Below are 144179 nucleotides of genomic sequence, written 5' to 3' on the forward strand. Positions count from 1 at the left end.
AAACTAACAAAACATTGTAAATCAACTATACTTCAATTTTTTTTTCTTTTTTTTTTTTTGCGGTACATGGGCCTCTCACTGTTGTGGCCTCGCCCGCCGCGGAGCACAGGCTCCGGATGCGCAGGCTCAGCGGCCATGGCTCACGGGCCCAGCCGCTCCGCGGCATGTGGGATCTTCCCGGACCGGGGCACGAACCCGTGTCCCCTGCATCGGCAGGCGGACTCTCAACCACCGCGCCACCAGGGAAGCCCCAGAGTCCTTTTTAATATTAAAATTCAATTACTCTGGGGGCAGAAATTGGTTCAACCTTTTTGGAGGGCAGTTGGATAGCACCTCCCCAAATTTGAAATGTGCTTCCGTTTGAACTCAGGAATTCTCCCTCCTACAGAAAGACTTGCACAAATACATAAAGACCTAAGAGTTTGTTAAAATGTGTTTGTTGCAGCATTGTATGGGAAAGCTGGGAAAGAAATGGGAGCGACTTGATTGCCAATTCACAGGGGACTGGCTGAAAAGAATGAGGTGGGTATAAATGTGCTTGGTCCAGAAAACTTTCTAGACCATCATCTAGGGATAAGAGAAAGCCACATAACCACCCAGACAACACAATGGCATTAGTATTTAAAAATACACTCTCTGTGTCTATTTATACCTATAGATATGTCTACACCTTTATCTATATCTGTGTCTTTATCCAAATCTGTATCTACATATATAAAGATGTCCACATCTAAGCTATAGCTATCTATCTATATCTACATCTGTTTATATCTATCTGTGTCTAGATCTATATTCACACTTATATAATAGTCTGAGGAAGAAAATACCATCAAGGCACAAAGTGAAAGGAAACGTTCACGGATCACTCCAAATATTTCTGTGTTGTTGGAGTTTTTTCATCTATTTGTATGTTACTGGTGTAATTTACAAATTCACATGGCCCTGAGTCACGTCCTATACCCCAGTGAGGAGGTCTTTCTTCCTGCGCCAGGGACCCCAAGCCACGATTGCACCAGGAATGCCAGTCCCGGTCAGTGTCACGGGAGAGGGAAATGGGGCCATGCAGTGGCCTGTCCAGGGGCACACTGCCATGAGGCCAGCCACGCGCAGCCCAGGGCCAGCTCCATCTCCTGAAGGAAGATACCCACCAGGGGCACAGAGCACGTGGCAGCTTTGCTCATGTTCCTGGAAGGAGCTCAGAAGTGGGGGACCCCTTCAGAGAGCAACAGGCCTCTCTGCACCGCGGCGGAGCTGCTGAGGTTGGCCCCTGCAGTGACCAAGACAGAGCTGGACCAGAAAAACGTTGCCACCTTGACTTGCAGGAACCAGACCCAAGGACCAGAAAAACCAGGTCATCTCAGCCCAGAAAGGTGGTGGCACACAGCCGTGACCCCATCAGGCCTCAGCTCACAGAGCCCCCAGTCCCAGGGGGAGGAGCTGGCGAGGACCCCACAGACGAAGGTGATGGCCAGTCTACAAGGCAACAGGCTGAGGGCTCAATTCAGGCATGAAGTTACCTTGCTCACACAGCAGAAATTGTGAGCCGAGATCATTACACTGCACAATGCGCACACACGCACACACACACACACACACACGTGCACATGTGCGTGCCAGTGGTCAAGACTCGCTCGCCAAGGCCTGTCTCAGAAGCAGACCCTGAGATGGAAATTCAAGTGCCAGGTGCTTACCTGGGACAGGATCCCAGGAAACACAGGCGGGGGATGAGAAATGAGACCGGGCAGGGCAGCCAGTACAGGATGTGCTTGTCACAGGTGATCACCATGGCAAACCGGGCTCCACCTCACCAGGGCCCTCTGGGAGACAGAGTACCCCACCAGGGACCCAGGGGACTTATCCACCAGCTCCCATCTATCACCGGTGGAAGGATGTTCCCTGCATGTGGGAGTGTGTGTTAGGCCCCTGGGTTAGTTTCGTGTGGCTGCTGAACAAAGTAGCAAACGCTGGGCAGTTTCAACAACAGACACGTACTGTCTCCCAGTCCTGGAGGCTGGAAGTCCAGGGTCAAAGTGTCAGCAGAGTCGGTTGCTTCTGAGGGTCGGGAGGGAGACTGCATGCCATAGTGTCTCCTAGCGTCTGGGGGGTTTGCTGGTGATCATTGGAATTCCTAGGCTTGTAGGTGCCTCATCTTGATCTCTGCTTTCATCTTCACAAAGTGTTTTTCCCATGTGCATGTCCAAATTTCCCTTTTTCATAAGATCAAAGTCGTATTGAATGAGGGCCCACATTAATAACGTCATCTTAACTTGGTTATCTGCAAAGTCCCTATTTCCAACAGTCACAGGTACGGGGATAGGACTTCAACAAAATTCAACTCATAACATCCGCCCAGCTCTCCCAGCCATGCAAAGGCCCCCAAGGAAAGCCCTAGGCAGAGTCTCAGGTGTCACAGGTGCTCAAAGACTGAAGATCCTGGGACCAAGGGGACATGGGCAGGACACCAAGAGCATCTGCTCCTGCCTCGAAGCTTGTGAGGCATATTCTCCTGGCTGCGTTTACAAAGCAGAGCAAATTGGGTTAGAGCCGAAAAGGCCATCAAAGCCCTCAAGCATGACTAAAAGAGTAAGCGTAGTGCCTTCAAACCAAAACCCAAGTGTTTGTTCATCTCAGCTGCCAAGCGGTTATCTGCGCAGTGACGGGAAGTGTCTCCTAATGGCCCTTCAAATCATTTTATTAAAAGTTGCAGTGATGCCTACAGCTGAATCCGAGTCGTGCCGGAAGGCCATTAGGTTAATCAAAGTACGAGGACAGCTCACCATCTACTCTTAATTAACAAATTAGGTCCCACTGCCAACTCAGCAAAATAGGGAGCTGGCCGACGACCCTTGGGGCGGTCAAGATGCTCAGAGCAGCCTTCCATCACTGACAGCCGGTCAGAATGTAAAGGGGGACCTCAGTGCCTGGTCAGGTGAGTTGGAAGACCTCCAAGACAGCTTTTTTACCACCAAATACCTACCATCCTCTAATATTTGTTTATCTGTCTCCCCCATGCTAAAATGCAAGCTCCAGAGGGTGACCACCTATCTTAGTTTGCACAGGACTGGGGAGTTTCCTGCAACAATGGAACTTCACCGCTAAAACCAGGGCACTCCAGGGCACACACCAGGACACTTGGTCACTCCAGCTGCATGAAAGAGCAATTTAGTCTGTTTTGTTCATGGCTGTATCCCCAGGGCTACAATGCCTGACACGTAGCAGACCTTAAATCAATATTAATTGAATGAAAACATGAATGAGCAAATGAATGAATGACATTATGAATGAACAAATGAATGAATGAGTTTCTCCCGCTCACCAATCCCACAAAGAAACCAATTCAAACAGCCTGGAATGTACTGTTTCACGCTTTGCTTTTCTTTATGCACACAGACACAGACACACGCATACACACAGATGGGTACCCATATTATAGTGCTAGGGAACTGTTGACCAAAACCACCTGCTGTGGCCAGGCCTGCTTGCCTGAGCTGTCTCACAGCAGGAGGTCCTGATAAGGAATAGGGTGTTGCTGAAAACTAACCAGGAGAATTCAGGAGGGGCCAAAAGAGGGAGGAGACGACCAACCTCCCAGAAGCCCTCACCCTGGAATCCATCTGGGCTGAGAGATGCATGCGCCACCAGGAAGGACCCTGAGTCAGACTATGGGCTAAGCAAGATGACTGGCCAGAGACAACCCGGAAACTAACCCCATCACCATAAAACCCGAGACTGCGAGCCACGTGGCAGAGCAGGTCTCCTGGGTTCCCTTACCTTGCTGCTCTCCGCCTGCTCGCTCCTTCCCAATAGAGTCTCTTGCTTTGTCAGCACATGTGTCTCTTCAGACAATTCATTTCCAAGTGTTAGACAAGAGCCCACTCTGGGGCCCTGGAAGGGGCCCCCCTTCCTGCAACAATAGGAGGACTTTTCCTAAAAGGAAAAACAAAAAGAAATCACGTCACAGGCATGAATCAGCAATTTGCTTTTTCACTTAATAATATATAGTACAACTCTCTCCAGATCGATACATATAGATCTACCTAATTCTTTTTAATGGTTTGTGATGCACCATAATACTGAATGCACAATAATTTATTCTATTATTCACCTACTGGAAAAGTTACCTTTCCATTTTTCCAGGGCAAACAATGCACCAATAAACATCTTTGCACCCATATCCTAGCATGCTGGCAATTTTTTTGTATCGGGATAGAGTCCTAAAGGTCAAGGGGACGGTGCATTTAAACAGACATCAGGGCTGACCTGGGTTAAGACAAAGCAGAGAAAGGTCACCCCAGCCTGGTCCCAGCAAGAGTGTAAGATAAGAAATCCCGTAGCTAAACCTCTCAGATGTTCACTTCCCCAGCCCTCACGCAGTACCGAGGTATACATAAGGGATTGATAATGCCCTGGGGATGCAAATAACATATAATGTGGGGGCTTCCCTGGTGGCGCAGTGGTTGAGAGTCTGCCTGCCGATGCAGGGGACACGGGTTCGTGCCCCGGTCCGGGAAGATCCCACATGCCGCGGAGCGGCTGGGCCCGTGAGCCATGGCCGCTGAGCCTGCGTGTCCGGAGCCTGTGCTCCGCAATATATATATAATGTGGTCCTTGCTCTAAAAAATTCCACTGTCCAAGAAAAGGGAGCAGGGAAGGAGAGCTATCATGTGCTGAACCTCCACTGGGAGCCAGTGCTTGTTCTAGGTGCTTCTATACACAGGACGCTTACTGCAACATTCATTCCATCTTTAAACAATCCTGCAAGGGAGGGAAAATTACCTCAATTCTACAGACTAGGAACTGTGGGCCAGAGAAGTGATATGCTTTGCCCAGGGACAAAGAGCTAGTAAGTGATAAAACTGAGATTTGAACTTGGGTCTGGCTAACCCCAGAACTACTTTAGACTACACCAGTGGGTGCGACCTTGGATATCCTGGAATCACCTGGGGAGTCTTAACAAACCACAGAAGCTGGCTCCAACCCTAAGGCCTGATGTCATGGGTCTGGCTGTGGCGCCCACTTCAAGGCTTTAAAAAGCCAGGTGAACGGTTCCAGTGTGTGGCTGAGGCTGAAAACAGCTACGGACCCCACTGGTCCTCACACTTGGGCGTGCATCACACCCGCCTGGAGGGCTTGTTAGGGGCCAACTGCAACCCCCAACCCCAGTGTCTGATTCAGGGGATTGGGGGTGGCTCCCCAGAATATGCATCTCTAAGAAGCTTCCAGGTGATGCTGCTGCTGCTGGTCTGAAGTCCATGCTTTGGAAACACTGCCCTGCACCATGGACCTGTCTGTGATATTTCTCCATCCCGTCTTCACGGATGGAATCATCACCGACCAAGACAACACGGGCAGCCCTTGGGGGCAGTCATTCAGTCTCGCCTCGCAGGTTTCTTTGAGGTTTTAGAGGCTAAGAGAGTGGCATTTGTAGGTCCTTGGTGCCCACTCCCAGCTCAATCTTACCATTTTCTTTCTACCTGGTATCTGTCATGTGCTTAACGGGCCTGCCTTTAATTAAAGAAAGCCCTGGCTTTTTTTTCACCATTAATTCCTCTATAAACACATACGTTTTTTCTTTATCACTCCTAACCACAAGGAGTGATAAAGGGAACACGCTGAAATTCCAGAATGACAGCCACCGCAACGAGGGGAAGATTTTCATTTTACTTCATCTCCAGGGAAAGGGGGCTGCTCTACCAAGCTCCCGGTTGCTGACTGCTAGTTCCGGGCAGCTCATCCCCGAGTCTCCCTCTGCAAAACAGAGCTGAGATTCACCGGGCAGAAAAGACCCTCGGAAGTCATCTCGTCCATCTCCCCGCAGTCTCCCATCTCCTGGCAGGGCGCAGCTACACTTCCCACCACCCAGACGAAAGCGGTCCCCGGCGCCCCCTGCTGGCTGAGTTGGGAATGGCTGCACAGCCGCAATTAACAGGGACTTCCAAGCTCTCAGCTACCCGGGCTCCCAGCTCTCCCTGCCTCCTCTTGAAGGATGCAAATTCCGCTGGAAGGGGCTTCATTCTTTCCAAAAGCACCTTGAGCACCTGCAATATGCCTGCCTGATCACATACCTATTTACAACTATTTCCCACAATTGTATCTCTAAGACAGAGATAGACATTCATTACCTCACTGGAGGCTACAAAGGTCCAGCCTTCCGTGAGGCACTCAGGATATAAAGGAAATTACACATGTTTTGGAGACATTCACAGTCCAACACAGGGGTTGGCAAACTATGGCCAACTGGCCACATCCAGCCCGTTGTGTTTTTGTGCAACCCACAAGTAAGAATTGTTTTTACATCTTCAATTTGTTTTAAAAATCAAAAGAATATTTTGTGACATAAAAATGATAGGAAATTCAACTCTCCAAGTGCACACTGTTGAATCGGATGAACACAGCACGTTCATTTGTTTGCATACTCTCTGTGGCTGCTTTCCTGCTGTAACAGCAGAGTTGAACAGCTGCAGCAGAGATTGTGTGGCCCGCAGAGTCTAAAATATTTACTCTCTGTCCCTTTCCAGAAAGAGTGTGCCAATCCCTGGCATACTAGAAAGAAAGGAGAGTTAATAGAGAACTGGGTTTAGTTGAGCACCTGCTATATGTCAATTTCTGGGCCAGGCGCTCTACAGACATGATCTTCTGAATCATGATCTTCTGAATCCCCAGTATAACCGAGCAGGACCCTATGAGGTCTTCCCAGAATAGACCTCCACCCATGTCCTCTGCCTGCCTTTTGTCTGTAGAAAAGCTTTAGTCAACGAATAAATTTAATCAGAGAAGTGAGAAAATGCAGAAAGAAAGAAAACAGTCAAGCAAGACAAAATGATACTTTAGCCATTAAACCAAGTCAAGGACCTTTAGTTCCTCCTCAAGGACTACAGATAATATTCTGAGCCATGTCCTTTGAGCTGTTCTGCAGATACTGAAACCCAGGTGGAAGAAGTTAACTGCATGCTGCCCACCAGCACATAGACCCCAGATCGGTTGGAACCAGTAGGTTGATAACTCCTGATTACTTCACTACCAACCAATCAGAAGAATATGCACGAGCAGATCACGCGCTGCTCCTTGAACACTCTAAGACTCCTCACTACCCCCCTCCAGGGCGGGACACACAGGCTTGAGGGCATTAGCCCGCCGTGGCCTCCTTTGCCTGGCAAAGCAATAAGGCTATTTCTTTCTACTTCACCCAAAACTCTGCCTCCGAGATTTAATCTGGCACCAAATTTCAGCAACACCAGGACAACCCTAGAGGCTGCCCTGATTACCCACATGTTACAGGTAAGGAAACTGAGAGAGGGGACTCCAGGTACCCAAGGCCACACAGCTAAGAGGTGGCAGAGCTGAATTCACACTCAGGTCTCTCTGACTCCAAAACTCGTGTTTATTCTACTCCCCTAAGCTGTCTCCCAGCTCACAAATCTTAGCATCGATTCCCACTTTACAGATGAGAAATCTGTGGCTCACAGAGGTCAGGGGACTAGCTCGCAGGGCACCCATCTAGTGGTGGAGGAGGGCCTTGAACCCCAGCATCCGACTGCAATCCAGCGTTCCATCCTAGACTGAGTCTCTGAACATGTGATTGGGAATCAGTATATCAAGAATGTTACAGATTCTCTGTAATAATGAAACCTTGAAACATAAGAGTAGACACCAAGATGGAAAGAAGTGACGGATTTCACATTATTACTGCCACCCCCAGACGGACAGTTCTTCTGCAAAATGGGTATAACCCTCCGGTGCCGTGATTCATAACCTGTGCTCTAGGGAAAGCACCAAGGGCCGACAGGTTAGGTGAAAATAAGTATGTCAAAATAGTGGACGCAGGCAGCTCCTCCCTCCCCTTCAATCAACTGGAATAATCCTGATTTTCTCTTTGGTACACTAAGCTGTCAGATAAGGCTTCATTTGGAAAAGACAGCTGGGTGGTTAAGGAAATAAAGCTTGAAAACGACCACTTGCACGAGTCATTCCGAGCTGGCTCAGGGGTCCCGGAGCAGAGTGGGAGTGCGCATTAGTCTCAGGGGCTGCACAGCAAAGTACTGCTGACTACGGGGCAGCTTCAGCAACAGATATGTATCCTCTCACAGTCCTGGAGGCTGGACGTCCACGATCAAGGTGTTGGCTGGTTGGTTTCTTCTGAGGTCTCTGTGTCTTCGGCTTGCAGGTGGCCGCCTGTGTGTTTACATGGTGTTTTCCCTCTCTCCGTGTCTATGTCCAAATCTCCTCTTCTCATAAGGACACCAGTCATATTAGATTACGGCCCACTCTTATGACCTCATTTCAGCGTAATTCCCTCTCCACAGACCCCATCTCCAAATAGAGTCACATTCAGAGGTTCCGGGGTGGGGAGGACATTTTAGCTCATAACAGAGTATATTAGGGCAATCAGGGTCACCTGACTCCTCTCTCCCACGGGGTCCATCCAAAGGGACGGGAGGGATTGCAAAGCAGGGGAAAGGCCCAGAGGGTCCACTCAGCAGGCAGGGCTGCTAATGGCCAGAGCAGGGTCCGGCATGGCTGCATCCGATGCTCAGCCTGCCAGGCACCCAGACTTAGGTGAATAGGATTTATCACCACAGTCACCAGGGTAATTAGCGAGAAGGAGGCTGTCAGGGGCAGGTCCCGAGGACAGTACTTCAGCCACGACTCCCCTGCCCAAGCCCCCCCATACTCCATGAGTTATCACTCCGCACCCCCAGGCCTCACCTCCCATCCCAGGCTGTGCAGAGACGGGTATGTGACTTTATGAAGGGCTTTTCAAGGTCGTCTATTTGAGCAGCCTGCCCTGGTCACTCTCTCTGAGGGTGCCCCTACCTGATGGGCCTCCAGCTCAGCTGCACCTCCACAGGCCTGAGTTAATGGATCTGCGGTACAAGGCTAAGAGTGACACAGCCCTTCCCTCAGGACCCCAACTCCAGATCTGAGCAGAGAACTGCCCAAGTTCAGATCCCGCCTAGCTGGCTCCAAGTTCTCTCTCTCTCTGTCTCTCACTCTCATCGCAAGCAGGAAGCCACATTAAAAAGTGTCTTCGCCTGCCCTGCTGGGCTCCCATCCTAGCCCTGGAGCCCCTCCCCTTCCCCCAACCTCTCCTTTTTGCATCCCCTCCCCAGGTGAGGGGCCACCTCTCAAGCCTCTGGCTGCCATCCCTGGTCCCGTGCACCACAAGACTCAGACAGCCCCTCTGGGAAGGTATCTCATCTGGGCCCTTCGCCCTGATGGATCACCAAGAAGATGTGAGCTGTGAATCAGGAAGAGATGGGGGCCCTCATGTCCACCTGGAACCTCAAAAGGTGACCTTATGTAGAAATAGTGTCTTTACAGATGCAATAGTTAAGATGAGGTCATATTGGATTGGGGGAGGGGAAGGCCCTCAATCAAATGATTGGTTTCTTTATAAGAAATGGGAAATTTGGACACAGAACACAGGGAGAGCACCATGTAAAAACAGGCAGAGATGGAGCGAGGCCACTACCAGTCCAGGAGCACCCAGGATTCCCGGCACCCCCGGAAGCCGGGAGCGAGCCAGGGGATAGATTCTCCCTCAGAGCCCCCCAGAAGGAACCCACCCTGTGGACACCCCGATTTTGATTTTCTGGCCTCCAGAACTGCAAGAGAATGAATTCCTGTTGTTTGAAGCTTCCTCAGTCTGTGGTCTTTTGTTACGGCAGTGCCAGGAAACTGATACAGGGCCCAAGAGGAGGTGCAACCAGAAAACCCCAAACAGACCTGGAACAAAGCTGACCTCAGACTTTGACAGCCAAGGGGTGGGGAACAGTCCCAGAGAAACTGGCCTGCGTGGTACCAAGTGAGAGGTGCCAGGGATGCCCCCCCGCAACAAAGAGACACACGATTCAGGGGAGTCCTGGTGTCCAGACGTGGGGCTAAGAAGGACGTGGCGGCTGGGAGGTTTGCATGAGATCCAGATGCTCGCTCAGCCTCAGGTCTTCCTCCCCGAATTGGGTGTGAGCATCTGCCCCACCAGCTGTGGCATGGTTGGCAGGCAGGTCAGCGTGTAGTTGATGCCCAGACCTCAAGGATGATGTGAGGTGCAGCTCTGGGACCGGGGAGGAGGGGCTGGGAGGACAGTGTCAGGATTTCATCCGGTATTAAATCACTCTAGGACACAGCTAACACGGGAACCCTCTGCCCCCAGCCCATCTTTAAATACCTGGCAGTTCCGTTACTGTCTGTACCAGGCGGACACCTCATAGGTGGAATTTACTTTGAGGGTTTTAATAAAAAGGGATCTTACGTGAGCTTCAACTAATATCCCCAAAGCAGAAGGCTCAGAGCAACGTGGGTTACCCAGAAAATTACATAGAAAAACATCATGAAGTTCGATTGCTGGACTTCTCTGGTGGTCCAGTGGTTAAGAATCTGCCTGCCAGTGCAGGGGACAAGGGTTCAATCCCTAGTTGGGGAAGATCCCACATGTCGTGGAGCAACTAAGCCCGTGCACCACCACTAGTGAGCCCACACGCCGCAACTACTGAAGCCCGTGTGCTCTAGGGCCCACATGCTGCAACAAGAGAAGCCACCGCAATGAGAGGCCGGAGCACAGCAACGAAGAGTAGCCCCCGCTCGCCACAACTAGAGAAAACCCGCACGCAGCTACAAAGCCCCAGCACAGCCAAAAATCATAAATAAATAAATAAAAAGTTCGATTGCTGACAATTCCATATTCCTTGGCCTCTTGGAGAAGAGTTTCAGTGGGAACACAGTGATTTATGCCTGAGTGAGAGCCACACCCCAGATTAGAAAAATTCCTAAGTGCGAGGTAGAGACCTGTCAGTGGCAAGAGCAGCATCGGCCTATATGGATCATGATGGGGCATCAGGTAGGTATCAGAGCCCATGACGCAGGATGAGCTGGAGAGCGTGCTGGGTTCCTTCCTGCACCTGAACTCTAAGGCTCATCCACAACCCAGCGGGTCGGGGAGCAGCTGCCCTGATGGAGGCAATAAGAGGCTGTATCTCATCTGTCCAGAGCTGAAGCCAAGAATGAAATCGACCACAAGTTGGACTGCTTTTTATCCTCACCATCGCAGTACTCTTCCCCCAAAATATCTTCATTGGCCTAAGTTCCAAACAGTTGCTGCTGTTAGTTACCGCTGAGTTTTCATAATATACACATAAACTTCAAAGCAGCACGTTTTTATTACTGATACTTGTCCCTTCATAAACATTGTATTCTAAATAGCAATTCATTCTGAGAACACCCAGCCACACAGCCAGACAGACTCAGCTCCCCATGTTTGTTTTGGGAGTAAATTCCTAGATGCTGGGCGTCACCCTCTCCGGGTGCAGGTCGAGTCACTGACGCCCCCCTGGTGTTTAGTACTGCTGCGTGCAAACAGCAGAGTCCATGTAAACAAGGGGGGGGGGGCCCAGGATGAGGAGGTCAAGCTGGAGTTACCTCCTAAAATCTTGGCATTTTGATTTGTGTGGACAGTTTTGGTTTTGGTTTTGGTTTTGCTTTTTGGCCGCGCGGATCGTCATGTGGGATCTAGTTCCCTGACTGGGGATTGAACCCGTGTCCCCTGCATTGGGAGCTCGGAGTCTTAACCACTGGACCACCAGGGAAGTCCCTGTGTGGACAGTTTAGGACAGTGAGACGGGGGAACCCTCGAGGTGTCCTATTTTTGTTTCAATAAGTGCAAATTCTAGTTCACACATGAAACACCTTCCTGAATTCAGATAACATCTTTAAAATGAAACATCTGTTTCTCTTTTAGTTGTTACTCCCTCGTTTTAAAACCAAAGAACCAATCCAGAAGATGATGATTGTTACCGACATCACAGAAGATCATTTTGTCATAAAGAGGAGGTGCTAATGTCATTAAGGCCACTTAGAAATGGTCAAAACGCTAAATTATGCAATATATACTTCATCACAAGTTTTTTAATTAATATGCCAAAAAACATTGAATTGTACTTTCAATGGGTGAATTATATAGGATGTGGATTATATCTGAATAAAGCCATTTCTAAAATGGTAGGGGGGAAGGAGTGTTTTGTTTTTTTTAATGACCCACTCCAGGCATCATATAAGCTAGATATGCCACTAGGTGGTGGTATCGCTGTTTTATAGAAGAGGAAACAGTGGCTCAGAGAGGTGAAGTGACCTGCTCAAGGTCCCACAGCTGGTAAGTGGCAGAATCTGGATTCCAAGTCAGGTCTGTGTGAGCCCTTTCTGCTCTCCCATCCTGCAGCCTTCTTTTTTTTTTTTAATTTAATTTTATTTTTTTATACAGCAGGTTCTTATTAGTCATCCCTTTTATACATATTAGTGTATATATGTCAATCCCAATCTCTCAATTCATCCCACCACCACCCGCTCCCTGCCACCTTTCCCCCTTGGTGTCCATACGTTTGTTCTGTGTCGTTATTATCCCGCAGCCTTCTGCACCTGCCGTGGCCCCCTCCCACGGAAACCTTGACAGTGGGGGGGTAGCCAAAGCATCCACTCCACAGCTCACCTGGAGAAGGGAGTCAGGGCCAAGCATGGCGATTGAGGGAACAGGAGGTGATGTGCCGTGGAGATGTGCACCCAGGACAGGGTGTGGGCCCACACTTGGGTTTCTGGGGCAGCACCTGATAGCTTAGAATTTAGACGTGACTGACCCCAGGTACCTCAGCCCCCTTGGCCAGAGCCCAAGCCATGGAGAATTCAGGAGACCCTTGGCACTTAGTTTGGGTTCCAGGGAGAGACAGGAAGGCCGAGGATACGCAGTAGTTACCCATCTGCTGAGGCAGCTTTTGGAAGCTGAGACACAGGCCATAGGCCGCTGTCACTTGTGTTTATCCAAAGCCCAAAAGAAGGGGTCTCAATGAGAGGAACCTCCAGGTTTAACAAGCACCCACCCCGTGATCTTGCAGGTGCTCTGAGACCCACACGGGCAGAACAGGCCAACATTCTTCTTGGCCTCGGTCCCCATTCCCACTCTTCTGCCAGCTCACGGTTCAACCCCATGGAAACTGAGAAGGGGGTGGAGTACAGGCCAGAAGAAATGCGGGTGATGTGGTGCAGCCTGGCTTCCCAGCCCTGGGGACAGTCAGCCCTGATTACTAGCTCGTGTTGGCCAGAGACAGAGAGAGACAGTTGATGAGAGAGAGACTGAGGGATGAAGAAGGGGACAGGCCAGAGGTTCTCCAGGCTACTGTGTCCCCCAGGGGGCAGTTAGCAGTGTTTGGAGACAATCTGTGTTGTCACAACTGGGGAGGGGGTGATACTGGCATCTAGTGGGTGGAGGCCAGGGATGCTGCTCAACTTCCCAAAGTGCCCAGGACGGCCCCACAGCAAAGAAGGATGCAGCCCCAAATGTCAGTATCGCTGGAGTCAAGACAGGGATAGGGAGACAGAACAGAGAAACAGCAAGTGACACAGAGACACAGACACAGGAACTGGCATCATTTGGGGAGAACAAAACCAGCAAGGAACTCAGGGTTGTGGCGGGGGGAGCGGTGAGGAGGGAAAGAACTGGAGAAAGAGGGATGGGGGAGAGATGGGAGTGAGGAAAAGAATTTGATCCAAAGGCCCCATCGGATTCAAGTTCCATATTCAACAGACTAATGTTTCAAAGATTTAAATAATACTAAGAATGCCTGCTCTTCAACAGAATATATTATCTGTATCCAACCCAAAGGCTGGCAGAGTTCTGCCAGTAGCAGTGCAGGAGAAGGCAAATGAACTAACTTCAGCCACCGGTGGGCATAGGAGAAAAAGAGACCCAGGCGAACAGTGGGCTTCAATCACCCCTAGGAAAAAAAATTTTAAGTCATGTCTAATAGATAAGACTCTAGATGTTGAAAGGGTGTATTTGTCTGCTTCCAAAACCTTTCAGAGCACCCATTTCTGGTCCCAAACTAAGAAGACCCAGATACAACCCCAAGAACTCCCCAGATCTGGCCCCTTTGCAAAGCCCCAACATCCCCCAAGTACAGGGCTGAGCTCTTCGAGGTCTGGACTGTCCCCAGTACCAGATAGTTCCTGGGACAAGGCAGAGCCCAAAAAATATGAGTGGAATGTTTGCAATGGCTAAACTTGAACTCTTTGTAAGTCCAAGATCCTTCCAGCAGCCTCTGTCCCTCTCTGCCTTCACCTCCGCCTCTCTCTTTTCTCTGCTCCCCTGCTCTCCTCCAGCAACACTGGCTTCCATCCTGTCCCTCAAACCCACCAGGCACCCTCCTGCCCCACGGCCTTTGCATGTTCTGTGCCCTCATGGCTCACTCCCTCCTCCCCTTCAGGTCTTTAAATTGCCACCCCCTCTCTTTCCCTTTCTACCTCCTTCCCATTCTTTGCTTTGTTGTCCCTGCAGCACTTACATCCTTCCCACTTGCTAAATAAGTCCCTCATTCATTTGTTAAATGTTTATCTCTAGATAGACTCCTGCAGTAAAAGACCGCAATATATATTTGTTGAATGAATAAATGCGCTTTAAGCCTCATAATGACTCTCTGTGATGGGGAATATCATTCACCCCATTTAAAGATGGGAAAACTGTAGCTCAGGGACCTGAAGTTGGTCACCCAAGATCACACATCCAAGAAGTGAAGTCAGGATTCTGACTACAAGCCAAGCCTCGGTGCAGGACAAGGGTCACAGCCACCCTCGGAGGAATGGCCCTGAGATGGACAACAGTTGGCTAACCCTTCATGAACACTCGCTGCTCACCAGGCACAGTGCGGAGCACCCTGTAAATGGCCCTTCTTTTTTAAAAAAAAAATTTTAATAGGATAATTATTTACTTTATTTATTTATTTTGGCTGTACCGCACGGCATGCGGGATCCTAGTTCCCTGACCAGGGATGGAACCCACGCCCCTTGCAGTGGAAGCGCAAAGTCTTAACCACTGGACCGCCAGGGAAGTCCCCAATATGGCCCTTCCTCTGATCCTCGTGATTGTGAGGAAACTGAGGCTCGGAGAGGTCATGCGACCTGCTCAAGGTCACGAAGCTAGCGAGTTCCCCAGCCGGGTTCCAGCTTAGGCAGGTGGCCCAAGGTTTTCCTTCACAACCTGTGGCTATGGGGCCTCCCAGGCAAAGCCTTTCCCCAGAGTCCTGTTCTGTCCCTGGACCGGGACCTTGGGCAGGTTCCTTGCCCTGGGCCTGCTCACCTGGAAAGGGGGCCGTCTGGATTCTTCAAAGATCCTTCAATGATTCCCACACTGGAGATTTCGTAAGATTCACGTGCAGTTGGCAGCCCCCTTTCACATGGGTAAATATGGAGCTCTAGAGAGGTGTGGTGTGGAATGTGGAAAGTTAGAGAGAGCTGGGTGCCAGTACCCCTGGCCAGCCATACACTGTGGGACCTCCCTGAGGAGGGTGGACGCTTTGGCCCCCTCCCCAAAAGATGTCAAGGTCCTCACTCTCAGGACCTTGGAAGGTGACCATATTTGAAGATATCAGATTAACCGAGATAATCAATTTCAAATAAGGTCATTAGGGTGGGCTCTAATCCAATATGACTTATGTCCTTATAAAAAGGGGAAATTTGGACATAAAGACACAAACAAAGGGAAGACAATGCAAAGACACAAGAAGAAGACGGCCATAAGTCAAGAAACACCTCAGGCCACCAGAAGCTGGGAGCGAGGCCTGGAGCCGTTTCTCCCTCTTTTCCCCCAAAGGGAGCCCCCCTCAGCACCTGGATTTTAGGCTCCCAGCCTCCTGAACTGTGAGAATAAATGTCTTTTCTTCCAGCCAGCCAGTTTGTGGTCATGTGTTACAGCAGCCCTAATCCAGTAGATACCCCAATAAATTTTGGGTTCTGCGGAAAGTGAAGAAAAAGAGAAAGGGGTCACTGCATACGTGCTGAAATCACACACAGTCAGGGACTTCCCTGGCGGTCCAGGGGTTAGGACTCGGCGCTTCCACTGCAGGGGGTACAGGTTCGATCCCTGGTCGGGAACTAAGATCCCACATGCCACACGGCGCAGCCAAAAAAAATAAAATAAAATAGAATTTACAGCATGAGAAAGAAATATTATTCACAAAAAAAAAAAACACAGTCAACTTGACTCAAATTCTTGAGGCAAAGTCCTTGTTCTATTTGAACTTCAATTCTATCCTTGACTCCTGGCTGGATGGTTCCTGCACTCTGTTCTCAGAAATTCTCTTGGCTTTTATCTCTAGATTCACTCTTCTGATTCTTCATGGTTTCCCATTAAGACACAAGGCAGGGACTAACCTGGTGGTGCAGTGGTTAAGAATCCGCCTGCCAATGCAGGGACACGGGTTCGAGCCCTGGTCTGGGAAGATCCCACATGCCTCGGAGCAACTAAGCCCGTGAACCACAACTACTGAGCCTGCGCTCTAGAGCCTGCAAGCCACAACTACTGAGCCCACGTGCCACAACTACTGCAGCCCATGTGCCTAGAGCCTGTGCTCTGCAACAAGAGAAGCCACCACAATGAGAAGCCTGCGCACCACAACGAAGAGTAGCCTCCGCTCGACACAACTAGAGAAAGCCCACGCGCAGCAACGAAAACCCAACGCAGCCAAACAAATAAATAAATAAAAGTTTTAAATCCCTTAAAAAAAAAAGACATAAGGCAAGGTGTCTGATCACAAGCGACTTATGGAACATGACTTACTCGATTTATTCTTGCCCAGATACTGGAGATGCTTTAATAACAACCAAAAAACTGTTCATAAATAGGGATGGGTGCCTTATCAAGCACATTAAAAGGATTCGGTACCTACCCTTCAGGGAAGGGCAGCTAAAACCTTGATATGGATTGGCCTAAAGAAAAATAATCAGACAAAATACAAGAACAAGAGGGACGACGAATAGGAATTTCACTTCACGCAACTTAATTTTTATTTATTTATTTATTTTTTTTGCGGTACGCGGGCCTCTCACTGTTGTGGCCTCTCCCGTTGCAGAGCACAGGCTCTGGACGCGCAGGCTCAGCGGCCACGCCTCACGGGCCCAGCCGCTCCGTGGCATGGGGGATCTTCCCAGACCGGGGCACGAACCCGTGTCTCCTGCATCAGCAGGCGGACTCTCAACCACTGCGCCACCAGGGAAGCCCACACAACTTAATTTTAAGAAAAGCATGGTTATCTCAATAAATGAAGCTAAAGTTTCTCCTGGACCCCAGAACTCGAACCATATTTATAAGTATATAATTCAGCTACCATTTAGTTTAAATGGCCCTGTTGGGCTAGCTTGGGAAATGTTATTATTTTACTATTTTCTGCAGAGAAAATAATTTCCAATTTACCTATCAAACAATTGATGGGCTGTTAAAATACAACCCATTTAAAAATTGAGGTAACATATAAAATACTGCTTTATGCCATAATAAAAATATTAGTACTTTCAGGTTTTTTAAAAATTATACGAATGTAGAGTAGTAATAGGTTTTATCCACCCCCCCCAATGTTACATTTAATATTGTTGATTTTGAAGGTTTTTTTTAAACATTAAAGAGTAACCATCTTGATTTTTATCTTCTCTTTCCTTTCATCCATTGATAACAAATCTTGTTACAATTTTCTTCCTTCAGTTTTACTCTGCCTGTGCTTTTTCCCTTGGGATTCCTTAGGAATCAAGGTTTGCATTCTAAAAACTCACAGTATTTTGCAGAATCAAAATACTGAGACCTTGAGAGCTAAACGGGATCTTAGAAACAGCTGAGTCAAACAAATGTTAATTGGACACAGTAGATATCACTGAATATTTGATAAATAGACCACCCATAGGTTACAAAGCACAAAGCTGAACTGCTGCCATTGACTCTGGGAAAGCATTCCAACATGTTTTCTAAAACAGAGAAAGCCAAGGAGAAGAATACACCTAAATTGTTTTGAAAGGCTGGGTTTCAAATGTGGAATAATGGAGCTATGTGTTTGTAAACACAGCTATTTAAAAGAATGTAAGCTGCCTGCCAATGCAGGGGACACGGGTTCGAGCCCTGATCCGGGAAGATCCCACATGCCCTGAAGCAACTAAGCCCATGAGCCACAACTACTGAAGCCCGCACCCCTAAAGCCTGTGCTCCGCAACAAGAGAAGCCACCGAAGACCCAATGCAGCCCAAAATAAATAAATAAATAATAAAATTTTAAAAATTAAAGAATGTATGACTTATCTTGCCATTAAAATACCATGCAAACTTGGAAAGCTGAGCTTTGTCAGCTAAAACTAGTAAACAGAAGAGCGCAAATGAAATCATTTCTAACTGAATTCGTTGTTTATGATGATGATACTGTTGGGGTTTTTTTGGTTGTTTGTTTTGTTTTGTTTTTGGCCGCACCACATGGCTTGTGGGGTCTTAGTTCCCCGACCAGGGATCGAACCCAGGCCCTTGGCAGTGAAAGCACAGAGTCCTAACCACTAGACCACCAGGGAATCCCCAGATACTATTTATTGTTTGGAACCAACACAGTCTTGATCATGTTTCTTTCCGGAAGGACTCCCCTCTAGAGCTCTCGTTGGAGATGAGGGACAGCTATTATAATTAGATGCTAGAGAAGTTACAACAAGAAGCTAACATTTACTGAGTGTTGATAATGTGCTAGCTCTTGCAATAAGCAAGTTGTACATAGTCTCTCATTTAATCTTTCCAAGAACTCTATGAGGTCATGCATTTAATAGGCCTAAATTCAGTTACAAGTAACAGAGACGCAAAATGACAGTGGCCTAAATAAGATAGAAGTTTACTTTTCTGTGACATAAAAATCTGTTATGGAGTGGTCCAGGGCTGGTGTGGCAGCTCCACGGTATCAGAGAAACAACTTTCTTCTGTCTTGTCCATCTACTATGCATGCCCTCCACTCTCCATTCCTAAAACGACTTCACGTTCCAGACGGCTGCTCCATCTCCAGCCATTGCACCTGCCATCCAGCTCAGGGGAAGGAGGAAAGGGGAGGAGAATGGCAACAGCGCATCCCAGAAGTTCCCCACATCACTTACACCCTATTGGTGAACTTGGTCACAAGGCTAAACATAGCTGCAAAGGAAACTGAGAAATGTAGTCTTCATTTGGCATAGCCCCGGCTAAAATTCAGGGGAGAAACGATCTTAGGGGAAAATGAGCAGTCTTTGCCACAGGTAGGATATTCTTGTGAATCCTCTTTCCCAGATGAGAAAACTTAGAAGTTAGTAACTTGACCAAGGTCACAGCATTAATAGGTGATGAGCTAGGATTTGCAAAATCCTATTTTGTGACACTTCTTCTCATGTACCTGGCAATGGTAAGGTATTAGTTACTAAGTCTACTATGTTGCTCAGAAGAGAGAAGTTAAACAAACACAGTACATTTAGGATTTTACTCTGTTACACTCAAATCACTGCTTATTTTATCAATCAGAAATTTTTAAAGTGCAGCTATCCCCATGACAGAGAGTACTGAACAGACTAACAAAAAATAGGGTTTCCCCCTTCTCCAGGGTATGTGGGTAAAAGAGCCAGCCCCACTCATGCCCCAGAGGGTTTATGAGCAGCAGGTCAGCGTTCTCTCTCTCCGGGGCTCACTGTGGCTCTGGCTGCAGCATCTTACACCCTTCACAAAAATGAACCCAAATGGATCATACACCTAAAATGTAAAATGTAAAACTCTTAAAACTCCTAGAAGATAACACAGGAGAAAACCTAGATAGGTGATCTTGGGCATAGTAATAACTTTTAAAATATAACACCAAAGGCACAATCCATGAAAGAAATAATTGATAAGCTGGACTTCATTAAAATTAAAAACTTCTGCTCTGCAAAAGACAGTGCCAAGAGAATTAGAAGACAAGCCACAGATTGGGAGAAACTGTTTGCAAATGACACATCTGATAAAGGTCTGTTACCCCAAATACACAGAGAACTCCTAAAACTCAACAATAAGGAAATAAATAACCTTATTAAAAAATGGGCCAGGACGTCCCTGGTGACACAGAGGTTAAGGATCTGCCTGCCACTGCAGGGGACATGGGTTCAATCCCTGGTCCGGGAAGATCCCACATGCCACGGAGCAACTAAACCCGTGTGCCACAACTACTGAGCCTGTGCTCTAGAGCCCGTGAGCCACAACTACTGAGCCCACGTGTCACAACTACTTAAGCTCACGTGCCTAGAGCCCGTGCTCCACAGCAAGAGAAGCCACCACAATGAGAAGCCCACGCACCACAACGAAGAGTAGCCCCTGCTCGCCGCATCTAGAGAAAGCCTGCGAGCAGCAACAAAAACCAAATGCAGCCAAAAATAAATAAATAAATTTATATTTAAAAAATGGGCCAAAGACCTTAATAGACACCTCACCAAAGAAGAAACACAGATGGCAAATAAGCATATGAAAAAATACTCCACATCATATGTCATCAGGGAAATGCAAATTACAACAACAGTGAATACCATTACATACTTACTTAAATGGCCAAGATCTGAAATACTGACAACATCAAATGCTGGTGAGGATGTGGAGCAACAGGAATTCTCATACATTGTTGGTGGGAATGCAAAATGGTACAGCTACTTTGGAAGACAGTCTGGTGGTTTCTTACAAAACTGAACATACTCTTACCATACAATATCCAGCAATCTTGCTCCTTGGTATTTACCCAAAGGAGCTAAACACTTAGATCCCCACAAAAACCTGAACGTGCATGTTTACAGTAGCTTTATTCATAAGCTGTGGTACATCCGGACAATAGAATATTATTCAGCACTAAAAAGAAATGAGCTACCAAGCCATGAAAAGACATGGAGAAATCTTAAATGCATATTATTAAGTGAAAGGAGCCAGTCTGAAAAGGCTATGTACTATATGATTCTAACTATATGACGTTCTGGAAAAAGCAAAATTAGGGAGACAGTAAAAAGATCAGTGTTTTCCAGGGGTTGTGGTGGAAGGAGGAATGAATAGGTGGAGCACAGGGGATTTGGGGGGCAGCAAAATACTCTGTATGATACTATATTCTTATGTCCAAATCCATAGAATATATACCACCAGATGAATCCTAATGTAAACTATAGACTTTGGACAATTATGATGTGTCAGTCTAAGTTCATAAGATGTACCACTCTGTAGGGGATGTTGATAATGGGAAAGGCTACCTGGTGGGGGGCGGGTATAATATGGGAATCTCTGTACTTCCTCTCAATTTTGCTTACCTAAAACTGCCCTTTAAAAAGTCTTAAAATGGAGTCAAGGAACCTCCTAAAATATATCTATCTATATGTATGTTTCCAGGGTCAAAGGCTCTATGCCAAGCTCTGACCCCCATTAAATTATAAAATATCAATGGTCTATCGATGGCTCTCAAACCTCAATGTGCCACAGACATAGAGAACATACGTACAGATACCAAGGGGAAAAGTGGGGATGGGATAAAGTGGGAGATTGAGATTGACGTATATACACTATTGATACTACGTATAAAATAGATAACTAATGAGAACCTACTGTATAGCACGGGGAACTCTACTCACTGCTCTGTGGTGACCTAATGGGAAGGAAATCCAAAAAGGAGTGGATATATGTATGCGTATAGCTGGTTTACTCTACTGTACAGTAGAAACTACCACAACATTGTAAAGCAACTACACTCTAATAAAAATTAAAAACAAAAACACACTTCAATGTGCATCAGAATCACCCAAGGAGCATGTTAAAATTCTAGCTATTCAGCACTCCTGCCCACCACCTCCCCCCAGCAAGGTCTGATTCAGGGGGATTGGGATGTACCCTGGATCTTTACTATTAAGTCTCCCACCAGCTGACACCGATGCAGGTTCAAGGGCCACATTTTAAGAAATACGGCCCCAAAGGCTTCCTTGATCCTTGTAAGGATCTTGACCTAAGGGTCTTTCTAGCATTGACCAAGCAGACCTCCCGTGGGGCAGGGTGCAGGGTCGACCGCGCCCTCTCCACCCCTGGGGCTGGAGCCCAGTGTCAGCGGGAGGGGCTGCAAGGGACAGCTGCCATGTGGGCCAGAGGCCTCTAGATGGCAGTGCTTAGCCAGAAACAGAGCCAGCTGATGGTCCAGGGACCCCCCGCAGGGGGAAGGCGCCTGGGGCCACTGCTCTACAACCTTCCCCAAATGGCTCACACAGGGTGGACCAGGCAAGGAGCCGGAACACTGATACGTGTGCAACTGAGCGATGAATGAATGAATGATAATTTGAGGATCTGACATCATCAATAATGATAATAGCTCACATTTACTGAAAACTAGCTACCAGGCACTGTTCTAGCCAAATTAAGATCATGCTGCATACATTTCCCATTATATTATGAGCATTTCCCCACTTCTTGAAATAGTCAAGAGCATGCTTTCTAAAGACTTCATAATTTTCCACCTAGTGAAACTAATAAGATGTTTATCAGTCCCCTATCACTAGGTTTTTATATTATTTCTTTGTGTCTTCTATTCCAAATAATACTACACTTCATATTGTTGCATAAGAAGCAGTTTCCACAACTCTGATTATTCCCCTCTTGGGGTAAATGTTTAGAAGTGGAATTATAGGATCAAAAGCTAGGACCGGGCTTCCCTGGTGGCGCAGTGGTTGGGAGTCCGCCTGCCAATGCAGGGGACACGGGTTCGGGCCCTGGTCTGGGAAGATCCCACATGGCGCGGAGCAGCGAAGTCCGTGTGCCACAACTACTGAAGCCCGCGTATCTACAGCCCACAAGCCGCAGCTGGAGAAAGCCCGTGCGCAGCAACGGGGACACAATGCAGCCAAAAATAAATAATAAATTTTTAAAAATTAAAAAAAAAAAAAGCTAGGACCATTTTTAAAGATCTTGATACAGATGGCCAACTAAGTTTTTGGAATATTGGAAGTTTGCCTTCTCAGGAACAACATGTATGAAGGTACATCATCCCGGACTTCCCAGTGCTGAGTAGTATCCACTTACCATTTCAAAACTGTATTCAAAACTCAGTATCTCAAAAAAAAAAAAAACTCAGTATCTCTTTTTAAAATTTGGATTTCACAAAGTAAGGTTGAATTTTCTATTCAGATATTGATGTCATTTGCATTTCTGCCTGTGAATTCCGTCCCTATTTTTCCTTTTTGGTGTATTACATGTCACAGTCCCATTTTCCTTTCAATTTTGTTCATATTGGTGATGAACAAGGGTTTAAATTTATGCTCACAATCAATTTTTTATTTTTAAAAAATATTGTCCATTTCTTTACACTTATAAGGTTAAGCATTCACAAACATTTTCCTTGTTTATGTTTTACATTTAACTTTTTAATCTCTCAAAATATCTGGGAGCATGAGATGATGCGCTAACAATTTTTCCCCCAAATATTGTTTTCCCTGACACTTGTTGGCTAATCCATCCCTTCCATCATTTGTGCTATTTTCTAATGGAATACCAAGTATATTTTCTGGAGTATCTATCTTGTTTCATTGTGCCAACACCTAACTTTTTTTTTTTTTTTTTTTTTTGCTGTGCCCCCAGCGCCTCCCAGCTTGCTGGATCTTAGTTCCCCAACCAGGGATCAAGCCCACTCCCTCAGCAGTGAAAAGTGCAGAGTCCTAACCACTGGACCACCAGGGAATTCCCAACACCTAACTTTTAATTATTACCATTTTATAAGTTTTAAATTCTTTATTTCAAAATTTCCTTACCTAATCTCAGTTGTGAATTCTTTCAGGTGAACTTAAATAGCAATATTTCTGATGCGTTTCCAAAAATCCCTTCAGGCTTTTATGAGAACTATAAATTCAACTTTGTACCATAAATTCAAAGTTAATTTGGCAAGGTTCAACCTTCAAGTGTGGAGACAATATGGGAAAATGGGTGCTTGCAGACACTGCTGGGGGTAGTATAAAATGGGCTTTTAAAAAAATCTTTATTGGAGTATAATTGCTTTACAACATTGTGTTAGTTTCTGCTGTACAACGAAGTGAATCAGCTAGACGTATACATACATCCCCATATCCCCTCCCTCTTGCGTCTCCCTCCCACCCTCCCTTTCCCACCCCTCTAGGTGGTCACAAAGCATCGAGCTGATCTCCCTGTGCTATGCAGCAGCTTCCCACTAGCCATCCATTTTACATTTGGTAGTGTATATATGTCAGTGCTACTCTCTCACTTCGTCCCAGCTTCCCCTTCCCCCCTGTGTCCTCAAGTCTGCTCTCTATATCTGCATCTTTATTCCTGCCCTGCCCCTAGGTTCATTAGTACCGTTTTTTTAGATTCCATATATGTGCATTAGTATACGGTATTTTGTTTTTCTGTTTCTGACTTACTTCACTCTGTATGACAGACTCTAGGTCCATCCACCTCATTACAAATAACTCAATTTTGTTCATTTTTATGGCTGACTAATATTCCATTGTATACGCGTGCCACATCTTCTTTATCCATTCATCTGTTGATGGACACTTAGGTTGCTTCCATGTCCTGGCTATTGTAAATAATGCTGCAGTGAACACTGTGGTACATGTATCTTTTTGAATTATGGTAAACTGGCCTTTTGAGAAGATTTGACAGTCTCCATCCAACTCTTAAACGTATGTATGCTTTGACCCAGAATTTCTATTTCTTGGTATCTAGAAATCTCACACATATACACAAAAGAATCACTGCAGCACTTTTTGCAATAGACTACAGGGAAATAAACTAAATGACATCACAGAGATGGGCTAATAAATTATGGGATGGCCAAACTCTGAAATACTAGCAGCAGGCTGGTCTGCGTGTGGAGAGATCTTTTTTTTCCTTCCTTTTTTTTTTTTGGCCATGCCACGCGGCTTGAGGGATCTTAGTTCCCCAACCAGGGATTGAACCCAGGCCCTCTGCAGTGAATGCACGAGTCCCAACCACTGGACCACCAGGGAATTCCCAAGGAGGTCCTTGATTTAATATTAAGTGAAGAAAAGCAAATTGCTAAACAAATGCCTACAATATAATTCCTTTTTTTTTTTTATAATGATAAATGGTCTAGAGCAGAGGTCAGCTTTCTGTAAAGGACCAGAGAGTAAACATTTTGGGCTTTGTGAACCATAAGGTCACAACTATTCAACTCTGCAAATGCAGCCCTAGACCATATGTAAGCAAACGAATGTAAATAACACTTTATTCACAAAACCAGGCGGGGGGTAGAATTTGGCCCTGAGGCTATATACAAGCTGTAGTTACTGATTCCTGGTCCAGAAAGATAGGTACCAAAATAATGTCAAAATTATTGCCTCTGCGATAAAAGTGGGAGGGGGTAGAGGGGGGTTCTTAGAGAAAAAGAGGACTGCAGGATCTGGTGGCAGACTCCCTGGACCCAAATCCTGACTCCAGGGTCCCTGGGCCCATTCATCAGCACCCCTCACCACCAGGAATCCCCAAGACAAGCCTGCCCTAGGGGTTTGAGGGACCAAGGGGGCTATTAACTCTATCTGCTATGGGTGAGGACCCTTCCTTTTTGGGGGGGGCTATGCCACGCGGCTTGTGGGATCTTAGTTCCCTGCCCAGGATCGAACCTGTCCCCGCCCCCGGCAGTGCTAATGTGAAGCCTCAACCACTGGACCGCCAGGGAATTCCACCTTCCATAGTATATTTACCTTCCATAATATATTTATCCATTCTATCACAGTAAAAAAAACCCACTTCTATAGTGCTTACTAAATGGCAAATGCTACTATAAGAACTTTCGATTATTAAGTCATTAACTCCATTTAAGCCTCATAACAACAACTTATCCACATTTTAGATGAGGAAACTGAGGCACAGAGCAGTTAAGTGGGTTTGCTCAAGGTCACACAGCTCATCAGTGGTGGAGCCAGGATATTCAAATCCTGTGTCCAGAGATTGTACATCAGCATTACTTTTTTTAGTCCTGCTGTGTTGTTCTGTTTCTTTAAATAGTGTGCCAGCCATTCTAATAAAGAATTCCATTTTTATACTGAAGAAAAGGCATGATTGAGTGGAAAAGAAGCTATTCTCTCTCTTTATGCTGAGACCACGAAACATCACCATTTAACTGCAGTGAATATAAAACAAAGTTAAACACATAAAATGATCCGGAATGACACACTCCCCACCGGATCACAAGTTCCATGGCAACAAGGATTGTGCCTTGATCAGGTAAAGGAAAATCACACAGACGGAGTCTGGACTAGAGAGATGAAATTCCAAGTTTGAGTGCCAGCTGGGTATCCTCAGACAAGTCACTCAGGCTTTCTGAGCAGCAGCTTCCCCATTGGCAAAACAGACACATACACATGCCTTAGGGGTTGCAATAACCTTGCAATGGGATATACGCACGTAAAGCACCCAAGAGACAGTGGAGAAATGGGGTTACCAGCACAACTGGCCTTTCATCTCCCTGTGGGCACAGCACAAATTCCTGCAGGATTGGTGGACTTCCTGTTTGTTTTGGCCAAAAAGCCCAAGCCTGTTTTGCTCACAGCCATGTGTTTGTCTCCTGCACAGGCTAATGGAAGGATTACAGCCACAGCTGGGACTAGGAAGGACTTCTGAGGCAAAGCCCTGGAGGGCAGACCCAAGACACCACCAGAACCCTGGCACAGTCTGGGGATGGGAGGGAGTTTGCGGGGGCAGGGTTGGGGGGGAGGCGGGTGGTCCAGGAGCAGGGACTAAACCCCGAGAATAAGTAAGTGCGAGTTACAGTTCATGGATTCCTGAGTATCCCAAGCCAGGACCCCAAATCCAAGGCCGGTGAGAGAGCCCATTTTAGAGGTGGGCAAGGTGAGGAGCCTTAAGGAGCCTGGAAAGGCATCCACCCATTCTCCCAGGTGCCCTGACCCAAGGAAGGCCAAAGCCATCCCCACCCGCAGAAGGTGCTCAGTTGAGCCAACAGCCTGTGTTGAACTCAAACTTCCTTAAACCGTCGTGCACTCTGCAATTCACCTTCGTCCTGGGGATGCCAGCTTCACACATGGATCTGACCCCGTCAGCATCTGAGTGGACCACCCCCAACAAACAGGACTTCATGGAATTTTCAGTCAGCCTAGGGTACTGTTACCCAGTTTGACAATGAAGGCCCAGACCAAAGTTCAACAGAATTAGGGAGTGAGGTCCTGGCAGTGTGGGTCCCTCCAAAATAGTCCGGCAGTTGGACTGGGCACTGGGAGGTGGTGCAAGGTGGGAGGGGGCTTGGGGCTGTGTCCTTAGGGGAAAAGAGGAGCACTGCGGGATCTGGCGGCAGGCTCCCTGGGCTCAAATCCGGACACCAGGGTCGCTGGGCCCATTCATCAGCACCCACTCAGCGCCAGGAATCCCCGGTACAAGCCCTGCCCTAGGAGGACTGTCCCTTTAAGGCTCTGGTGTGCGGGCCCAGCCATTTTCAAGGAGCTGACCCTGGCTGTTTTTCAACCTTCCAAACTCCAGGCCCAAACAGGAAGTGAGTCCCTGCAGGAGAATGCCAGGCTCCCAGCCTTAAGGGGATATTCACGGACGACCCTAGGTGCCCCCGGGGGAGGGGTGGGGGCCCAGGACTTTGCGGGGTGCATGGCTCTGCGGGTGAGGGAAAACGATTTCAGCATCTGCTTGCATCACTGAATGGTGTGTCTGAAGGAAGTTCTCAAACTCAATCCAAATTCGTCCAGTTGACCAGGTCATGCAGCTCACATGGGCATCCTCCAGTCCCTGGCCAGGCCCCCAAAACAAGAAATTGTTGCCTACAACCCCAGGAGGTAGTTAACCAGTGTCATCCCTATTTTGAACGAGGAAACTGAGGCTCAGGTTAAGGTAACCTGCTCAAGGTCCCAATCCTCTTGAATTTGAACCCGAGCTTCAGCTAGACAAGGAATGCTCACAAGTACATTCTAGACAGGGCAGATGCAGACAGATACGGGTTCAGCTCCTGGTTTGGGCACCCCCTTAACCTTTCAGTGCCTCTGTCTTCTCATATGTAAAATGGGGATCCCCACATCCCATCAAATATGGTTAAGGATGTCCACCCGGTGACAAACACAATGACAGTGAATAACACACATGGCCTCCAGGAAAAGCAGACACAACGCAAAAGTAAACCAGTAAATAAAATCACGACAGGATGAGAAACAAGGGGCATAGAGGATGATGGGGGAGGGGAGGGTCCTATGAGATGACATGGAAGACGAACCAAAAAGAATAAAGTGACAGCCTTCTCAACAGTGGGTGAAAGAGCACCCCAAGGGGCAGACATAAATCAAAAGAATTCCAGTATTTGTACAACTTGGAGCAAATGTTCACAAGGAGAGGCCTCTGGGGAAGGTTCCAGTGGGGTGGCCCCCGAGCCCTGCTACGTCATGCCCAAGAAGGGAAACCCTCATCGCTGGCACCTGCTGAGAACACCAGCTGGGGTGACAGCTGACCCCAGCCTCAGACGGGGCCACCTCGGCGCCCAGGGCCTGGAAATAACTCCCTCGGCCTTCAGACACCCCACCCCTGCCTGCCGTGAGCCTGTACCAGCGGTGACCCCGCTGGTCGCCTACCTAAGCCGGGACATCTGGAGGGGCGCCCACTATGTGGGTTCGCGGGCAGCCGCTAGGCGCGCAGAGCCAGCCGATTTAAAACGAGTTTCATTGGGCAGCTTAGTGTCCGGGACGTCACGTCCCAGGACGTCGAGTCCCAGGCGGCTCCGCGGAGCCCACCTGCCGCGCTCGTGCTGTCCTTGGGTGGAGGCCCAGGCCTTCCCTTCGAGGCGGGTCCGTCGTCCCGGTGCCTCTCCCCGACGGCCTCGGCGGCCCCCTCCTCCCCCAGAGCGCCCTCCTCTGGCCCGGGTGCCTCAGCGTCCCCCGCTGTCACCACTTTCCATCCTCAGGACAGCCGCTCTGGCTCCCCTGGAGAAAGGGACAACGCTCTCTTGCGGCCCCGGTACCAGGATTAAGAACTCGGCGCTCACCGTGAGGCGAGTATCCTTCCGTGTGAGGCGAGTATCCTTCCGTGTGAGGCGGCTATGCTTCCGTGTGAGGCGGCTATGCTTCCGTGTGAGGCGGCTATGCTTCCGTGTGAGGCATCACACCATTTCATCCTCCCTTACAGACGGGGAGGGCGAGGCAGAGTGGCCAACACTTGCCCAGGTGGGTGGGTGACTATACCCACAAGGCTCCATGTCGTCCGAGCACAGTGGCCAGCGCAGCCCCGAGGGCTCCCCAGGAGCCCGCTGCGCACCCAGCCCTGCACAGGGCAGTGGCCACTATGCCAGGCACCCAAGCTCCACTCTCCTCATCCGGAAAATGGAGCTGGCAGGTATCTTCACCCTTTTTCATTACAATATTCATTACTAATACAAGGTACAGGTCTGTACAGGCTGGCAAAGGAAGAGCTCCAACTTATTTTTTTTATAAATTTATTTATTTATGGCTGCATTGGGTCTTCGTTTCTGTGTGTGGGCTTTTCTCTACTTGCAAGGAGCAAGGGCTACTCTTCCTTGCACTGTGTGGGCTTCTCATTGCGGTGGCTTCTCTTGTCGCGGAACACGGGCTCTAGGCGCGCAGGCTCAGTAGTTGTGGCTCACGGGCTCTATAGAGCGCAGGCTCAGTAGTTGTGGCGCACGGGCTTAGTTGCTCCACGGCACGTGGGATCTTCCTGGACCATAGATCGAACCCATGTCCCCCTGCATTGGCAGGCGGATTCTTAACCATTGCACCACCAGGGAAGCCCTCCAACTTATTTTAACTGAAAACAAAAAGTGCAGTTGAGAGTGTATGTGACCCTTTTTGTATAGTTTTTCAGGAATACGTATATTTAAGTACATGTACAGAAATTCTAAAGTGCGCCCAGTAACTCTTGACAAGGTAGGGAGACTGGGGGTCTGCACCCCACCCTGATTTCCTGCAACGGGGAACTGCTCCTTGAAACAGGATTCCAAGCTGAGTAAATGCAATGGCTGGCACGCTCTGGGACCAAGGTCCTTCATTTCCTGCTGTGCCCATCAGCCCCAGCCTTGGCCCAGCTTCCCTCAGGGGCAGAAGGCCGCACAACTCCAGGCTCAACTCCACACACGACAACATCCCAGAGGAGACAGCTCAGGAAGACTTGTCACCTTGAACTTTTCCGTACTATTTTCCCAAGTGCATGTGTTACCAATAAAATTTTTAAAATGTAGAGATAACCAGGTAGTAGGACTTAGGACCCACTTTTACTTAGTTTGCCTTCTTTTAAAAACAGAAACCCTGTCCCCACCCCAGACCTTTGGATTCTGTATGTAGGTGGGGAGTCCAGGAATCTGTATTTTTAAACCTTTCCCAAGGTGACAGTCCCGCCAGGTGCAGGAGAGTCATCTCCTGGGGCAAGACTGCTGGGTCACTCCTGGTGAGTCATGATTCACAGCGCCCTGGGGCCTTGCGGGTGCAAACTTCCCCCTGCCACGCCCAGTAAAACAGCCTGCCCCAGAAGAATGTCCAGACTTCCTGAAGGCCTAAGGGACTGAAGGTGGCTGGGCAGGCAGCTAAGGGGAGCGGCGGGGTACAGGACCAGCTGCCCTCAGCCTCAGGGCTGGCCTGAGAGCCCGGTGCCACTGGCCACCTGCCCAATAAACAATCTGGAAAGGGCCAAAGCACCATTCCCCTCTGGATTCTCTGAAGAACCCACCAGAGGTCCTTGGACAGTTGTCTGTCACTAGAGGAGCTTGAAAAATGCTAGTGCCTGGGTCCCACCCCAAGGAGTCTCCTCTAGTGTGTCTGGGGTACACCTGACCATGGCTGATTCTAATGTGCAGGTAAGTTGAGAACCACGGAATTGGAGAGGAGACGAAATAGCGAAAGGAGCTGGAGTCGAGCATAGAACGCAGGAGAGATCCTTCTCACACTCTAAGGGGATTTTATCCAGCCAGGTGGACAATGGAGGGGACCATATTGAGCGGCTCCTGGGTGTGCTTCCCACGTGCAGCTGTCGTCCCAGGCATCTTCACCTCACCTCGGACAGGAGACAGCGCTCACCTCACTGACCACCATACCCTGGTTCTTGACAGACTGTGAAGGTCCACAGGGAAAAAGAGGGACTTTTCATGAAAATCTAGAAAACTTCAAGCCACCTTTATCTACTCACTCATTCAAGAAATGTCCAAGTTCCTACACTTTGTGCCGGGCGCTGATATCCAGAGCTCCCAGGTTTTCAAACTGGGTGGGAAATCAGTGTAGTAGTTCACAGACAGCATACTGTTTAGAGAAATAGCAAGAAACCATAAAGTCAAGTGCACCACACACAAAAAGGTAACAATTCTCTACAACTTGTTTCAGTTGTGGGGGGTGTGTGTGTGCATGTGTGCCCACACTAGGTCTTCAAGGGAAAGGTGTTTCTTACTGTGGATCACAGTCCAAATGCTCGAGAAACACTGAGATGGGCAAGAGACAAGCCTTAACGTACCAAATAATTGTGTAAGCAAACACAGTTCTGTAGACATTTATGTTAACCCAAGAAGCCCCAAACAGCACATCAGAACTTCGTGGTAGTTACAAACTTCTAGATACACCTTGAAATCAACACTGCCTTTGTGGTGGTGAGACTCACTGTAGAAGAGATGGGTGAAAAAAGCAATCAGCCTCCTCCATGATTTGATCAATGGTCTCCTCTCCCCCAGGAATTTCAGCCCAGCATCACCACCACCCCTAAGGAACAGATACCAATGGCCTGAGAATCCTTCCACAAATCCCAAAGGTACAGTGGCACATACCATGGTGGACTTACGGGGGTCATCTGAATTAGGAGCCCACCGGGGCCCGGGGGGCTGAAAGCACCCCAGGGAAACCAGTGGGGGCGGGCTGCCCCAGCACCCCCAGCCCTTCTTCCTCAGGCTGCACACCTGCTGAGCCTTCCTCATTGCTGCAGCTGGATAAAGCCTAGGACTCCTGGCGCTCTCAATGACAGCTCCATGAACGACTGGAACCCTAAACACTTCAGGTAGCTCAAAGCACACACCCACCAGATCCGCAGCAGAGGACTACCCCAGCCCTACCAAGCGCCGCTGTGCTGCAACAAAGCACAACCGGGACCTGCACTGAACTCAGAGTGGACACGCCCACCCAGCACCCAGTCCCCTGGGTTCTGAAGGCCTGGCTCCCCAACTCGAGGATTAAGGACTCATAAAGGAAGGTCACCTGTACTTGCTGGCCTGTGGCATCCTAGGTAGGCGTTCAACTTCATTCTTGAAAGTAGGATCTCACGAACATGTAGACAAACTTTTGCCCTAAAAACTAATCATCACACAGACCCGCAAGCTTCACCTTGTGCTTGGTACCTACCCCTCTGTTCTCAAACTGTCCCAGGACATGGTGAAATCAGCCCATTTTCAAGCCTGGAGCTTCCACGTTCCAGTCTCTCACATCACTCAAGTGTGTGATCCAGCACTAACTCCTACACAGGAGTCAACCAGCACAGCTGAGTGGCCACACGCATGAAGGACTTAGAAACCTACAGAAACTTGCTTGGAAGGTTACTCTCCAAAACTATCCAGTTTTTACCTTTGGAAAGGGCTGAAAAGCCTTTACGCTAATGTTTGACATTTTAATTTTCTTTATAAAAACGAGTATGTTAATCTTTTCAATGGCACATTAAAAAAAAAAAACTATCAGCCACATTCCAGAGTTAATAAGGGCTCCACTGATGGAAGGCAGATTATAAATGCAGATGTAAATGTATCCACAGAATTCAAGTCACTAAGCTTCGCATCATTTTTTTCTATTTCACAGATGATGAAACCGAGCCCAGAGAGGCAAACTTACCCAGGCTCCCACACCTAGTGAGTGGAGGGGTCAGCATTCAAATCCACATGATTTCAAGCAAAGGTTCCTCCTTCATACAAGGGGGCAAAAGGCAAATGGAAATCGTGAGATCATTTCTCTCTGCAAGTAGTACAGCTACCCAACACTGGCTAAGATGTAGGGGGAAAGGCACTCTTATAACCATGTTGATGGAAGTATTAGCCGATCCTCCTTATTAAATATTAAAGTATATTAAATATTATATACATTATATATATACAATACTAAAGTATATCAATATTTTAATATTGAATTTTAATATGAAATTTAATATGAATTCCTTTGAACCAACAACTTTACCTGCAGAAATTTATCCCATAGGAACCTAAAAAAAACTTGAGTGTTCATTGTTACTAACTGGAAAAAACTGGGACCCACCATGAAGGCCCAGACATACCATGGAATTCTATTTAGTCACAAAATATCACCATATACATTCTTATGCAGAAAGACCTGCATATACTATAAGCTGCTGTGTGGCTGGATTTTTCCTGTTAAAAAAATTTTTTTTAAGCATTAACACGAATAAAATGAGGGGCCATCAGAAATTTGGAATAACATCAATGAAACGTCCCAGTTTTGCCGAGGGCCACAAAATTTGTGCTGGATTCTCAAAATCCTCTTGCATCACAGGCTACTCTGGGCTGGACTCCACAGAGAACATGCAGGGCCCACCACAAGAAGTAAAACCTTGTCAAGTGCATCAGTACAACACAAAGTGACCCCACTAAAACATCACACACCTCACAAACATTCCAGCGTGGGGTGTGGAAGCAAGACATACCAGGTGAGGTCATCTGAATTGATCAAAGTTGTAACAGCTTTCAAGGAGGGAGCAGGTACTATAACAACATCTGATCAGAATAACCTCCTAAACTTAACTAAATTAAACATATGAATCTTAAGTTTAAAATAAACAAGGGTTTCTTCTGGCGGAAGCTTTCACGTAACTGCACTCCAAGAGTCCAGAACCTACCTATGAAAGATTCCCAACCTCCTAACTAGACACCTAAATAATCAATCTAATGGATGAAGTGGCAGGTAGTAGCAAGCTATACAAAATAAAATGTAATGAGATTAATCTGCTAACAGTCACTATACCTCTCAAAAAGTTCAGGTAGTAATGGTGGCAAAAACTACTGATCCACTCATAATCATTTTCTGAAATTAACTGTGCTGCCTGTGTCCCCAGCTAAAGGCCCATTTCCAAATCATCTCTTGGCATCTTTCACCTTCATTGCACTGAGGCTAGCTCACCCTCTTGGCCAGGCCTTGGCGACCCCCCTTACTGTTCAGCAAATTAGCCCAGCTTTCACTGCTGTACGGCAACCTTAAGGCCCAAAAGCCACAGTAACTCAAGTTTAATGAGTTCCACCAGCCCTTGGGAAAAATATTTCGGCTAGTTATTTTTTAAGCCTGAACTTCATCTGATTATGTCAAAGTTGTTCAGATGTGATGACCAAAACAAAACTGCAGACAAGCCCCATAGTTTTTTTGTTTTTTAAATTATTTATTCATTGAATGATTTAAGGTGTGTACCACTACTCCAGTTGGGTAAACCACATTGAAGAATTTGACTGCAGGTCTTTAGATTCAGCCAAATGCTTTCCATTAATTTTGCTCTATAAAATACCAAACATTATATACTTAAGTTTTTAATGCTTCAGCCATGCTCAGAACACTGCAGCTTAAGGATAACTCAACCCACTCATGCCAAGTTAGGGTAACAGGAACAGAACTCATGAGCTATGACGTCTAAAAGAATCAGAGAATCTAGCTTAAGATGAAAAGAGGTTCTGTTCCCCCAAAGTAAACTGTCAGCCTACACTGTTCTCAAAAGACTGAAGGAAAAAAAAAAAAAAAAAAAAAACATTAAAAAGTATCACACAAATATGCAATCTTCCATGATTTGTTTTGCATCTAAAATGGCACAAAGAAAGGCTGCAAAAATCTAGCAGTCAGAACTAAGTTTTCCTAAGAGAAATCATTTCCCTTTCTACTCCTAGGTCTTGGTTTATTCTGTGCTCGGGTGGCACAGGAGAGCAACGGGATGGAGATGGGGGGAAGAGTTACTGCTGGGTGACAGAGCATTTAGAATTAAATGCAATGGAAAAAAGTAACAAATGCTAAAGTTTTCAAAAAGTTTAATGGAGCCAATAAGATATATAAATTGTGTTCTGGCAGACATGAAGACCTGCTTTCTCTTACCAAAGAAAATGGCACATGTTTTATCAAAATTTGACAATCGAGAGTAAAGGGTATTGAGATTAAGCTTCAGAGCACCAACTAAAACAAAAACCACCAAAAAAAATTTTTTTGTTGTTACTAACTTGGAAAGAGGAACTAGAACCAAGGCATAAAGGGGAGATTAAATATGTGTTCCTCAGCCTCAAAATCCTTTAGGGAGAGGAGTTCTGGCTGCTTGTGAGCAATGCTTCACACCACCAAACCCAATTCCAGAATCTAAATTTACGATAGAAAAACAAAGATAACTCCAGATTCATTTCTTGATATATTCCAAAGGGAAGCCTGAAAGTATTCATAATACATAGGCTCACCCGTTTCCGGTAAAATGATACATTGCTATAATTCTTCCTATCATATTCAAACAAAAAAAATGATCCACTTTTGCAAAAATTTAGAAATGCCTCACTTTCATTCCTAGGTTTAGTATGGAATTGACTTTTTTTAAATAAGGGCTGTATCTATAGTGAATACAGAACTTCTTCAGTTCACACATTACATTCACATCCCACCCCATGAATATTATGGTTAACTTAGCAAAGTTTCTTCACAGAAAGATTATTAAATGGCTGAAGAAATTGCAAACTTTAACAAAGTGCTGTGAGTAATTACTGGAAAAACCCTTACCCTGATTTGTAATGGTCTTTTAAGGATAAAAACAGAAAGTAACTGATACTGAGCTACAAGTTTGCAAGGAAACATTTTCACTGTCCTACTCGATACATTTATAATAATATGATAGAATAAATTACAGTACCTGGCAGGCTGACATCAGTTCTTCATCTAAAAAAAGACTACCATTCAGTTCAAGATATTAAAAATGAAGATGAAACATGCTCTAAAACATTGTAGGTACAAGAGGTCTTATATTTACTCCAAAGAGGAATCTATTGAGAACTTTTATTTAAGTCTACCTAACATCTAGAGAACCTCCATGCGATTCCATCTTTTCCAGAATGAGATTCCAAACTGCACTTTATAGGAGAGGGATTGGAGAGTTGGGTTTTGCTATTTAAGGTGTGATCACATTATTAGCAGATAAAAGACCTTTATCTTCCACCCATTCCAATGGAAACTGCACAAAGTAGAACATTCATGAAAAATGTTAAACAGAATATAACAGACTAGAATACCTACCCTCCCACCATCCATCTCGCTCTCACTAATACTGAACCAAAAAGGAAGCCCATGAAGTTCATGACCTCTCTACTTTAGGTCACCATGAATGCAGTCTACATGTTTACATTTACCATAAGGACAGTACCCTGCATGGGAAGTAGTACTTGTCTTAAAAATGAGTATTTCAATCCTACAAGGTTAATCTGGGGGCAATTTAATAATATTGCTACTTTTAGAGCACTAACACACACAAAGTGAATCCAATAAAGTTGTGTATTGATTCGATATTAAGTATTAATTGCATGACCATCATAGCACCTCTTTACATCACACAATCACCAGAATTAGAAACTGCTTTGAAAACTAAAAATAGGGCACAGTTCAATAATCAGAAGTTGCACACTGTTACTAGAGAGAAACCAGGTGCATGGTACAGTGCTGCTGCAAAAATGGAAGCCTGGCGATTTGACGAGGAAGCCAAATCACGTGTTTTAGACAATTTTAGGAACCTGGCAATACTGTTGAAGCAAAATACTCAACACACAGGAAATGGAGCCCCCCCCCACAAAAAAAGTGTTCTATAACCAAATAAACATCTGATACTTCCTTTCCCTTTGAGAATAAATACAGTTAAGGTCACTTTTAGCCTTGAAACGGATATATGTTTGCCTATGATGATCTTGCTAACGACTACACGATATCTGATGTCCTCTGCTAGGACTATAGTTTTAAGAAAGCCATAGTTACAAGAGGCATCTACTGTAAATACCTAGAACTTCCTTTTATGGCAACCACTATAGAATTCACTTGTCTTAAACAGTGAACAAGGGAAGATGGCCTCATGTTTCCTTTGCAATAATAGTATATGTTGAGGATCAAGTGGCTTTCAAGCAGCATGGTGGGTGTGAAAATGTTTGCAGTTTAGATCATTCTGTTGCGTTTATGGGTTGGTGAGTCTGTAATGACATCGCCACACTGGGCTGAGGTACGCTTTCTAGTTCCACCATTGTCCAAGTGGAGTGCCATTTCTTCTGATATGAAAGTGTTCAAATCGACATCATGGAGTCCATTTCTCCTTCGACTAGCATTCGATCCACTGCTTACATGTGTAGGAGAGCCTGGGGTACTCGAACGCACGCTTATACTAGCCATTGCACCACTAAGACCTAGGAAGAAGAAAAAAGGTTTTAGAGTTGCTCGATTATTTAACCCTCTTGAAAGCAACCCAACTTTACTTTCAACGTCGTCATAGTGTCAAAGGATGTCTGCCTATTTTCCTTGCAAGGGGGTCACCGGGCAGCAGTTTTTTCCTGGAAGAACGAATCATCTGGCTTTGACATAGGAAATGTTCACTGGTAATACTACCAATATTTACAATATCGGTTACTACCAATTACTGGAAGCTTATTATGCGGCAGGCACCATGCTAGGTGTACAACTCCATTATGAAATCCTGCCATCTACTCTACTAGGTACGGACTATAGGTAACTTAGAGCTGAGGAAGGAGGTGCTTGCTTTAAACAGGAGAAGATTTTGGTTATACAAAGTCACCGTTCCAACAGATCCCTGTGCTGTGTGTGTGTGCAAACAGGGGAGCATGCAGTCACTTGCAGGCCTGAGTAGGCTTATTCTGACATTTCTATAGATAAGGCGACTTTTTAATTTAGCATCTAAAACAGTACACTACTGAACATGAAAAAGGGTCACTATTAAAAATGATCCTGGGACATCAAATACAAAGTGATTCTGCCCTGGACAAATCAGGCAATATGATCACCCCAAGGTCTGGACTATACTATACTTGGTATATACCCTTTAGGGCAGCCTCACTCAGCATCACCTCTAATCCTTCGGGGGGCGGGAGAACAAGGGTGGTATAAAAAATCCTGCTGCCTTGCCTTCAAGGTTAAGAGTTACTAAATCCAGAATATTCCAGCACTCATGGTCAGACACTCATTCCTTAGACCCCTGAACAGTTAAAGGAGGCCATTGTATGTTCTGCTTCTAAATGTTCAGGATACACCTGTGAAAGGCATGAGAGGCCTGAAAACAAACCACAGCATTTAATTTAATAACCTGACATCACCGCCTGTGGATTTTCCTTCTTACGGACTCCCCCTTGGGCTATCCTAGCCTCATATATGGATTTTGTTAGTGCTTGACTAAACTGATATGATCTAGTATAATCAGTGTTTCCCAAAAATAGGACCTGTACCTTAAAGTAAGCTTAGAGGTTGGTTTCGTAGGGGCCCATTCTCATTTACTCCATAAATGTACTTTAAATTTGAACATTAAGTTGAAAAAGGATTCTCTGCTTCCTACCACACCAAAGCTATTAAATTCCCTTTGACATTGTTCTCACTCTACAAATACTATGAACATTCCCAAACCCTTGGCCTCAACCACCTCCCATACATGCTGATCAAGTTCTGCAGTCCACACCTCCTTTCTAAACTGCTCTCAACTCCCTACGCTAGGAACCAACCAGTCCCCTCACTGCTCTCCCTGTAGAAGATGCATCCTCTCTCCCTTCCCCTGGTGGCCAGAGGAAATCTGATCTCACTCATTTCCAAGGCTAGTGCCTATTAAAAATAAATGAAAGCACTAATACTGGAATACTTCCTATGTCAGGCACTGTATTAATAAGCACTTTTTAATTTCATCCTCAAACTCAGCCTATGATATTTGTGCTTTCTTTTTTGCCGATGAAAAGCCGAGGTTAAAAGGCTGAGCAAGGCACTCAAGGTCACAGAGCTAGTAAGCAAGAGCTGGGACCCAAGACAAACAGAATCTAAATTCCTACTCATGTTATGCTACCCACCTCTTCGAGCCTAAATTATTTCAGCCTCAGGATCTAGGGCCCGGCCTGCCTCGCAGGTCTGTCTCTGAGCAGCTAAAGCTAACTCTCCCTTCTGCCCTCTTCACTCCCATCCTAAGGCTTAATAATCATGCACTGCCAATATCAACTCATCTGCAGTTCCTAAAAATGGCCCGGGCTGCACCTGCCTCCCAACATCTGCTCCCCACTGCCTGAGGCCCAAGTTCCTCCAGCACCGCCTCCCAGTCTGGGGCTACTTTCCTGGTTCTCCTCCCTCTCCTTAGAAACTCTCCTCTTTGCTGTTCTCCAGCCTGCCTGCTCCTTCCTCACTGGCCTTTGCAGGCTTCTCTTCTGCCCCTCACAGGCTGATGTCACCCAGGTGAGAGCCTTGGCCTCTTAGCTTACCCACAGGCATCATTTTCCACATCCGTGCCACAGGAGCAGACATTTTTCCTGAGATCAAGGGCCCATCCATATTTCTAACTGCCTGTTGGCCCTCTCAAACCGAACATCTTCAGAAAAAAACCACGCTGCTTCTTCCCCAGCCCACACAACTTTATTAAAAGTTAAAGAAAAGGGAAAGAAACGCCTCGGGCTGATTTCACATAGCACAGCACCATTGCTCATCTCTTCCTATAGACACTGTGTCTTTACATCTGTATCTCATGAACACAGTGCCTGGCACATAACAGAATGCTTCAGAGCCCTACCCGTCACTCTGAAATCCAAAGCTGTTGATGTTTATTCACCTCTCCAATGCCAGGAAATATATACCCAGGTGGCTCTCTTCACTTAAATCTTTGCCATGAAGTTAAAACTCAATTATTCCCAACTTGCTGGGTTTGGTTTTTTCTTTTTCTGTTTTTAAGTTCTCCACCAAGACTGTAAACTCCTTGAGGGGAGAGCTGTGCCTTTTTTCCTAATCTCGCAGCCTCTAACATACTGAAAGGTGTCTGTGTACTTGAGACCACCTTTTCATACCTGTTTCATAATGCAGGAGATTCTACGGTAATTATGCTGCAAAATGTGGGCCCTCAGCAATAAACCGGGCTACTTCAGTAATTAAACTCAGGATCCCCTAAGCATTCAATACCCAAAAAAGAACTCAACAAACCCTGCTCCAATGCCCCTCTTGTTAATGTAGGAGCCACGTAGCTGTATGTTTAACACCCAAGGCTCAAAACGCTCCATCAGAAGTGAAGAGGCACCTCAAGCAAATCCTTCAACTGCTATCCTCCATGAAAAAAGAAGAGAGATTAAACATCAATTTGGTCAATTTGAAAATTCCCCAATAACTTCCAGAAAACCATAATCTTTTTTCTGTTGGGTGTATGACCCTGGGCTTAGTTTGACAGCTAAAGCAAAATCACAATGTGCAACATTACCTATTTATTATTATCTACTCTCAGCAGTGAAAATTCTTTTCAAAGTTTAACTATCTAATCTTCCCCCAAAAGACTTTTCACAAGTGTCAAAAAAAAATTAAGATTAACAACCAAAAAATATATATTTTAAACAACCCAAATTTTATTTTATAAACCAATGACAGCTACTAGAAGATGCTTTAGGAAACCTTAGCTAAGCCACATGAACAATCAGGCCTATACAAGTACAGAGAATCTAAACATGCTTCAGAACTAAAAACTAAGTTGTATGGCCCAAGGGCATACAACTTAATTTCTACCAAAAACACACTTTTTCAAAAGGGCTATGGGAATATCAATTGACAAAAAGCAGTAGAACAAGTAGTATGATTAGACAGAAAAGTCTCCATTGCTTAATACAAGATAAACTTATCAGTTTTAAAAGTTTCTGCATTCATTTTAAAGGATTAGTGCAGGGGTGGAAAAAAGATCAAGAGGATTTAATCATACTTTGAAAAGAAAGCTCCCACATGAGCTAAAACAAAGTTACAGTCCAAGTTATAGGAATCTAGGTTACATGGCAAATTGTTAAAAAGTAGCACAGAACTATTATTTTCATACCAAGGTCATGCTTAGGGTCATAAGAAAATCCTGTTTTCAGAATTAATTACATATAATTCCAGTTTACCAGCACATAGTTAGGTCACACAGAAAGAGCAAATGCAGAGCCCAGCCAGCCTCCCTTCCTCCATCCGGCAGCCCTGGAAGTGGCCTAGAGGCCGCCTCTACCCTTTCTGCTGGCCTCCCAGCCCCCTTCAGCACCTGCGAGCCTCGAGACTCGCCCTGGAGGAGACAAGGCAGACTGTTTACTGTGGTTCCACTCAGCACAGGTCCAGGACCCTCTGCAGGTCTGCGCCACCAGCTCTCTCATCTCCGGCAGAAGGGGGATGTGAAATCCCCACAACTTGGACAAAGTGATTAACATTCTGACTGGGAACCCTAAGAAACAGGCATTCTTGCATTTGAAATGAAATGCACTATTCAAATGGACATACACTCCCTTTGCACAAAGTTGTATTCTGAGGTTTTAAGCAAGCAAGCACTTGTGTGTATATGTCGTGTTTTAAGTGCACCAGGGGAGGAGTTCAATCCTGGAAAAGTGAATTCTACTAGGAAGATTTGGGTAATTTGAAGTAGATACCACTCCCCACCCCAATCTGTAAATTGTAATACTGAACTTTTATTGAAGTAAAGCACACTAAATCAAACCAATTACAAAGATACATGTGTCACACCAAGAAAACATTTTCAGTTATGCTGACAGCCCAAAATGCTTTCAATTTTTCAAAGACAGTTTTAATGCCATGGGAAAAATGCTCACGACGTTAAAATGAAAAAAGCAAGATACAGTACCATATACGCAGCATGATCTCAACTATGAAATAATTTTAATATTTATACATTGAAAAAAAAGACTGGAAGAAAATGCACCAAACATTTAACTGCAGTTATCTCTGTAGAGTGGGAAAACAAGATACTGGATTTTTTACTTTTTGGAAATTTTCAAATTTTCCAAGAAATTAGTATTTATAAATCAGAAAACTAGTGAAAAAAAAAAAACTTAAATGTTAAACTACCAATGGATTATTAAGGAAGTACTAGGTGAGTAAACTGGCTTTGAGGCATGGCTACATGGACTTCACCTCAATGAAAAAAATGTCCAAGAAAATTTTACTGCAAATTCATAACAGTTTTGTATTATTAATGTTGGAAGCTTTAGTTAAGTCCTACCCACAGAAACTTCAGTAGCTAATATCTAATCTTAATATACAGAAAATGCCAACTTTTCATCAAAAATTTAATGCTATCTTAATTGCCTTAATTGTTCTTGTTCTCAGAGGCTGGTCTGAACAAAGGGTATAATTTAAAAATTCCAGCCTTCACAAGAGTTTCCATTAAAGAAGGTTACTTGAAATAATCAATCTTAAGCAATTAAGAGATGAGATTTGCTTTTGGTGCATTAATCTCTTACATCTTAATTTCCAAATAAGTTTTTAAAACATTTTACTGGTAAATGACTATTGACAGTTCTGTTATTTCAAGAAGATGCAGAATGCAACATTCAACAAGCATTTATTAAGAATCTACTGTGTTCCACACATTGTGCTAGGAGTGTGGGCAAGAGGAGGAAAAGGGATTTTGAAAGGTGGTTGGATATAAATCCCCCACAGGTCAGTTCTAATTAATTCTCTACAACAGAAAATTGCCAAGAAGTTTCTTTCATACTGTACCATTGGTTTAAAAGCACTTAACCTAAGTATCTGTGTGGCTGTCAATGTTTGTTTCTATATATTTAGCTTTATCAACAGAAGGAATGAAGAGTGATAGAAAAGGGGAGAGACACAGAACCAAGCATAAATAATCATATTTCTTCTTAAATGTACAGATCTCAATTTTATCAGGAAGATTTGTTCTCACCGAAATTTGGTAACTTCTCTACTACACACAGGCCAAAGAATGTTCTGAAAAAATAACAAAAGCTACAAAACCTGTGGCTCGAAGGAGCAAGAAAATCCTATTGGTCCATGCTGCCTAAATTCACAGCTTTCCAAAACTCTAGAAGAAGGGATCCATTTTATGACAAATTCAGAATTTGCCTTACATTTTTTTCTAAAGTAAAAATTCCTACCTGACCTTACACCCCTGAATATGGTATCAAATGAATGCATTTTTCTTATATGGCCCTATACCCAGTCTCTCCAGATCCAAGAATCTTGTCAAGCAATTTAATGATTTAAGAGACTAAGGATCACCACATATGCCAGAAAAAGACTTTGTTAGACAAAAGAGAGGCCAGATATAGAGCCTAGTAACTCCTAAAGTGATGGCACTGTGCCTCAATCTGATTGCCTGGGATTATGCTTCAAACTAATAGTACAATTCTATTAGGCTAGAAACTCCTTGAGAGATTATGTGATTCATCTTTGTATTACCTGACCCTATCACTAGCCTCTAATAAATAGAATGCTTGGCTGTTTACTGTGTTCAGTAAATGTTGGGCAATAGGAAAGGCTACAGAATGACAAGATACACTTGCATTTTTAAATGACCACACCTTCCACAGAAGGATTTTAATTGCAGAAATCAGAACTTATACCACCACAGCCAGACACACACACACACACACACACACACACACACACACAGTTTCCAGACTAAAAAGCTTCAGATTTTAACCCTCGCTTAAAAAGCTATCTTTTAACACACAAGTGTTTTCTCAAAAACAGACAAACAAAACAAAAACCTTTTCTTTTGTTACTTTCCTTTTTCCGGGGAAATTCTCCAGTATCATATTAAAGGCCAGACTACCTGCATTTGCCTAAGACCCTTTCAGTACTTACAAATGTAGCAGCCCACTGTCTTTTTTAAACTTTTGTTGTTTAAACACAAAAGGAACTTGAACTTGAGCAAGGAGATATCTTATAGCCAAATGCCAATGACAGCAATGGCTCCCACCAGTGACTAGTTTTAACACCCAGACCCTGTGTGAACTGATGAATTTTACAGAGGGTCAACCCAGTCCCAATGGGGTTTTAGTTCCCTGTACTACAGTCAAGAGAATGCCATCAAAATGACTTTTAGAACTACCAATAAAACCAAGTGTCTCCAATTTTTATGGAACAGTCTGAACCAGGGCCAAAAACCTACAAAGTCCACCTATGAAATGACTGAGAACAGGTTTTTAATAAAGTTAGCAAATGAGTGAAGTCTGACTTGGCACCCGGCTTACTTTCCCATCCAGGTCTCTATCTTCCACATATATGCCCCATTCTAGCTCTGGACCCTTTTTACCTAATCCCTATGATGACAAACAGAACCCAAAATGAGGAAACCAGATTTCAATCTAAGGCTTTCTAGACAAAGCACTGGCTTGGGCAAGTCAGCTCAGAATCTCTTCATCCAGTAGACAGAGAACATTCAACTTCACCAGTTTATACCAACATAAAAGCAGCTCAAGATCTCAGCAAGTAATATAAGTAGGTAGTTAACACTAAGTTTTAAATTATCCCTTCCTCTGGAATGATTATCTGCAATTTAAAAAGCCACCCTTCCTGAAAAGGGAGAAAAAGTATCCTCAAAGGCCACCTGACCTCCAGGTCTGTTTTTGCAGTAATGCTATCCAGAGGCAAAGAAGGCACTCAGGACTTAGAACTAAGCAGAAGTCCTCCTTCTCTCAAGGCAAAGAACACTTTGTTTAAGGGTGGGTACTCTGCTTCTCACTTTATGTATCTCCTTTTCAGAGGAGACTGCCTTGGAGACATTAGCCATCTTGCCCAAGGTCATGCTGGGAACGCAGCCTATGTACAAAGCCTAAATACTCTTCCTGCTAAAATGAACCAGAAATACAGGTTAAAGCCATTCATCTTCAAGCCTACTTATCCAGATTCACTTATAGGGAAAAACCCCAGCAAGAAATACCAAACTTATGTATATAGTCTGATGTCTTTAGGGAAGAAAAACAAGCCTAGGAGACCTTTCCCATGCCATCCACCCTACTAAGGGGGGGGGGGGAAGAAACCCCAAATGTACACATGTAGAGGTACTGAATTGGGGAACCAGACAGATCTGGAATATCTGTTCTACCATTTACTGACCTGGTCTATTTTATTTAGCCAAATTAGCCTTCTTCATCAATAAAACGGCAATAATCCAGGGGAAGTATTAGTTTTAAATGAGACCCTCCTCAGCAGGACGCTGACGTGAAGTAAACACTGAAAGAACCGCTCTAAAGGTACATCACCCTCAGGTCCCACTCCAGGACTCAGTTGTTCAGTGTGAGGAGCTGACTTTGCAGCAGTAAGATACACCCGGCTCTGTTCTCCATTCTCCTCACCCTCCTCATACTGCAGTCACCTGGGGATCTATAAGCCTCAACTCTTTGGAAAGGTTCTCTGCCCCCACTGCGTTGACTTAGCAGACCTCTGAATCCCTGTGTTAAGCTCAGAACACATCTATGCCAGGTTCTGTTAAAGCCAGAAGCTCCAAGACACGGTCCCTGCACCACTGTAGCCCCAGTCTATGGGAAGGGATAGCTATGGAAGCAAAGCAGAAGGGGAGAGCAGACACACAGCTCAGGGAAGGTTGGAGAAAATCGGGGGAACTGAAGGAAAGCTTCGTCACAGATGTTCGATCTGTCTGAAGAGATGAACAGGCAGAAGAAAACCTTAGAAAAGACCATGAAGGTATTCAAAAGATTACACGGTATAGCTAAGATATCTGACCCAAGGTCAGATCAAACCACAAGGTCTTACAATGTTGTGCTCAGTTCAGACTTCACCCTAGAGGACACAGGGATACAAAGGTTATTTTTCAGTGAAGCAACAAGATCAAAAAGATCACTCCAGTGGTCCCAGGAAAGAGGGACTGGTGAATGGGTCAACTCAGGACTGGGAAGCAAGAGCAGGAAGGAGATTATTCCAAGCGCCCAAAACTCACCTCCTCCAGAATAGCCTTCTCTGAACCCATGGCCAGGCCGCACTGTGAAATGTCCTTTTCTGACCCCAGAACACCTTACATATGACATCAAAATAAATCATCCAAGTATGCATTGGCCTCAACAGGAAAGGAAGCACCCTATTCAATCATATATTCCCTAGAAACTGCACAGAATCTGCTATGTACGCATCTGCTAAGTGGCAAGGTCACAAAAACAGAAAAGACCTGTTTTTGCTGTTGTTGAGGCTAGATGAGTCCGCTCTGAACACCTACAGGACACCCTGGTGAAGATGTCCACCAGGGGACAATGGGGCATACGTCTTTAGCAGTCAGGAGAGAGAGTCTAAACTATAAGGACCAATTTTGGAAATTAAGACTGAAATGGCCCTTAAAGGGATTGCAGGAGAAGGTGGCTAAAGGCTAAACCCTGGGGAATGTAACCTAAGTCACTGAAAGGTCAGAGGTCAAAGTAGCCTAAAGAGAAGACAATAAAAGTCTCTAGAAGAGAAAGGATGACTAAGAGAGGAATAATCAGAAAGGCAGGCAGGGAACCACAAAATGGTCCAGATGATTTTTGGTCTATCTGAAATTTGTTTACATAAAATCAAGGTGCCAGCTATTAATTCAGTTCTCAGTAAATTTTTGATAATGTTATTTTAAGACAAGGATGAATAAGGAAAGGACAGAGATCAATTTAGCACATGCATATACCTTTCCTTGATTTCTCTGGTGAGTTTAGCATCCAGATAAGGAGATATCATGTTACACAGAAAATAAACAACATATGTTGCAAACAAGTGCCAAAATAAAGCACTGGAATATATTCCTTAAACCTCCATAACCATTAGTTGACAGTTTTGATTGAAACTGTTTGATAATCATTAATTGATGTACTTTTAATTGCAATACTTAAATGTAAGGCTCATGAGGGTACTGATCAAAGGATCTTATCATCACACCCTCACTGTCTACATGAAAAACTCTACAATTATCTTATATCTTGGCCATCTGTCTTCATATAAAGAACATAGAGCACATATGGGTGGCATTTGTTGGAAGTGAGCCGATAAAAAAAGAAAAAATTACAGGGGTAACTGTCCTCTTTTTTTTTTTTTTTTGCTGTATGCGGGCCTTTCACTGTTGTGGCCTCTCCCGTTGCGGAGCACAGGCTCCAGACACACAGGCTCAGCGACCATGGCTCACGGGCCCAGCTGCTCCGCGACATGTGGGATCCTCCCGGACCGGGGCACGAACCCGTGTCCCCTGCATCGGCAGGCGGACTCTCAACCACTGCACCACCAGGGAAGCCCTGTCCTCTCTTTTAAGGACATGAGGTTGCTTATGGATAAGAATAAATCAATATGACTCCTACACTAATGTTTGCTTTGATTATAAATTTAAGTCAGCCTCAGTATACCAATTCTTTTCCTGTCTCCCCCGGCACCCCAAAACTTCATGAATTTAGACTCTCCCTCCAACGTAGAACCCCAAGAACTTCAATTTGACCTCACATTTCATAGATCTGGCTAAGCAAATTCTATGCAAAACCAAATTCTGACCAGTATGTATCCTAATTAAGATGAATTTCCAAACATATTTTAAAAGATCTAAACAGTTTTGACTTCAATTTACAGCTATTCAATAAATCAGATCATGAGGACACCTGGTTACAAAGTTAGTCATTAATCTGCTTTACAATTTAGTTAACAATGCCCTATTAGAAATCATTCAAATTACTAAAAATACTCAAGTCAGACTAGCATTCCCAACACAGCTATGTCCTCTAAAACCAATATAACACAAAACTCAGTATATAATGTTTCTGTGTACTCTTTTCAAGGGGCCCTATTACTGCATAGCAACTTCATGTTTTAACTACATGAATTCAGTTTATGAACCCTAGGAATCCAATGTACTCTGGATTGGCACTACTTCGTAAGTTTATTGAAGGGAAAGGTTATTTTTCTATAGCTTTATAATTAAACTTTTTTAAACCCTCACAATTTAAACATAAGTCAAAATTATAAATAGTACCTTCCAAAATCTACATCACCACTAAAACTCCCAAAGTTCAGTAAAATAATAAATCACAAGTTGAATAAACTCAATTTAAGAAAATGTAATGGGATGTGGAGAATATAGTAGTAGTTGCAGGGGGGAGGGCTGCTAGCTTGCCCTTTTTACAATGTGTACAACTGCATTAAGATTTTATAACAAGAGTGGCATTTATGTTTCTTAAAACTACCTTCTATAGTAGAGTATAATACAGAAAAAAAGACACTTCAACAAGAGAAATATGGAATGAATCATAAATCCACTTGATGACAAAGGAAATCAAAATGCTTAAGGAAAACACAACTACATCAAATACTACCATGCACTAAAATTAATCTGACAAACTATGTACACTTGTAATTTTTTTCAAACAATGGTAAAAGATGTGAAACTAATTCAGTAGGAACAGATCAATCTCTATTTTGCCTGAGTTTCAAACTTTCTGACAGCATCAACTATTCCACTACATTAGAAACAGCAAGCAGTCTTATGTACTGCATCCATACATCATGGACTTCCTTGCAATAAAATGTTTTTGTGTTTTTAACTTATCGTAAACAAATTCACAATCAGGAGGGGAAAAAAACAACACTTTTTCCAACTCCCATGTTCTGAATGGCGTTTTAGATAAAGAATCAATGTTTGCCAAAGAGAACAAGAATCTCTGTAAGCATTAAAGCTTCGATGATATAGAAGCCCTTTGTATACATCCCAGTTTTTATCACCAGGTTATTTTATTTTAGATGACCTACACTATGGCTCAGAAATATGTTAACTTTTAACAGGACTCATGAGCTAACTCACTAATTACTTCTATCTGTTTAGTCACTTGTACAATCCATGTTTTCATCTTGGCTTCAACCAAGTCTTATTATTTTGTTGTTTTATTTTTACAGCAGTATTGAATGTCCTATAAGTACCTCTCCCAGTTCTGTCTGGAAGCCTGTATTAGAGAACAAGCAACAACAAACTTACTGACTACATACCCCAGGCTTTTCCAATAATACTTAAACCCCTCAGCCAAGAATGTCTTTTTATGGCAGGTCTGGCCTGGGGAGATGGTGATGGACCTGTTCTCTAACACTCCTATCAAAGCAAGGCCCTAAGGGACAACAGACATAAGGAAAGTCAATTTAATTATTCTTATATCTGTCCACTCCCTCTTGGGTCATCAACGCTCAGGTTCTACAGGCACACTCAATAACCTAAGGTGTCAAAGGGAGTTCCCATGAGAACTAGCCCAACAGTTATCTGCCTTACTTGCCCATAACTGACTAGGCTCTCCAGGTAATTATAAATGCAATAGTATTCTTAAGACACAAGAACTTCCTCTTTGACTCAGAAGAGTAAGGAAACATGTACAATATCAGTGTGTAAAGCAATAAATTCTAATCAATGTTGCAAAAAATGCTGTTATTGTAACACCAATCAGCTCAAACTAACTTTCTAAAAACATTTTTTTTAGGATAGGCTGGCTAACATTCAAAAATTGCCCATATAAGTTCTTAGCTTACATTCTATTTAAACATTTCTAGAGCAAGTAGTAACTAGAATAGACAAAAAACAGACAATATATCTGGACCTAAACCTAAATGTGAAATTGGGTCCACAGGCACACTCTTAACCATTTTTCCAAAGAAATATGTTTAAACGGCTTTACCATGCAGAGCTATGGCTTCCCGGAAGGGTTGCAAATCAGTCTCTACAGATGAGCTAGTTTCCGTTGAAGTAGCTCGGTTAGGGGACACTACAGTCAGTCTTGGGGGAGCTCTAGAGTTTCGCGGTGGAGGAACTTTTCCACACAGGAAGCTGATCAAATCTTCTCTACGAATAGTTCTTCTGCGCTTTTTAACCCAAGCCAACACATCCTTATTGCGTCGCTGATAGCCAATCTGAATTCCAATATCAAAACTTCGCTGATGGGTATCCACGCTTTCTGTTAGGAAAAAAGAATAAGAAGAAGATACATGATGATCAGTAGAGCCAAGCTGCATTCTCTCCTAAAGAAAACCACGATTTTACAAGTTCACCAAAATGAATATCATTAAGTATGGGGCTCTTTAAGTCTATCAGTAATCTATTAAACTGAACTTCACATTCATGTTTAAAATATCATACCTGACACCTAATCATAATGTTCTAAATTCAGTAAACACATCACATAATCCTAGAGCTTCTGCCTTGTTCTTTAAAAAAAAAAAACTCAACAGATAAAAACAGAGACTACTTATTGTTAAACGAATTACCACTTTAATAATGTTATTTCCTTAAAAAAGCTTACTTAATCTAATCAAGCTAGTTTATTTAGTAATGCTAACAATAGGTGAATTGGGCTTCCCTGGTGGCACAGTGGTTAAGAGTCCGTCTGCCGATGCAGGGTACGCGGGTTCATGCCTTGGTCCGGGAGGATCCCACATGCCACGGAGCGGCTGGGCCCGTGGGCCATGGCCGCTGAGCCTGAGCGTCCGGAGCCTGTGCTCCGCAACGGGACAGGCCACAACAGTGAGAGGCCCACGTACCGCAAAAAAAAAAAATTTTTTAAATAGGTGAATTATTAAATGCTTATTGGTACTATACCCAGCTTCCCCTGAGAAAAAAGGTACACGAATACCTTGAGAGCAGTACTACTGTCCCCTCATTGCAACTGAGCAAACAGACACTGAGTAACTCTACCACAGTATTCAAGAGCTGGAATTTTTGTTCCAGAGTCTGTGGTTCTTAACCACTAAGCTTTGAGAAAAGAAGGAATTCTCAGGAGTTCTAACTAAACAGGAGCGTTCACATCATTCACCAGATGACTATACACTGCAACAAATCACTCAGGCGGTGCTCACCTTGCATGTACCATGTCATTTCGGAGGTGTACTCCTACTGACAGGTTCAGCACCAAGAACTGGAAACACACTAAAAGCAGTAGCAAACATTTTAGAAATAATAAGGGAAAATTAATTCTGATTGACTGCTCAACAAAGCCAAACAGCACTGTGGAAACAAGAAGCTTCATTCATTTCCCAGGAACGTTTTCAATCTGCTTCCAGCTCCCAACAGTTTTCTGTAACTTATAACCACTTCCAAAAGACCCTATCTTAAAATCTCTCAGACTGGTCTCCTATTCTCCCTGTAGATACTGCCCGCTCCCTGTACATACTGAATGCAGATTTTCAATAAAATGATGCCTGCCCCTTTAGTGGCTTTACACAGTTGAAAACAATATTAATACTTGCAAACTTAAGTCACTGCAATTTATTTTTAGTTGATCTGCTGTGCTAGCAGGAAAATCACCAATATATCTTCATTCCTCTTACTTTTCCTGACCTGGATTTTAATTCTGTCTGCGACATCTAAAGTAGATGCTGAAAGGATAAGCAAACCAGTGAATGAAGACCTGTGTCCCAGAAAGACAATAATCCAGACATCACAGAGGCTCCCAAGCTGCATGAATTTGCATTATTAAAAAAGATGGCAAGAGGGCAGCACAAACAGAACTTTATAACAAGGCCTATTCCTTAGATGATCAGTTCTTATTGCTAAAAAGTTAAAAAGAAAAATGAAAGAAGTTACCCACAGGAGTACTCTTTAAATATTAAACTCCATCACAACTTTCTAATTTTATAAATATAAAAAAAGCTACTCGTGGGACTTCCCTGGTGGCACAGTGGTTAATAAGACTCCGCCTTCCAATGCAGGGGGCCCCGGTTTGATCCCTGATCAGGGAACTAGATCCCACGTGCATGCCTCAACTAACAGTTTCGCATGCCACAGCTAAGGAGCCCGCCTGCCACAACTAAGACCCGGTGCAACCAAAATAAATAAATAAATAAATAACGCGTCTAAAAGAAAAAGCTACTCATGAATGAAGTAATTTCTCCAGTCTCACTACTAGAATGCCCAAGTTACAATGTGAATCAACGTGTTCTGATTTCTCATTTCATCATAAACAAGCACGAACCCCATTTCAAAGGTAAATAGCATTTAAGAGGCTAATACAGTGCTTTCCCATCTCTTAGTCTTAAAGACTTAGATGAAGCCAACCTTAAAGGATGCATAATCTCTAAGATGACCTTGTAAAGTTATATGTAGATCTTAAGTGATTCTGAAAGAGCTAGAAACATTTTAAGAAAAATCAAATCATTGAGTAAACTAAGCCCATCCCATGGGACCACAGAAAGGAGGATAACCGTCCACTGTTACGGATCTACAAGCAACTAGATTTCTACAAAGCTGCCCTACCAAAGAGAGCTGTTAAAATCAAGCTCTTAACCAGAGAAGTTTGTTTCCAAAAAGAATGACTCAGGAAATTTTATTTTTCGAGAACCAAATGGAGGCAGGTCCAGAATTGGAAGTATAGAGGGACAAAAAGTTGAAAGGGGTACAAGAAACAAGTTCGAAGCAAGCATGGATAGTGCAAAGTAAGATGAAGCAGGCATGTAAATGTACACCTAGCAAACCAGACAGCAAATAAGAAAAGCTGAACTTGATACAAAACTCAAGAGCCAAAGGGAAGGAACCAGATGAGGCAGTTTAAAAAAAAAAAAAAAAAAAAAACCCTGACAATCCTGGGAGGAAGAGCTTTGATTCGTTTTGATTGAGGACACAAGGAAAGCCCAAAAGTCAGATCGGCAACAGGCTGATGCTTTAATCACAGAGTTGAACAACGTTGGAAAACTCAATATTCATACTTTTGAAGGAAGGCAGTTATATAAGTAGTTGTGAACCTCTTTTAAAATGTATGCAACTGACCAATCACTTCACCTCAAAAATTCTGCACAAGTCTCAACAACACAACCAACCAAGAACACGCTAAAAATCAAGTATTTTGTAAACAGACTTTTACAGACTAGAAGTACAGGAGGAGAAAAGCAGATTTAACATTTAAGGTCTTCGGGTACATACATGCTTTTGCACTGTCTGGGCATAATTTGGTCTTATACCATTAACATATCCTGAAAGCCAAATCCAATTACTTTACCGCCCAAATTAATCCAATCTCAGTTATTTCCTTAAACAGAGAATCTCATATTGACACTAAAACATATTTAAAATATAGTTCTTATGTTTGAGAACTTTAAAGAGTTACTTGCTTGAAAATTAAACCCTCCTATCACATCTTGCACTAAGTAGAAGAGATCTAAATGCTCATTGGAGAATCTTAGGAATGACCAGACTAGATTTTAATCACTGGTTAATTTAGTGTCCAGTAAAATAATAAACGTACACACAAAGATGGCCTCCAGAAGGCTCTCAGCCAAAGACTGCTTTGAATACTCCTGAACCTTCCAATTAGACACCCAAATTCTAGAAATGCAGAGCAAAGAAAACTGTGGGGACAGTCTTGTGTCCAACACTTTTACTGATGCCAAAGCCACCGTGGAGAAAGGCCATGATCTCGAAGGTTAGGCAAAGCCCAAGGGCATCAAAATGTCAATCTAACCTTTAATCACAACACATTCATTTCCTTATTCAAGAAACAAACTGATTCATACAACTCACAGTAGACATCTTTGTTTCATATTTTTTTAAACTGTTTTTATATAAATAGCTGAAATTGAATTCAAGGGATTTTTATTAGTCTCATTTTCCCACTGCTGGCAAGGGGCAGTAGGCAAAGAATCATATTGATTTCTGAAATGAAGACCAAATGCAGAACTTTCTTACATGAAACATAAACACAATCAGATTTCACTATCTATAGTTTTTTGATACTTACTAACCTTATGTGCGTTAGCCAAAGCAGATACCTCAATTTCATAAACAAGGAATTGGAACTGAGGCTCAAAGGGCCTTGCCCTAAAAAGTTACTAAATAGCAAAAGTTCTTTCTACAATCGATTTTTTCCTCAACAATAGAGAAGTCATCTCCCATTCTCCTTAGAGGATCTACAAACCAGAAAAATCACACTGCTAGATCAGGGTACATTTCCAAGGAATACTAGTAACTACAAAACATTTAAACTTAGAACTCAATCTGCACTAACCAACTAGTCTGCTGTAGGAAAAAATATGTATTTTAACTGTTTCATTAGAAACAAATATCTAGGGACTTCCCTGGTGGCACAGTGGTTAAGAATAGGACTGCCAATGCAGGAGACACGGGTTCGAGCCCTGGTCCGGGAAAATCCCACATGTCGCAGAACAACTAAGCCCGCCCACCACAACTACTGAGCCCACATGCCACAACTACTGAAGCCCGCGCGCCTAGAGCCTGTGCTCCGCAACAAGAGAAGCCACCACAACGAGAAGCCCACGCACCGCAACAAAGAGTAGCCCCCGCTCACTGCAACCAGAGAAAGCCTGCACACAGCAACGAAGACCCAACGCAACCAAAAATAAATAATAATAAATTTTTAAAAAAGGAAAAGATATGAGTCATGACCAAAATAAAACTGCTTTTCAATTGCTTTGTTTTTTTTTAATATTTTCTTATTTATTTATATTTTATTTGGCCGTGTCAGATCTTAGTTGAGGCACGTGGGATTTTCATTGTGGCATGCAGGATCTTTAGTTGCAGCAGGTGGGATCTAATTCCCTGACCAGGGATTGAACCGGGACCCCCTGCATTGGGAGTGCAGAGTCTTAGCCAGTGGACCACCAGGGAAGCTCTTTTTTCAATTGATTTAAGTAAACAATTTCTAATTTCCCTAACAAAGTGGTATCCAAAGATAAACACGAACTTCTAGGTAACTTACATACTGACTTAAATCTTCACCTAGCACATACAAACAGTAGGAACCAGGGAAGGATCAGAGTGGCCACGGTTCCCTACCATCCAGTCCTCGTCCTCCCTTTCCTAAAGGTACTCACAAGTTTTTGTTTGGATAGCTCTGAAGAAAAGCTTCTTCCACATTTGCTCAATTTATGATAAAACTTGTGGTATAGTCCCAAACAAATCTGCATAACCCCAAAACTGTTGCTATGATACTGGTTCTGAATAACCATGTGACCCAATTCTGTCCCAGAGACATAAGTCATTTACTGGTAGCTCCTGGGAAAGAAGCTTCTGGGCTCTTCTAACCTTCCGTGAGTGACCCTAAGCTGTGAGGTGTGAGCTGCCAACACTGAAACTAGCCTAATGACAAAGCTGGTATGCGCAGGCCCACACATGGACTACAGAGAGCTACAGAGCAGGGAGGCCTGAGCCACTGGATTCAATCAATCCCACCTTCAGGCTTCAAGGCAGAGAGCAGCCAATCCATGTCCAGCCCGACTTGTCTTTTCTGCTATTTGCAGCTAAAACATCCTTTTACAGAGAAGTTACACATCAGAAACTGACAGTCTTCTATAAAAATTCACAAAAAATCTATAAATGGTATTAATAATGACTGAGGCTGCTGCTTAGTAAAATAAAACAGGGTATTCAACTGCAATCCATACTAAGGTTTTTTGAACACTCTCAAAGTTCAATAGTTTTCTGCAGCAGGAGAGTCACAAACCAACTCCAGAAAGTCAAAACATAAGCTGAAATTTCATTATTTGCCTCCAGGTAGAACCTGCTTTCTCTGACCAGTTGTTTATACACCAATCACTCATCCAAAAATTTTCAGTACGTTCTGTTCACTTTCAGTTCACAGAGAAGCCCAAGAAGGCCACAATGAAGTGACTACACACTATAAACAGGATCTGGCATCAAGATGTCTCAAAAATAAGGACTTTAAAGGGCATCACACTATTTTTCTGTCAATTCTATTTACTTTCAGCCCTTTCAGGGAAAAATGAAGACACACTACAAAGGTTATTGACAGAAATAAAAATAAATACATAAATAAGAATTTCTTCCCTTCATCTTAAGCACTGCCCATAGCCAAAAACATCATCTGAAAAACAGAACCTGACCACCAACACAGTCCATGCTTGAAGACCCATTGCATGACACACTAAGAGCCTGCACTCTAAGTTGTGCGTACTTACTCCTACTCACAATTGAGAAAATGAAGGTTTACAATAGTGAAATATTTTTTGTTCCATTATCTGTCTCCAGGACCATACGACTAAGTAAAAGTAACAGTCTAAAATCTGAACTAGAACAATCTAGCAGAAGACTCCATGATAATGATGCTGCTGGCCTTCTCCAAGTACCGCTAGAGTCACACCTTGGGGCAAATGCTGTTCAAGGAGAAAACCAAAAACATCTTTAACATAAACAGTATCAAGAGAAAAGCTCTTAACATATGTGGGATAAGTCGGTATACAACTAAAGTTTCAGACAGTTTTAAAATGCAGAGGAGCTTAGCATTAAACAACAATTAAAAAAATGGAGCTTAACATAAAGCAAAAATCGAAAAAGAAAAATATTACAAAGTTGAGGGAAATGACAATAAGAAGCAGTAAGAAGTGGCTCTGGGGGATGTGGGTGAGCACTGGCTCCCAGGCAGCTGCTGCAGAGCAAGCAGGGCCCCAGCGCCCACCTCCGCTGACCACGAGGCTCCAAAGGACGGCCAGCCTCTACTGAGCAAGTAACCCCACACCGTAGAAGGAATTTAGAATTCATTATTTTCCTAATGAGGAGTCAGGAAAGAGGTTGCAACCAGTCACCCAAGGAAATGGGAGGTGTATTTAAGAGGCAGAAAGAGATGAGCTTGACAAAGCATTTTTCAGATAAGCATCAACCAGGCTAGTAGTTAAAACCACCTCAGTAACTTCACTCCCTTTGCTGCAGACAACAGAAAACGTACTAAGCCAGGGGACACACCACCACTGAATATTTAACAAACATTACTTCCTTTAGATTTATCAAAGCAAAGTAAAAACAAAAACCAGCCATCAGAATTTTCTTCCCTTCCAAAAAAGGATGCCAATGTCTGACTTAACTTACTATGTGGAGCAAAAGGAACTCCATTTTGCCAAGTTCTGTGCACACTGAGGACACCCCAATTCACTCTCCTCCAAGTCTCCAGCCACATTCAACCAAACCAACTGAATCGCTCAATGTTTCAAAACGCCACATCAAAAGGGGCCCTCTGCTAGACTTTTACCTCAATTCTGACCTTCCTATGTGCTCATCTTAGGTGCTATCAGGAAGCTGGTAAAAGTACCAACCTCTCCCCAGGCTGGGTGAGGCAAAATGAGCCATCTTTAGCTTGTCAGATAAGCACTTAATCATACAAACTGCAAGAGCATTGCCCATTTACAAGGATCCTCCAAAACCTCCCCCCATCCCCACCCCCATAAATTACATTTAGATATTGAATAAGAACTGTGAACACTCTAAATTTACCACTACTTACAGCTGCATGCACTGTGACACTACCTTGCTAATTTTATTGGTTCTATTTAAGGTACCCAATTATTCCTACAGCTGCATTCTTGTTTTCTGAAGACCACACCCTGAAAAGGAGGAAGAATGTGAGGATCTGCAGAGCTTATCCACACTTTCCTTGAGTCAGCTAAGAACAGAATAATGTTGCTATACTACCAAATTCCACAAACCACAATTAACCATTCCTCAGGTAAAAGGGGATATATTTCATTGTACAGAAATAGGACACAAAATAAAGCTAAGGTTGGACTGACAATCCAGCATTTGCCATAATGCAAGAACTTTATGTTTATTTAAAAAGAAACTTAATATCTTTCATTACATTTTCTGAACAAAGGAAACTAATACATTATAAGAAGCATTTTCAAATCAAGAAATCAAATTAGGGATTATTTCAGAGTTCAGCTTCTGAGCCCACTTTTTTACATGAAGAATTAACACTAAAGAAAACCGTCAGCTACAGTCCTAAAGAGATGCATTCCAGGAGCACACAACAGCACTAAAAACTGAGTAGTCAGAGAACATTCATATTTTTCTACGGCCTAGTCCAAGAGCGTGGCACACAGATGGACTAAAACTATGTGTTGCTTTCCCCTTAAAGCAAAAAATAATTGCAAAACCTGAAATGGATAAACCGTGGTATCTCCACATACACAAGTCAGAAAAACAAAAAGCACTCAACTATTTATTAATACCTGCAATGGGAACTGAATAGATCAATCTCAAAAACATTATGAAAAGTGGATGGAAGATACCAAACAAAAAAGGCTACCTACTATAAGGTTCTATTTATTACATTATGGAAACACAAAAACCATATATACAGAAATCAGATCAGCGGTTGCCCGGGGTGGGGGGAATAGATATATTCCATTTACTAACAATGTATGTTTGTCAAATTCACGCCATACACCTTAAAACGGTGATTTTACTATATGTAAATTATACTCCAAGAAAGCAGAGTTTTCCAAAAATATGAGTTTCAAGTATTATTTCAAAATTCCCTGTCTGGGTGAAACCAAGAGCCATTCCAGAGAATGTTAAAAACCCTCAAGCAGTAATGAATGTTAGAGTCAAAATTTAAGGAACTCAGATATATAAAATCAAAGCTGACCACTGGGGCACCATTTCATTAGGTTTCCTTTTCTCAGTAAGCCTATATTATTAGCTCCTCATTCCCTGAAATTAACATTCTATTCACCAGGTTCAGTTTACATTCTCAAATTATCATCCCAAAAAACTGCAAGGTCTAAAAGGAAATCCAAAATAAGGGATTTTTTTTCCTAAAGAATGCTATCTTAATTGGCTTATTCTTATGCAGATAAGAATCTGAGAATCAAGTCACTCCACAGCCTGTTTCAACCTTGTTTAGGTAATTCTGAAAAACACAAAGCTCTACTGCAATTATCAACAGCTTCTGGCAGTTTAAAAGCATTTATTAAAATTACATTTTTACTAAAATTAACACTCAAATTCAAATCCTTTTCCCACACAAACCTTGCCAAATATCAAACCCAAATTTCCAAATCTTCAAAACAAATCTAAACCCACTGTTGCTGAGAGAACAGGATGGGCAAGAACACTTACTCACATATCTTCACGTGGGGGGCGGGGATTAACTGCAGAAAAGCACTGCCATGAAACACAAATCTTGATATCAACTCAAACTGATCAGATTTCCTGCCAACAATGTACCGTCAGGCAGAAAGCAGCTTGGAAGGCAAATATTTGATGGAGTTGCTAGGGAAGAGCAACTCCATCAAATATCTGCATGTTAATGTGCGTACAGATTACTCCAATTAGCTAGTTTTCGACGCACTTAAATTATGCTGTGCCACCATCATGCTCGAAATCGCCTAACTCAAGAAAAACTATTCCAAGAGGTGCTTTTCCACAAACAAGTTTTCCCTCCCACCTCTGTGCGAGACACACTCCTCTTCCCTGGGTGCCTAAGAAGCACATCTCAGTCTGGAGCTCTGGGCCTCTCAACCTCGGCACTACTGCCATTTGGGGGGTGGAGAGGCAGTCTCGTGCACCGAGGACAGTTAGCGGCCTCCTCTCAGTGATGACACTCTGGAGTGCCCCAGACATTGTCAAATATCGCCATGGGGTGAGGGGACCAAACGCCCCCGGCTGAGAACCCGTTATCTAGATATAACATCACACCGCCAGAATTCTCAAGTTGCAAGATACTGAGAGTTAGTAGCTGGATTCAGAAGCAGAAAACACTCGGGAGATACCTCCAGATCAAGGTGGCCAATGCACTAAGGAACGCAGGACTTAAACCCTGACGCAGACCGCCCTTCCCCTTAGCCAGCAATGCAGCAAAGTTGTCCTTACCTTTGTAAAGGTTGGTGACGGCAGTGGCTGCATTTTGGAAGGGAACCCAAAGAGAAAGTCCTGGCTGCTGACACACTCGGTCTGAAAAACGACGAAACGAAACAGAAAAAACAAAAAAAGAGAAAGAAACACACAAAGACAAAAAAAAAAGCAATGTTATTTGGGCGTCAATCACTCCGGAACGGCCATATTAGGTTTCGCCATTTTGTTCAAGGGTTCCGGGATCCCGCGCTAGGTGGGGAGCGGGCAAGAAGGGGGTCGCGGCGGGGCTGGAGGGAGAGCCGCGGGGCCCCCGGGCGCAGCCGGGACAGATGCGCGGCAGAGGGAGGCACCCCTTCGCAGTCCCCGCCCCGAGGCCGGCTCCGGCACAATAGGGGCCCCGCGCCGCCTCCCTTCGCCATTTTGTGACCGGGGGCTCCTCCCCTGTCCTCCCCGGCCCGGGGGCACCCAGCGGCCCGGCCCCAGGAGCGGGAGGGCCCCACGGGCGGCCCCAAGCCCGGCCGCCCCCCGCGCCGGCCCCCGGCCGCCCCCCGCGGGCCCGCCTCCCGCGGCGCCATCTTGCGAGGAGGGGGCGGTGGGGCCGCGTTGCGACGGCCGGAGCCCAGCCAACCGCTCCCCGGGCTCTCCGCCGACGGCCGGGCGCGAGGCGGGGGCGGCGGCGCAAAATGGCGGCGGCCCTCACCTTTGTAGAGCTGGGCCACGGCGGTGGCCGAGTTCTGGAAGAGGTGCCACAGCTTCTGCTGCTTGTGCTCGGGCTGCGCGGCGGCCGCCGCCTCCTCCTGCAGCTCAGGGGGCAACTGCTCGTCCTGCTCGGCCTCGGCCAGGCACTGCCGCTCCCACTTGGAGAACCAGTGCTCGGGCCCGTGCTCCTGGATCTCGGCCTCGCCCTCCTCCTTCCGCTCCTCCATCCTCCGCGGCCTCCCGCGGCCTCGCAGCCGCCGCGGCCGCGTCCTGCTCAGGCGGGGCCCCCGCGGGAGCGTCGTCGTCGAGCGGCCCGGCGGCGGGGCCCAGCGGCCTGCGGCGGCTCCTCGCGGCGGCCCAGGCCTCCTGCACCCCGACGGCCTGCGAGCCCCGCCCCGCGGCCCCGCGCTGCCCGGGACAACCCCCGACCCGGTCTTCCCCACCCCCAGCCCCTGCCGAAGGGCGCTGCGGACCGGATGAACACCGCCGCCTCTCGCCTCGCCGGCCTGAGCACGTCTACCGCCCCGCCATGGCGCCGCGGCCTCCCTAGGGCCACCGCCGACCGCTCCGCGTAGCCCTACCGGCGCCGCCGAGCCTACCCCGAAGACTGAGGAACGTCGTCGTTGCTGCCGCCGTCGTCGACGCCTCTGCGGTTGCTGGTCCCCGCCCACATGCTGACGGGGAAGCACCGCCCACTCGGCCCCGGCTCCCCTGCCCGGTTGGGGCGCGCCGGATCCGAGGGCTTCTATTGGTCCAATCCGACCGGTTCCGCTTGCCGGCCTCTAAACACAGCGCCGTGATTGGCTCATCGGCGTGTCCGCCTGACGTAACCAAAGGGCGAGGGGAAGGGAGTGAAAGGAAGGGTGAAGACGGAGAAGGAGGGGGAGGAGCTGACAGTGGTTGCGTCCGAGCCAACCTAAGGAGGGGGGGGGAGAGAGAGTGAGAGAGAGAGAGGGAGGGGGAGGGGGGGAGGGAGGGAGAGAGAGAGAGAGAGAGAGGAAGGCAGGGGGAGGCAGGGAGAGAAAGAGGGGGAGGGAAGGAGAGAAAGACGGGGAGGGAAGGAGAGAAAGAGGGGGAGGGAGGGAGAGAGGAAGGGAGGGAGAGAGGAAGGGAGGGAGAGAGGGAAGGGAGGGAGAGAGTGGGACGGAGGGAGGGAGAGAGAGGGAGAAGTAAAGAGCGAGAGAGGAAGGGAGGGGGAAGGAGAGAGAGAGAGGGGAGGGAGAGAGAGAGGAAAGACGGAGGGGGAGGGGAGAGAGGAGAGGGGAGGGGGAGAGGGGGAGAGGGACGGGGGGGGAGGGAGGGGGAGAGAGAGAGAGAGAGAGAGAGAGAGAGAGAATGAATTGCGCATGCGCACTTGCTCGCTGGCCAGAGGCAGCGGGCAGGAGTCACGTGACCCGGGGCTCCGAGACCGCACCCCACAGGAGGGCTGATCCGGTGCCTCCAGGCCGTAGGGGACGCAAAATCAACTCCCGTGACCGCTCTGCGGGGACGGAAGGGTGTGGTAGGTGGCATCCCGCTACTCCAGCCCCTTGGGCTTCCAAAGGGAGGAGGGAATCGAAGAAAGTGAATTAAACGCCCAACTTGAACCCAAGTTGGCAAAGTGCTTCGCCAGCTGTTTACTTCAGACCCATTTCTTAGATGGGCAAGTTGAGCCTCAGAGTCCAAAGAAAAACTTCCGAGATGCGAGGCCCGCGGGCTCCCACCAGCCTGCTGGGCAGACAGCAGGCACGCGGCTCGCTGCGCGTTGCGCGTGGGGGACCCTCTGGCCCGCCCCACTAAGACGCCCTGGCGCCCTCCGAGGATACCTTCCGTTGACCAGACCGCAGCGGCCGCGAATCTGAAAATAAACCTGAGTGGGAGACGGGGTGCCGAGGCCCGGCTGCATCTGCGCCTTCGCGAACTTGGCAGCCCCCGCACCTGTCCCGAAAAAAGCACACTCCTGGGCCACGTGCGGCCGCCTGCCTCACGTGCCAGCCCCCGCCCCCCCCTCCTACTACCGGAATCCGCGTGGCCGCGCCGAGTGGGAGGCCCCGCTTCCAGGGGGAAAGTTCTGCGCCGACTTCTTGTTCAGCCTCCGTGCGCAATCGCCTGGTCAGCGTCCGCCGACCCGGGCTGCGCGACTGCTGTGGGCCAGGCGCGGGGCTGCGCGCTGCGGTCACCCAGCCGGGGGCGTCCCCAGGGGCTCAGGGTCTGAGGAGTAAGCCGCCACTTAAAGGGGCGATGTCCGCACAGAGGCAAAACTGGCCCTCACAGTTTGGCGGCGGAGGCATGAGCCACTGGGGCTTGGAGAAATCCCACGAGCTGCAAGAAAACCCTTCTACAAAGCAATTTGGCTGTAAAGCCATCACCTTGGGAATAAAATCTGACCTCCTCTCTGTGGGCTACAAGTCCCTGCAGGACCTGGCCCCGCCTCCTCTGTGTTCATCTCAACGCCAGTCTCTGCTTGGCTTGGGCTGCCCAGCCACACTGGCCTTCTTTCTGTTTCCTCGGAAACTGCCTTTGCCCTCGCAGTTCCCTCTCTCTCTGGAATCTTTTCTTTCTCGTCGTCATTCCTCAAGGTTCCTCTCAAATGGCCCGCGAGCAGAGAGCCTTTGTCAGACCAGCCTCGTTAAAGCACCACCCTCCACACTCTCCTATTGCCTGGTTTTGTTTCTTCATAGCCTGTATCAGTATCTGAAATGATTACTTATGTGTCTCCTTTCACCAAAAAGTAAGTTCTTAGAGGGCAGGGAGCTTGGCAGTCTTTTTCCTGGTTGAATCTTAAAAAGATAAGGTTTAGAAAGAAAGGGGGATGGAGGCCATGGCAGGAAGGACATGCCAGGCAAAAGTAAGGCTTGTAGAGGAATCCCAAGTTCTTTAGGTCGACCAGAATGGGAGGGAGCAGCAGGCAGGGCACTTGTCCACTCAGTATTAGAGGAACACAGCCTAGGGTCTGTTTTGTACAGGCACTACAAAAACAATTTATTGATTCTATAATATGAAAATGTTTTTTCAATATTTTTTTTACAATAGGAAAAATCTTCAGTTATTTTTACAGCAAATAATTATCGTTATCATCATCATCTGAATGCATTGTAACGTTTTCTGTGATAAGTGAGATTCTTCTGGGAGCTACCAAGGTCTTAGATGAATCTCTCTCTCTTTTTCTCTGTCCCACACAAACACACACACACATACATACAAAATGACTGGAGATCAGGCTACTGGCTACTGGCAAATGAGTTTTTTTTTTTTTCATTCTAAACTGCCTTTTTTAAAACCTAAGCAACATTATTACACATCAACACCTGGTGGGTGCTCATAGCCAACCTGCAAAAGCTGTGGGGTGAGTCTCACAAGTGGCCACTGTGAAAAGCAGCATGAGCATGTGCCAAATGCTATTTCCCAGTGATGAGAATCAGGGAGGGCTTCCTGGGGGAGGAAGCATTGTAGCTAAGCCATGAAGCACAGGCAAGGCTCCCTGAAGGGAGAGGCCCCTCAGAGTGGAGGGACCCATAGATTCAAAGGCACAGAAGTAGAAAGGGCTCCAGGAACCAGGAATGATCTGGTTTGACTTGAACTACATTCTCTTTCTGATGATGGTGAGATGATGCCATGTCATCTGGCTTTCTAAATAATTGTACAGGCACTTCCTAGCTGAGTGTCCTTGGGCTAATTACTAAGTCTCTCTGAGCATAATAAATGGAGATGATGTTAGAAAGTCATAGGGTTAAAAAAGGGGTTAAAAGTCTCAGGATTAAATGATAAGTGAGGAGAGAACAAACTCCTACAATCCCAGCACACAAAATCATTCAACAAAGACTAGCACTCAAGGGGCCTGGGAAAATGCTTCTGGATTAGCCTCCAGCCTTGGAATTGGGAGGCTGTATGAGCCACAGTGAATATAACACCTTTCAGCTAAGATCTGGAAACTGCAATCCATTTAAAGTAACCAGAAGGAACTCCCTGGCGGTGCAGTGGTTAGGACTCGGTGCTTTCACTGCTGAGGGCCCGGGTTCAATCCCTGGTCAGGTAACTAAGATCCTGCAAGCCTCAAGGTGTGGCCAAAAAAAATTTTTTTTAATAAATAAAGCTTCTGAGTTTTGCATCAAGCTTAAAAAGGCCTTCCCCACTCCAAGATTCTTAATGTGATTGAATTAAAACCACAATGGCAACAACAAAAAAACCCACAATGGCAGCCCATCTTTTTCCTCACCTTTTTTTTTTTTTTTTTTTTTTTTTTTTTTGTGGTACGCGGGCCTCTCATTGTTGTGGCCTCTCCCGTTACTGAGCACAGGCTCCAGACGCGCAGGCTCAGCGGCCATGGCTCACGGGCCCAGCCACTCCGCGGCATGTGGGATCTTCCCAAACCGGGGCACGAACTCGTGTCCCCTGCATCGGCAGGCGGACTCTCAACCACTGCGCCACCAGGGAAGCCCTTCCTCACCTATTTGACTACCGAGCAGAAATGTCAAGAGAATAAAGGATACCAATAGCTTCTCACGATACATAATGCATGCATTCATCACAGTGGGCAGCAAAAGTGGTCTCATGGATTAATTACTGCTAGAAAGGTCAAAGTTAGACTCAAGGACATGAGACAAAAGACATAAGAAAAGTCAAAGAAAAGTCAAAGAAAAAAAAGAAAAGTCAAATCATATTCAAAAGGCAATACTAATAACAAGATAAAATAAAACATCTTTTATTTAACATTTAACAGCATGCAGGGACTTCCCTGGTGGTCCAGTGGCTAAGACTCCTTGCTTCCACTGCAGGAGGCATGGGTTCGATCCCTCGTCGGGGAACTAAAATCCCACTTGGCACAGCCAAATAAATAAATAAATAAATAATTTTAAACAGTAAATAAATAAAAAATAAAGTGAGTTAAAATTCACATCACATGAAATTAGCCATCTTGCATACATTTTAAAAACTAATTTTGTCACAAAAATGCAAACAGCATCTTAAAAAAAAACACCTAGCAAAAACGTTGCTGAAATCTAATATTGTTGCAATCAGAAGAGAGAAAAATAATCATGATGATCATTTCTCGAGTGCTGACTAAGCACCATGCACAGAAATAAATGACTTAGGTCAGCAGTTCTCAACTGGGGGTCATATTGCCCCCTCACGGGACATTTGCTAATGTCTAGAAACATTTTGGTTGTTGTAACTGGGATAGGGGAGACATTGTTAATGGCATCTAGTGGGTAGAGACCAGGGATGCTGCTAAACATCCTACAGGATAGCCCCACAACAAAGAATTATCTGGCCCAAATGTCAGTAATGCTGAGGTTGAGAAACCCTGATGTTTATCCATCGATGGTCCCCTTTTACAGATGAGGAGACTGAGGCTTACAGAGGTTAAATAACTCATATAAAACCACCCAGCTCGGACATCCCTGGTGGTGCACTGGTTAAGAATCTGCCTGCCAATACAGGAGACAGGGTTCAAGCCCTGGTCTGGGAAGATCCCACATGCCACGGAGAAACTAAGCCCGTGCGCCACAACTACTGAAGCCCACGTGCCTAGAGCCCGTGCTCCGCAACAAGAGAAGCCACCACAAAGAGAAGCCTGCCACTGCAACGAAGAGTAGCCCGACTCGCCACAACTGGAGAAAGCCCACGCGCAACAACAAAGATCCAACACAGCCAAAAATAAATAAATTTTTAAAAAGCAAAAAAACCCACCCGGCTTGTAGGCAGTAGAACCAGGATTGAAACTCAGGCAGCCTGTCTCCAGAATCACCATCCTTTGCTGAAGCAAAGACAGCAGGAGGGGGATGACTTAGTGAGAAGATCTCTTGGAGAAGAAGGAATCCAAACATCTCACTGAGAAGACACATATTCCCAGTCCGCAGTCTGATCTTTCAATGAACCAGGATGGTGAAATGAACAGATGAGGAGCCTCAGGCTCCCCACAGGCTGCTTGAGTGTCCTCAAGACATGGCTTCCCCAAAAGTGAGTGAGCTGAGAATACCAGGCAGAAGTTACCCTTTTTATGACCTAGCCTCAAAAGTCACACAGCATCATTCTGCCACATTCTATTCCTTAGACGCAACACACTAAGTCTGGGCCACATTCAAGGAGAGGGGGGAATTAGACCCCATCTATTGAAGAGAGGAGTGTCATAGATTTGGAGGACATGTTTTATTTTATTTTTTTAAGATTTCTTTGATGTGGACCATTTTTAAAGTCTTTATTGAATTTGTTACAGTATTCTTCTGTTTTATGTTTTTTGGTTTTTTGGCCGCGAGGCATGTGGGATCTTAGCTCCCCGACCAGGGCTGGAACCCGCACCCCCTGCGTTGGAAGGCGAAGTCTTAACCACTGGACCACCAGGGAAGTCCCATGGAGAACATGTTTTAAAACCACCAGATCTAGATTTCACCCAGGCTGCATTCAGCTCTCTAATGAAGGTGGGATTCTCTGATTGTTCAAAAAGTCCTAGACTCCAAGGGTGACCCAGAAGGCCCACAACTCACCTTCCAAAGTCATCTTGTACAGGAACAGGAGGTGAGTGTTCCAGCAAGTAGGGAAGGAAGGTGGAAGAGGTGTGTTCTGATTCCCCTTTTTGATGCCTTTCTGAGAACATAAATGGCATGCTCATGATTGGATCCAGTTACAACCCACTTACCTCTTTTGGTAAACTGAAGGTAAACTCTTGTTTTAAACAGTAACACAGATTGAAAACAAAGATAAGTTTTAAAGAAAGAAATTTTTAACAGAAATTGGAAGCCTTATATGTTCTCCTCCCCTTGTTATGAAATACAGCTAACCTAGGGCAAGTAAATTCTACCTGCCTTGACAAACAATAGAAAATAATGCTGCTAGTCTGTTATCTATGAGACAAAAAATCTTTTACCCAGATGTGTCACAGAATCTCAGACCTCATGGGGGAAATGGTGGATTTTCCTAAGGATCTCTCAAAACTGAGCACGGAATGGGATAATATATATAACAGAGTCTGCTAGCTCCCTTCCCAATTATCATTCCACAGTTGTTCTTTGCTAACAGAGCCTACATTTTATTCAAGTGGGCAATGTGCCCTTTTTCTTTTTTTCAGGTATGAAAACACAACATTTTATTGGGATAATAGTTCAGATGGCTCCTTTTGAGGCATTATAATGTCCAAGGCCATTTTATTTTGGAGGAGAGCTTTTTTTATTAGAGACATTCCAGTGTTCAGGAAGAATGGGCTTTGTTGGCCATCATTTAAGCTTTTCTGGGTGAATTTAGCAAGGGCTGTCATGTCCTCCAGGCCAATGGAGGGAACAAAGATGGCAACCAAATGATCGTACCTGTGGGAAAACAAACGTGCCCAGCTGGCCTTGAAGAGAAGGAGGTTGGCAGCTTTAGGAACTTAATGTGTCCGTCTTAAGAACTACATTTCCCAGCATCCCTTGAAATTAAGGGAGGATGATGAAATAATAAGAGGAAGTCATTGGGTGGGGCTTCCAGGAAAGCTACTTAGAGGGAACTGACTTAACTTGCCCACTTGCTACTTCCTTCTTCCTTCTACCTGGAGCACAAGCAAGATTGCAAGGGCTGCAGCAGCCATTTTTGACCATGAGGTAACCTTTAGGAAGGAAGCTATATGCCAAGGATGGTGAAACAGAAAGGAGGATATCCCAAACCGGGGTACGAACCCATGTCCCCTGCATCGGCAGGTGGACTCTCAACCACTGCGCCACCAGGGAAGCCCCTCAAAGGATTTTTTTAAATTTATTTATTTTATTTTTGGCTACATTGGGTCTCTTGCACGTGGGCTTTCTCTAGTTGCGGTGAGCAGGGGTTACTCTTTGTTGCAGTGCATGGGCTTCTCATTGCGGTGGCTTCTCTTGTTGCAGAGCATGGGCTCTAGGCACGTGGGCTTCAGTAGTCGTGGCACACGAGCTCAGTAGTTGTGGCTCACGGGCTCAGTAGCTGTGGCACACGGGCTTAGTTGCTCCGCGGCATGTGGGATCTTCCCGGACCAGGGAGCGAAACCATGTCCCCTGCATTGGCAGGCAGACCCTCAACCACTGTGCCACCAGGGAAGTCCTCAAATGATTTTTTTAAACAGTTTTAAGTACATTCCTGTAGTCAGGTGTACAGCAGCCCTGGCTGAGGGTCAAATACTTTTACCCACTTGAAGGCGTCCCAGGACATATATGTATCACCAGCAATGGTGATACCCCACTGCCCTCTCCCCCAGGTGGAACAATCATGTCAGCTTCAGAGTCAGGGTTGAGGGAGCAGAATTGGGCCTCTGAGAAAGGTGGAGCTTAGGGGATGCCCAGCCACGTACGTGTATATATAACAGGACCACGTGTGTCTGTGTGCTCTCCAGAATGTGTACATGGCCAGCAGTCCATGGGGTTTATGAAGGAGGGTATACCCCCCTGCCTCAGGACTCAGAAGACAAGAATCTCTGAGCCTGCCTGCGTTCTTTCATACAAGCTCGCGTGTGTCTGTGATGTAAATGGCACACGCCTCGGATGTGCCAACTTCATCCAGTTCACCGCCTGAACACCTACACTTTATGGGTCCCCAATACCCAGAATGTTTCTATGCATCATTCCCCAGACTCCTGCCACGATTAACATAACATTTCTTCAACGGATGCTCTCAATCAGGAATCTGGAAGCTGGCTTGAGACCAGAAATTGGGAGCTGCATCATATTAATAGCCAGGTTATTCTACTCATCCTTGGAGGACATCAACTAGCCCAGGAGCTAGCCCTCTAATTCATCTCTTCTTAAGCTGGAGGTAGCTTGAAATCAGCCACCATGGAAACTGGCACATGTGACAAATCAGAGATTTTCTTTTCTGAGAGTTGATTGTTAAACATTTACCAGCACACCACTGGTTTTACTTACATTTACCTATTCACGTGCTCAGCAACTATTTAATGCTCTTCTAAAGAATACCAGGAGCTTACAACCTAGTAAATGGAGACAGACAATATATAAGTATACATAGAAACAAACCAGATAATTCTAAGTAGTGGTACAGTACAAAGAAAATTAAATGAAACAGCTAATATGTTGAATATACTTCTTTTATCTTTTTTTTCCCCCACACATCATATCATGAACAATTCCCCAAGTTATAAAAAGGTCTAAGGACCATTCTTTTTTTTTTCTCATTTAGTTGATTTACAATGTTGTGTTTACCTTCAGGTATACAGCAAAGTGATTCAGATATTTCAGATATATGTAAATATATATATATCTGAAAAAGAATATATATATTCTTTTCCAGATTCTTTTCCATTATAGGTTATTACAAGATATTGAATATAGTTCCCTGTGCTATACAGTAGGTCCTTGTTGTTTATCTCTTTTATATATAGTATAAGGAGCATTCTTCTTTTTTTTTAATTTTTTAATATTTTATACAATTTTAAAAGGTTACTTTCATTTACAGAATATTGACTATTGTTGTACAAGGAGCATTCTTCTTAATGGCTGCATAATATTTATTCCTTGTGGGAATCTTCTAATTTATTTAAGCATTCTCCTATGGTGCTAGCTTTGTCAACACTGGCACTACTGACATTTTGGGTCAAATAATTATTTCTAATTAATCTCTAATAATCATAGCTGTCCTATGCATCATAGGATATTGAACAGCATCCCTGACTTCTACTCACTAATGGCCAGGACCAGTTATGACAACCAAAAATGTCTCCGGATTTTGTCCGCTGGGGGGAAAAATCACATCAGTTGAAAAATCACTGCCATGGTTGAACTTCCCATTGTCAAAGAAAAGGTTCCAATCGGGAGGTGAGTCTCATAGTGTGACCCTTGGCCCGGCATCATCAGCACCACGTGGGAACTTGTTAGAAACGAAAATTCTCAGGTACCTCTCCAGATAGAAGAAATCAGGTATAAGAAATCAGCATCGCTAGGGGTGGGACCAGGCGCTCTGGGTCTTCACAAGCCCTTAGGGGATTCTGATGCACTCTCCAGTTTAGTAGGGGGCAGGGGATGAAGGTTTTAGAAATCAAAATAGTGTTTGATGTGGGAAGCTCCTGCAATGCGTGTTTGTGGTTGCATCCTGAGGACGTTTTCCTCTCTGGTTGATCCGCGGCTGGCATAGGCGATTAGTGCAAATTAGCTGAGTTCAGGTGTACTTTTGACTTAAGTACCCGCTTTCAGCGCAAGATTACCAAACACCTCTTATTTTTTCCCCAGGGAGGCTCCAGGGCCAAAGACAAAATTAAGAATAGAAAGCAAATGGGTCAGCTGACTCTAGGCTCTAACCACCACTTGGGTTTCACCACTGCATGTAAACCTTAGTTCTTTAAATAAAGACCATTTTGGTCTTTTCAGATACTGAAGAACCACAGAATGCAAGGCCAAGCCAAGATGTGCTACTAGCAGTTACCTCTTGCTCTTGTGATCATCTTGGACCTCAGGCTACCATGAATTCAGTTCAGAAATATGGGGGTTCATAGGTTTTCTTCCATGGTTCCTAAATGGGGGCAGGTCCTTGCCTAGTGCTGGAACCAAAGATCCTCTGGTCCAGTGGGTCTCAATAGTGACAGCACTGCCCCATCCCAGGGGGCGTTTGTAAAGGGGGCTGGGGGCTGGGTTATCACAATGAGAGGGACCTCTGGCATTTAGTGAGTTAGTGCAGTGATTGTTAAGCATCCTGTTAGAGTGCTCGTGGGAATGTAAACTGGTGTAATCACTTTGAAAAATAATTCAAGAGTTTCTTTTAAAATTCAACATATGGGGGGAATTCCCTGGTGGAGCAATGGTTAAGAGTCCTCCTGCCAATGCAGGGGACACGGGTTCGAGCCCTGGTCCGGGAAGATCCCACATGCCGCGGAGCAACTAAGCCCGTGCTCCACAACTACTGAGCCTGCGCTCTGGAGACTGAGAGCCACAGCTACAAGCCCACGAGCCGCAACTACTGAAGACCGCACGCCTAGAGCCCGTGCTCCGCAACAAGAGAATCCACCGCAATGAGAAGCCCGCGCACCGCAAAGCAGGGTAGCCCCAGCTCTACGCAACTGGAGAAAGCTCACGCACAGCAACCGAAGACCCAACACAGCCAAAAATTATAAATAAGTAAATAAATTTATAAAAAATAAAATTCAACATACACTTATGATAAGACCTAGCCACTCCTAGATATTTATCAGAGAGAAAAGAAAGCCTACGTGCACATTTATACACAAATGTTTATACCAGCTCTATTTGTAACAGCCCCAAATTGAAGGCAACCTGAATGTCCATGAACAGGTGAAAGATACAGGGGCTATTGTACGTCCTTACAGTGGACCCGGCGATCCACAGCGATACGAAGGATGGACTACTGGTACCTAATACGACGCGGATGAATCTCAAGATAATTGTGTTGAGTGGAAGAAGCCAGACAAAAAAGAGTACGTGCTTTATGATTCATTTCCTTTCCATACAGTTTTGAAAAAATGCAAGCTAATCTATAGTCACAGAAAACAGATCAAAGGTTGCTGGGGACGTGGAAAGGGGAGGGGTATGTATGACGGGAGGGCTTACAGCGGGGATCCCATTGTAATCTCCTTTGGGAAAGGAAACAGTTTGGGTGATAATTATATTAATTAACTCCCCGTGGGGCAACTCGAGACCTGGCAGCTGGTTTCTTTCAACGGAGGGAGAGAGAGAAAGAGGGTGCTGTTCAAGACTTTTGATAGAGCTGAAATCCCCAGCTCCCCTCCACCCCTTCCTGGAGGTCGACGGTTGGGTGCTAAGAGTTCTAACCCTCCCGCCACTTGGTCTTTCTGGTGAGCAGCCCCATCCTGAGGCTGTCTAGGGGCCCCACCCTAAGCCGCCTCATTAGCCTAAACTCAGATGTGATTGAAAGGGGCTTCTTGTGAATAACAGAAGCCACCCCTGTCACTCAGGAAATTCCAAGGGTTTTAGATCTGTGCCAGGAAGCAGGGATGAAGACCAAATATATTTATTATACTATAGAGGTTAAACAACTCAGACAAGCTCCAATGGCCCTTGGCTGGCTGTCCTCTGGCCACCCTTCCAGGTCCACTCTGCACATTCTTCTCTCGGCTACCAGCGCAGGAAGGCTGACCAGTGTAGCCCATGTCCATAAACTGGGATATGCCCTCTCATCTCCAGTAGTCTAGATGATGGGAGCCCAAAAAGAGAGCAGAGGGAGGGACATGAGTCAGGGTACTTATTCCCCCAGCTCCTTACCGGTGGGGTGGCAGCAGGCTACCCATTCTGACTACTGGTGACCACTCCCTCTCCTTGCCTTTCCAGCACAGGAGAGGTAACTCAGCTGTCATTGGACTCCAAGTACAACATGATCCCCTGTACTGCTCTCTCCTCAACTCACCCGATTTGAGCGGCCACCTCTCTGGTGCAGGGACCTTGGCTGATACAGAAAATAAGCAGTAGGGACTTCCATGTCGGTCCAGTGGTTAAGACGCCGCACTTCCACTGGGTGGAGGCCGGGGGGTGGGGTTTTGATCCCTGGTCCCCAGTCATGGAGCTAAGAACTAAGATCCTGCATGCCTCAGGGTGTGGAAAAAAGGAAAAAGCAATAGAGCTGGGATTGGCCTAGTGTGATGATATAATTATTTGTCAGGTTCCTTTCTAAAGTGCACTTTGATGGCTAAATACATAGAAATCACATTATTCAATGTAGTAGATCAAAAATAACTTTAAAACTTAAAACTAGGGCTTCCCTGGTGGTGCAGTGGTTGAGAATCCGCCTGCTGATACAGAGGACGTGGGTTCGTGCCCCGGTTCAGGAAGATCCCACATGCCGCGGAGCGGCTGGGCCCGTGAGCCATGGCCGCTGAGCTTGCGCATCTGGAATCTGTGCTCCGCAACGGGAGAGGCCACAACAGTGAGAGGCCCGCGTGCCGCAAAAAAAAACAACAAAAAAAATTAAAACTAATTTTTTCTTATCACAAAATCAAAACATAGTCATTGTAAGGAAATGTAAAAATACAAATAAATGGAAAGAAACCAAACTCTTGGCCCACAACTCAAAAAACAAATGTAATATTTTCATACATATCCTTCCATTATTTTTTCTCTGCATATACATATATACATTTGTTTTACAAAATTAGAATTTTCCTATCAGCGCTGTTTTTCATCTTCTTTTCCCTGCCCTAAATTGTGATTAGCTACTCACACCTTTACATCCTTTTAAATGGTTGGTTGGCATTGGATTGTGGGGTTATGTCATCGATTTTAAAGCTAATTTTCTATTTGGGGCACTTAGTTTATTTTCGATTTTTGGTTCCTACTAATATACCATACTGAGTTGGATTGAGGTTTTTTGTTTATTTGTTTGTTTTGGTCAAATCTTGGCATATGTATTTATTTTCTTCATATAAATTTCTAAACATAGAACTGATGGATTCAGGTGGCACATTTTAAGATTTTGGGTGCGAAATGTCAAACTTCCTCCCCATCTTGACCCTGACTCCAGACGGCCTATGAAATGTCTGTTTCTCTACATCCCCACCAACACTGCATATTAAATATTTGCTTAAAAATCTCTACAAATCACTTCAGTGTGATATTTTAATGTAATTAAATGTATTCTATCTGAAAAAAATAAAAGGTCTCTCTTTAAAGCATGAATTCAAATCAAATAAGTTAAAACCAGCCTTCCTTTGAATAGATCTATGCAGCAAAAATTAATGTCAGAATTACAACCACACAGCCAAAGAGGAAACTGATGCAACAGTCTATTAAAATTAGGGCACATTACAGTGTGGAAATCTGACAGACACCATCTCTGCCAGGTGATCAAAGTTCACATCAAGAGTGAGAAATCATACTGGTAGCATACACCTTCAATGCGGGCAATGAGAAGATACTTTACCTCTATGATTTTCCTCCCCAGAACCCATAACAGTAGCATCATCATGCGAAACATGTGAAGGACATTCTACAAAACACCTAAGCAGTACTCCTTGAAGTTATTAAGGAAAGTCATAGCAGCCAAAAGTGAGTATGTCCATCATTGATAAATCCACATTTTGGATAGCCAAAATGTGCTATATCCCTCAGTGGAATATTATTCAGTCGTGAAAAAGGAACAAAGGGTTGATACCTGCTACAACACAGATGGACCTTGAAGACATCATTCTTAGAGAAAGAAGCCAGACACAAAAGGCCACCTGTTGTTTGATTCCGCTTATATGAAATTTCCAGAATAGGCAGATCCATAGAGACAGAAAGTAGATTAGTGGTTGCTGGGAGCTGGGGGCTGGGGCCATGTGGAGTGAGTGCTACGTGGGTGTGTGTTTTCTTACAGAGGTGAAGAAAATGTTCAGGGACTAGTAGTGATGACTGCACAATTTTTGAAGATACTAAAACCCACTGAAGTGTACACTTTGAAAGAATGGATATTGTAGTATATGAATTACATCTCAAATGGAAAAAACAAAAAACCAAGAAAGTCTGAGAAACTGTCACAACCAAGAGGCATCTAGGGAGCCATGATGCCTCCATGTAATTATGTGTGTCCTGTATGGGATTCTGGACCAGAAAAAGTGCATTTGGTAAAAACTAAGGAAATCTGAACACAGTATAGACTTCAGTAAAAATGTATCAATATTGGTTCATTAACTGTAGCATATATATGGGAATAATGTAAGACGTGTATAATGCAGGAAAATCATAGAGGAAGGTGGGTGTGGGTTATATGGGAAATCTCTACTATCTTTGCAACTTTGCTGTAAATCTAAAAGAGTTGTAACTTTAAAAGTTTATTTAAAAAAAAAAACGATCAAGTCATACCCAGTGGTGATAATTTGGGCCACTTTAGAAAAAACAGAAGGGTTCTTGCCTCTGGCTTTGAGGACTCAGTATATTCTGATTTTGTCATCAGGAAAACTGCCCATTTGGTAACTGAACCCAGCGTTGGCACATCAGGTCACCAGGGAAGCTGTTGGCTGAGCTAAGGATAAACACCAGCGATTCTATTCTCAGTAAGTGGTTCTCACCACTAACCATCCTTCTTTCCCCTTCGGTTTGTCTGTATCATGTCCGGGCCTGAGGGTAAGTCCTGATTCTAGTGATTTTTGGTTTGAAAAATATTGGGAGATTTCAGTGGATTTGCCTAAAAATAAAATCTTACTTTTTTTTTTTTTTAAAACAGGTGGCTAACTTCAACATTAATGCCAATGCTTATGACCAAGGAAATTAGATGATGCAAAGCTAAGCAGAATTTTCAAATGACATGAGACTCTAGGTGACATCCAGGACACTGGTTTGCAAGGGTGCACTGGTGCACAGCCCTGAGAAGCAAGGTACTCTTGCAGAAACACCCAGCATATTGAAATATTAAATAGAAAATAACCCCCTCAGACTTGGAAGTTAGGGTCTTGTAAAAGTTTATATTAGGAGAAATTGTACTCAAAGAGCTTAAAAGTCTATGGAAAAACAGGGTTGTGGACTTCACATCTGTGAACATTCTGAGAAATCGCTTAAATTCATTAAAATTATTATTTGAACAACAATAAAAATAGTCCTGGGTAACATTTTCTGCACATGCAGCAATGCTGTTTGTTCCCTTTTTAAGAGAAATCCTGTGACCTCTCTCTCCACAAAACCAAGTATTGAGGCTGAGGCCTGAATCATTCTGGATACACCCCTTGGAGAAGCTTGACCCAAACCAATTCAAAACAAGAAAATGCCGAAGTCTTGGCTTTTATGAGCTCCTAAGCAGGCTTTTGAAATTCATGGCAGAGACTATAATCTTGAAAGCCAAGGCTTTTGATTTGCAGGATTTGTAAAAGAGAGGCTTTTTTTTTTTTTAAAGGTCTCTAAACTTTCATTTTGAGTATCAAAACTTTGGATTCAAAAGCAAATCCCTGATGAAATTTTGGAATAAAGTTTATGCCGTAACAAACAATACGTTTGCAGGGGAATTGATGAAAAGTCAGATTATCCTGTCCTTGAGGCTGAAATTCTTAAAAAAAAAAAAAAAAGAAATCCTGGAATGGAGGAATTAAAAATCCCAGGGGTCCCGGGAGTGGGTAAAACTGGATTGGCCATAAGCTGATTAGCTGATTGTTGTTGAAATTATGTTCATTATTTTCTTCTCTCTACTTTTGTCTATTTTTTGAAATGTTTCCATAATAAAAAGTTTGCTCTTGTGAGTTTTAATGTGGAAGCTGGGAGACCAGCCAGCAGTTTATTGATACACCTGAAACTAACACAACACTGTTAATCAACTATACTCCAATATAAAATTAAAAAAATTTTTAACCAAAAAATTAAAAAATAAATTATGTAATTTAAAAAAATAAAAGAGGGACTTCCCTGGCGGTCCAGTGGTTAAGACTGGGCGCTTCCACTGCAGTGGGCACAGGTTTGATCCAAGTTGGAGAATTGAGATCCCACATGCTGCCCGGTGCAGCCAAAATTTTTTTTTTAATTAAAATCAATTAAATTTAAAAAAAGAAGAAGTTTATTTAAATTATGCAGGCAGGACTTCCCTAGTGGCTCAGTGGTTAAGAATCCGCCTGCCAATGCAGGGCACATGGGTTTGAGCCCTGGGCCAGGAAGTTCCCACATGCCTCGGAGCAACTACTGAAGCCCATGTGCCTAGAGCCTGTGCCCTGCAACAAGAGAAGCCACCGCAATGAGAAGTCCTTGCACCCCAATGAAGAGTAAGCCGCGCTCTCTTGCAACTAGAGAAAAACCCGTGCACAGCAATGAAGACCCAATGCAGCCAAAAATAAATAAACAAACAAACAAATAAATAAATAATGCAGGCAAGAGGTGGTGGTGCCTGGATAGGGCAGCCGTGATAGAGAAGAGAAAAGAGGCTGGAGAGAGGTGTTTGGATTCAAAATATATCTGGTGGGATCACAATGGATTATTACAACATCTCACACCCTAAATCCCCTGTGAATTTTCCCACCTCCTTCATGTTGAGAACTTACTGTCCCAGGCACTTGACTTTGGGGAAAGAAGATGGGTTGCGAGAAAAACAATATGGATGGGGTTAGCCCCTGGGCTGGGTTCCTGAGAAGGGTCTCTGTCCTGGACACCATCTACAGCCTGCGGGACTTTAGAAAACATCCAGACGCCTGTGGGCTTTAGTCTAGGAGCTGTGGGAACCTCAAAGGGTCTTCAGTAGGCTGTGGCCTGAGCTGATTTTAAAAGTCCCTCAACCCCAGCTACTGCATGGAGCAGTTTGGAGTGCGCTGTCTGTGGAAATGGACCAATTATGAAAAGCTGAAGCATTCCGAGTACTTTACATAAAGGTGCTCTTTCACTCCTCCAAGCAACCTTGTGAAATGGGGATCATTATCCTCATTTTGAACACAGGAAATCTGAAATCAGACAGATTGAGTGAGTACTCATGGTCACAAAGCAATTACCTGTAAGGTTGCCAGATAAAATACAACAAAACCTGGCATGGAACATAGTGATACTAAAAAATTATTCACTGTTTATCTGAAATTTAAATTTAACTGGGTGACCTATATTTTTATTTGCTAAATCTGGCAACCTTAATTACTGACCAAGCCAAGATTTGAGTCCAGGATCTGGCTCCAAAATCCTGGTCCTTCCCCCAAACTACCCAAATTCTATGGCAAGAGTTTGCTCTGGTTCATCTCCATACCCTGCTCATGGCCTCACTGGGGCCTTGCCAACAGACAGAGAGTCCCTGGCAAATGTTTACTGAGTGAATATATAGAAGGACATGCAATGACAGAGAACTTGGGGGTTTTTCTGGACAATCAAAAATTCCAGTATAGCGAGTCTCCTATAGTGGGTAAGAGCGTAGGTTCTGATATCAACTCCCTGGGTTCAGATCCTGTTACCATTATTTATCCACCAGCAGCGTGATTTAGGACAAATCACTTAAGCCCTGGGCCTCAGTTTCCTCATCTGTAAAATGGGGATGATAAAAATAGCACTAATAATAATATTTTGCTCAGAGGTCTGTTTTGAGGATGAAATTAGCAATGCCAATGCCATGCTTCACAGACAGTAAGACCTCGGGAAATGTTGGCTATGACAGAGGTCAAGAGGAAGATAAAGAAGTAAGTTAAATGCTGCAAACCCTCCTCACACTGCCAGAAATACTCAGTGTTTTTTTTCAGGGTGGGAACTCAGTTTCCTTCCCCATCTTCCCCGGTGTGGTCACAGAGCCCTGCTCCTGGTAGGGGGTGCAGTAAATACTGATTCAATCAATAAATGAGCCAGGAGCAGAGTTTGTAAGGGGATCAGAATTGACCTCTAAAAATAACCCAAAACTGCACAGAGAACTATATTCAATATCTTGTAAAAACTTATAATGGAAAAGAATCTGAAAAAGAATATACACACACACATATGTGTGTGTGTGTAACAGAATCACTTTGCTGTACACCTGAAACATGTCAAATAAATCAGACTTCAATTAAAAAAAATTTTTTTAATCCAAAAACAAAAAGAAAAAAACAAAAACTATATTAGAGGGAAGTAATTTGAGGGACAATTCCAGAATGTGACAGTGAGTGAGTCAAAGCATCTAGTATTGAAAAGTTTGTATTTTGAAACATTTTTTTTAATAAATTTTATTTATTTATTTGGCTGCGTTGGGTTTTCATTTCTGTGCGAGGGCTTTCTCTAGTTGCGGCGAGCGGGGGCCACTCTTCATCGCGGTGCGCGGGCCTCTCACTATCGCGGCCTCTCTTGTTGCGGAGCACAGGCTCCAGACGCGCAGGCTCAGTGGCCATGGCTCACGGGCCTAGCCGCTCCGCGGCATGTGGGATCTTCCCGGACCGGGGCACGAACCCGCGTCCCCTGCATCGGCAGGCGGACTCTCAACCACAGCGCCACCAGGGAAGCCCTGGAGGGGTCTACTTTTGATGGATGGTCATGGAAGGTTTCTTAGGGGAGGTGATCCCCAAGCTGAGACCAGCCAGGTCGAGTTGGTGCTCAGTAAGTATGGAAGGCACGAAAGGAAGCAAAACAGAGTGCGCAAGAGTCGTAAGTGGTGGTGACAAGCACAGACTTTCTGGGTTTGAATCCTGCACTGCTAGGACTTGCTGTGTCGTCTTGTGCAAGCTGTTTGCCGTTCTCCCATGCCTCAGTTTCTCCACCTGTAAAATGGGGGTGACAGCAACACTTGCTTCATGGGGCTGTCATGAGGAATCCATGAATTGATATTTATAAGGCACGTGCATGTTTGACCAGCCTGAATCAAGCATCACGCGCGTAAGTGTCCCAGAGGCTGTTGACTCTGGTTACATCCTCTGCTTCACCTGAGCTCTAACCTGCACTTCTCCTCTTCTCTACCTGAGGGCGCTCTCCAACTCAACCCAACACAGGCTCACCCTGGAAACGTGGGGGGAGTTAAAGTCCTGAGGGCTTCTCTCAACCAGGAAGGACAGACGTTGGTGGATAAATGCCTCAGGCTCTCTGCCCTCCATTGGAGTCACAGTGACCTGCACCCCACACAGGCTCTCAGGGGACCCCCAGGGAAACAGACCCTGTTGTCCAACATGGTACCCTGCCCATTAACGCACCCTTTATTGGTTCTTCTCCCTTCCCTGTCTCACTTCTCTCCCTCTCGGTGCTTCCTGGAATCAGCTCCCAGGACTGGGATGGGGCATGCGATGTGTCTAGAGGGTAAAGCATAAGGATGCAGTTCAACTGATGAAAGGGATAAACACATATGGTCTATCCCTATGATGGAATAATATTCTGCCATAAAAAGGAATGAAATTCTGATGCATGCCACAATGTGGATGAACCTCAAAAACATCACAATAAGTGAAAGAAGCCAGACACAAAAGGTCACATATTGTTTGCTTCCATTTATATGAAATGTCTGGAAGAGGTAAATCTATAGACAGAAGGCAGACTAGTGGTTTTCAGGGGTTTGGGAGGAGGAGGAATGAGGAGTGAGTGCTTAGTGGGTACAGGGATTCTTTGGGGTGCTGAAAATGTTTTGAAACTAGATAGAGGTGATGGTTGTACAACACTGTGAATGTATTAAATGTCACTGAATTGGGACTTCTCTGGTGGTTCAGCGGTTGGGACTCCACGCTCCCAATGCAGGCGGCCCAGGTTCGATCCCTGGTGGGGGAACTAGATCCCACATGCATGCCGAAACTAAGAGTTCACATGCCACAACTAAGGAGCCTGTAAGCCGCAACTAAGGTGACTGCCTGCCGCAACTAAGACCCAGCACAACCAAATAAATAAATTAAATAAATAATAAATAAAATAAATATTAAGAAAAAAAAAGTCACTGAATTGTTGGGACTTCCCTGGTGCTCCAGTGGGTAAGATTCTGCGCTCCCAATGCAGGGGGCAACTAGATCCCGCCTGCCTGACACAACTAAGACCCAGCGAAGCCAAAATAAATAAATAAATAAATAATAATACATAAATATTTTTTTAAAAAAGAGTTACTTTCTATTAAAAAAAAAAGTCACTGAATTTTTCACTTTTTCTTCTTTTTAATTGGCCGAGATGCATGCTGGATCTTACGTTCCATGTCCCCTGCAATGGAAGCACAGATTCCCAACCACTGGACAGCCAGGGAGTTCCCTGAACTGTTCACTTTTAAATGGTTAATGTTAACTTTATGTTGTATGAACTTCACCTCAGTTAAAAAATATATTAAACGCACGCACACGCACACTCTGAACAGCTTTCCCCTCCACTGCTCCGAGGCGGGGAATCCTCAGCCAGTCCTGGGACCCTGGGAATTGTCACCTGGCATCTCCTCCAGGGAAGGGAAGCCTCTTCAGTGCTGAAAACCATGTGGTCCTTCCTTCCTAAAACTGCAAGAAAGGGGATTCATATTTCTTCACTGAGGCTCTACTATGTGCAGGCCCCATGCTGGACACTGGAAACTGTTTCCTTCAATGCTCTTTTTTTTTTTTTCTTCAATTTGGCTGCATCGGGTCCTAGTTGTGACACGAGGGATCTTCGTTGCAGCATGCAGGATCCTTCACTACGGTATACGGACTTTTCTCTAGTTGTGGCGTGTGGGCTCAGTAATTGCAGCACGCAGGCTTAGTTGCCCCGTGGCATGTGGGACCCTAGTTCCCCGACCAGGGATCCAATCCGCATCCCCTGCATTGGAAGGTGGATTCTTAACTACTGGACCACCAGGGAAGTACTCCTTCAACCCTCTTGACCCTCTCTTGCCTCATCCATTTAATTTTTCTTAATACCACCTGACATTACATTACATATACATGTTTTCTCCCACTAGGCTGTAAGTTTCACAGGTGCCGGAAGTTTGTCTGTCTTGTTTATTACCATATCGCTCTCACCTGGCACATAGTAGGTGCTCAATAAATACTGATCAGGTGAAGGAACCTAGCAAGATGGGCATTAGCATCTCCAGTTTACAGGTGGGGAAATGCATGCTCAGTGATTTGTCAAAATCACATGACTAGTAAGTAACAGAGACTGAATTTGAACTCAAGGCCACCTGGGGGCACAGCCCATGTGGCAGGGAGCAGTCCTTCATCAGCTTCCTATGCGTGGCTGGGATGAATTAGAAGTCTGAAAATTAAAGGCGTCAAGGTGATGACTCATCTCTTAGGCAAAGAAGCAGGGAATGGTGACCCGGAGCTGAGTCACTGTTTCCGCTTCCCTTTGCGCTGACTTGCTCAAACCTCCAGTTCTTGGCCTCCCTGAGCTCTTTGTGGGGATGAGACCAGGGACTGAACATAGCCTGGTCCTCCATTCTCATCTTGCCTCTGCCCTCTTGGCTGGGACCGTCTGACCCAGATGAAACCACAGATGTGGGCCCAGGCCAGCAGTCCCTATACAGCTATGGCAAGCTCTGAACGCTGGCAGTGATGAAACTTGAAGACATTCCTGCTACGAGGTTTTTCTTGGATGGACGGCACCAGCTGTAACCCCTTCCATACCTGACTTATTTAAAATACTTATTTAATCTAACTGTTAAACAAGAAAAGAAGCCTTAACATCAGAAAGAGATGGGTTTGAAGCCCAGATCTGTCATTTATTAGCTGTGTGACCTAGGGCTCACTACTTAACCACTCTGTTCTTCAATTTTCTCATCTGGAAAATGAGGTAATAATAGTATCTGCTTCCAAATGTTGGCAGGAGGATGGAACAGGACTTTTTTGAGTGGGGGTGATTTGTACAGCACAAAGAAGGAGGAAAAGGTGCTGAAGACTGAACCCCACGGTAGGGATAGGAGTGGAGTGGGGTTGGAGGTGATCAGGGTTCTGGGTGTGGGCCCCAGGATGACCAGTTAGTCAAAGGTTGAGACTGGCCAAGTGGCTTAATACTGGCAACTTCCCCTTCTCCAACTATACAAGAGTGGGGGATGGATCACGCTAAGCCCTGCTCTGTGCCACACAGAATTAGAATACGAGCTCACACAGAATGAGAACATCCCACAAAAGGAAGAATGTTAATCAAGCTCATGGTTGGGGATTTCAGGGTGATGGATATTAAAACTATTACCCGGGCTTCCCTGGTGGCACAGTGGTTGGGAGTCCGCCTGCCGATGCAGGGGACACAGGTTCATGCCCCGGTCCGGGAAGATCCCACATGCCGCGGAGCGGCTGGGCCCATGAGCCATGGCCGCTGAGCCTGTGCGTCCGGAGCCTGTGCTCTGCAACGGGAGAGGCCACGACAGTGAGAGGCCCGCGTACCGCAAAAAAAAAAAAAAAACCCCACTATTACCCTGGTAATCCTTGAATGTATTTTCGTTGTGAAAGATTCTAACACTCCAGATCTATATAGAGCAAACTATGAAGTCCCTCTTCATCCATTTCCACTATCAACAGTTTGGAGCACACTCTTACTGTCTTTTTTCTTTGCGTTTATGTAGATAACGTGCACAGGGCTAATAGCTAACACTAACCGGGCATTTACCACATATCAGGCACTGCCCCAAGCAATCTACATAGCTTAATATATTGAATCTTCACAACAGCCACATGAGGCAAATTCTTTTATCATCTTTCTTTTACAGAGGGGGAAACTCAGACCCAGAGAAGTGAAGTAACTTCCCCAAAGTCACGCAGCTTCGGAGAGGAGGAGTTGGGATTCAAACTCAGGCAGCCTGGCCCCAAAGTCTATACATGTAACCATGGCATTCTGTTGTCTCTCATATATTTTCTTTTTTCTATAAATGGGGTCATACCTGTGCATCTTTTGCATCTTGTTTTTTACATTTGATATATTTTAGAGAACATCCCATGTCAGTTCACATAGGACTGCTCCTCTCACTTTAATGGTGGCACAGAACTGCATGGTATTCCACAGACAAAGATGCTATAATATATTTGTTGATTCCTTGTTGATGGACTGTTAGGGTGTTTCCACTCTCTCATTTTTACAAACAACCCTTTCACCGTCATCACTTAAACATGTATCTTTGGATCTTTGGGAACTCATAGCTATTTCTAGAGATTCCTAGAAGTAGGGATTTAAATCTTCAGAAAATATTGTTAGATTGTCTTCCCAAAAGGAAGTCCCAGTTTACACCCCATCATCAGTGTATAAGTCCCTGATCCCCACACTCTTGCCAACACTGGGTGGATATAACTTTCATTTATATTTTCACTGGATGGGGGAGATGGGAAAGTCATGTCTCACTGGATGTTTTCCTTTGCATTTCCCAGATTGACAGTGAGCTCAGCATCTTTTCTTGCTTTTTTTTTTTTGATTGAAGTATAGTTGATTTACAATGTTGTGTTAATTTCTGCTGTGCAGCAAAGTGACTCAGTTATACACATATATACATATATATATATGTATGTATGTATTCTTTTCCATTATGGTTTATCCCAGGAGATTGGATATAGTTCCCTGCACTATACAGTAGGACCTTGTTGTTTTCAGCATCTTTCCAAATGTGTATAATGACCATTTCTGTATTACCTTCTGTGAATGCCCTGACAGAGTTAATAGGGCTGTGGAAATTTAACGTTTTTTTTTTTTATGAAATTTAACGTTTCTTTCTCTGTGTACCCCAACTCCACCCTGTAGTCACCATTTATGGCTATCCAAATCCTCCTCTTTCCTGTGATGATAGTCCCTGTGTCCCCCTTTTCACCAATCTCCTGTGTGGTCACATTCACAGCCTTTGACCCAAAGGGAGCCAACAGGTCCATCCCCAGGTCATGGTGATGGGTTCAGGGCAGAGCTCACGACCCAAGAAGGGCCAACCAGAGAAAACAAGCCTCCAACCTTGACTTCTTTTCCATCTCTTGGACAGAGAAACTCTGTCTTCCTCTGCATTTGGATCAGTGACATGAGGAATCCAAAGTTGCCAGGGAACCCCAAGAGAAGCAGGAAAATGAAGAAACCACAGAGAAGGCAAAGTGAAGGAAGGCAGAGATTCTGAGTCTGGATGGTATTATTATCTGAGCCCCTGGATCCAGCTTCATCCAAAGTCAACCCATGCCTGAACTTCCCCATCATGTAAGGGAATGGATTTCTTTGTTTTAATTATTATTATTTTTAAAAACAGCTTAGGTTGAGATTGTTGGGTTTTTTGGTTTTGGTTTTTTTCATTTTCACCTTGTAGTGAGTGCTAACTGATCCCCATGTCCAGAAGAAAGAAAACACAGATTTGTATTGAAACAGAGCAGGACCCTATGGCCCTTCCCCCTGGCCCCAAGTCCTCAGCCTGCCTTTTGGCTGTGGAAAAACTTTAGCCAAAGAAAAAGTTTAATTAGAGAAGTGAGAAAACGCAGAAACAAAGGAAAACAGTCCAACAAGACTATATAATAATAGTTGAGTCATTAAGCATAGTCAAGGACTTTTAGTTCCTTCTCAAGAGCTATAGATAATATTCTGAGCCATATCCTGTGAGCTGTCTTACAGATACTGAAACCCCCAACAGGTGGAGAAGTTAACTACATGATGACCAGCCATGACATAAGCTGCCACAATTCTGAGAACTGGCCTCAAGAAATGGAAACAGAGATAGCCTCATCCACCAGAGGGCAGACAGCAGAAGCAAGAAGAACTACAATCCTGCAGCCTGTGGAACAAAAACCATATTCACAGAAAGATAGACAAAATGGAAAGTCAGAGGGCTTTGTACCAGATGAAGGAACAAGATAAAACCCCAGAAAAACAACTAAATGAAGTGGAGATAGGCAACCTTCCAGAAAAAGAATTCAGAATAATAATAGTGAAGATGATCCATGACCTCAGAAAAATAATGGAGGCAAAGATCTAGAAGATGCAAGAAATGTTTAACAAAGACCTAGAAGAATTAAAGTATAAACAAACAAAGATGAACAATATAATAACTGAAATGAAAAACACACTAGAAGGAATCAATAGCAGAATAACTGAAGCAGAAGAACGGATAAGTGACCTGGAAGACAGAATGGTGGAATTCACTGCCACGGAACAGAATAAAGAAAAAAGAATGAAAAGAAATGAAGACAACATAAGAGACCTCTGGGACAACATTAAATGCAACAACATTCGCATTATAGGGGTCCCAGAAGGAGAAGAGAGAGAGAAAGGACCTGAGAAAATATTTGAAGAGATTATAGTCAAAAACTTCCCTAACATGGGAAAGGAAATAGCCACCCAAGTCCAGCAAGTGCAGAGAGTCCCAGGCAGGATAAACCCAAGGAAAAACATGCTGAGACACATGGTAATCAAACTGACAAAAATTAAAGACAAAGAAAAATTATTGAAAGCAACAAGGGAAAAATGACAGGTAACATACAAGGGAACTCCCATAAGGTTAACAGCTGATTTCTCAGCAGAAACTCTACAAGCCAGAAGGGAGTGGCACGATATATTTAAAGTGATGAAAGAGAAGACCTTACAACCAAGATTACTCTACCTGGCAAGGATCTCATTCAGATTCGATGGAGAAATCAAAAGCTTTACAGACAAGCAAAAGCTAAGAGAATTCAGCACCACCAAACCAGCTCTACAAGAAATGCTAAAGGAACTTCTCTAAGTGGGAAACACAAGAGAAGAAAAGGACCTACAAAAACAAACCCATAACAATTAAGAAAATGGTAATAGGAACATGCATATTGATAATTACCTTAAATGTGAATGGATTAAATGCTCCAACCAAAAGACACAAGCTCCCTGATTGGATACAAAAACAAGACCCATATATATGCTGTCTACAAGAGACCCACTTCAGACCTAGGGATACATACAGACTGAATGTGAGGGGTTGGAAAAAGATATTCCATGCAAATGGAAAGCAAAAGAAAGCTGGAGTAGCAATACTCATATCAGATAAATAGAATTTAAAATAAACAATGTTACAAGAGACAAGGAACTACATAATGATCAACGGATCAATCCAAGAAGAAGATATAACAATTATAAATTATGTGCACCCAACACAGGAGCACATCAATACATAAGGCAACTGCTAACAGCTATAAAAGAGGAAATCGACAGTAACACAATAATAGTGGGGGACTTTAACACCTCACTTACACCAATGGACAGATTATCCAGACAGAAAATTAATAAGGAAACACAAGCTTCAAATGACACAATAGAACAGATAGATTTAATTGATATTTATAGGACATTCCATCCAAAAAACAGCAGATTACACTCCCTTCTCAAGTGCACATGGAACATTCTCCAGGATAGATCACATCTTGGGTCACAAATCAAGCCTCGGTAAATTTAAGAAAATTGAAATCATATCTAGCGTGTTTTTCCAACCACAACGCTATGAGATAAGAAATCAATTACAGGGAAAAAAATGTAAAAATCATAAGCACATGGAGGCTACACAATACGTTACTAAATAACCAAGAGATCACTGAAGAAATCAAAGAGGAAATAAAAAAGTACCTAGACACATATTACAAAGAAAACACGACGATCCAAAACCTATGGGGTGCAGCAAAAGTAGTTCTAAGATGGAAGTTTATAGCAATACAAGCCTACCTCAAAAAACAAGAATCTCAAATAAACGATCTAACCTTACACCTAAAGCAATTAGAGAAAGAAGAACAAAAAAAACCCAAAGTTAGCAGAAGGAAAGAAATCATACAGATCAGAAATAAATGAAAAAGAAATGAAGGAAACAGTAGCAAAGATCAATAAAACTAAAATCTTGTTCTTTGAGAAGATAAACAAAATTGATAAACCATTAGCCAGACTCATCAAGGAAAAAAGGGAGAAGACTCAAATCAACAATATTAGAAATGAGAAAGGAGAAGTAACAACTGACACTGCAGAAATAAAAACGATCATGAGAGATTACTACAAGCAACTACATGCCAATAAAGTGGACAACCCGGAAGAAATGGACAAATTCTTAGAAAAGCACAATGCTCTGAGACTGAACCAGGAAGAAATAGAAAATATGAACAGACTGATCACAAGTAATGAAATTGAAACTGTGATTAAAAATCTTCCAACAAACAAAAGTCCAGGACCACATGGCTTCACAGGTGAATTCTATCAAACATTTAGAGAAGAGCTAATACCCATCCTTCTCAAACTCTTCCAAAAAATTGCAGAGGAAGGAACACTCCCAAACTCATTCTATGAGGCCACCATCACCCTGATACCAAAACCAAATATACTACAAAAAAAAAAAAAAAGAAAATTACAGATCAATATCACTGATGAATATAGATGCAAAAATCCTCAACAAAATACTAGCAAACAGAATCCAACAACACATTAAAAGGATCATACACCACAATCAAGTGGGATTTATCCCAGGGATGCAAGGATTCTTCAATATACGCAAATCAATCCATGTGATACACAATATTAACAAACTGAAGAATAAAAACCATATGATCATCTCAATAGATGCAGAAAAAGCTTTTGAAAAAATTCAACACCCATTTATGATAAAAACTCTCCAAAAAGTGGGCATAGAGGGAACCTACCCTAACATAATAGAGGCTGTATATGACAAACCCACAGCAAACATCATTCTCAATGGTGAAAAACTGAAAGCATTTCCTCTAAGATCAGGAACAAGGTAAGGATGTCCACTATCGCCACTATTATTCAACATAGTTTTGGAAGTCCTAGCCACGGCAATCAGAGAAGAAAAAGAAATAAAAGGAATACAAATTGGAAAAGAAGAAGTAAAACTGTCACGGTTTGCAGATGACATGATACTATACATAGAGAGTCCTAAAGATGCCACCAGAAAACTACTAGATCTAATCAATGAATTTGGTAAAGTTGCAGGATACAAAATTAATGCACAGATATCCCTTGCATTCCTATACACTAACAACAAAAGATCAGAAACAGTTATTAAGGAAACAATCCCATTCACCATTGCAACAAAAAGAATAAAATATCTAGGAATAAACCTACCTAAGGAGGTAAAAGACCTATACTCAGAAAACTATAAGACACTGATGAAAGAAATCAAAGATGACACAAATAGATGGAGAGATATACCACGTTCTTGGATTGGAAGAATCAATATTGTGAAAATAACTATACTACCCAAAGCAATCTACAGGTTCAATGCAATCCCTATCAAATTACCAGTGGCATTTTTTACAGAACTAGAACAAAAAGATCTTAAAATTTATACGGAGACACAGAAGACGCTGAAGAGCCAAAGCAGTCTTGAGGGAGAAAAACGGAGCTGGAGTAATCGACTCCCTGACTTCAAACTATACTACAAAGCTACAGTTATCAAGACAATATGGTACTGGCACAAAAACAGAAACATAGATCAATGGAACAGGATAGAAAGACCAGAGATAAACCCACGCACCTATGGTCAACTAATCTATGACAAGGGAGGCAAGGATATACAATGGAGAAAAGACAGTCTCTTCAATAAGTGGTGATGGGAAAACTGGACAGCTACATGTAGAAGAATGAAATTAGAACACTCCCTAACACCATACACAAAAATAAACTCAAAATGGATTAGAGGCCTAAATGTAAGACTGGACACTGTAAAACTTTTAGAGGAAAACATAGGAAAAACACTCTTTGACATAAATCACAGCAAGATTTTTTTTGATCCACCTCCTAGAGTAATGGAAATAAAAACAAAAATAAACAAATGGGACCTAATGAAACTTAAAAGCTTTTGCAAAGCAAAGGAAACTACAGACAAAACGAAAAGACAACCCTCAGAATGGGAGAAAATATTTGCAAATGAATCAATGGACAAAGGACTAATCTCCAAAATATATAAACAGCTCATGCAGCTCAATATCAAAAAAACAAACAACCCAGTCCAAAAATGGGCAGAAGACCTAAATAGACATTTCTCCAGAGAAAACATACAGATGGCCAAGAAGCACATGAAAAGCTGCTTAACATCACTAATTATTAGAGAAATGCAAATCAAAATTACAATGAGATATCACCTCACACCAGTTAGAATGGGCATCATGAGAAAATCTACAAACAACAAATGCTGGAGAGGGTGTGGCGAAAAGGGAGCCCTCCTGCACTGTTGGTGGGAATGTAAATTGATACAGCCACTATGGAGAACAGTATGAGGTTCCTTAAAAAACTAAAAATAGAACTACCATATGACCCAGAAATCCCACTCCTGGGCATATACCCAGAGGAAACCATAATTTAAAAAGACACATGCACCCCAATGTTCACTGCAAGACTATTTACAATAGCCAGGTCATGGAAGCAACCTAAATGCCCATCGACAGACGAATGGATAAAGAAGATGTGGTATATATATACAATGGAATATTACTCAGCCATAAAAAGGAACGAATTTTGGTCATTTGTAGAGACGTGGATGGATCTAGAGACTGTCATACAGAGTGAAGTAAGTCAGAAAGAGAAAAACAAATATCGTGTATTAACGCATATATATGGAACCTAGAAAAATGCTACAGATGAACCAGTTTGCAGGGCAGAAATAGAGACACAGATGTAGAGAACAAACGTATGGACACCAAGGGGGGAAAGTGGCAGGGGCGGGGAGGTGTGTGGGATGAATTGGGAGATTGGGATTGACATATATACACTAATATGTATAAAATAGATAACTAATAAGAAACTACTGTACAAAAAATAAATAAAATAAAATTCAGAAAAAAAAAAAAAGAAATGGAAACAAACCAACGCTGGAACTGAAGATTAACTGTACTTACAACAGTCAGGATGACACTGGTCAGACCACCAATGACCAATTTCAAGATGATTGTCAGAGCTGACTGTGCTGTTTCTGCATGTAGCCCTCTCCCTTCACCTATAAAAGCTCTTACCCCCAGATTTTCACAGGAGAGGAATGGGGAAGGAGCTGGCCTTTGGACAGGCGTCCACTGCCCCCACCCCCAGTTGCCGTCATCCAAAATAAAGCAGAGTTTCCTTTCCACCACCCTTGCCTTTTTATTGGCTTTTGGGTGACGAGTAGCCTGACCCCACTTTTGGTTACAATATTCAGCCAAACTTGGCTCTCAAGCCTGAGGGCCCATAGATGTGCTTCTAGACCTGCCCAGGTGTGAAGTATGATTTTTTTTTAACGCTAAAGCAGACGAGCTTGAGCCGTCGCCCCGCCCTCTCCCTCTCTCTCTTTCTGGTGGTGGATTCTGGAGAAGATGCGCAGAAAGGGCACCTCGCAAGGGGAAGGAAAAGAAGGAAGAACAGATCATCAGCCTCGGCCCGCAGGTGGCTGAGCGAGAAAATGTATTTGGTGTGTGCCACCTTTTTGCATCCTTCAATGACACTTTTGTCCATGTCACCGACCTTTCTGGCAAGGAAGCTATCTGCCATGTAACTGGTGGGATGAAGGTGAAGGATGACTGAGATGAGTCATCCCCATATGCTGCCATGTTGGCTGCCTAGGATGTAACCCAGAGGTGCAAGGAGCTGGGCATCACTGCCCTCCACATCAAACTCCGGGCCACAGGAGGAAATAGGACCAAGACTCCTGGACCGGGGGCCCAGTCAGCCCTCAGAGCCCTCGCCCGCTCAGGAACAAAGATTGGGCGGATTGAGGATGTCACCCCCATCCCCTCCGACAGCATCCGCAGGAACGGGGGGTCTCCGTGGTCGCTCTCTGTGAGAAGGACTCCTCAAATTATTGTTTTCTGTTAATAAATTGCCTTGATGTAAGCTCAAAATACGAAAATGCTAAAGCAAATGGAAGGCATATGTCCCACTGTTTTGGAAGGAAGCAAGGTAGGCACAGAAAAGACAATGCCTGGCCCTCCGATCCTCGGAGACTTTTTATTTTATTTTATTTTTATTTTTTTACTTTTTTGCGGTACGCGGGCCTCTCACTGCTGTGGCCTCTCCCGTTGCGGAGCACAGGCTCCGGACGCGCAGGCTCAGCGGCCATGGCTCACGGGCCCAGCCGCTCCGCGGCATGTGGGATCTTCCCGGACCGGGGCACGAACCCGCGTCCCCTGCATCGGCAGGCGGACTGTCAACTACTGCGCCACCAGGGAAGCCCGGAGACTTTATTTTAAAAGAAGAAGGAGGAGGAGGAAGCTTTGTGACCTGAGCAAACGGCGTGGGCGGCAGGAAGGAACAGACGGTCTCGTTACTTTGTGTTTGACTCACGTTTTCTTGCATGAAGGGGCGCGCGGGCAAGGGTGATAAGAGGGCTGGTGGCTCTCCTTTGTGGGAAGAACCACAGCTGTCACCGAGAGAGGCTTTTACACACTCTGTGAACAATTGCCTTTGAATTCTAATTTTTATTTTCCAAATAAAAATAACTGCTCTTGAGATTAGTCAGAAGTCCCCAGACTGGGAGAGAGGAGGCTGCTAGCCACTGGTAACGCTGGAGTTTCCTCAGAAGGCGAGAGCGGGGAAGGGTGGAGGGTGAGTGAAAAGAGGTTGGGACTCCCAATGTCAAACCCTGACTCTCCCACTTACCAGCTGCTCTGGTTGCTATGACTGCAACACAAAGTACCCCCCAAACTTAGTGCCATAAAACAACCATTTATTTTGCTTACAGATGCCGTGGATCAGGAACTCAGGCAGAGCACAACAGTCAGGATGGCTTGTCTCTGCTCATCCTTATCTGAGGCCTCAGCTGGAAGATCCAAAGGTCAGAAGCTGGATCATCTGAAGGCTCCCTCCCTCACACATGGGGAGGTTCATGCTGCTTGTAGGCTGGGCCTCTCCAAGTGCTTGGCTTGGGCTTCCTCACAGCATGGCCGCTGGGTTCCAGGACCAAGCATCCTCAGAGAGAGAGGCAGCTGGAAGTTGTATCACCATTCATGACCTAGTTTTGGGAGCTACCTAGAGTCACTTCCCCCATATCCTATTCATTGAGGCAGTCACAAGGTCCTGCCCAAATTCAGATAGAGGAGTAATAGATTCTGCTTCTGCCTTTGGACCCTGAAGGTGGTTCCCAAACCTTCTTTGTGCAGTTCTCCCAACTAACGGTGTTTTCTTTAAAAAAATTTTTTTAGGGTTTCCCTTGTGGCGCAGTGGTTGAGAGTCCGCCTGCTGATGCAGGGGACACGGGTTCGTGCCCCGGTCCGGGAGGATCCCACATGCCATGGAGCGGCTGGGCCCGTGAGCCATGGCTGCTGAGCCTGCGCGTCCAGAGCCTGTGCTCCGCAACGGGAGAGGCCACCGCAGTGAGAGGCCCGCGTACCACAAAAAAAAAATAAATAAATAATAAAATAAAATAAAATAATAAAAAAAATTTTTTAGAGTATAGTTGATTTACAATGTTGTGTTAGTTTCTGGTGTACAGCAAATTGACTCAGTTATACACATACATATATCCATTCTTTTTCAGATTCTTTTCTCATATAGGTTATTACAGAATATTGAGTAGAGTTCCCTGTGCTATAGAGTAGGTCCTTGTTGGTTATCTATCTTCTACATAGTAGTGTGTTTATGTTTATCCCAAGCTCCTGATTTATCCCTCCCCCATATGTTTTCCCTTTGGTAACCATAAGTTTGTTTTCAATATCTGTAAGTCTGAAAACTATGGAACTTTTCATGAATTTGCGAGTTATCCTTGTTCAGGGACCATGTTAATCTTCTCCACGTCATTCCAATTTTACTGTATGTGCTGCTGAAGCGAGCACCTAACTGTGTTTTCTGGTTAAACATTATTTTCAAATTAATTTGACAAAGATAAAGTAGGGGTTATTGTTAAAACAAACAAAAATACCGAAGAGAATAAGCTCAAAAAAAGCAATCCCCTTGCAGTGACCAATCCCACCATAATGTGATAAGACCATTAACTGTTTGGTATATATTCTTCTTCTATACACGTTTGATAATTTGTACACAATATATGCTCTACAAAAATGAATGCATGGACAGGGTGTGTTTTCCAACAGTGAGTTCATGTGGTACGAACCCTTTTACTACCTGCCGTATTCAGTTAACATAGCTGAGAGATGAGATGAGAGCTGATGCCAGGACCACTATCATGTGCAAATGCAGAGGGCATCTTCATAGAGGACAGTGTGAATGGGTTGGAGAGGAAGAATCACAAGGAATGCCCAGGCCGTGAAGCTTCAGCACTGTGGACAGGGGCACAGCTCTCCCCTCCACCCCCGGCAGTAAGCATTTAGGTTTATGGTAGATGCAAAGATGACTTTGCCCTCAGGGTATTCACAGTCCTATGGGAGAGTCAGCTTTGCGGTTGAATAATAATTTAATACTGACATATCAAGATAAAACAGAAATAACAATTATCATTAACATTCACTGAGGACTTCCCTGGTGGAGCAGTGGTTAAGAATCTGCCTGCCAGTGCAGGGGACACGGGTTCGATCCCTGGTCCGGGAAGATCCCACGTGCCGCGGAGCAGCTAAGCCCAAGAGCCACAACTACGGAGCCTGAGCTCTAGAGCCCGTGAGCCACAACTAATAAGCCTGTGTGCCCGTGCTCCACAGCAAGAGAAGCCACCGCAATGAGAAGCCCGCGCACTGCAACAAAGAGTAGACCCCGCTCGCCGCAACTAGAGGAAGCCCACTCGCAGCAGTGAAGACCCAAAACAGCCAAAATAAATAAAAATTAAAAAAAAATTCACTGAGCGCCCTGTGCTAAGCACTTTGCTTGCATTATCTGAGTTAATCCTCATCACCACACTATGATGGAGATAATTATATGATCCTGTTTTACAGATGAAGATGTTGAAGCTCAGAAAGATGAACTGACGGGAGTGAAAGGTCATGACCTTACAAATGCACAGGGAAAACCTCTAGAAGTGGTGTTTGGGTGGCAAAAGCCTGTGGCTGGGTATGACTTTCAGCTAACTGGCCTTGGGGGGTAAAGCACATGCTAAGAGAGGGTGTGCCTTGCTGTTGGGCTGTTTATTTATTTACGTCACAATAAGGAGGTGCTGCTAAATCTCGCTCTCCTACTTATTGCACACGAGAACAGCAAAAGTGTGTCTCCTGGACTGCCAGTTGTGGTTGTAATGTTCCAGAGGGCCACGGCCACGTCTTGCATTGCCTTTGTGTCTGTGGAAGTGTCTGGAGCAGGACCTGCACTTGTTCAGAGGTACCCCTAGGGCTTGCTGCTTTACTTCCCAGACAGGACTTCTGCTGGCTTCCTCCCGCCCCCTGCTGTCTGCTTTCCATACTACAGCCAGCATCCTCTAACAAATGCGTATCTGACCCTCCTTGGATGCCCCTTTGAGGCAGCCCACCGCTCCTGGGGTGTGGTGAATGCTCCTCGATGCCCCACACCTGGCTTCCAGTCCCCTCTTTGTGCATGGACCCTGCTGACCACCCCAGCTCCCATTTTTGCTCTGATAACCTGCGTGGCCATGCCAAGCGGCTGTAGGCACCCCCTTCCTCCTCAGGTCAGCCTGTCTCCTGAGAGGGAGGCGTGCTCCACAGGAAGCAGGGCTGCTCTCTGCAGCTCCTGGCAGGCCTCCTGCTCATCACACTGAGGATCTTTCGTCATCCTCACCATCCGCATCAATAGTGGTAGGGCATTACTCTGCAGCTGCCTTCCCAGAGCTACGCATCACTCCCCAGGAGGCTCTGAAACACAGCTTTGCTTACTTTGTTGAATCAGTTCCCTGGAGGAACTGGGGGTGCCTCAGGACTCTGGAGACTCCAGTGTCCTATCCTTCCTTTCTTCTCCCCCTTGCAAAAGTGTCTCCCAGCCTGTCTCTACAGAGAAAGCCAATCCTTGGAGACCTCAGGCTATCGTCTAGGGCCTGCAGCATGGCTGTGAAGAGCTGAGCCCAAGTCCAAGGTGGAGAGAACCACAGCAAATAGCAGATCTATCTCTACCTAAGCAAGAAAACAAGCAGAACACAATTGGAACTATATGCACTGTCTTAATCTGTCTGGACTCTTGTAACAAAAGTACCATAGACTGGGGGGCTTAGACAACAATCATTTATTTCTCACAGTACTGGAGGCTGGAAGTCCAAGGTCAAGATGTTAGCAGATCTGCTATCTCATGAGGCCCTGCTTCCTGGTTTGCAGATGGCTGTCTTCTCACTGTGTCCTCACATGGGCAGGAATAGTGAACACTCTGGGGTCTCTCTTTTTTTTTTTTAATATTTACTTATTTGGTGGCGCTGGGTCTTAGTTGCTGCAGGCGGGCTCCTTAGTTGCAGCTCACTGGTTCCTTAGTTGCAGCACGCAGGCTCCTTAGTCGTGGCATGCAAACTCTTAGTTGAGGCATGCGTGTGGGATCTAGTTCCCTGACCAGGGATCAAACCCAGGCCCCCTGCATTGGGAGCACAGAGACCACTGCGCCAGCAGGGAAGTCCTCGGGCTTCTTTAATAAGGACACTAATCCTACTCGGTGAGGGCTCCACCCTCATGACCTAATCACCTCCCAAATGCCCCATCTCCAAATACCATCACATTGTGAGGGAGGATTTCAACATATTAATCTGAGAGGGTGGGGTGGTTGGACACAAACATTCAGTCCCTACCAGGCACCTTGGAGAATCTCTTGTCTCTTTGTGGAAGACAAAAGCCTGTTTCCTGTAGGGACTTGTTAAACTTTGTCATCAAAAAGCTATAGTTAGGGCTTCCCTGGTGGCGCGGTGGTTGGGAGTCCGCTTGCCGATGCAGGGGACACGGGTTCGTGCCCCGGTCCGGGAAGATCCCACACGCCACGGAGCGGCTGGGCCTGTGAGCCATGGCCGCTGAGACTGCGCGTCCGGAGCCTGTGCTCTGCAACCGGAGAGGTCACAGCAGTGAGAGGCCCGCGTACCGAAAAAAAAAAAAAGCTATAGTTAGATGTTCCACATCATCAGACATCAGGGAACTGCAACCCCAAAGCACAGTGAGATGCCACTTCACAGCCACTAGGATGGCTATAATAAAAAAATTTTAGGGAATTCCCTGGTGGTCCAGTGGTTAGGACTTGGGGTTTTTCACTGCCAAGGACGCAAGTTCAAGCCTGGTTGGGGAGCTAAGATCCCACTAGCCATGTGGTATGGCCAAAAAGAAAAAAATAATTAATTAATCAATTGAAGAACAGAGGTTTTTTGTGTGTGTATCATTTCAACAAATACTTGGTTTTTTTAAAGTTATTAATGAGATATTTTATGCTCTTTTTTTTTTTCATATCAAGTCTTGAAATCCTATGAGCATTTTACACTGTCAGCACATCACAAGTCGGGGACCCCACATATTTCATTATTTATTTATTTGTTTGTTTTGATTTTTCTTTTCTTTTTTTTTTTTTTTTTTGGCTGGACTGTGCAGCACATGGGATCTTAGGTCCCCAACCAGGGATCGAGCCCCACTCTCCCTGCAGTGGAAGCGTGGAGTCTTAACCACTGGACCAACCAGGGAAGTCACACACACACACATTTTATTTTATTTATTTATTTTTTTTGCGGTACACGGGCCTCTCACTGTTGTGGCCTCTCCCGTTGCGGAGCACAGGCTCCGGACGCGCAGGCTCAGTGGCCATGAATCACGGGCCCAGACACTCCGCGGCATGTGGGATCTTCCCAGACCGGGACACGAATCCGTGTCCCCTGCATGGGCAGGCGGACTCTCAACCACTGCGCCACCAGGGAAGCCCCTCAAAGGATTTTTAAAAATTTATTTATTTTATTTTTGGCTGCGTTGGGTCTCTGTTGCTGCACGTGGGCTTTCTCTAGTTGCGGTGAGCGGGGGTTACTCTTCGTTGCGGTGCACGGGCTTCTCATTGCGGTGGCTTCTCTTGTTGCAGAGCATGGGCTCTAGGCATGCGGGCTTCATTAGTCGTGGCACATGGACTCAGTAGTTGTGGCTCGCGGGCTCAGTAGCTGTGGCACACGGGCTTAGTTGCTCCGCGGCACGTGGGATCTTCCTGGACCAGGGAGCAAAACCGTGTCCCCTGCATCGGCAGGCGGACCCTCAACCACTGCGCCACCAGGGAAGCCCCCACACACACATTTTAAAGCCCTATATTAACCACATGTGGCTGACCGCTCCCATATTAGTTCTCAACAGGAAGTTACCCCCCTCCCAGGGCAACATTTGGGAAATTTAAGGAGCTCTTCTTGTTTCCACAATTACTGGGGAGCTCCTGGAATTGAGTGGGCAACAGCCAGACATGCTAACTCTCCTGCAATGCATGGGACAGTGCTGTCAAATGAAGAATTGTCCCGTGTCCCCGCTGTGACTTTTGAATCTTCCACTGAACATTCACAAAGGTGGTAAAACAAACAAACAAACAAAAAACTTGTAGGCTCTGAACCTACCTCTGTTTTATGTATAATCACAAGGGCCTTTTGTACTATTTTGTTATACCCTGAATATTCCAAGAAGTTAGCTACCCTGTAAATCCTAGGAAGATCATGATTTGCTTGGTTCGGAATTTTACCAAGAGTCATGTACCATCTGGGAAATTCACATCCTCAAATGTGATATCTGTGTGGCTGCACAGCACAACCCTATTAATTTGCATTTTTAGCATCTGCCTGCGAAAGTCTCCCAGAGTACTTGTGCCTAAACATTTACTTATAGAAATGGATGTTATTTTATTATAAATGACTTTCTTTATATTTTTCCTTTTTTTATATATATTTGTTTCCTTTTTAAAATACAGTTGGAGAGGGGGGAACTTCCCTAGTGGGTCAGTGGTTAAGACTCCGAGCTTCCACTGCAAGTGGTACAGGTTCAAACCCTTGTTGGGGAACTAATATCCTGCATGCCACACAGTGCAGCCAAAAAAAAAAAAAAAAAAACACAGGAAGAAGAATAAAATAAAATACAGTTGGGGCATGGTATTCATTTTTGTAAATTATGTGCGGAAAGAGGCTACATTGTCCATGAATTTTCTTTCAGTAAAGTGAGGTCATGAAATTTTTGTATTAAAAGGGAGCTTTGGGTGTAATGGTTTGTCTGCAGGACCCAGGCCCTGACCCAGCCCAGCTCTCATGTTGCTTTGAGGGACTGAACTGTCTTTTCACCACCTGGCGTTTCTAGGGCATCTCCTGATGACACACTTTGATTGTGTGTCCCAAACCCTAAAGGATCTGGGAAAAGTAGCCAGAACCAGGTCAAGAAGGGCCTTAACTGCCATGCTAAGGGCTTTGAACTTAATCCTAAAGGCAAAGGAAGCCAGCGAACGGTGGCTATTTGTTCTGAGTTTTATTGCAAAACTTCCACGCCCAAAGTAGCTCTTCAATTTTTCCCACATATTTAATAAAGCCTTCATGTTGAAATCATTTTAGAGTTCCAAGAATTTGCAGACGTGGTATAGAGAGCTCTCATCCACCTTTCACCTGGCTTCCCCTAGTGACAACATTTTACATAAACAAATAGAGCCCATTATCAAAACCAGGAAATTAACATTGGTATAGTGCTATTCACTAAACTCCAAGCCCCATTCACTTTCACCAGTTTTTACAGGCACTGGGTGTGAATGTGTGTGTGTGTGTAATACTATGAAATTTTATTACATGTGTCTAGATTCATGTAACCACCACCACAACAGGATACAAAATGGTCCCAACACTACAGTGTGTGTTTAACAACTGTGCACTTTACTAATGTGAAGGTAATTTTGCATTATTTGGTAAGTATTCACAGTGGATCATTGTATAGTTTATACAAACAAGGAAGGGGAAAAAATGACAGGACACTTCCCTTTTTATTTCCTTTTGACCATGAAATTGATCAATGTAGTTTTTAGGGTTAGAAGTATTGTTTCCACATTCTAAGTAGCTAACGTTCCATAACTGCTCAGTCTTATAACGTTGTTTCCTCAACGTTTTTTATCTTTGTCAAAGGACCTCAAACTAGAAACCAAAACACGTGGGGTGGCATGACATATCCTCTTTGCTGTATCTTTTTTTAAAGGAATCTTAAGAATAATTTGTGAAATAATTTTGATAATGATTCAGTATCTAGACAGTGAATCTCAATCTTGACTGCAAATTAGAAACACAAGACTAAAAATATTCTTACGGACACAGAGAACAGACTGGTGGTTGCCGAGGGGGATGGTGTTGGGGGAAGGTTGGAGTGGGAGGTTGGGGTTAACAGATGGAAGCTTTTATATACAGAATGGATAAACAACAAGGTCCTGCTGTAGAGCACAGAGAAGTATATTCAACTTCCTATGATAAACCATAATGGAAAGAATATTTTTAGAAAAGAATATATATATATATATATATATATATATATATATATATATATATAAAAAACTGAATGAATCAATTTGCTGTATAGGGACTTCCCTGGTGGCGCAGAGGTTAAGAATCTGCCTTCCAACGCAGGGGGCACGGGTTCGAGCCCTGGTCCGGGAAGATCCCACGTGCCGCGGGGCAACTAAGCCCGTGTGCCACAACTACTGAGCTTGCGCTCTAGAGCCCGTGAGCCACAACTACTGAGCCTGTGTGCCACAACTACTGAAACCCACGCGCCTAGAGCCCGTGCTCCACAACGAGAAAAGCCACCGCAATGAGAAGCCCGCGCACCGCAACAAAGAGTAGCTCCTGGTCGCCGCAACTAGAGAAAGCCCGTGCTCAGCAACAAAGACCCAACGCAGCCAAATATAAATAAATAAATTATATTAAAAAAATTTGCTGTATAGCAGTAATTAACACAACATTGTAAATCAACTATACTTCAATTTAAAAAGTAATTTAAAAAAAAAACAAGACGAGGTGGCTTCCCTGGTGGCACAGTGGTTGAGAGTCCGCCTGCCAATGCAGGGAACACGGGTTCGTGCCCCGGTCCGGGAAGATCCCACATGTCGCGGAGCGGCTGGGCCCGTGAGCCATGGCCGCTGAGCCTGTGCGTCCAGAGCCTGTGCTCCGCAACAGGAGAGGCCACAACAGTGAGAGGCCCGCGTACCGCAAAAAAAAAAAAAAAAAAAAAAGACGAGGGGAATTCCCTGGTGGTCCGGTGGTTAGGACTCTGCGCTTTCACCACCGAGGGCCTGGATTCAGTTCCTGGTCGGGAACCTAATTTCCACAAGCCGTGGGGTGTGGCCAAAAAATATATAAAAAAATTAAAAATCCCTACATCCGGGCTCTAATTTAGACCAATCAAATCAGAATCTATTAGGATAGGGTACAGGCATCAGTAATTTTTTAAAACTTTTAATTTTGAGATTATTTTAGATTTATAGAAAAGTTGTAAAAATAGCCCAAAGAGTTCCTATATACCCCCTTATAATCATAGGGTAATAGGGTTATTTGTTATGTAGCCATAAACAACTAATATATGTGTCTACCTCACAGTTTTGTAAAGATTAAATTTAATAATGTATGTAAGGGCTTATATAGTACCTTATATAAGTGCTTGTTAATGTGTGTAAAAAAAATGATACACACACATGCACAGAGATTACAGACTGATAGAGATCCCTGGGACAGCAGCAGAGGAAGAGGGGTCATCAGAATGTCTTGAGGAGAGAAAAGTACAGTGGCTATTGCTCAACGTCTAGAGAGATTGCTCAGGAAACTTAAGGAAAGAGGATTGCAAAGCGGTGGCCTGAAATCAGGATTTAGCCCAGGAAAGTGGGCTGGAAAAAAATGCTCTATAAAAAAAAAAATCAAGTTACTATATAAAACTCAAAAAATTGTTTTACCATCAAATTCCACACTTCCAGTTTCTCTTGAAAATTCCTAAGCTATGGCAACACTGTGCCTACACTTACCCTGGCAACAAGCAACTGGAATTCAGCAGTAGCTGCCCCTTTAAAAAGGGAAGGGTTGGGATTCCAGTTTGCCACAGTCTCTACTCCTCCCTATTGCCCTCCAGTGCTGAGGATGAAATCCAAACACACTTATCATTTGACCATTTGAGTTACTGTTTTTCTTCCAGCAGAGCCATATTTCTCAGTACTCACTTTTCTATCAAAAATGGGAAAGTTAGAGAGAAGACTTTTTGGCATTTGAAAAATAAACCTAAGTACTGTATCATGCAAAGAAAGATTACTCAACTCTCCCTGGCATTTAGTTGCATGAACTTACCCTTTTGAACTTTAGATTCTTGCTAGCACTTGTCAGAAACTGACAAGCCGAGGAGGGAGGGGGTAGGGTGTGGTGGGCGGGGGGTGGAGAACACAGGAGATTCTAGGACTCAGATTGCACCATTGCTATAATCGTAAATGTTAGGGAATGAAAGAGAGCTCTGGGAGGCTCTGAAAAACAGGAGATGGACAAACTGCTGTTTTCTTCAAATCCCCAAACAGCCAGCATTCTTGGCATGCACTGAATTGTATGAGACTAGAGAAGGAATTTCTCAGCAATGTGCATTAAAATCTAACTGCAGATTTGATTCAGTGCATTTCCCCCTCACCAATAAGAAGTTATTGTGTTAATACTCCTAAGAATTATTGGATTGAAAGGTATATTTTTAAAGATATGAGGAAAGAACGAATAAGAAGGATGAGGTTAATCATTTATCTGATCACCTAACGTGCCATGAGTTTTTACATACTCTGAGTTTTCTCACCACGTCTTTCCCTTCCTTTTCCCCGAATTCACACTGAAGTCAGCCTAGTACTCATTGCCTCAGGGGAGAGACGTAGCAGGGGATAAAGTATTGGGTGGGCCAAAAAGTGCCTTTGGTTTTTTTTTTTGTTTTTTTTTTTTGGCGGTACGCGGGCCTCTCACTGCTGTGGCCTCTCCTGTTGCGGAGCACAGGCTCTGGACACACAGGCTCAGCGGCCATGGCTCACGGGCCCAGCCGCTCCGCAGCATGTGGGATCTTCCCAGACCGGGGCACGAACCCGTGTTCTCAGCATCGGCAGGCGGACTCTCAACCACTGCGTCACCGGGGAAGCCCCACAAACCACTTTTGACATGTTAGATCAGTCACGGCACCTTCTCCATACACTGCACAAATGTTTTTGTGCGTTTCAGTCCCCTGCATTGGGAGCTCGGAGTCTCACCGACTAGACCACCAGGGAAGTCCCTAGGAGCCTTTTGGATACAAATGAGTGAAACCCGTCTGAAACGGGCTTAAGCTAATAGGGAAGCGATTGGTTCACATCATTGGAAAGTCCAGGCGGAGATGTCAGGTCGGCTGGATCCAGCACCCATGTGAGGCTTGGTGCCTTTCCTCTCCCGTCTCTTCCCTCTTCTCCTGTCTCATTTTGTGTTCCTTCTCATCTCTTTTCTAGCTAGTTACCCTCCTCCTCCTCTCCATCTCTCTTACCATCCTCCCTGCCCCATCACCTCCTCTACCCACTAGAAACCAAGAGCACACACACACACACACACACGTACACACACACAGCACTTGTGACAACCCAAATGTATCTAAACATTGCCAAAATGTGTGTATCACCCCTCTCCTGACTCCTTTGAGAACCACTGGCCTAAAGGAAGAAACCTGTAGCTGTGAGATAATTACAGGCTGGAGCAGCGGGGAAAGGGAGTCGGTGGGTCCTGAATCTAGTTTTTTCTGAAGATAAGATTCCCATTGCCATGTCTTTATGTGATTTGGGGAGAGCCTGCATGAAATCCCCTCTTATCAGTCCCTGAAGCTTTCTGCGTCTATGTCATTGTTTGTTTATGTTTTAAAGCTGTGAGAATAAAAGAGATATTTATTTGAAAATGTAAAGCATGGAGCAGAACTGACAAGTTTATTTTAAGGTCAAGCAAACCAGTCATGAGAGCAGGGTTTGATTGCCACCTCTGCATCAAATTAGTGGCCTTCAAAGATGCATTAAATTGTCACTTTGATCTAATAATTGCCTTTTGCTATGGTGATGCCTCCCAGCTGGAACCAAAAGCCACTGTTAACTCCTCCAACTTAAAGAAAAATGTGATTTTCTCAGAAATGAGGTTTAGGAGATGACGACTCACCCAGACTTGACCTTTTTCTTCCCAGATCTGGGCTGAGAATGACATCTGGCTTCCCTTCTGAACTTAGTTCCTTTTATCTGACAGCAGAAAGCTTACACTCTGTGTTTCCCTTTTCACCCCAGATTCCTGGAAACAGCTAAACTTAAGTACAGTACAATGACTATCAAGTTCATTGACTGCTTCCTCCCTGGTTCCTGATGCAATTAGCCTGTCTTCCTTTTAAGTGGTTAGAGGTGAGTCTTTCTTCTTTATTTTAACATTTTTACTTGCTCTGGGTCATAATATTTCAGGAAGGAATCTCTGTAGATCCCATTGGGGAAATGAATAAGTAAATACATGAATTGTTGGATTTTAAGCTGAATCATATGAAATTCACGTTTTGTGGCTCAAAAATAGCTGAGTATCAACAACTTCATATCCTACAATCTAGTATTTATGGGACCCTGGAAAAGCCACAGAAGGAACAATGCACCCAGATTCGGGACACAGATGGTCAGGAGTGTCATTAGGTTACAAATGGTCCCAAAGGGGCTTCCCTGCTGGCACAGTGGTTAAGAATCTGCCTGCCAATGCAGGGGACACAGGTTCGAGCCCTGGCCCAGGAAGATCCCACATGCCGTGGAGCAACTAAGCCCGCGTGCCACAACTACTAAGCCCACGTGCCACAACTACTGAGCCCACGTGCCACAACTACTGAAGCCGGCGCTCCTAGAGCTCGTGCTCCGAAACAAGAGAAGCCACTGTAATGAGAAGCCCGCACACCGCAACAAAGAGTAGCCCCCGCTCGCCGCAACCAGAGAAAGCTCGTGCGCAGCAATGAAGACCCAACGCAACCAAAAATAAAAATTAATTAATTTAAAAAAGAAAAAATAAATGGTCCCCAAACCCCAGCAACCCCTGGGAGGTCATGTGATGATATAGACCCACAGCTACCTATAGCAGCCAATGCAGGTGTGTTTTACTTTCTTCCTTACAGCATGTAGTTATCAGTGGTTGCTTGGAAATTGGAAGTAACGGGGAGGGAGGAAAGAGTAGGAGGAACACAGAGGGATCCCAGGAAACTTTTGGGGGTGATGGGTATGTTCACTACCTTGATTGTGGTGATGGTTTTCCAGGTATATATACATATATGTGTCAAAACTCAAAATCAAAATGTACCCTTAAAATATGTGCCATTTATTGTATGTCAATCGTCCTTCAAAAAGTTTATAACATTCTGCACTGTTTCAAAGATTGTGTATCATTTTTAAAGTATTGTGAAATGATGTTGTCACACCCATCAGGATGGCTGCCATCAAAAGAACAGAAAATAACTGCTGGCGGGGATGTGGGGAAGTTAGAACCCTTGTGCACTGCTGGGGGGAATGGAAAATAGTGCAGCCACCATGGAAAATAGTATGGAGGTTCCTCAAAAAATTAAAAATAGAATTACCATGAGATCCAGCAATCTCACTTCTGGGCATATATCCAAAAGAATTCAAAGCAGGATCTCGAAGGGATATTTGCACACTTATGTTCATTGCAATATTATTCACAGTAGCCAAGAAATGGAAGCAACACACATGTCCACTGACAAATGAGTGGATAAGGAAAATGTGGTACGTGCACACAATGCAATATCATGCAGCCTTAAAGAAGGAGATACTGTCACATGTTACAATATGGATGAACCTTGAAGACATTATATCAAGTTAAATAAGGAGTCACAAAAGGACAAGTACTGTATTCAGTCATATGAAGTATCTAAAGTAGTCAAAATCCTAGAAACAGGAAACAGAAAGGTGGTTACCAAGAGCTTGAGGGAGGGGGATTAGCGTTTAATGGGTACAGAGTTTCAGTGTTGCAAGGTGAAAAAGTTGTAGAGACCTATTGTCCAACAATGTGAATACACCATTCAAGTGTATATTTAAAAATAGTTAAGATGGGGCTTCTCTGGTGGTGCAGTGGTTGAGAGTCCACCTGCTGATGCAGGGGACGCGGGTTCGTGCCCCGGTCGGGGAAGATCCTACATGCCGCGGAGTGGCTGGGCCCATGAGCCATGGCCGCTGAGCCTGCGCGTCCGGAGCCTGTGCTCCGCAACGGGAGAGGCCACAACAGTGAGAGGCCTGCGTAACACACACACACACACACACACAAAGTTAAAATGGTAAATTTAATATTGTGTGTTTTTACCACAATAAGAAAATGATTTTTTAATAACCTCAAACTGGAAACAACCCAAATGTTCATCATCAGGAGAATGGATAAATAAATTGTGGCACGCCCATACAAAGGAATACTACTCAGTAATAAAAATGAATGAGCTACTGAGACAGGCGACAGCTTGGCTGAATCTCAAAATTATTATGCTGAATGAAAGCAGCCAGACCACCCAAAGATCGAGCACATGATTCCTCTTACAGAAAACTTTTTAAAAAATGCAGATGAATCTACAGTGACAGATAGCAGATCAGTGGTCACCCGGAGATGGGGGGGCAAAGCAGAAGAAGAGAAAGGGAGGGAGGGAGGGTTACAAAAGCCACCAGGGAACATTTGGGGGTGATGGAGAGGTTCACTGTCTTGATGGCCGTGATGGTGTTACAGGTGTATATGTACATCAAACTCATCAAAATGGACACTTAAAATATGTTGCATTTATTATATGTCAATTAGCCTTCAAAAAAGCTATAGTGAGACAACTACCACTTTTTCAATGCTCATGAAGCACTGTTCTCATTGCTTTATACACGCTATCTTGATTACCTCCTACCGCAGCTCCACTTTACAGATAGAAAGACTGAGGCCCAGGAAACTGAAGAGACTGCCCACGCCCACGCAGCTGATAATAGGTCTATCTGGCTTCCAAGTTCATTCTCTTTCTACTCTCATCCCCAAACAGTGTCCCTGCCATACATATTACAGCTAATCTTCATTATCGCTCACCATGAGCTAAATACTTCTCACACATTAATTTAATCCTGAGCCTTAGAGAGTTTGGATTTGCCCAAGGACAGACAATGAGTAGAGTTGGGATTTGAACCCAGGGAATCTAAGGCCAGAATTACATGCCGAAGGCAGGTGCTCCCCACGGGACACCCTTACCAATTTCTCCTAGGAGCCCTTCTTGAATAAAATACTTGTCCACAAAACTTTGTCACGGCTTCTGTTTCTGGAGAATGGAACCTAAGACAGCATGAGGCTAAAAGGCTTTCTCCTGAGCATAAATATTCTAACCATCAAGAGGAGGGGGTATCCCTTTAGGGGTCAGAGTCACTGCTGTATCAACAGAAGCTAGAAACTGCATTGGGGGCCAGAGGATGCCCCAAGATGTGGAATCCTGGGGTGAGGCAGGAGGGGGAGTGCTGCAAAGCCACCACGGATCCTGAGAGGAGGGGCTTTCCCTAGTCCGTCTGATGCCATATTCTTGCCTAAGGGGCCAGCTCTGACCCTGATCAATTTGTCAGTTTCAAGTTGCCCCCCCAACTCAGTGTGGCTCAGCCATGGGGCAGGGAGGGGGCATCCCAATTACAAAGGAAGAGAGACCCATTCAATCATTCACTGACATTCACCAGGCTTCCCACTCCCGGGCACTGGAGGGGGCCGATGGTGAACAAATGCAGTCCCCTGGTCTCACGGAGCCAAGGAGAAAGCCCCAGAAATGAGCCATCTCAGCTACACAGCGACTCGATGGAGGAAAGCACAGAGCGCTGTGAAAGTGAGATGAGGGGCACCTAACTCTTTGCTGCTCCAAGTGTGCTCCATGGACCAGCAACATAGGCATCACCTTGGCAAGTGATAGAAATGTAGAATCCCAAGTCCCACCCCAGACCTACAGAATCAGAATCTGCATTTTAAGAAAGGCCCACAGCGATTTGAACGCGCATTAAAGTTTGGGGAGTATTCATCTAACCGAATCAGTGGGGAGGCAGCATGAGGTGTAGGTGGGGATCAGAGAAGGCTGCCTGGAGGAGACGACACAGGAGCTGGACCAATGAGTACAAGTCAGCCAGGTGTGGCAGAGATTGGCTGGCTGTTCTCCAAATCCTCTTCTTCCTTTCGGGCTGGACCGCATTCCAGCTCCGGGCGGCCACGTGACCGGCTTCTGGTGGCTGGAACTTGAAGAGATGCCTTTGGCACCATTTGCAAGACTGGCCTACAGAAACCTCCAATGTCTGATCCCCTTGCTCCTTCCCTGTTCGCCAACAAAATGGAGAGGACATTGAGGAAACCAGAGCCGTGGGACAGACCGAGCCTGAGTCCCTGACTGATGGGCTGGCTCCCTAGCCAGGAGCTCCCACAAATAAAGTTCTATTGTGTTAAGCCCCTGAGGTGTGGGGTTGATTTACAGCAGTTGGACTATCCCCATTAAGACAGCAGACAAAAGGGAGGGTGAGCTTTTGTTCATTTTTGTTTTATTTTTGGAAGGTGAACAGATGTAGGATCATGAGGGTGGCTGAGGCCATGCTAAGGAACAAGAATTTTCAGTGATTCATAAGTTTTTGGAGGGTTTGGAGTCAGAGACACCCTTAGTAGCCAATGAAAGTTATAGACCCTCTTTCTTCCCAAATACACACAAACAATTGAAGAGATTCTATTTCTGAGGCCTGTATGTGGAGACTCAAGTGGCCCGTGAGTTCCAGGTTAAGAAAACCTTCGGATGATGGGGAACCACTTTAAAAAAAGAAAGTCATTGGGAATTCCCTGGCAGTCCAGTGGTTAGGACTCTGCGCTCTCACTGCCGAAGGCCCCAGTTCAATCCCTGGTCAGGGAAATAAAAGTCCACAAGCCATGACGGTGTGGTCAAAAAAAAAAAAGAAAAGTATTTCTGGTAGTCAACTAAGAGTTTTATTTCTTACTCGTGAGAGTCCATCTTCAATTCTGTGTGAAAAACAACAATACAACAACAATGAGATACCACTACCCACCTATTAGAATGGCCAAAATCTAGAACACTGACAACACCAAATGCTGGCGAGGATGTGGAGCAACAGGAACTCTCATTCAGTGCTGGTGGGAATGCAAAATGCTACAGCCACTTTGGAAGACAGTTTGGTGGTTTCTTACAAAACTGAACATATTCTTACCACATGATCCAACAATCTCACTCCGTGGTACTTACCCAAAAAACCTGAAAACTTAAGTCTACACAAACACCTGCACACAGATTTTTATTTTTATTAAAAAAAATTTTTTTTTGGCTGTGTTGAGTCTTCATTGCTGCACACAGGCTTTCTCTAGTTGCGGCGAGCGGGGACTACTCTTTGTTGCAGTGTGCGGGCCTCTCATTGCGGTGGCTTCTCTTCTTACAGAGCACGGGCTCTAGGCACATGGGCTTCAGTAGTTGTGGCACGTGGGCTCAGTAGTTGTGGCTCGCGGGCTCTAGAGTGCAGGCTCAGTGGTTGTGGCACACGGGCTTAGTTGCTCCGTGGCATGTGGGATCTTCCTGGGCCAGGACTCTAACCCGTGTCCCCTGCATTGGCAGGCGAATTCTTAACCACTTGCACAAAGATTTTTATAGCAGCTTTATTCATGAGTGCCAACACTTGGAAGCAACCAAGACATCTGTCCTTCAATAGGTGACTGGATCAATAATATTCCAGACAATGAAATATTATTCAGCACTAAAAAGAAATGAGCTATCAAGCCATGAAAAACCATGGAGGAAAATAAATAAGCTGCAAGGATATATTGTTCAACACAGGGAATAGATCCAATAATTTATGTTCCTTTCTTTCTTTCTTTCTTTCTTTCTTTCTTTCTTTCTTTCTTTCTTTCTTTCTTTCTTACTAGTATGATAAGCTTCATTTTTTAATTTTTTTAACATCTTTATTGGAGTATAATTGCTTAACAATGGTGTGTTAGTTTCTGCTTTATAACAAGGTGAATCAGCTATACATATACATATATCCCCATATCTCCTCCCTCTTGCATCTCCCTCCCACCCTCCCTATCCCACCCCTCTAGGTGGTCACAAAGCACTGAGCTGGGGTGGGGCTGGTCTTGGAAAAAAAAAAAAAAAAAAAAGCACTGAGCTGATCTCCCTGTGCTATGGGGGAGAAGGTGTGGAGAAAAGGGAACCCTCTTGCACTGTTGATGGGAATGTAAATTGATACAGCCACTGTGGAGAACAGTATGGAGGTTCCTTAAAACACTACAAATAGAACTACCGTATGACCCAGCAATCCCACTACTGGGCATATACCCTGAGAAAGCCATAATTCAAAAAGAGTCATGTACCACAGTGTTCATTGCAGCTCTACAATAGCCAGGACATGGAAGCAACCTAAGTGTCCATCGACAAATGAATGGATAAAGAAGCTGTGGCACATATATACAATGGAATATTACTCAGCCATAAAAAGAAACAAAATTGAGTTATTTGTAGTGAGGTGGATGGACCTAGAGTCTGTCATACAGAGTGAAGTAAGTCCGAAAGAGAAAAACAAGTACCGTATGCTAACACATATATATGGAATCTAAAAAAAAAAAGTTTATTTTTAAAATATTTATTTATTTATTTGTTTGCCCTGGGTGTTAGTTGTGGCTCTCAGGCTCCTTAGTTGCAGGACGTGGGCTCCTTAGTTGTGGCATGCAAACTCTTAGTTGCGGCATGCATGTGAGATCTAGTTCCCTGACCAGGGATCGAACCCGGGTCCACTGTGCTGGGAGTGCGGAGGCTTATCCACTGCCCCACCAGGGAAGTACCTATAATAAATTTAAGTGGAGTATAATCTATACAATTGGACTTCCCTGGTGGTGCAGTGGTTAAGAATCCGCCTACCAATGCAGGGGACATGGGTTTGATCCCTGGTCCAGGAAGATCCCACATGTCACGGAACAATTAAGCCCGAGCGTCACAACTACTGAGTCTGCACTCTAGAGCCCGCGAGCCACAACTACTGAAGCCTGTGCGCCCTAGAGCCCGTGCAACAAGAGAAGCCACCGCCATGAGAAGCCCTCACACCGCAGCGAAGACTAGCCACCGCTCACCGCAACTAGAGAAAACCTGTGCACAGCAACGAAGACCCAACGCAGCCAAAAATAAATAAATAAATAAAAATTTTAAAAATCTATACAATTATTGAATCACTATGTTGTACCCCTGAAACATATAATATTGTAAATCAGCTATACTTCAATAAAAAATAATAAAAAGAAAAAAATTTTAAAGACATGGAGGAAACTTAAATGCATATTTTTAAAATTTTTATTTATTTTTTTTTTGCGGTACGTGGACCTCTCACTGCTGTGGCCTCTCCCGTTGCGGAGCACAGGCTCCGGACGCGCAGGCTCAGCGGCCATGGCTCACGGGCCCAGCCGCCCCGCGGTATGTGGGATCCTCCCGGACCGGGGCACGAACCCGTGTCCCCTAGCAACGGCAGGCGGATTCTCAACCACTGCGCCACCAGGGAAGCCCTTAAATGCCTATTATTAAGTGAAAGAAGCCTGTGAAAAGGCTACATACTGTATGGTTCCAACTATATGACATTCTGGAAAAGGCAAAACTATGAGGACCAAGAAGATGCGTGGTTGCCAGGGACTGGAGAGGCATGAGAAGGCGGAGCATAGAGGATGTTTAAGGCAGTGAAAATACTTTGTATGATAGTATAATTATGGATGCATGTCGTGAAACATTTGTCCAGACCCATAGAAAGGACAACAGTGAACCATAATGGGGACTTCCCTAGTGGTCCAGTGGATAGGACTCCAAGCTCCCAATGCTGGGGCCTGGGTTCGATCCCTGGTTGGAGAACTAGATCCTACATGCATGCCACGACTAAAAGTCGGCATGCCACGACTAAGAGTCCACATGCCACGACTAAACATGCCACAGCAAAGATCCCTCGTGCTGCAACTGGGACCTGGCACAGCCTAAATAAACAATATTTTTTTTTTTTTTTTTTTTTTTTGTGGCACACGGGCCTCCCACTGCTGTGGCCCCTCCCACTGAGGAGCACAGGCTCCGGGCACGCAGGCTCAGCGGCCATGGCTCACGGGCCCAGCCGCTCCGCGGCATGTGGGATCCTCCCGGACCGGGGCACGATCCCGTGTCCCCTGCATCGGCAGGCGGACTCTCAACCACTGCGCCACCAGGGAAGTCCAATAAACAATAATTTTTTTAAAAAAGAGTGAACTATAATGTAAAGGATGGACTTTGGGTGATGATAATGTGTTCATGTCAGTTCAAATCTACCACTGGCAGGGGGTGTGGGGGTCTTGATAGTGGGAGAGGCCGTGCATATGCAACAGGACTCCACATATCCAGCAGGCCATGCATATGAACAGGCCGTATATGAGAAATCTACATACCTTCCCCTCAATTTTGCTGTGAACCTTTTTTTTTTTCCTATGAACTTTAAATGGCTCTAAGACACAATAAATCTTTTATTTTTAATGAGAAAACAAGATTCCTTTTATAACCAACATGGCTGGGACACATTTATTTGATAAGGCCATGGACATCTGTGTTTATTTAGCACTATCATTCTTTTATTTATTTATTTTTTTATAAATTTATTTATTTATTTTTGGCTGTGTTGGGTCTTCGTTTCTGTGCGAGGGCTTTCTCTAGTTGCGGCAAGCGGGGGCCACTCTTCATCGCGGTGCACGGGCCTCTCCCGTTGCGGAACACAGGCTCCAGATGCGCAGGCTCAGTAGTTGTGGCTCACGGGCCCAGTTGCTCCGCGGCATGTGGGATCTTCCCAGACCAGGGCTCGAACCTGTGTCCCCTGCACTGGCAGGCAGATTCTCAACCACTGCACCACCAGGGAAGCCCTCATTCTTTTATTTTTTAAATTAATTTTTATTGGAGTAGAGTTGATTTACAATGTTCTGTTAGTTTCTGCTGTACAGCAAGGTGAATCCGTTATACATATACATATACCCACTCTTTTTTAGATTCTGTTTCCATATAGGTCATTACAGAGTATTGAGTAGAGTTCCCTGTGCTATACAGTAGGTCCTTACTAGTTATCTATTTTATATATAATAGTGTGTATATATCAATCCCAATCTCCCAATTTATCCCTCCCTCCACCATCATTATTTTAAAAGAGATGTCTGACTGGGATCCGTTCTTCTGAGTTGTCTCTGTTATTTACCTGGTAGTGCAAGGACAGGAGAGTGTGTGTTTTCGGCACCAGCTGGGATCCAGCTCCCAAATCTCTGCTGAGCTGCTAAGCAGCTGTTTTCTCGCCGTGGCCACTAGAGGGGGCAAGAACCCCGAGCAGCTGCTGAACCTTGGCACAATTCAGGCAGCTGGGGTCAGGGCTGTGTCTAGTGATTCAGCACTGGAGGCCCTCCCTGCCCCCAACGGGCACGAACTGCAGGCTCTCCAAAGCCCTAGGGCTGCAGGTAACCTCCGCCCCTACCCCGCCGTCAGCGTCAGAGGTTCTGTTGGGGTCCGATCCAGCCATGCTGATGGCAGTCTGGGGTGGTAGTGCCTGGAGACCCAGAGGAGCATCCTCAGGGGTCTTTGCTCTCCCTCCCTCAGTTCTGCATTCCTGAGACTTGACCCCACGAAGCAGCCACAGGGCAGCTTGAAACCCTCTCAGCCCCTCTCCAGTCTGGCCGTGTCTGAGCGCACACAGGTACATTACAGGCTAGAATAACCCTGTAATGGATCAGGCTGCGCTTCCTGTACAAGTCTTGGTTTTCATTTACTGTAAGTAATACTGCTTCTCCGATGATACTTGAGAGAAAGAGGAGGAAAAGGGCAGGAGCGTAGCCATGAGTTTGCTTCAACCAACATGGCGGCCGCCAATGGCGGCCACAGCAGCAACAGGGACCAACCCAGGCCTCTTAGTAAAATCTAAGGAGCCTTGAGGACAGGTGGCACTGGGAAGTGCAAAGGGTCTGGGGCTCCGGAGTCAGTTTCTTTTTTTTTTTTTTTGCGGTACGCGGGCCCCTCACTGTTGTGGCCTCTCCCGTTGCGGAGCACAGGCTCCGGACGCGCAGGCTCAGCGGCCATGGCTCACGGGCCCAACCGCTCTGCGGCATGTGGGATCTTCCCGGACCGGGGCACAAACCGGTGTCCCCTGCATCGGCAGGCGGACTCGCAACCACTGCGCCACTGTAGTCTTTTTTAACAGAGGAAAGTCCCACAAAAGTTATAATGTGACCCTGACCATGCCTGGCACAGAGTAAGCCTCAATAAATGTGAGATGTTTTTATCATCCTCATGATCGTTGCTATTATTGGCAAGAATGGGCATGGTCATCAGACCAGTTTAGCCAGGTGGAAGGGTAAATACGGCCAAAGTAATACTATGGACCAACAGTGGCGAGTGCTGAGTGGTGAGTTTACACACCCTGCTTTGTCCTGATGACAATCATTGTGATCCACCCAACATCACTATCAGGTGGGTATTATTATCCCCATTCTACAGACAAGGAAATGGAGGCCAGAGCAGTTAAGTAATTTGCCTAGGATCACGCAGCTGGTTAGACGGGAGGCATGATTTGAGTCCAGGTCTGTGGGATGCCACAGCCATATCCTCTGTGTACTAATCAGAAAAGAGAGAAATCCTCCAATGACAGTCATTGGAATTTGGATTGGATCAAACAGCTAACAACACTGGGAGGCTTTTAGAAAGGAGCTAATGGCATTTAGGGAGCTGGATTTGGCAGCAGTGCTTGAGGTCTAGGTGGGTTGTCATATTAATTCCAGGGAACATTTGAAGAGGTGTCTGATACTGTTAAGGACCCTAGCCACCCAAAGGATTCATCCTCTCTGGAAACAGTCCACCTGGGTCATACACTGGTTTTGTATTAAAAGGAAGTTAGAGGCACTGCCAGCCCAACCACCCGCCCAGTGATGATCTGCTAGAAAACTATCTCTTTTAATACCTTGACTTTGTGGTGGGAAAAATGCTACAAACCCCACTCATTACCTGCAGGATGGCTTTGTTCAAAATGATCTGGCTCTAACAAACATTGATCTGTTAAACAAACATTTATTACGTGCCTAGTTTGTGCCAGGTAGTCCATCAGATAGCGGGACGCAGAACTGAAAAGATTTACAGGGACTTCCCTGGTGGTCCAGTGGTTAAGACCACGTTCCCAAGGCAGGGGGCCCAGGTTCGATCCCTGGTCAGGGAACTAGATCCCGCATGCCACAACAAAGATCCTGCATTCAGCAACTAAGACCAGTGCAGCCAAATAAATAAATAACTATTAAAAAAAAGAAGAAGATACCAAGGCCCAACTTAAAAAAAAAAAAAAAGACTTACAAGTCTCTGTCCTCTCAGAGTTTATATTCAAAGAAGGGAGTGTGTCCCAAAGGAAACAGATAAGCAACTAAAATAATAACAGATTATGACCAGTGGTTCTGGGAAATAAAGAGTAGGCTGCTTATTGGAGATGGAACAGAGGTGACCGGTTGTCCTCCCATATCTCTTCTTTCTTTTAAAGTCATAGATCCCCCAGTTTGTAGCTGGGCACATGGCCATACAGCACTTCAGAGGCTCCCTTGCAGCAGGCTTGGCAATGTGACTGAGTCCTGGCCAATGGGATGGAAGCTGAAGCTATGTGTGCACCTTACAGGAAGTGTCCCAAAAGAGGGGGTGGATGGGAAAATGCTGGAGTACCTGTCTTAACCATATAATGAAAGTCATGCACTGCACAGCAACAAGGTAGAAGGAGCCTGGGTTCCAGACACCATGAAGCGCCATCCCTACCCAGTATTGCCCACTTTCAGACTTTTAGGTGACAGAGAAATAAATACCTGTGGTTAGAACCCAGCTAAAGGGAGAGGGCTTACTCTGGGTAGGGTGGTTCAGGAAGGCTTCCTGGAGGAGGGGGCATTAAATGGATGCCATCCATTAGAAACATAATGCAAACCATATATGTGATTTCTAATTTCCTAGTAACCACATTTTCAAAGTAAGAAGATACAGGTGAAAATTAAAAATTACTGAGGGCTTCCCTGGTGGTGCAGTGGTTAAGAATCCACCTGCCAATGCAGGGGACACGGGTTCAACCCTGGTCCGGGAAGATCCCACATGCCACGGAGCAACAAAGCCCATGCCTCACAACTACTGAGCCTGCGCTCTAGAGCCTGTGAGCCACAACTACTGAAGCCCACATGCCTAGAGCCCGTGCTCCACAAGAGAAGCCATTGCAATGAGAAGCCCGCGGACCGCAATGAAGAGTAGCCCCTGCTCGCCCGCAACTAGAGAAGGCACGCGTGCGGCAACGAAGACACAACGCAGCCAAAAATATATAAATAAATAAAGTTATAAAAGAAAAATTATTGATCAGATATTTTGCTTTTTTTTTTTTTTTAAATGCTAAGTCTTAAAAATCCAGTGTGCATTTGACGCTTATGGGACATCTAAATTTGGACTAGCCCCATTTCAAGTGCTTACTAGCCGTGTGCGACTGGCTGCTTCTGTGTTGGACAGCCCAGCTCTGGAGAAATGAAAGAGCCAAGGAGAAAGCCTGCAAAGGGCATTTTATGCTCAGGAAACCAGGCTGAGTACAAGAGACCAGGGTGGGGAAGATCGGATCTGAGAAATATAAGTCCTCGCTTGATAGAATCTTCAGCAAACACAAGATTGGCCCAGTAGGGGGCTGGCACGCTTTAACTAATATCTTTTTTTTTCTTTTTTTAGCTTTATTTCCCCTGACACTTTTAAAAAAATTTTATTGAAGTATAGTTGATTTACAATGTCATGTTAATTCCAGGTGTACAGCACAGTGATTCAGAGAGATAGATAGATATTTTCTATTTCAGCTTCTTTTCCCTTATAGGTTATTACAAAATATTGAGTATAGTTCCCTGTGCTATACAGTAGGTCCTTGTTGGTTATCTATTTTATTAACTAATATCTTGAAAGTGTCTTGATACCAGACAGATTTTCCTTCTTCCCCTAGCAAGTGTAATGCCAGGATTCACCACAATGAGTGATGAGTCAGATTTTTATTGTCAAATCTTTGCTGTTTCATACTGCTCTGTGACCTTGGCAAATTACTTAATCTCTCTGGGCTTCAGTTTTTTTCATCCCTAAAGGGTGGATGATAATAATAGAACTTGCCTCAGAGGTTGTCGCAAGGAGCGTATGTTAAGCACTTGCAACAGTGCTGGGCCTGTGGTGGGTGTCCTTTAGACACTGGCTATAGACTTGGAATGGATTTCAGCTCCTAAGTTAATGATGTGCAAGAAGAAACAAGTAGGAGATGAACCTATTGCCAGCTGGGTTTCCTGAGCTTCAGACAGGAGAGGTGAATGTTCCAAGAATGCAATTCATTTAAAGTCATAACATAAGGAAGTGGGTGGTGGTACAGATACAGAAGCAAGTTGGAAAAAGTTAGCCAGCAAGTAAAATAAGCCAGGAAATAAATGGGCACAGAAAAATAAGGGCCACTATTTTTTGCCTCCCCGCCATGCCCCAAGGTTTGGAAACTCTAATGAATGCCTAAAGGATCTAGGCTGATTTTACAAATAAGTGAAGCAGCCTGAGCGTAAGATGATAGAATACTGTGAGGTCTATGGCAGCAAGTTCCTAGGCTCAGCCAACTGAACTCGGTACTAAAGTGCATCTTCTCTATTTAGCAGAGTGAGTAAGAGCATTTACAGTTGGAATTTCATCAGTTATGTGACCTTGGACAAGTAGCTTAAACCCTCCGTGCCTCAGTTTCTTCATCTGTTAAATGGGGGAAACGGTAACTATTTATGAGAATGAATGCAGGTGAATTTGAACAGTACTTGACATGTAGTATGAGATATTCAACAAGTATTATATACTATTATTATTGTTGTTGTCATTAGTTGCATTGCAGAAACGGGGGTGGTGGGGCATTGGCGCACCAGCTAATCCTCACAGCCCTGTGATTAAAGGCATTAGCATGTAAGTGAGACAGACCCAGATCTGCCACTTACGAGTTGAGTGACTCATTTACATTACATAACATCTGTGAATTCAGTTCTCTCAAATGTAAAATAAAGGTAAATGTCTACACGCATCAGCAAGATGTTTTTGGCTGTAAGTAACAGAAATTTATATCAACCATAAGAAAATGTATCACCTCACATAGCAAAATGCCCAGAGGTAGGGTGGTCTTCAGAAACGGTTAATCCGGAAGATGAATCTGGTATCAAGGACCCAGAAACTTTCCATCTTTTTTATCTGGGGTTCAGCTTCAGGCTAAGGTTGAGTTTCTTTTGTGGCTACTGGATGGCTTCTGGCTTCTCGTGGTAATTGAAGCCACATGCCTTGTTGTTCCTATCCAATGAGCAACAGTCACCCCCTGATCATAGAATAAAATTCCTTCCTTTCAGTCTAGTTGGTCCAATTTAAGACTGAGAACCCGTTCCCTGGGGAACGCCTGAAGCTGACAGGCTTAGGCCTGGTTACCTGAACCAATCATAGGCAGCAACACGGGATTACCAAGTTTAGACCAATCAGACCCCACTCCTGGGGCTGGAGATGGGATTGGCTGGCCCTCAGTCACGTGGGCCACATGCATTTCTGTATTTCAAGAAAAGCCAGACTGGATGTGCCGAGTAGGAAATCAACAGTGCCCCCCCCCCCACTGCCTCCCAGGGTTATCAAGAAGATTAAATAAGAAAATGTCTTTAAAGCACTTAGTACGGTGCCTCACACCTATTATTAAGCTTATCTGTGTTAGTGGGAGCTGAATTGAGTGCAGGGAACTGCTAAATTGGTTTCCAAAGGAGAGGACAGAGAGTACTGGCAGGACTGATTTTTTTTTTTTTTTTGTACAGTTAAAAGAAAAAAAGTATAAATATTCTTAACCATTTGCCAGCTGTCAGGTGCCTTGTAGACAGACTGAGAGACTAATGTGGTCATGAGGCAGCACTTGAGTTGAATCTGATATAACATCCTGGAAAAAAAAAATAGATGCAAACAAATGAAATGACTGATGCTAAGTGGGTGTGAGGGTAATGAGCTTGAGTTTTGGGGGCCTTTACTTATCTCTTCCTAAGCACTGAGTGTATGACATTAGAGTGTTTTAGGTGCTATGTTTACAAGTCATATGTCCGCCTTTTTGGTACATTAGATCAGGGGTAAGCAGGGACATCCCTGGCGGTCCGGTGGTTAAGACTCCATGCTTCCACTGCAGGGGGCACGGGTTCCGTCCCTGGTCGGGGGACTAAGATCCTGCATGCCACATGATGTGGCCAAAAAAACAAAACAAAAACAAAAAAAAATCAGGGGTTAGCCAACTATAGCACTCGAGGCAAATCTGGCCTGCTGTTTGTTTCCTAACAATTTTAAAATCATAATTAATTTTTTTTTCTTGAGGAGGGCCACTCCAAAATCACATAGACTGGAGGCCCCAATGTGACTTTCTCTTTTGAATACAAACCCAAACTCCTAGAGCTGAGCTTGGAGGTAGTTGATGGGTGAAAATCGCTGGGAACTTCAGAGGTCGGTAAGAGCTCTTTCTCTTTCTTTGTCTCTCTCTCTTTCTCTGTCTGTTCTATGAGTTGCTGCCTGGCTTTATTTTGCATGGATATTCTTGCTACGTAGCAGGAACAATGACCTCTGGTGGCTTCAGACCCCCAGTTCAGTAGCCCCATTAGGAGAACTTTTGCCTCCAACATCTGTCAATCCATCCTAGAGAAGATTCTGATTGGCCCAGCTTGGGTCACATGCCTATGTCACGAGCCAGTCCAATGGCCAGGGGAATGGTCTATTCTGACCAGCCTGCGCCACATGGAGAGAAGGGAAGGGCAGCCCGGGACCTCGTGAAGTTCTCCCAGAGGAACTTGGAGAAAGGGAGGTGGAAACATATAATGGTTAACTACACAGTGTTATACGGAGGAACTGCGACCATTCACTCCATCCCCGTCATATTATCTCTGAGGGTACCGTGACCCAGAGAAGGGACATTTCAGTTTATACAAGGTTACCCTGTATTTGCATAGCAGATCAATCAGTATTATGAAATCACAGACCTGCTATAAAATAATCCTCCTCTGACATGCCCCGGGTGTGGTCGGGGTGGGGGAGGGAGAACGTGCCACATTTATCATGTCGCTGGATATGGACTCATCACCTTGGGCCTTATGACCCAGAAAAATGGGAAAGGCCTGGAGTCAGACTGTCTAGCAGGACTCGTCAAAGGGATTTCTTTTTTTTTTTTTTTTTTTTTTGCGGTACGCGGGCCTCCCACTGCTGTGGCCTCTCCCGTTGCGGAGCACAGGCTCCGGACGCGCAGGCTCAGCGGCCATGGCTCATGGGCCCAGCCGCTCCACGGCATGTGGGATCTTCCCAGACCGGGGCACGAACCTGCGTCCCCTGCATCGGCAGGCGGACTCTCAACCACTGCGCCACCAGGGTAGCCCTGGGGATTTCTTTGAATATTACCCCCAGAGGCTCCGCCTTGTGGAAGCTTCTCTGGGTGCTGCCAGTGCTGCTTTCCTAGAATAGCTACAGTTCAGGGGGTGGAGGTGGGTATCTTCTCATCCATTAAGTGCAGAGAATCCGACGTCTTTTTTCATCACTACCTCCAGCGACTCCAGCACCACCACACCACTCCCCTTTGTACACTGGGTGTCATCAGAATCTCACCTCCCAGCGGTGTTGGGCAAAAATGTCTCCCTGTCAACCCAGGAGAATGACAGCTGTAACCAAATGCTTCCTCTGTTGTCAGGAATCTGCTGGGGCAGGATTGCAGCCAGCTTGAGCAAAAGCAGGGGCGGGGGTGGGGACTGGGCGGCGGGGAGCTTGATAGAAGGACATGGAGCGCCTCGCAGAACCTAAAGGCCTCAGGAGGGTCCAGAAATGGAAAGCCATCAGAAATGCAGACCAGATTTGCATTTCAAGAGGCTCTTGGCTCTGTTTCTCTCTGCAGGTTGCATTCTTTCTTTCTCTCTCCAGCCTGACTTTCTCTGCTCCTGGACCACTCCAAGGACTGGGGCAGCTTCAGAGCTCAGTCCTAGCCACACAGCGTCTTTCTCTCAATCTCTCTATGTGGCTGGTAGAGGAGATAGTGTGGCCACAGATGGTTAGGCAGGTTCCGCACTGCACAAGGGCCCCTGAGCAATGAACCACCTGGAGAGTGAACCCCAGTCCCTCCTGTGCTCATCAAGCCATTCATCCAGGCTGAGAGCTGCATCCGCCCAGGGGGAAGGTCTTCCTCTAATTCTGCAAAGATGTTGGATGGATTAGTGATGCCCAGAGCAAACTGTTATCTGAGCTCATCCTCCAACAGCAGCCCTTGATTTCCCTTCAAGGAACTTCTCTTTCTCAGCCACTTGCAGCTTGGCCGGGTTTGTTGATCAAGGTACCAAAGGGTAAGAATGTGCTGGAACTCGACCTGTCTTGGAATCTGAATCTTGGAGCTGGCTCACCCTGCAGCAGTGCCTAGAGAGACTGTTGGATCCTGCTTCCTGGGTCCCAGGGCTGCTCTTGTCCCTTACTGGGGTCTAGGTTGTTCAGCTTTTCCTTTAGTTCTCTGATCTATCCTCTCTCCTTCCAACAAATGCCTATTTTTTGCTTAAGATAGTCAGAGTAAAGTTGTATGTTGTCTAGAACAGAAGAACTCTAATTTATAACAACAAAAACAAACATATTGAGCACTTACTATGTACCAGGCACTGTGCAAAGCACCTTACATGTAAATTCATTTTCTCCTTACAACAGCCCTACGAGGTAGGTACTATTGTAATTATTCCCATTTCACAGATGTGAAAACTGAGGCCCCAGGAGGGGAAATAACTTGCTTAGGACTACCCAGGTGTTAAGGAGTGGAGCCTGGATTTGGATTCAGGCAGCCTGCCTCCAGAATCCACATTCTTATTTAGTCCCAATTCCAAATTCCCAGGGAAAGGATTCCCCTTTGCCCAAGATGAGTCAGATAGACAACCCTAGTCCAATAAGTGGTGCAAGGTGCATGCTGCCCACACGGCTGCCAGAGACTCGTTGCTATGGGTGAGAAGGCTGGCATGAAGGTCGTTAGTGATGTTGTCCAGGTATTCCCTGTTCCCACTTCCTGGGCATAAAGTGGGATGGTACTTCCTGCCCCCTAGTGGATGTGTGGGGCTCTGTGATTAGTCTGGTCAATGAGTCATGAGTGGAAATGACTGTGTTCTTTTAGCATCCCCCATTCTCTTTGGCACTGAATCCGGCCATGTTAACCTGGGCCCCTGAGTCCCAAGAGCAGAGCCTCCAATACCTGGCAATGGATGTGTAGCATAAGCAGGATGTAGACCTTTGTTATCTTAGGCCACTGGAGTCACTGGGCTCTTGGGGTCGTTTGTTACTGCAACAGAGCCCAACCTATCCTGACTTCAAGGAGTCACTTTCAAGAGATGCTTAACAGTGTTAGTCATCATGTTCAGCGTAATGCTCTGTGCCAGTATTTTTTTCTTAATTAATTATTTTTGGCGGCACTGGGTCTTCGTTGCTGTGCGCGGGCTTTCTCTAGTTGTGGCGAACGGGGCCTACTCTTCGTTGTGGTGCACAGACTTCTCATAGCAGTGGCTTCTCTTGTTTTGGAGCACAGGCTCTACGCGCACGGGCTTCAGTAGTTGTGGCATGCAGGCTCAGTAGTTGTGGCTCGCGGTCTCTAGAGCGCAAGCTCAGTAGTCGTGGTGCACAGGCTTAGTTGCTCTGCGGCATGTGGGATCTTCCCGGCCCAGGGCTTGAACCCGTGTCCCCTGCATTGGCAGGCAGATTCTTAACCATTGCGCCACCAGGGAAGCCCCTCTGTGCCAGTATTAGTTTCCAGTGGCTGCTGTTACAAATTACCAAAAATTTAGTGGCTTAAGCAACACAAAATTATTATCTTACAGCTCTGCAGGTCAGAAGTCTGACGTGGGTCTCTTAAGCTAAAATGAACTTGTCAGCAGGGCCATGTGCCTTTCGGGGGACTCTAGAGGAGAATCTGTTTTCTTGCTTTTTCCAGCTTCTCTCAGAGGGTGCCGCCCAGTCCTTGGCTCATGGCCCCTTCCATCTTCAAAGCCAGCGTTGGCGGGTCCAGTACTTCTCACCATGTCACATCCCCAGTTCTGAATCTTCTGCCTCCCTTGTCCTTCTTTTTTTTTTTTTCGTGGTACGCGGGCCTCTCACTGCTGTGGCCTCTCCCGTTGTGGAGCACAGGCTCCGGACGCGCAGGCTCAGCGGCCACGGCTCACGGGCCCAGCCGCTCTGCGGCATGTGGGATCTTCCCGGACCGGGGCACGAACCTGTGTCCCCTGCATCGGCAGGCGGACTCTCAACCACTGTGCCACCAGGGAAGCCCCCTTGTCCTTCTTTTAAGGGCTGTGATTACATTGGTCCCACCTGGATAGTCCAGGATACTAATCCCTATTTTATTTTAATTAAAAAAAATTTTTTTTAAATTTTATTTATTTATTTATTTTGGTCGCATGACTTGTGGGATCTTAGTTCCCGGGTCAGGGATTGAACCTGGGCCATGGCAGAGAAAGCGCTGAGTCCTAACCACAGGACCACCAGGGAATTCCCCCTAATCCCTATTTTAAAGTCAGCTGATTAGCAGCCTCAACTCCCCCTTGGCATGTAAGGTAACAGATTCCAGGGGTCAGAATAAGGACAATGTTGAGAGGTCACGATCCTGCCCACCACTTCCTTCTGAGGAAATCACTAACCGGGGCAGGTACACATCAGATTGCCTCCTTTCTATCTGTTTCGGACAGAGTCCAGGCTCTGTTGGCTACCATGAGCCGCCCCGCCACACACAGTGCACGTGGCCGTCACGAACCGGAAGAGACCAAGATTAGTATGATCTCTCTGAGACGTCTCTGACCTCTGCAGAGGAGAGAGGGGCCACCAGGTAGCAATGCTGCTGCCCATATTGTCTTCCCACCCAGGCCAACCGGATCTATGTGTCTGAACATTTATAGCAATAAATCTACCCTCTTGTGGGTGGCGCCATGCTGAAAACAAGCATAGTGCGTATTAGATCCAAACTGTGGTCCTGACCACCTCAGCCCCAAGCATCAAATTCCCAACCAGTTCCCCTTCCTACTGTCAACAGCATCCTTGGAACTGAAGGGACATCTGATAGAAGTCGCAGCTGCAGCTGGAGGAAAAGAGATCTCGATACCAACTCCATGGCCTGGGAAACATCTGGGGTGGGGGTGGGGGCGGGGAGCGGGACAGACTTCCTGTTCATGGTCCGTTCTGAACCTGCCACCTATTTAGGGCATCTGGTGTATGGAGGCAGCATGGCTATGAAGCACTCAGACAAGCCTGAGTTCAAATCCCAGCTCTGCCTCTTCTATCTGTGTGACTTTGGATGAGTTATTTTGTTTCCTACTCTGAAAAATGGAGATGGTAATTATAGTACTGTCTCCTGGGAGTGTTAGGAGGATAAACATGCAAATGTGAATGCAAATGTCATGCAGATTTGCCTAGTAGGTCCTAAATAAAGGTGTGCTCTTGCTTTTACTCCTATCTTAATAGAAATGATAGGTAATGAAGAGCTCATGCATTTTCTAGACCCAGGTGATCCTATCAGCTGGCACAGACATGAATAAAGACAGAGAGATTTACACTTAGTTTAGCTATCCCCATTTATTTGTTTTATTTTATTTTATTTTAGTTGTGGACGCACCGAGCAGCTTGCTGGATCTTAGTTCCCTGACCGGATTGAACCCAAGCCCCCTGCAGTGGAAGCATGGAGTCCTAACCACTGGACAGTCAGGGAATTCTATACCAATCCCCATTTAAAATAAAAATACCTATTGTATTCCCATGGTTTCCCTAGGGGTGGTCCAAAACCCAGCTCTATCAGAGTCATTGTGTGTATGTGGGCGGGGGGGGGGGGGGGCTGGGAGGGGGCTGGTGGAAACAGCAGATGCTCAGGCCCCAGCCCAGTCTGACTGAAAGTGGGACCTAGGAATCTGCATTTTTAAAAAACACCCCAGGAATTCTTGTGCTTATTACATTGAAAACTGCCCTCTCTTTGTACAGAGCCTCTGGAGGGAGAAGAAAATTGCAGTCTGTTGTTTGGATGTCACGAGCATCTCAGCATAAGGCATGCCGGTGGGGACGGGCGTGCCCGCTCTTTTTCCTTTCTGGCAACGCTGCCACCTGGCATCCCTCTGATGGCAGATGTGCAGAGCAGAAGTTGAGGGCTGGGTGTGAATCAGCTCCTGGCCTGCCCAGGAGTAAATGGGTGCTTCATGGTTTCTACTCTAGCAGTTCAGCCCATCAAAGTCACAGCTGGTCCCTCTGGCCCCCAGTGAAAAGGCTGACCTGTCGCCAGTCTGAAAAGATGACAGCTATGGTAGAAGAAGAATCAAAGAGAAGGCGGGCAGATGGAACAAGCATACGCCCTACTTTCCTACAAGCAGCAGGCTTATGTCACCTACAGGTGGCACTTGGAGTGAGGGAAAACCCTGCCCCAGTTTTCTCCTGGGAAACATTCCTCCCTTGCCCCTCCCTGCTTCTGGGAAAACACCCACTGCTCTGGATTCACCTGAGCTTCGCATTGCACGGAGGTCAAGAGCGTAGATTCTGGAGCCAGGTTACATCCCTGGTTCTGCTGTGTGACATTGGGCAAGTTACTGAACTGCTCTGTTCCCTCAGTTTCCTCATCTGTAAAATGGGGATCACAGAACCTGCACCTCCTTGGGTCAGGGTGAGAATTGAATGAGTTAAGGTATGTCTGGGCCCAGAGCACTCACTGCCTGTGATACAGCAAATGAGAAATAAGTGTTTCTTGGTACCATTGTCAATACTACTGCTAATAATAATTAATGTTCTCCAAGCGCTTCCCAAATCCATGAGCCTGTGTGAAAGCTTTAGGTGCATGATATAATCTTCATAAAAACCCAATAGGTTCTGGAACTATTGGATAGTGGTGATGGTTGCACGACATTATGAATGTGCTTAGTGCCAGCAAATTGTGAATGGTGCCCTTTAAAATGGTTAAAATGGTAAATTTTTGTTATATATATTTCACCACACACACACACACACACACACACACACACACACACACAGCCCACTAGGGTAGAAGCTATTGTGATCACTCCTTTATTACAAATGAGAAAAACTGAGGTCAAAGAGCCCCTGTGCTCGCCCTGGGGGTCCCAGAGCTGGGAGTGGCTCAGCCTGGATTTTATCCCAGCATGTTTGGCACTGTTGTGAACACAAAGACCCAACAGGCTTCGCCATTTCCTCCCCCTTCCTCCCTTTCCTCATTCTATTCTTTCATCCAACAAACTTGAGTTGTACCCCTACTATGTGCCAGGTCCTTTACCAAGTGCTGGGGATTCAACAGACAGCAAGGGAGACAGTCCTCAAACACTCTCCCAAAAGAACGTGCATTTACCACCTGGGCTAGTGCTGAGAAGGAACGTACAGGGAGAGGAGATGACAACTGGTTTGAACCAGTCAGGGGAGCTTGGCAATGGCATCTTGGAGGAAGTGACAAAGCCAGGAGTGAGAGATGAAAGGAGTCCTCGAAGGGAGGTGGGAGGAGAAGAACATTCTTGGCAGAGGAAGCAGCCATTCATGCAAAGGCCCTGGGGCCCGTGTGGCTGGTGAGGAGAGGCTGGGAGAGATGGAGGAAGCCAAGGGTGGAGAGGACCACAGGGGCCTGGCCACACAGGCTGCCCCTGGGGAAGCTTTGCCTTTGTCTTAAGAGTAATGGGGGGACTTCCCTGGTGGCGCAGTGGTTAAGAATCCGCCTGCCAATGCAGGAGACATGGGTTTGAGCCCAGATCCCGGAAGATCCCACATGCCGCAGAGGAACTAAGCCCGTGCACCACAACTACTGAAACCTGCGCGCCTAGAGCCCATGCTCTGCAACAAGAGAAGCCACCACAATGAGAAGACCGTGCACTGCAACGAAGAGTAGCCCCCGCTCGACACAACTAGAGAAAGCCTGCGTGCAGCAACAAAGATCCAACGCGGCCAAAAATAAATTAAAAAAACAGAAGAGTAATAGGGGCCTTTCAGGGGTTGAAGCCAGGAAACATGACCTAATTCGCCACCCCCAGGAAAGCCCACCTCTCCCTAGCCTCGACATCCCACGGGCAGCAATAAGGAATCCAAGCAGTGCTCCTGCAAGACCTCTCCACACCCTCACCCTCCACACCGTACAGGGCCTTCCCTGCCCTGCAGCCCTCTACCTGTGCCCTCCCCCAGCCTGCCCTCCTCCCGGCTTTATTCCTCTCCAGAGACCCCCTGTGACCCTGTGTATTTCACTTCTCAGCTTGGCTTTCCCCTCAGGAAGGAAGGCTCCTCAAGCAGAAGACTTTTGTCTCCATAGTGCCCCCAGCACCCAAACAGGGCTCAAGAATCAGGCACCCAACCATTGAAAGGAGCCCAAATGCCACGTGCAGATGGGACAGGAACAAGAGTGGGGGGCCAGGTAGGGATCCGCTGCGGGAGTTTGGGTGGAGGTAGCGGTGCTTGGTCTGCAGAAAAACGGGAACGTTCCAGAGTGGTCGGGAGCAGACCTAGACAGGCTTCTGAAGATCATCTTGTCCCAGGAGTGGGGGACAGGTTTCCTTCTCAGAGGAGAGACGGCCCAAGGTCAACCTGGGTGTGAGAGTAGCACTGAGATTAGAAGCCTAATCCGGTCTCCACCCAGCAGGCCAAACCTGATCTCGCACCCTCCCACCCAGACCCCTCCCATCTTCCTGCTACTCAGAAAGAGCCCAAAGCCAGCCTCCAGATCTTTGCCCTCCTGGTCTTGCCCTCCTTGATGTAGCCTCTGCCTTCTCCTCCCCCCTGGTCTAGCTTCAAGGCTCAGCTCCAATGCCAGTCCTCCCAAAAGTGTGGGGGAGGGGGGAAATGGGAGCGAGTGGAGGGGAAGGGAGAGAAGGTCAAAACACGGGAGTTCTTCGGATTCATTTATTCATTCACCAAACTGCTTTTGAGCCCCAATCATATGCAGGCTTTGGGGAGACGGAAAGCAGGCTGAGGAAGCTCTTCTGCTTCGTGGAGCTGACAGTCAAGTGGGGAGATGGACATTAACTGTTGGAACAAATTATTATGATTATGATCACTACTATTATTATTCTTTTGAACAGTCTGTATAGAGGTGAGCTGACCGCACTGGACATCAGAATCTGAAGGAGACGTCCTGGAAATACAGGGCTCCCTGCCCGGCCAGTGTCCTCATGACAGTGACAGCCAGCACTCGGGTTCTCTGGGCATTGCTCTGTTCCATCTGCAGAGTAACCCCAGGGGCTAGCATCCCTATCTCCATTGCTCAGAATCCAAACACTGAGGCACAGAGGGGCCTCCCCCTGACAAAGAGCAGGGCTGACAGCCAGAGAAAGCTGGGCTGTTGAATGCTTACCTCCTACGGCCCCTCCTTAGAAGGCGCTCCTGGACTACCCTGTCTTACCCTGCCTTGCTTCTCTTCCTGGCACATAGAGACGGATCTATTTTTTATCCGTCTCCTCCACGAGAATGTAGGGCCAAAGGAAGCGTACTGATGACTCATCCCCTGCTGGTGCACACACCCGAAAATAATTGTATTTAGAAAGAAATGAGTGCAGTTGACTTTGATTAGCGCTTTAACATCATACCAGGTCTGGGAGGTCTCCTATTGACAGAAATCCTTGCTAGACTTGCTTGGTTCACTCTCTTGCTCCCAGGGCCAAGCACAATGCCAGGCACATAGTAGGTGCTCAGTAAAGACCTGTTGAGGAAATGAATGGATGAGCGAAACCATTGGGGTCTTGCCTTCCATCACGGCTAAATTATAGCCCCAATGTCCACCCTGTCCTCCTCTCTCCTTCCCTCCTTTCTTCCTGATCTCCGCAACGTTTGAGTCCCTACTAGCTGTCATGCACTTATGTAGAGCCTCGGATAACAAACTAAAAGTGACACAAAGCTCACACTACTGGGTTCGATAGACACATTTTTTAAAATTCCCTTTAAGATTATTCCCTGATGGTCCAGTGATTAGGACTCCGTGCTTCCAATGGAGGGGGCCTGGGTTCGATCCCTGGTCAGGGAACCAGGATCCCACATACCACACAGTGCAGCCAAAAAAAAAAAGTAATGTACCAAACACTATTTAATTTATTTTTCTATCCCTTATTTTTTCAGCTTTGATGTACTTAATATACAAAAATGGCACACCTTTTTTTTTTTTTTTGCGGTACGTGGGCCTCTCACCGTTGTGGCCTCTCCCACCGCAGAGCACAGGCTCCGGACGCGCAGGCTCAGCGGCCATGGCTCACGGGCCCAGCCGCCTCGTGGCATGTGGGATCTTCCCGGACTGGGGCATGAACCCGTGTCCCCTGCATCGTCAGGTGGACTCTCAACCACTGCGCCACCAGGGCAGCCCGGCACACCTTTAATGTATACATTTTTGTGAATTCGGACGTACACAGGTACCCGTGATGCCGTTGTCACAGTCAAGGGAACACGCATATCCATCACCCCTCGAAGATTCTTGTGTCCCTTGCTTTTCTTTTTCTTTTTCTTCTTTTGTAGTACAAACTCTTACCCTGAAATGTACCCTCTCAACAACTTTTTAAGTGCATGACGCCACTGTGTTAACTACAGGACCTAGGTTGAAGAGCAAATCTCTGGAACTTTCTCATCTTGGAGTTAGACCAAAGCTAGAGGGGGGAATAATCCATTCTTTGGGGGGTGGGGTCGGGGTAGAGTGTAGAGAGTGGGGTCAGTGGAGAAGGCTTCAGAAAGAGCAGAAGTCTGAGGAAGACTCTGAAAAATGTCCAGAATTTCATCTCCTGTGGGCCATGGAAACTGCTGGAACAAAAGTGTGGAGGCAGAGAGAGACAATTATTTGATGATATCACTTATACGTGGAATCTAAAAACTACAAAAAACTGGTGAATATAACAAAAAAGAAACAGAGGGCTTCCCTGGTGGCGCAGTGGTTGAGAGTCCGCCTGCCGATACAGGGGACACGGGTTCGTGCCCTGGTCCGGGAAGATCCCACATGCTGCGGAGCGGCTGGGCCTGTGAGCCATGGCCTCTGAGCCTGTGCTCCGCAACGGGAGAGGCCACAACAGGGAGAGGCCCGCGTACCGCTAAAAAAAAAAAAGAGAGAAAGAGACTCACTGAACCAACTAGTGGTTGGGGAGGTGCTATGGGGGAGGGAGGGGAGGGAGGGGAGGGAGGGGAGGGAGGTACAAAGTATTGGGTCTAAGATAGGCTCAAGAATGTATTGTACAACACAGGCGATACAGCCAATATTTTATAATAACTGTAAGTGGAAAGTAACCTTTCAAAATTGCATAAAAAATTTTTTTTTGGCCTCAAGGCATGTGGGATCTTCGTTCCTCCACCAGCAATCGAAACCGCGCCCCCTGCATTGGAAGCACGGAGTCTTAACCACTGGATTGCCAGGGAAGGCCCTGTATAAAGTTTTTAAAAAATAATAGTAAAAAAATAAAACGCAAAAAAATAAGTAAAGCGGCAACTGACATCAGAGGAACCCCAGGGACCTAGGGTAGCTAAGTGTGAGGGGGTTTGTAGGGAGTAGCCGTTTGTCAGGCCAGTGAGTCCTTTTTAAAGTACTTATGACTCAAGTAGCTGCGTATTTAACTAGCGGTTATATCTGCAGCAGAGTTTACATCAACATTAGAAGGGTTTTATTTTTTACCTTTATTGAGGCATAATTTACACATCATAAAATTAACCCATTTAAAGAGCACAGTCTAATGATCTTTAGTAAGTTTACCTGACATGTGCCACCTTCACTATAATCTAATTTTAGAATCTTTCCGTCACTCTCAAAGGATCCCTTGGGTCCATTTACAGTTAATCCGTTTGCTTCATCAGCCCCAGGCAACCACTAATCCACTTTCTGTCTTGATGCATTTGCTCATTCTGGACATTTCATATAATTGGAATTCCTACTTTCTGTGGCCTTTTGCATCTGGCTTCTTTCACTGAGCATCATGTTTACAAGATTCATCCGTATGGTAGCCTGTGTCAGTACTTCCTTCCTTTTTATGACACAATAATATTCTGTGGTATGGCTAGACCATGTTTTATTTATCCATTCAGCTGATGGACATTCAATTCTTCCAGTTCTGGGCTACTGTGAATAACGCCCTTCGAAATGTTGACCCAAAGGTCTGTATGGCCACATGTTTTCACGTCTTTTGGGTAGATACCTAAGAGTGGACTGGCAGGTTGGATAAGAAATTTATGCTTGTTAAAAAACCGCCAGTACTGTTTTAGGGGCTTCCTTGGAGGTCCAGTGGTTAAGACTCTGCGCTTCCACTGCAGGGGGCACAGGTTCTAAGATCCCGAATGCTGCACAGCATGGCCAAAAACCAAAGCAGAACCCTGCCAGTATTGTTTGAGAAGTGGTTTTTAATTTTTATTTATTTATTTATTTTTGGCTGTGTTGGGTCTTCGTTGCTGCGTGCGGGCTTTCTCTAGGTGCGGTGAGCGGGGGCTACTCTTTGTTGTGGTATGCAGGGTTCTCATTGCGGTGGCTTCTCTTGTTGCGGAGCACAGGCTCTAGGTGCATGGATTTCAGTAGTTGCAGCACGTGAGCTTCCGTAGTTGTGGCACGTGAGCTCAGTAGTTGTGGCTCGCAGGCTCTAGAGTGCAGGCTCAGTAGTTGTGGTGCACGGCCTTAGTTGCTCCACAGCATGTGGGATCTTCTCGGACCAGGGATCAAACCCATGTCCCCTGTGCTGGCAGGCGGATTCTTAACCACTGTGCCACTAGGGAAGTCCCGAGAAGTGTTTTTTTAAAAGGATGCAGAGGGTGTCTTGCCCAGGCCTCAAGGCCCCCCAGATAGATGGTGGCCCCTCCAGATAGATGGCAGTGGAATCAGGACTGCAACAAAGCTGTCAGCCTATACAGAGCATGTCCTTAACCACACACTCACTCTCAGAAGCCCTTTGTTCATTTAGAAACTTGAAATCAACCCTCACTCACGTCCTTCTGGAAAAATCCCAGGCAATGAAATCTTTTCCCATTAAGCAGAATCTTTCTTTTATTTTATTTATTTATTTATTTTTACTTTCTTTTGATTTTTTTTTTAGTTGATTTACAATGGTGTGTTAATTTCAGGTGTACAGCAAAGTGATTCAGTTATACATATATATATGTATATATTCTTTTTCAGATTCTTTTCCCTTATAGGTTATTACAAAATATGGAGTAGAGTTCCCCGGAATCTCTCTTTTAAAAGAATAGCCTCAGGAAGTGTTGAAAGAAATGACCAAAGTTTGCAAAACCCTCCTTTGTCATCTGGGACTAAAATTAAGGTAACTGGAGTTGGGGGAAAGAGCCCAATGCGTGCAAATTTTGATTAACCTGTACATTAGCCATTTAACATTTTTGAGCATTTTTCGTGGTTTGTATAGGATATATAATTTGGTCAGTAGATTTTTTTTTTTTTAAAGAAAGCAAATGGTTTCTTTACATTAGCCATTTAACATTTTTGAGCATTTTTCGTGGTTTGTATAGGATATATAATTTGGTCAGTAGATTTTTTTTTTTAAAGAAAGCAAATGGTTTCAGATCAGTAGTTTGGACTAAGATGGTGTAATCATGGCAAATCGTCTCTCTGTTCAGCACCTGTTCCTGTATTAAGAGAACTGTTGATGACAAATAGTCATTGGGTGTTACCTGTATATGTAAAATTAGGCTGGAAGCTAAGCAAGGTGGGGATTAAAAACCTTTCATGTTTGTATTCAGAAGACTTATTGTTCAGGGTCCTGTATATACTAGGTGCTCAATCAGTGCTTGTGGGAGGAGCAAACGTATGCATGAAAGTGTGGGAATTTAGTCCCTAGTATTATTAACCGTCAACCTTTGCTGAGGCCACCCTTCACATCAGGCATTGTGCTAGGCACTGGCTATAAACACAAACAGGTACTGTCCTGGCCTCCAGGGGGGCCCTCAGGCCAGTGAGGGGCAGGCCAGGCCTCTTGTTCAAAAATTACGAAGGGGGGAAGGGTAAGCTGTGACAAAGTGAGAGAGTGGCATGGACATATATACACTACCAAACATAAAATAGCTAGCTAGTGGGAAGGAGCCGCATAGCACAGGGAGATCAGCTCGGTGCTTTGTGACCACCTAGAGGGGTGGGATAGGGAGGGTGGGAGGGAGACGCAAGAGGGAGGGGATATGGGGATATATGTATATATATAGCTGATTCACTTTGTTATACAGCAGAAACTAACACAACATTATAAAGCAATTATACTCCAATAAAGATGTAAAAAAAAGAAAAACTATGAAGGGTTTCAAGCTGGCAACCAGTGTGGAGGCCTTCTGGGCACCAGCCTTTGTGCAACCATACACGCTGTACAACCGTGAAGGCAGCCCTGTGTGTTGGTTTATCTACACATGCAAACCTCTGAAAGGACTCAGCAGAAATCATTCATGCTGTCTGAAGGGGCCCAGACAATGTCACTTCCATGCTCAAAACTTCTTTGTTGGTACCCCGTGTCACCCAGAGTAATAGCCAAGGTCCTGACCCCCGGCGGCCAGCACACCCACTCCCTACTTCTTGGCTCTCATGTACTCTTCTCCTAGCTCTCTCCACTCACCCACTGTGCCTCCTTGTGCTGTTTTTGTCCAGTAAACCTTGCCCAGACCTGCCTCAGGGCCTATGCACTTGCTATTCTCCCCAAAGCCTCCTGGCTAACTCCCTTTGTGAAGTCACCTCCTAGCATTCCTAGCTGCTCTGGTTAAAGCTGCCACTCCCTCTAATGCTCTACCCCCCTCCACAAACCCCCTAGTCCCCTAATTTCCTTTCTTTTTCTCCATAGTACCTGTTATGTTTTAATAGACTTAATAACTTGATAGACTTGTTTTGTTTCATTTTGCCCCCCTTGCTCTAGAGTGTAAGCTCCTCGAGGGGGGGGATTTGTGTGTGTATATGTCTTTTTTGATCTCTGCTATAGCCCCAGTACCTGCAACAGCACCTGAGCTATAACAGGTGCTCAATAACTGTTTATTGAGGGAAAGAAGACAGACTTCTCACGTACAGGCAAACGTGGATCAAGCCTCTGAATTAAATACTACGACGGGTCCCATATGAAGAAATTGAGGCATGTCAGGGAGTCCTACTATCAAGCCAGCTCAGGTAACCAGTGTAAGAACCTCGGGATCACAGGGGAAGCTTTTGCTTTTCTTTCAATGCCTTTCTAGACTATTAGCATTTTGATTTTTTACCATGTGTCCGTATTCTTTCTATTTAAGAAAAGAATCTACTACAATTTTGTAGAGAAGTTGTACAAAGAGCCTGTTGTTAATTTCCTAGATTTCTGTCATTGATTTCATAGGGCGGTGCCTTGGCATTCAGGAGGCACTCAATATTTGTCTGTGGTGTGAGTGGAGACAGACTGTATACTCAGCAGAGGGAGAAAAGGAGAGACACAGAGAGATTTAAGAACAGTGCTGGCAACCAGTTAAGCGTAGTCATGAAAATGCAGTGGAGGACTTCCCTGGTGGCACAGTGGTTAAGAATCCGCCTGCCAATGCAGGGGACGTGGGTTCAAGCCCTGGTCCGGGAAGATTCCACATGCCGCAGAGCAACTAAGCCTCTGCGCTACAACTACTGAGCCTGTGCTCTAGGGCCTGCAAGCCACCACTACTGAGCCCACGTGCCACAAGTACTGAAGCCTGCGCATCTAGAGCCCGTGCTCCACAACAAGAGAAGCCACTGCAATGAGAAGCCCACACACTGCAACAGAGAGTATCCCCTGCTCGCCGCAACTAGAGAAAGCCCGCGCAGCAACGAAGACCCAACACAACCAAAAATAAATAAATAATTAAATAATTAAAAAAAAAATGTGGTGGGTAGCAAATTTTCTGATGGCAAGAGCCTACACTCTATTTTCTTAAGACTTTTTCATTGAGTTATAAAATAGCCTATCCTCATCATTCATGGATTCTGTATTTGTGAATTCACTTACTCACTAAAATATGTTTGTAATCCCTAAATGCACACTCACAGTACTTCCGAAGTCTTTGACAAATATCTGAGTCTCCCGACAAGCACATTCCCAGCTGAAGTCAAACAAGGCGACCAACACCCTGACTTTTGTTTCGGCTCTGATACAGAGCACCAGTGTCCTTTCGTGGTCTATTTAGTGCCATGTTTTTTGCACATTTGCACTTTTTGTGGATTTTACTGTTTAAAGAGGCCCCCAAGCGTTGTGCTGAGGTGCTGTCTATGTTCCTAAGTGCAAGAAGGTGTGACGTACTTTAAGGAGAAAACGCATGTGTTAGAAAAGCTCCATCAGGCACAAACTGTAGCGCTGCTGGCCCTGCATTCAATGTACATGACACAACAGTATATATTAAATAAGGTGCCTTTAAACAGAAACACACAGTTTGGCCGTTCCCAAACACCTGTATGACAAGCTAGTAAGGATTTCTGCAAAATATAAAGCTTTTAAATTTACCTGATTATTTCACAGTCATGAACTCGTTAACGGGAGCTTTGTGAAGTATGCGTCAATATCGTACAGTATGTATGGCATGCAATCATGTTATATAAAATTATTACTTTTTAAATGATTTTTGCCTGCAACAATTATAGTTGTAGTATTGTTGCAAACTCTATTTAAAAAAAATACATTTATTTATTTTTGGCTGTATTGGGTCTGTTGCTGCGCGTGGGCTTTCTCTAGTTGCGGCGAACAGGGGCTACTCTTCGTTGCAGTGAGCGGGCTTCTCATTGTGGTGGCTTCTCTTGTTGCGGAGCACAGGCTCTAGGCACACAGGATTCAGTAGTTGCAGCACACAGGCTCAGTAGTTGTGGCTCGTGGGCTCTAGAGTGCAGGCTCAGTAATTGTGGAGCACGGGCTTAGTTGCTCCATGGCATGTGGGATCTTCCCAGACCAGGGCTTGAACCCATGTCCCCTGCATTGGCAGACAGATTCTTAACCACTGCATCACCATGGAAGCCCTGTTATATAAAATTATGTTTCCTTTAACTATGGAAGGAACCTGTACTGTAATGTAATTAAACGATGAAATAATGTGTTAAGGTTATGGGGATATTATCTAAAGTGGGCTTGATTCTGTAGCCCCAAAGGTACCCAGCAGAAGCTAACTCTGGGACCCATGAAGGGCTAAGTCTTCAGGGAAAGAATGGGTGAGATGAAATGCACAGTGTTGTGGGTTTTTTTAATTTATTTTATTTAAGTATAGTTGATGCACAGTGTTGTGTTAATTTCTACCGTACAGCAAAGTGACTCAGTTATACATATATATACACTCTTTTTCATACTATTTTCCATTATGGTTTAGCACAGGCTATTGAATTCCCTGTGCTATTCCCTGTGCTATACAGTAGGACCTTGCTGTTTTATCCATTCTATCAATATATATAATAGTTTGCATCTGCTAATCCCATACTCCCAGTCCATCCCTGTCTCACCCCCCTCCCCCTTGGCAACCAAAGGTCTCTTTTCTATGTCTGTGAGTCTGTTTCTGTTTAGTAGATAAGTTCATTTGTGAAATGCATAGTGTTTAAATGGTAGACACTGATTTGGACCATTATTAAATGGATTCTATCATCTTATCTACCTATCTATATCTGTCTAGCTGGCAAAATGTCATAGCGAATATTTGAGTGAAAGTCCAAATATGAGGGAGTTTTGCATGTACTTCAATACAAGGTAGAGGCTTCAAAATTACTTTAGAGTAGTCCTTCTTTTGTCCTGGAACCACACCTTGCGTAAACCTTTAAGCTATGCAAATGAGCAAGGATTCCATACCCAGCCTTCGGAAGAGCTAGGGGTGGGGAAGGGGTGGTGGTGGGAGGGAGCCTACAATAGGCTGGAGGCTGAGAAGGGTAGGACCAGATCTCTTTCCCTTCACTGCTGGGCCTCCCAAGCACAAGACGCTCTTCATGCTCCCAGAGAACTTACTTTCTTGGGATTCGCCATGCCGTCAAAGTCAAGGCCACCTCAGAAAAGGAAACGGAAGCCTGAGTATAGCTGGAGGGCCAAAGGGGCATATGTCCCCCAATTCCTGAGGCAACGTCCCCCTAACACCCCTGGCACCAGCTTACGCTGCAGGTGGTTTCTGGATGCCTGGAGGGGCACAAGAAAAAAACAAGGTATGTTTTTTAGAATCATGTTTTCCAACTTGATTGTCGGTTTGTAAGAAAGCTGTTGACTTCAGTAGATCTTGCCATGGGCCAACTTATAGAAATCTTGAATTGCCTTCCATAGCTGGTTGGTTTCTTCTGGGGGGGGGGTTTTAGGTATGTGAGCGTGTGATTCGCAAATAAGCCTTTGACCTTTTCCTTTGCAGTTGAGCCTGTGTTTCATTCTCTTGCTTTTGGCGTTGTTCCTTTGGAAGTTGACTGAATCAACCAAAATGGGGTTGGGTCTTTGAACAGCTAGTGGAAGGATGGATATGGGGGACAGAGGTTAGGGTTAGGGTGGAGAGCAAAAGGAGAGCTTTATCAGTCTAACCAGAATAATGGTTGAAAGGGCTCCTCCCGCAGGCTCCAAGATGGGCACAGATGCCCAAGTGCAGTCCTAATTACCCTTGAAAATCCCTTAAATCACTTATCTTCCAAGGAAGGAACAAGATTACCTTATTGAGTACAGCTGAATTGACTGTTGTATTTAGAAATGTCATAACATTTCCCCCCTTCAAAAAAACAAAACAAACAAACAAAAAACAACTTCAAATCCAGAATCACACCAGTCCAGAGCTGAAGTCATGTAAGTGAACATGAAAATACTGAGCATTTGTTCTATCTCCATAAACTTGTAAGATCCCTTTCCTCCCTTGGTTTCATCTGAAGCTCGTAGCCCTTACTCCCATCCCTTTGTAATTGACATTCAGGCCCACATTTAAACACCGTCTTCGGCTTTCTTTTGCATGGATTTTGTGTTTCCCCATACACTGGATGCCCTTCCTTGCTTTACCTGCACAGAGAATTCAACCTTCGGAACCCCACAGACAGGGAGAGGGTTGTGTGCCGATTGTGGGGTTGGAACATTGGAGAAAGGTGCGGGGCTTCACCTTAGTAGGTGGGGCGGCTACAAAGCTCTGCTAGTTCCCACAGCTGCCACTGAAATCCCGGCTCCGAGAAACCTACAAAACCTACAAACGAATAGGTTTGTTCCTTTAGTCGATATTTGAGTCTTTTCCTGTGGATTCTAACTTGAAGGAGATAAGGGCAGTTACTACCCTACAGAGCACACATTCCATTCTGATGGAGGAGGCAGACTTTTTTTTTTTTAATTTATTTTTTGGCCGCACTTGGGGCGTGTGGGGTCTTAGTTCCCCAACCAGGGATTGGAACCCGCGCCGGCTGCAGTGGAAGCGCAGAGTCTTAACCAGTGGACCAGCAGGGAAGTCCCTGTACAAGCTTTTGTGTGGACCTACGTTTCCAGTTCTCTTGGATGTATATCTAGTCGAATGGTTGGGTCATATGGTAACTGTTTAACTTTTTGAGGAACTGATTTTGAACTTTTTGAAATGCGACTCATAGAAATTTTAAAATTGCATATGTGGCTCGTATTATCCTACAGCTGGCCGAGAATGTCCCAAGCATTGTGATGAAAGGTTGGAGAGAATTTATACTAAAGGGTGTGATGGGGAGGTGAGGGCAATGCTGGGCAGAGAGTACCCTTCTGTAACTTTTATATCTTACTTTCTATACCTTCATCATCTCTGTTGATGATAATTGCCAAAGCCTGTTAACTGGTCTCCCTGCTCCAGGGCCAATCTCCATCCAGCAGCCAGAGATATTTTTAAAAGTGTAATTCTGATCATGCTATTCCCTGTTTAAAACACTTCAATGGCCTCCCTGTTCCAATCATATCAAATGTAAATTCTTTCCCATGGCCTGGCACTCATTTGTTGCTCAGGAAATATTTGTTGAACAAATAATGGAAAATATTTTATGTCTTTTTTTGTTTCAAATCTATATATTTTTTAAATTTAAAGAAATTTCAAATTGAAAAGAGTAAAACACTTAAAATTTATATTTCAGGGCAACATCCCACGTGCAGTATAAGTCCATTTTCCTGTATCTTCTCCATCACTGGGTATTCATCTTTTTAATTATTTTTTCCCGGCCCCCCCCTTCATCTTTTTAATTTTTAACTACGGCCTATTTGCTGGGTGAAAAGTATCTTGTTTTAAAGTTGGATTTCTTTGTTAACAACTAGGTTGAGCATCTTCTGTTTGTTCACTCTTTGCTATCTGGTTTTATGACCAAATTAATGATTATAAGCTTACTTTGTTTTTATCAAAAAGTATTCTTTTCCACATGAAAGATCTCCAACCTTTGTCTATGTCATATTTGTCCTTCGTTAGGTTAACAAAAATAGATTTTTTATTTTTTTAATTTGGCCACACTGCTCAGCTTGTGGGATCTTAGTTCCCCAACCAGGGATTGAACCCCCATCCTCGACAGTGAAAGTGCAGAGTCCTAACCACTGGACTGCCAGGGGACTCCCAACAATAGATATTTTAAAAAATATCTTCTAGAAGAAAATGCATGCTTACAAATAAAACTAATTTAAAATACAGGTTAAAAAAAAAGATCGGTTATAAAGCAGAAACTAACACACCATTGTAAAGCAATTATACTCCAATAAAGATGTTAAAAAAAATAATAAAAGATTGGTGTGTTAGGAACATGGTTAATAAAGAAGAATAAATAGTAGCTGATATTTATATGGCAAGTGTTATTTTTTATTTTTATTTTTTTGGCTGTGTTGGGTCTTTGTTGCTGCGCGCAGACTTTCTCTAGTGGCAGAGAGCGAGGGCCACTCTTCCTTGTGTTGCACAGGCTTCTCATTGCTGTGGCTTCTCTTGCTGCAGAGCACAGGCTCCAGGCGCACGGGCTTCAGTAGTTGCAGCACACGGGCTCAGTAGTTGTGGCTCGCAGGCTCTAGAGTGTAGGCTCAGTAGTTGTGGCGCATGGGCTTAGTTGCTCCGCAGCATGTGGGATCTTCCCGGACCAGGTCTTGAACCCGATTCCCCTGCATTGGTGGGTGGATTCTTAACCACTGCCCCACCAGGGAAGTCCTGACAAGTGCTATTCTACCTAGAGCATCCTTTATCCCCTGGGGCTAGCAGTCTTTTTTTTGGTAAAGGTTCAGATAGTAAATAGTTTGGACCATATAATCTGTCCCAACTACTTCATTCTGCCATTATAAGAGCCACAGACAATAAATGAATGGGTGTGTCTGTATTCCAATAAACCTTATTAATGGATACTGAAGTGTGAACCTTCATAATTTTCACAAGCTATGAAATACTATTCACTGATTTTTTTTTCCAACCATTGAAAAAAATGTAAAAAACATTCTTAGCTCTTGGGCTATGCAAAAACAGGAAGTAGACCAGACAAATGTGGCCCACGGGCTATAGTTTGCCAACCCCTGCTTTATCCCTTTTGAACTTGACTATAGCTCAGTGAGGTGGACAGGTAGGCATGATTCTCCACTTTCAGTACCTGCAGGAGCAGGTTCAGGGAGGTGAGGGCATGGAGCTCACATAGCCTGGCTGGGTCCTGCCCCATCACACACAGATGCTCAAAGGAAAAACTAGCAAGAGCAAACAATTCCACGGAAGCCAAAAGCTTTTATTCAAATCCAGACTGTTATAGGTTTTAGAAACTTAAGTTTTCAATGAATCTAAAGCTTTAATGATTCCACCCTAGACCAAATACTTTGAAAAAGGAATACCATGTCCCTTTGAGTGTAGCTATTGCAACACTTTCCTTGCCCAACTGGATCCCATCAGTGCTATCCACTTTAAACTCAGAGGGTGGGATTTTTTCTTTTTCTTTTTCTTTTTTTTTTGCGGTACGCGGGCCTCTCACTGTTGTGGCCTCTCCTGTTGCGGAGCACAGGCTCCGGACGCGCAGGCTCAGCGGCCATGGCTCACGGGCCCAGCCGCTCCACGGCACATGGGATCTTCCCGGACCAGGGGCACAAACGCATGTCCCCTGCACGGGTGGGATTTTTAAACAACCAGGATAATTGGAGGGCAGTAGAGTCCCAGCTTCAGAGTGTAGACAGACTTAGAATCCTGTCACTTATTTGCTATGTGACTTTGGACAAGCTGCCAACCTCTCCATAAAAAGATCATCATCTAGGGTTTCATTTTCAGTGCAAATTTGAATCAATGCCATAAAAATAGGAGTCAAGTCCCAGTTTTTGTCTGAATGTGAAATAATACAAATTCCTTAGACACCCCCCCACATTAATTTAAGGCTCCAATAATCTCCAGGCACAAAGGACCAAGAGGCCTGAAGCACCCATATGTGTCTAGACTGACAACTAGGGCAACCCCATGTGAGTAGGTAAACAGAAATACCCACCCTCCATTATCAAGGGTAGTCTTGAATGATTAGCTTTATTTTTTTTAATTTAAATTGATTGATTGATTGATTGCTGTGTTGGGCTCCTGTTGCTGCGTGAGGGCTCTCTCTAGTTACGGCGAGAGGGGGCTACGCTTTGCTGCGGTGCGCAGACTTCTCACTGCAATGGCTTCTCTTGTTGCACGGGCTCTAGGCTTGTGGGCTTCCGTAGTTGTGGCACACAGGTTCAGTAGTTGTGGCTCACGGGCTCTAGAGCGCAGGCTCAGTAGTTGTGGCGCATGCGCTTAGCTGCTCCGCGGCATGTGGGATCTTCCTGGGCCAGGGCTCGGACCTGTGTCCCCTGCACTGGCAAGCGGATTCTTAACCACTGTGCCACCAGGGAAGCCATTGAATGATTAGCTTTAAATGTCGCCAAGACTTCAGGAACACAACCCGCTCAGAAAATATGGGAGCGTGGGATACATCCTTACCCGGCTGGTGTAAAAAGTGGAGTTAAAATAAGGAAAGTAGCTGGCATGGAGTGGATCAGGCAAAACAATGGCTATTTGTATTAGTTCAGTGGCAGAGTATTAATTTAGGAATTTCTTGGATGTGGGTTTTGAAATATTGACAGGCCTGCCTGGGTGAGGGCAACCTGGTGTGACTCTTAAGACCTCCTATGGAGCGGTGCTGAGGCTGCCAGAGTGGGAATCTGTTTTAGTTTTTTTTTTTGGAAGGCCACTGACTTTATTGATTTAAAAAAACTTTACAAGGACAGTGACTGTTCTGCCAGAAAGAGGACCAAATGGCGTAAAACAGACCCGAGGTGGGAGCAGGGGGTGGGTGAGGACAGGGCCAGGAATCACTCAGAAAAGCTGGTAACTGCTGTCACAAAACTGGCAGGGAAAGGCGAAGGGAGATGCATGCAAGGGAAGGAATTCCAAAAACGTTGAAAGGTAAGGGGAGAGAACTCCCCAAAGACCCTGGAGTACATGGGAGCTGCGCATGACAACAGCAATCTTTTCCTTTGTAGAGGACGGGGGAGGAGTCCTCACTTGGCTGCAAACTCTGGAGACTTAGTGCTGGGGCTCGGGGTCGGGGGTTCCCCAGAGAGCATCACAAGAACACGTCGCACCACTCTCGAAGGCAACCGAAGCAATCCCGCGACTGCTTGGCGTTGGCGCCGCACGTGTCCTTCGGCCATTCCCGGAAAAGATCTTCCATCTTTCTTTAGCACCAGAAACTGACCAAGGACCACATAGGCCTTGTCAAAGTCCCTTCCCTCCAGCTTCTTGCCCAGGACTTCGCCAATCCCGACCAGGCTTCCGGCTGGCTTTTCCCCCACGGGCTCTGCCATGAAGTCTCTGTGCTTTTGGGAGGTTGTCATCTTGATCAGGTTTAATCTGGGACTCCTGTAGCTCTGGTTCCCGTAACGGCTTCTCCCGCCGATCCCTCAACCCATGAGTGTTTTGTTTTGTTTTGTTGAAGTAACAACACCTTTAGTGAGATAGAATTCACATACTGTACAACTCTCCTAGGTGTATAATTAATTCAGGTGTTCGTAGTGTATTTAGAGAGTTGTGCGGCCACCACCATGGCCAATTTTGGACATTTTCATTTCTCCCCCCAAATCCCATACCCACTAACAGTCCCTGTTCCCTGTCCCCACAGCTGCTGGCAACCACTAATCTGCTTTCTGTCTCTATGGAGTGACCTATCCTGGACATTCTGTATAAATGGAATCAGACAATATGTGGCCTTTTGTGTCTGGCTTCTTTCACTCAACATATTGTTTTCAAGGTTCATTAAGATAGTGTGTGTCAGTGTGTAATTCCTTTTAATGGCTGAATAATATTCCATGGTAGGATATGCCACTTTTATTTATCCATTCATCAGTTGATGGACATTTTGAGTTGTTTCCAGAGGTGAAATGACACTTTATTGGACTAGTTCTTGGGCCAGTTAACCTCCTGTCTTGGCCTCCTCATCTGTAAAATGGGGTAATAGCTCCCAATCACAGGCAGGGCCAGGACTAGCCTACACAGACCCTTTGCTCGAATTAAGAAGTGCCTCTCTTGACAGACACCCGTCTCATCCCAGGGCGGGGGAGCCTTTGTTGCCAGAAGCAAATTTGGCCAGGGGTTCTTAGCCTGGATTTCAGCCCAGTGTTTTGTTTTGTTTTTTTTAATGTAGAGTGCTTTAATTAATTAATTTATTTATTTATTTATTTATTAGTTTTGGCTGCATTGGGTCTTTGTTGCTGTGTGCGAACTTTCTCTAGTTGTGGCGAGCGGGGGTTACTCTTCATTGAGAGCATGGGCTCTAGGTGCGCAGGCTCCAGTAGTTGTGGCATGTGGGCTCAGTTAGTTGAGGCACGTGGGCTCAGTAGTTGTGGTGCACGGGCTTAGTTGCTTCACAGCATGTGGGATCTTCCCGGACCAGGGCTCAAACCCGTGTCCCCTGCATTGGCAGGCGGATTCTTAACCACTGTGCCACTAGGGAAGTCCCCAGTGCTTTGATTTTAGCTTTATATTTTCCATTAAAAATACCATTTTCCAAAGTCATGTGTCAGCTCCTGTTTTCTCCCACCCCCTTCAATGAGGTTATGTCGAACACTTGCGATATAGATTCACTTGTTACTGTCTGCATTCCGTCCTAGGATCCCCCAATATCCCTCTTGAATTTTTAAAAAATTTGTGTACAATAAAGTTCACTCTTTTTTCTTTTTTTATAAATTTATTTTATTTATTTTTGGCTGCTTTGGGTCTTTGTTGCTGCACGCGGGCTTTCTCTAGTTGCAGCGATTCGTTGCAGTGCGTGGGCTTCTCTTGTTGCAGAGCACGGACTCTAGGCGTGTAGGCTTCAGTAGTTGTAGCACATGGGCTCAGTAGTTGTGGCTCACAGGCTCAGTAGTTGTGGCGCATAGGGCTTAGCTGCTCCGCAGCATGTGGTATCTTCCCGGACCAGGGCTCGAACCTGTGTCCCCTGCATTGGCAGGCAGATTCTTAACCACTGTACCACCAGGGAAGCCCCAATAAAGTTCACTCTTGGTGAGGTTCTATCAGTTTTGCAGATGCATAGGGTCATGTATCCCCCTCCCCCACTATCAAAATGAACACCTTAAAAATTCTTCCACATCCCCCCAGCCCCGTAGTTGACTCCTCCTTCTCCCTGCCTCTTCCCGACACTGATCTGCTGCCCCACGCTTTGCACGATACACACACTGGACAACTACAAGCATGGCTCCGCTCCTGGGGTTGTCAGGACATGTAAATGAATGCATGAGAAGCACTCAGGATGGAGCCTGGCACTCAGGAGCCTGGCACGTGAGTGCCCACCACATCAGAGCTGTTGTAACTATAAGACTGGGCTTTGTCCACCGTGGGGTGAGGGTGGGGTTGCTGGACACCAGCAAAGCACAACAGGCTGCCAAGGGTGTGAGTCAGCACTGCCGGTGGGGCACGTAAAAATGCCCAGCCCCAGTCTCACCCTAAACCTACTTGAAAGAGTCTTCCTGGTACAGGATGTATTTTTGGCCGCACTGCGAGGCATGAGGGACCTTACGTCCCCAACCAAGGACTGAACCCGCGCCCCCTGCAGTAGAAGTGGAGAGTCTTAACCACTGGACTGTCAGGGAAGTCCCAGGCAGGATGTTTAACAAGCCTTTCCTGGGATGGTGATGCTGAAGGTCCTGGGACATGCGCGGAGAAACTGCTTTGGGGTGACTTGTATAATGTGGATCAGAACGTGCTAGAGAAGTTCTGGTGACCCTGGGGGAGAAAGGGGACAAGAGGAGGTGTTCCATGGTGCCAGCTCTGGCTGAACCTGGGAACCCATTGTACCAGATGAAACAACCAAGAAAAATGGTACAAGGGTGGAAGTCTC

General features: G+C 45.2%; 1 protein-coding gene and 2 pseudogenes across 3 annotated transcripts; 1 reads left to right on the forward strand and 2 right to left on the reverse strand.

Moving 5' to 3' along the window:
* Positions 1-36276: 36276 nt before the first annotated feature.
* HAPSTR1 (HUWE1 associated protein modifying stress responses) lies at positions 36277-60785 on the reverse strand. Its single transcript, XM_082857452.1, has 4 exons — positions 60026-60785; positions 59344-59424; positions 49412-49687; positions 36277-37183 (listed from the first exon to the last, which is right to left on the reverse strand). Exons 1-4 carry the CDS (start codon positions 60249-60251, stop codon positions 36939-36941), a joined length of 828 nt encoding a protein of 275 aa, XP_082713578.1. The 5' UTR covers positions 60252-60785; the 3' UTR covers positions 36277-36938.
* A 6787-nt stretch (positions 60786-67572) lies between these two features.
* On the forward strand, positions 67573-91325 carry LOC309972889 (small ribosomal subunit protein uS11-like; annotated as a pseudogene). The gene is made up of 2 exons: positions 67573-67577; positions 90491-91325. The product of its transcript is annotated as a small ribosomal subunit protein uS11-like (transcript).
* A 50085-nt stretch (positions 91326-141410) lies between these two features.
* LOC309973185 (barrier-to-autointegration factor-like) lies at positions 141411-141681 on the reverse strand (annotated as a pseudogene). Its single transcript has one exon. The product of its transcript is annotated as a barrier-to-autointegration factor-like (transcript).
* Positions 141682-144179: the final 2498 nt, after the last annotated feature.

Source organism: Leucopleurus acutus, assembly GCF_964270905.1.
Source record: "Leucopleurus acutus genome assembly, chromosome: 16".
Taxonomy (NCBI): Eukaryota; Metazoa; Chordata; class Mammalia; order Artiodactyla; family Delphinidae; genus Leucopleurus; species Leucopleurus acutus.

Excerpts from the sequence above, each read along its gene's own strand:
- HAPSTR1 (XM_082857452.1), bottom strand. The coding sequence starts at position 60,251 with ATGGAGGAGCGGAAGGAGGAGGGCGAGGCCGAGATCCAGGAGCACGGG. Across the intron at positions 49,688-59,343 it reads CGTCACCAACCTTTACAAAG|AAAGCGTGGATACCCATCAG; the intron begins GTAAGGACAACT and ends TTTTCCTAACAG. Across the intron at positions 37,184-49,411 it reads GGAAGCCATAGCTCTGCATG|GTCTTAGTGGTGCAATGGCT; the intron begins GTAAAGCCGTTT and ends TCTTCTTCCTAG.